At 42.7% G+C, this 144,179-nt stretch overlaps 1 protein-coding gene and 1 long non-coding RNA gene across 3 annotated transcripts; both read right to left on the reverse strand.

Moving 5' to 3' along the window:
- Positions 1–5,564: 5,564 nt before the first annotated feature.
- On the reverse strand, positions 5,565–112,288 carry TUBGCP3 (tubulin gamma complex component 3). Of its 2 annotated transcripts, NM_001374155.1 has the most exon segments (22): positions 5,565–6,689; positions 10,360–10,476; positions 19,816–19,956; positions 24,808–24,939; positions 25,419–25,507; positions 37,320–37,455; positions 39,814–39,882; positions 40,725–40,860; positions 43,160–43,349; positions 47,799–47,907; positions 48,231–48,341; positions 66,335–66,501; positions 68,170–68,302; positions 68,647–68,715; positions 75,513–75,638; positions 76,332–76,450; positions 77,502–77,674; positions 79,647–79,864; positions 80,775–80,852; positions 86,213–86,280; positions 93,742–93,849; positions 111,994–112,227. In NM_001374155.1, coding segments are annotated over 22 exon segments (2,724 nt in total). In that variant the 5' UTR covers positions 112,070–112,227; the 3' UTR covers positions 5,565–6,530.
- On the reverse strand, positions 54,628–66,328 carry LOC129049610 (uncharacterized). The gene is made up of 2 exons (XR_008512844.2): positions 63,967–66,328; positions 54,628–61,410 (listed from the first exon to the last, which is right to left on the reverse strand). It is a non-coding gene; the product is annotated as an uncharacterized LOC129049610 (long non-coding RNA).
- Positions 112,289–144,179: the final 31,891 nt, after the last annotated feature.

A 144,179-nucleotide genomic window follows, 5' to 3' on the forward strand; every position in this document is an offset into this window, starting at 1 on the left:
AGAAAGCAGGGCAGTGGCTGCCTGGGGATGGGCCCATGACGAGACGGGTAGGGAAGGGGCTACGCAAGAACACCTCCTCCAGGGCTGTAGTGTTGGACTCCTGCTGCCCATCAACACGCATCACATTACAGTCTTGAATTGTGTTAATATTAACACAATAATATATTCTGTGTCACAACCACCTAACCAGTGAGGCTACAACTGAGCATGTTTCTTTGTGTTTTATATGTTTTCGTGTGTTTTGTATTTCTTTCCTAAATTCCTCATTGATGTGCTTGGAATTATTAGTAGACGTCATATTCATTTACAAAGGCCTGCTATAATTAACAATATAGATTTTGTGGTCAATGTTGTAATTAGATTTTCTAAGTCTGTCATGTGTCTTGACTATTGTAATGTTGACTTTCACTGGGAAACAGTTTTCCATTTTATGTAGTTAAATCTTTCATCATCTTCCTTTATAGTTTTCATCCTTGGTGTCATGTTAAAAGTCAAAAACCCTGGGACTATAAAAATATTGCATTTTTTCTAGTAATTATGCTTTTAATCATTCATATTTACCCTATCTGAATTTAATCTATCTGAATTTTTTTCTGAGTTAAAGTCTTTAATTTAAATTTTCTCTAACTGGTTTGTGCCTGAAACAATTTACCCCAAAGCATCTGTTGAATAATCAGACACTTGACATATTTCTGTAGTGAACCTACTAAAGACCTGCAAACACTGGCAATTAGTCATTTTATTCTGCTCCATGGATGTGTCTTTCTGTTCCTATACCACACTGCTTTATACACTGTAGCTGTACAATATATTTTGATACATGTTTGGCAAATTTCCCTTTTTCTTTTTCTAAAAGAAAAAAATTGAAGGAAAAAAACAAACTTCCTGGAAATTTTGAAACGTTAACTATATCCAGAATTAAGAAAATTAACAGAAATTACATACTAGTTAGGTATTAATAACATTGAAAATAAACTATATATGTAAAAACCTGTGATAGTAACTAAAGTTATATGCAGACAATAACTCACAGTTGGAAATGCTTATTAAACAATGACACAATAAATTCTATACGCATTCAATTCATGAAACATTAAACCAAATTTAGATATTACATATAAAATAGTAATTTATGACCAGGCACAGTGGCTCACACCTGTAACCCCAGCACTTTGGGAGGCCGAGGCGAGTGGATCACCTGAGGTCAGGAGTTCAAGACCAGCCTGGCCAGTATGGTGAAACCCCATCTCTACTAAAAATGCAAAAATTAGCCAGGCATGGTGACATGCACCTATAGTCCCAGCTACTTGGGGAGGCTGAGGCAGAAGAAACACTTGAACCTGGGAGGCACAGGTTGCAGTGAGCCGAGATCGTGCCACTGCACTCCAGTCTGGGCAACAAAAGCAAAACTCCGTCTCAGGGAAAAAAAAAAAAAAAGTAATTTATAAATAAAGCAAAAGAAAAAAGTGTATCTATAGTAAAATAAGTAACACCCACCCCCAAAAAAAGATAATTCTTGAAAGACATAAACTATAAACAAAATTTGGTAAATGTGACAAGCAAGGAAAAAGAGAGCCATGAATAGAAAATATTAAGAAAGGACTATAACTCAAAAATGAATATTTGAAAAATTATCAAGGAATCCATGTAAAAATGAATGCCAACAAATTTGAAAACCTAAATGAAAATACATACATTACCTCAGAATTAGGATATCTGAATGGTGTGGTAACCATAGTAGAAAGTGGAGACATTCTTTATAATCTGCCCACCAAAGATGCCGAGCAATTCATATGCTGCTAAAACTACAAGTCATTAGTACAAATACTTGTCCAAGACGGTGATTTTTCTGACAATTGGCAAAATTTTAAGAACCACATCATGAGCTCATCTGACCCGCCATTATTCCTTTCTTTCCACCAAGTCACATTCCAACAGAACCTTTCACAGTCCAGTCCAGGTTCACCAAATACAGAAAGAACCTGGCCCCATCTACCATTTACACACTGAATTGCATTCTTTTGATCATTATTTCCATACCAAAGAATATGGCAGACCTCAGAGGTATCATGGGTCTGGTTGCAGACCACAAGAAAGCAAGTATCACAACAAAAGGAGTCACACAAATTTTTTGATTTCCAAATGAGTGCATCCAAAAATTATGTTTACACTATAGTCTATTAAGTGTGCAACAATGTCTTAAAAACCAATATGCATACTTAAACAATACTTTATTGCTGAAGTATGCTAATGGCCATCTGAGCCTTTAGCAAGTTGTCATCTTTTTGCTGGTGGAAGGTCTTGCCTAGATGTGGATGCCTCCTGGCTGATCAGGGTGGTGGTTGCTGAAGGTTAGAGTGGCAGTGGCAGTTTTTTAAAAAAGACAGCAATGAAGTTTGCCACATCAATCCACTCTTCCTTTTACAAAAGATTTCTCTGTAGCATGTGATACTGTTGGATAGCATTTTACCCACACAGAACTTCTTTCAACATTGGAGACAATCCTCTCAAACCCTGCCACTGCTTTATCAACTGCGTTTATGGAATATTCTAAATCCTTTGTTGTCATTCAGCAATGTCCACAGCATCTTCACCATGAGTGGATTCCATCTCAAGAAACCACTTTCTTTGCTCATCCATAAGCAAAGATGATGGATAGATGAATGTTGCAACTAGATGGCTAGATGAATGAGCAACTCCTCATCCATTTAAGTTGGATTGTAAGATTGCAGTAGTTCAGTCACATCTTCAGGCTCCACTTCTAATTCTACTTCTCTTACTAGCCCCACAACATCTGCAGTTCCTTCCTCCCTGATGTCTTGACCCCTCGAAGTCATCCATGACGATTGGAATCATCTTCTTCCAAACTCCTGTTTATGCTGACATTTTTACCTCCTCCCATGAATCGTGTTCATAATGGCATCTAGAATGGTGAATCCTTTCCAAAAGGTTTTCAGTTTACTTTTCCAAGATCCATCAGAGGAAGCACTATTTATGGCAGCTACAGCCTTACAAACTGTATTTCCTAAATCATAAGACTTGAAAGTTGAAATTACTCCTTGATCCTGTGGAACGGATGTTATCTTAGCACACATGAAAACAACATGTATCTCCTTGTACATCTCCGTCAGAGTTCGTGGGCAACCAGGTACACTATCAATGAGCAGTAATATTTTGAAAATAACCTTTTTTTCTGAGCAATCGATCTTGAGGAGGATTTCAAATATTCAGTAAACCAGGCTGTAAATAGATGTGTTGTCATCCAGGCTTTGTTGTTCCATTTATAGAGCACAGGCAGAGTAGATTTAGCATCCCTCTTCAGTGCCCTAGGATTTTCAGAATGGCCAGTGAGCATTGGCTTTAACTTAACATCACCAGCTGCATTAATTAGCCCCTAGCAAGACAATCAACCTCTCCTTTGAAGCTAGGCACTGACTTCTCCTAACTATGAAAGTCCTAGATAGCATCTTCTTCCCATAGAAAGCCCTTTCATCTACAGTGAAAATGTGTTAGTGTGGCCACCTTCATGAATGATCTCAGTTATCTCAGCTAGATCTTCTGGATGACTTGCTGCAGCTTCTCCATCAGCACTTGCTGCTTCACCTTGCACTTCTGTTATGGAGACGGCTTCTTTCCTTCAACCTCATTAATCAACCTCTGCCAGCTTCCATCTTTTCTTCTGCAGCCTCCTCACCTCTCTCAGCCTTCACAGAATTGAAGTTAGGGCCTTGCTCTGGATTAGGCTTTAGCTTAAGTGAATGTTGTGCTGGTTTGATCTTCTAACCAGACCACTGCAACTTTCTCCATATCAGCAATAAGGCTGTTTTGCTTTCCTATCTTTCTGTGTTCACTGGAGTAGCACTTTTAATTTCCTTCAAGAACTTCTCCTTTGCATTCACATGACCAGCTGTTTGGTGGAAGAGGCCTTTCGACCTGTCGGCTTTCAACATGCCTTCCTCGCTGAGCTTAGTCATTTCTAGCATTTGATTTAGAGTGGGAGACGTGTGACTCTACCTTTCACTTGAACACTTAGAGGCCACCGTAGGGTTAACTGGTCTAATTTCTATATTGCTGTGTCTGGGAATAGGGAGGGCTGAGAAGAGGGAGAGAGGCTGGGGAATGGTCACGCAGTGGGGCGCTCAGAACACATGCATCATTTATGGATGAAGGCTGCCCCTTACATATGCCTCAACTGCACCACACATCTTGTCCACATATGCCTCATAACGCGATTCAAGCATGCCTGTGGCTATTTGATAAAAGTACTCTTTTTCTTCAACAAAGCTGTGTCCTTCTGTCCTACATTTTAATGTCTAGAGGCACATTTTTCCAGAGGGACTTGAGAATCATGATGCCATGAACACTGCAGTTGACAACCAGGCAAGAAAGGCAAGAATATTCCCCTCTCCAGTCGAACCTGCCCATGCAACAGGATATGAGGGCAGCCAGCCCTTCTAACAAAGGATATCTGTGCCCTCGGCCGCAGTCACTGAACTTCCTGATGGGTAAGAGGTGTCCTCGCAGACGGAGCCAGGTGGCCTGCTTGAGCTGCCCAGGACCCTAAAGATACAGCATCACTAATCTTTACAAGCGTGACAGTTAAGAGTGGTTAGCATTTTCTGGATAAAGACGTGACCCTCCCAGAGATTGGTGCAGTCGCCCACACTGTGGGTTTTCCTTTCCGCACAACTCCAGTGTGGAGCCCCCAAGTCATCCATGCTTGGCTGATGCTGGATTTTGGGGTCCTGGCTCCCTAAGGGGCCTGACTGTGCATCCACAATGATGGGGACTGGGTCTCACGCAGCTCCTCAGAGGCCTCACCCCATCCCAGCTCCCACCCTCCAGACCCGCAGGCACCCCCAAGGGCCGCACCTCGCGGAAGCCCTCCACAGCCCACAAATCTGACCTAAGTCCTGGTGACTCCTACACTCCAATGGAATCGTAATCCCTAAAATCGAGGGGGGCCTTTGCTAGGGTGGTTTCTACCGAGGATTAATCCCTGGAACAACTCTCTGAATAAGATAAAAGCTGGCTGCATGGTCAATTACCTTGGTAAACCTCTCTTGGAGATACACAATATGCAATAATTTCTAAAAAAAAAAAAACCTGTTTCAAATTTCTGATTTTATGAACTTTAAAACTAAAATTACATTGAATTTCTGCCTTTGCCATGGAATCATTTCTGCATGGCCAGGATTCCTGATGGCCCCTTTAGTTTAAAGGGGAATCCACACCTAAAGGAGTCAGAGGTGGATTCAGATAACTAAAGCACCGCTCCTGAGACCTGAGCGGTGGCATTGCCTTTGCTTCTACACCAAAAGTCGCAAAACGTCTAATAAGGAGTCAGAGGTGGATTCAGATAACTAAAGCACCGCTCCTGAGATCTGAGTGGTGGCATTGCCTTTGCTTCTACACCAAAAGTCACAAAAAGTCTACTTTCCTGGTTTCACTGATTAAATAATTCATATGCTGTACTATATTAAATCAAATTCTATCAACCCTCAACCCCCAAATCCAGCAAGTAAACTGTCCCTTCATAAACTACTCAAGAAATAACGAATGCATCTGAAAGATAATTGCTTTTAATTTTCTAAATTTTCACTTATGCAACATAAAGGCAGATTTATGTGACCTGATAATGACATTTTTACAAAAAACAATCCCCCCCACCCCAATATCTTGGTCACTAGTATATAAATATTTACAATGAAAAAATAGGCAAGGAAAAAGGAAATCTTCATTATCCATGTCGATTTCTTTCCAATGCTTATCAGGAACTTTGAAAATAAAATACTCCATTAACTTTCTCATCATTCCTATTTATACGCTGCTTTAGCTGATGCATTCGCGGTATTTGGGTTGCACTGTATAAGAGTATTTTTGTTCTCTATCACTCCTACTTTTTTCTATACTATTTTAAAAATCTGAAATAGTAAATTAAATATAAAAATGTAAACTCTGAAAGGAGAGAAAATAAGAATAAATATGTGTAAAGGTAATGCATTAAGATACAAAGGATCTCACAGAGGTTAATATTTTACAACACTAAAAAAAAATAAAATGCTCTATATATTTTCTTAGTTGGGACATTTTGTTTCAATTTAATTTTTGGTTATGTTAACAAAAACTACCTCTAAAGAGGATGTTAAAAAAATAGCAATGACGTTACCATCTTAACTAATGAATATCCTATCACCCTAATTTTTTCTAAAAGAAATGGATTTTTTAAAGTGACAAATATAAATTATAACATAGAAAGCTTAAGAAGCCTCAGCAAATTATGGTATCTTTTAGCGATGAAGACTTTTAGAGACAAATGTGAACAGTGCAGCCAGCCTACTTGACTTAGTGATTTACAAATGCATTCGACTCCGACGTTGTGAAACACGACGTGGCTTCTCCCACACGCCGCTCCGCTGAAACATGGCGCACTCGTGGTCAGCATGCAGTTCCTGCAGGACGTCGATGGGAATTTCGTGTCTAGCAGTGCAACGAGCATCACCCGCAGCTCCCTGGGAGGACCACGAGTTTCACGTGTGGGAGCTGCGCCGCCCCCTGGTACCCAGAGACACGCGGAGCCTGGGCTCCCTGGCTTTGTAATGCTCGTTAAAGTCCAGCCTGAAGCTAAGAAACCGAAGACTCTCGTCAGAGCTGGTCGTCAGTAACACCAAAAACTGCTGCACGATACCCTAAAAAGAAGCAAAAGGAGTGAAATATTGTTTCAGAAAAGAACGACCCACAAACGTATTCCCCGGACCTTACTCTCCTTTGGGTTGGGTCTGTTTTTCCTTCCAGATCAACAGACCCTTAGTAAATGCCCACCAGGGCACGTGTCCAGGGAGCAAGAGCTGCTGGGACCCTGGAGTGCACACGGCCAGTGCACCTGCATTAGGAACAGGCGCCCTTTTACAAGGACAAATTAGTGAAGAATACATTTGATTTGAAAACAACTAACCAATAGGTTTTTTCACTTTGTTCTTAAGTTCCACAAGAATAAGCAAAACAGCAAAGTAACAGGTGTTAGAACACTCTATTCTATTTTGAATGCAAAACTCAGTGCCACACATTTCATCTTTCACATGACTCATGAAAGAGGATTTCATCCTAGAGCCCTTGCTGGAGAACAAATTGAGAGCATCGGTCGGGTCTTTGGGTCTAGCTGCTGTACGTGAGGCTGCAGCCGCCCTCTTCATGGGCACTGGCCTCGCTATCATCCTGTTATTTAGGGGCATTTGTAAAGATGTGACAGAAGTTTCCCCTAACTCTGATAAGACGAAAGGACTGGCTGCTTCTATTTCAGGCTGAAAGACTTGCGTACTGAGTACAGGCCCATCCCCGCCCAGTGCTGGAGCCTGCTCCATGCCACGGGGTGCTGACCTGTTCACGGGAACTGCTGGCCTGGAAAGGCCTCATCTGCAGAGAACACTCACTGAGGCACCACATCCTCACCAAGCCCCACCCAAGTCTTCACCAGCTGTCGCTGCCCCTTCCCAGCTTCTGGTCAACAGGCAGGCCTGGGCACAGGCTCTGGTGTGTTGATAAAGTAACTTCACCCTTCACCTCTGGGCAGGAAAACAGTGTGTGTGTGTGTGTGTGTGTGTGTGTGTGTGTGTATCACTGCCTTTTTAGGTGAGGGGAGAAGAACATTCCTAAGAAGTTATATTGCCAAAATATAGACAGTGACTTCCTATTTTGTGATGATGTGATGCAACTGAAATACAACGATCTGTGAAACTGACTAAAAGGAAATCTAAGAATATTTCTTCCACAGGTTTGAGACTGAATGCTCTTTCACAGTCAATGGAGATAACACCCTGCCGTCGCCGGCACCGCCACAGAGAGCAGAGACAGACTTCTGCTGTTACAGAAAAGAATCTTCTTTGTAAATCATTACCATTCAGATTTAAGACTGTAATTTGAGTAAAATTGGGATTACAGTGATTAAGATTACTTTTTAAAAATGTATTAACTCCCTCAGGGAAATGTATAACCATAAACAAGAACATTGTTGTCTCAGAAATAAGCACACAGACAAATCTTTAAAATTACACATTGCTACTTTGTAGCTATACAAAGGATTTGTATGTCTGATTTTAGTGAGTCATATGGACCTAACCATTAGGTGTCCATTTTTAAGAAACAGGAATACATACTGTACAAATAACATGAGTTCAAGAAGGCATCGTGTCAAAACACCATCCAATAGGGATGCCTGTTCATGGAACATGACTGGCCAGTCACTAACCTGCTTTTATGAAACTTCAACAAAAATGCAAAAGTAGGCCAAGGTCAGAGTAAGACCACTTGTAAAAAGGACAACGTTCCTCCTTAGTTATCTTGAAGAAAAATAAATATTTAAACAGTATGAGGGCTGGGCACGGTGGCTCATGCCTGTAATCCCAGCACTTTGGGAGGCTAAGGCAGGTGGATCACTTGAGGTCAGGAGTTCAAGACCAGCCTGGCCAACATGGTGAAACCCCGTCTCTACTAAAAATACAACAATTAGCCGGGTGTGGTGGCGCGTGCCTGTAATCCCAGCTACTCGGGAGGTTGAGGCAGGAGAATCGTCTGAACCCAGGAGGCGGGGGTTGCAGTGAGCCAATATCACACCACTGCACTGCAGCATGGGTGACAGAGCAAGACTTGGTCTCAAAAAAAAAATTAATTAAGTAATTAAAAAAAAAAGTTTGAGGACCTGGGAAACAAACTAGATGCCCACAGAACAGAGTGAGTGAAGTCTCACTTTCAATTTGGAACCACATGAAGGCACCAGCACACAAACCCACGATGTTGGAGGGCTGGAGGCTCGATGCTCCGTGATTAGTGGTGAGCGACTGAACAGAAATATTTTTCATGAAATCTTTTCATCTCTACTATCACTAAGATCACACTGAGAAATGGAGGAAATGAGAAACTGGACCCATACATGGAGGCAAAAGCAGAGGTACAGACATGCAGAGCAGCTGTCCCCAGCCTTCTGGGGTCTATACCATGTCTGCTGGCTGCCGGCCCCTCACCCAGGCTGGGCAGCTGTCTCAGGGACAGTCCCCATTGGGAGTCACTGAAAAACCCCAATGAAGGCTGCACAGACACCTGCAGGTCCCCACAATCCCACCACAGGGGAGCGCAGGGGCCACCCCCAGGTCCCCACGCCCACCACAAGGAAGCACAGGAGCTACCCCAGGGTCCCCACACCCACCACAGGGAAGCACAGGAGCTACCCCCAGGTACCCACATCCCACCACAGGGAAGCACAGGAGCCACCCCAGGGTCCCCACACCCACCACAGGGAAGCACAGGAGCCACCCCCAGGTCCCCACATCCATCACAGGGAAGCATAGGAGCTACCCTCAGGTCCCCACACCCACCAAAGGGAAGCATAGGAGCCACCCCCAGTTCCCCACACCCACCAAAGGGAAGCATAGGAGCTACCCCCAGGTCCCCACACCCACCACACGGAAGCACAGGAGCTACCCCCAGGGTCCCCACACCCACCACAGGGAAGCACAGGAGCTACCCCCAGGGTCCCCACACCCACCACAGGGAAGCACAGGAGCTACCCCCAGGGTCCCCACACCACCACAGGGAAGCACAGGAGCTACCCCAGGGTCCCCACACCCACCACAGGGAAGCATAGGAGCCACCCCCACCCACCACAGGGAAGCACAGGAGCCACCCCCAGGTCCCCACACCCACCACAGGGGAGCACAGGGGCCACCCCCAGGTCCCCACACCCACCACAGGGGAGCACAGGGGCCACCCCCAGGACCCCACATCCCACCACAGGGGAGCACAGGAGTCACCCCCAGGTCCCCACACCCACCACAGGGGAGCACAGGGGCCACCCCCAGGACCCCACATCCCACCACAGGGGAGCACAGGGGTCACCGCCAGGTCCCCACACCCACCACAGGGGAGTACAGGGGCCACCCCCAGGACCCCACATCCCACCACAGGGGAGCACAGGAGTCACCCCCAGGTCCCCACACCCACCACAGGGGAGCACAGGGGCCACGCCCAGGTCCCCACACCCCAACACAGGGGAGCACAGGGGTCACCCCCAGGTCCCCACACCCCAACACAGGGGAGCACTGGGGCCACCCCCAGGTGCCCGCATCCCACCACAGGGGCCACCCTTTGGCCAGAGTTCTCACTGACGGCACACTGGCACTGCCCGGAGCCCAGGCAAACCTGAGTCCCCCAGAGGGTCACAGGGTCCACCATGGGTGCTACTCACACCTACACAAATAAATGTCAGACTGACAGGGCTGACTCCGCTCTCATCACTGTGAAAGCAACTGTCAGGTACAGAACATGGGCAGAGTGGTGTGAAGAGCCACTCTGTATCCTCATACACACCTGGTAGAAATGGGTCAATATTCGCAACTGTGAGCACATTTTTGGTATAGATTCTTTAAATTCTCCAATCCTCTTATTTTCCTCCTCTTCCTCTGCTGCCGTCACTCCCCACTGGCCCTGAAGAATCAAAAGTACCAAATGTAAGTAAAATCACGATGGAAAACAGATTACAGAGTAGGGCTGAAAACAGGTTATGTGAGGAGCAGGAGGTGTCTGCTTTTTATGCCTCTCTGTACTGTTCAACACTTTCGCAATAATTTTCTGATGCCAGACTGCTCTCTAGCTTACTTTTTCCAGTTAACAATGTATGTTGAAAATATTTCATATGAACACATTTGAGCACAGAGAACTGCTTCTATTGTTTTTAATATCACATTGTATAACATGTAACAAGGTATATAATTCATCTCATTTCGTGTGATAAACAGCCTTCTATCCTTCCCTCGTGCTGTACACATTTTTATAGAACAAAGACAGTATGTGTGAAAGTGGAACCAGCTGGCTCAAGGCGTCCAGCACCCTTTAAACTATTATCTTGACTTCAGTGATAATACTTCTAGTTCCTTAACCATGATGTATTTTTTGGTACTGGAGATATACCAATTTATTTCTATTTTTAAGATCATTTTCAGTCAGTGATGAATTTCACTAAATGTCTTCTCAGACAGCATATATAGAAATTATGATTTTTATTTTTTTTGAGATGGAGTTTCGCTCTCCCAGGCTGGAGTGCAACAGCATGATCTCGGCTCACTGCAACCTCGGCCTCCGGGGTTCAAGTGATTCTTCTGCCTCAGCCTCCGGAGTAGCTGAGATTACAGGCATGAACCACCACACCCGGCTAATTTTGTATTTTTAGTAGAGACAGGGTTTCACCATGTTAGCCAGGCTTGTCTCAAACTCCTGACAGGTGATCTGCCCGCCTCAGCCTCCCAAAGTGCTGGGATTACAGGCGGGAGCCACTGCTCCTAGCCATGATTTAATTCGCTTGTCAAATATGGTGAATTATATTACTGGATTTCCCAAACCTACGCATTCCTGAAATAAATCCTAGTCTTCATAAATTATGCTTTTAAATCTAGGCTTTTTTCAATTATATTTTATGTAAGATTTCTCCATCAATATTTACAACCCAGATTTGTTTTTTCTCAGATAGGGCATCAGCTTCATGATGCTTCTTAGACAATTTAGAAACTCTCCTTTTCTGGCTTGGAACAATTCACAGAGCACAAAGCTGACCAATGGTGCGTTTGGGAGGCTTTCTCAGCACAGCTGACCTGATGCTTTTTGGTGGGAGCCCTTCGATGGCTTTGTTTCTTCTTTAGTATTTGTTCTGCTTACAATTTCCTTTCTCTCATGGGGCCAATTTCGGAAACCTATGGAAAGTGATTTCCTTCAAGTAGATTTTTTTCCACAGAGCTGAGCGAAAGAGTAAGTTCTTTCTCACTTGTTTTGTATGTTTGTGCCTTCTCCTCTCACTACCTCTCAGATTCGGTCATGGCTTATTTAATTTCCCTCCACTCCTTGGCCCCCCAAAGAGCCCAGCTCTTGGACTTTATTAACTTCTTTGTTTTCCGAGTCACTGATTTTCGCTCTCAAATTTACTAATTATGTCCTTTGGCTTTTTCTTCAGGTTTCATTCCTGCTTTTCCAACTTTTTGAGTGGGATGTTTATTTACTTTCATTCTCTCCAATTTATTAATATAGGCAGAGTTATGTATTTTCATATTTCCTTATTTATGTGCATTTTATCCTTCATACTCTGTAAGAAACTGAATTCTTCTTCTAATATCCATGTGTTTTGACCCATTTCTGCTTGTTTGCTGGTGGTTTTCTAAGTGAGTACTGATATGGCACAAGCTGGGCCTTACAGGAAGCCCACACTGAGTGGTCCTCACTGCGCCCTGCACCTCCCACCACTCCAATGTGCCCTTCCTGCCATGTTTACTGTTTTGTGCTCTGAACCACAACCTGCTTTCCTTTGAAGAATTTAATTTGCTTTATATGCCTTGTTCATGTCCAGTGTTTTCTTTATAAACTACCTACATCACTCTGTTCTACACCAGAACTTCCCAATTTGTCTTCTTCCCAACCCCTCAACCTTTTTGTGGAGAATGGGGTCTTGCTATATTGCCCTGGCAGCTCTCCAACTCCTAGGCTCAAGCTGTGCTCCACCTCTGCCTCCCTAAGAGCTGGGATTACAGGCGTGAGCCGCCGCGCCCGGCCAGAACTTCCCAATTTGTAGGTCTGCCTGGATAATGACCTTCAGCCCTCAGCTGTAAGCCATCCAGCACCCCAACCAGGGGCATCAAGCAAACACCATCCTCTATTGAGGAGCTTTTTCTTTCCTTATGTGGGTTTAACCCAAGTCCCCTGATTGATGTGACGTACATCTGCTCTTAGTTCTGTCTTCGTATTTATACTATGCTTTCCAGTTTATTTGAGGGTGGTAATCTTCTACTATATCGCCTGTATTTCTTCTAATAGCCAGGTAGTGACACTGTGTCCCAGTGGTTACCTTTATACCTTCTCTTCATAAAACATACCATCTTTTTCTTTGGAGGGTATCAATACTCTAATTTGGGCAATAATAATTATTGTCCTCCTTCCTTTTGCCGTCTGATTTTAGAAAACATTCTATTCATATCTCTAACATCTTTTAACCTATGTATACCTGTTTTACTTCATTTATGAACTTTAAACAATATCTTTTGATGCTTGGTTACAAAAGATAAAGAAACAACAATATTTACACTACTTCCCATCTTTTCCCCACCAACTTTTGTCTTTTATTTCTTAACACAAATTTTTAAAATATACTATTCTACTGTAGTATAACACATATAAAAAAGTGTAAAAACTCTTAAGTGAACAGCTTAATAAGTTATCACAAGATGAATATGCGCATGTCACCCCTATGCAGATGCAGAGCGAGGGCATCTCAGCACCCAGATGTTCCTGTAGCCCCTTCCAATCACCACCTCCCCCCGGAGGAGCCCTGGCTATGGGAACAGGGCCTGGTGTGCCTGAGACACCCTGGCTATGGGAACGGGGCCTGGTATCCCTGAGACACTCTGGCTATGGGAACGGGGCCTGGTGTGCCTGAGACGCTCTGGCTATGGGAACGGGGCCTGGTGTGCCTGAGACGCTCTAGCTCTGGGAACATGGCCTGGTATCCCTGAGACGCTCTAGGTATGGGAACAGGGCCTGGTGTGCCTGAGACGCTCTAGGTATGGGAACAGGGCCTGGTGTGCCTGAGACGCTCTAGGTATGGGAACAGGGCCTGGTGTGCCTGAGACGCTCTGGCTATGGGAACGGGGCCTGGTGTGCCTGAGACGCTCTAGCTATAGGAACATGGCCTGGTGTGCCTGAGACGCTCTGGCTATGGGAACGGGGTCTGGTGTGCCTGAGACGCTCTAGCTATAGGAATGGGGCCTGGTGTGCCTGAGACGCTCTAGGTATGGGAACGGGGTCTGGTGTGCCTGAGACGCTCTAGCTATAGGAACATGGCCTGGTGTGCCTGAGACACTCTGGCTATGGGAACGGGGCCTGGTGTGCCTGAGACGCTCTGGCTATGGGAACAAGGTCTGGTGTGCCTGAGACGCTCTAGGTATGGGAACGGGGTCTGGTGTGCCTGAGACGCTCTAGCTATAGGAACATGGCCTGGTGTGCCTGAGACGCTCTGGCTATGGGAACGGGGCCTGGTGTGCCTGAGACGCTCTGGCTATGGGAACAAGGTCTGGTGTGCCTGAGACGCTCTAGGTATGGGAACGGGGTCTGGTGTGCCTGAGACGCTCTAGCTATAGGAACATGGCCTGGTGTGCCTGAGACACTCTGGCTATGGGAACGGGGCCTGGTGTGCCTGAGACGCTCTGGCTATGGGAACAAGGCCTGGTGTGCCTGAGACGCTCTGGCTATGGGAACAAGGCCTGGTGTGCCTGAGACGCTCTGGCTATGGGAACGGGGCCTGGTGTGCGTGAGACGCTCTGGCTATGGGAACAAGGCCTGGTGTGCCTGAGACGCTCTGGCTATGGGAACGGGGCCTGGTGTGCCTGAGACGCTCTGGCTATGGGAACAAGGCCTGGTGTGCCTGAGACGCTCTGGCTATGGGAACGGGGCCTGGTGTGCCTGAGACGCTCTGGCTATGGGAACAAGGTCTGGTGTGCCTGAGACGCTCTAGGTATGGGAACGGGGTCTGGTGTGCCTGAGACGCTCTAGCTATAGGAACATGGCCTGGTGTGCCTGAGACACTCTGGCTATGGGAACATGGCCTGGTGTGCCTGAGACGCTCTAGCTATAGGAATGGGGCCTGGTGTGCCTGAGACGCTCTAGGTATGGGAACGGGGTCTGGTGTGCCTGAGACGCTCTAGCTATAGGAATGGGGCCTGGTGTGCCTGAGACGCTCTAGGTATGGGAACGGGGTCTGGTGTGCCTGAGACGCTCTAGGTATGGGAACGGGGTCTGGTGTGCCTGAGACGCTCTAGCTATAGGAACATGGCCTGGTGTGCCTGAGACGCTCTGGCTATGGGAACGAGGCCTGGTGTGCCTGAGACGCTCTGGCTATGGGAACAAGGTCTGGTGTGCCTGAGACGCTCTAGGTATGGGAACGGGGTCTGGTGTGCCTGAGACGCTCTAGCTATAGGAACATGGCCTGGTGTGCCTGAGACGCTCTGGCTATGGGAACGGGGCCTGGTGTGCCTGAGACACTCTGGCTATGGGAACATGGCCTGGTGTGCCTGAGACGCTCTGGCTATGGGAACGGGGCCTGGTGTGCCTGAGACGCTCTGGCTATGGGAACATGGCCTGGTGTGCCTGAGACGCTCTGGCTATGGGAACGGGGCCTGGTGTGCCTGAGACGCTCTGGCTATGGGAACGGGGCCTGGTGTGCCTGAGACGCTCTGGCTATGGGAACGGGGCCTGGTGTGCCTGAGACGCACTTCTGTTGAGCACTACACCTAGGAGAGAGAATGCTGAGTCAGGGTAGTCCTGAGTTCGGCACTGGTCCTTGCCTAACAGTGTTCCAAAGTGGTTATTCCAGTTTATCCAGAACCAGCAGCGTAAGAGTTTTCTCACATCCTCACCAACATTTGTTGGTGTATGCCGTTAAAATTTTAACATTAAACATCTAAACTTAGTATAGTAAAACAGTATATTTTGAGCTGTTTAAAATTAGCCAGTGCTGCCTGCTTAGGCCCAGGCCCCACGGCTCTCAGCACCACAGGCCACGGAGCAACAGTCTCTACATGTGGGCTTCTGGACCTTACCCTGTTCCAATTACTTGTCTTTCCTTGAGCCCACACCACTCTTTTAACTACTGTGATCTTATTCGATAACTTAAGGACATACATGTACTCGACTATAAACTTATATCCACAGTGGCTGGACTAATCCACATTCCCTCAGCAGTGTGTGAGGGTTCCCTTTTTTTCACATCCTCGCCAGCATTTGTTCTTGCCTGACTTTTGGATAAAAGCCATTTTAACTGGGGTGAGATGATAGCTCATTGTAGTTTTGATCTGCATTTCTTTGACAATCCATGATGTTGAGCACCTTTTCATAAGCCTGTTTGCCATTTGTATTGTCTTCTTTCAAGAAATGTCGATTCAGATCCTTTTCCCATTGTTTAACGGAATTACTAGATTTTTTCCTGTTGAGCTGTTTGGGCTCCTTATATATTCTAGTTATCAATCCCTCGCCAATGGGTAGTTTGCAGATATTTTCTCCCATTCTCTGGGCCGCCTCTTCACTTTGTTGATTGTTTCCTTTGGGTGCAGAAGCTTGTTAACTTGATGTGACCCCATTTGTCCATTTTTGCTTTGGCTGCCAGTGCTTGTAGAGTATTACTCAAGACATCTTTGCCCAGACCAATGTCCTAGAGTTTCCCCCAATGTTTTCCTTTAGTATTTCCATAATGTGAGGTCTTAGATTTAAGTCTTTAATCCATTTCAATTTGATTTTTGTACATGGCAAGAGATAGAGGTCTAGTTTCTACACAACCAGACTTTTGTAACAACAACAAAATGCCAGCTTTCTTTCCTTCTCTCTGTACTTCCTCTCAGCTCGTAGCCCTGGCTGGGACCATCAGTGCAGGAGCGTGTATGTCTCACTCTGTCTCAGGGATGTGCTTCCAATATTTCACCCCCAAGAATGATGTCTTATTATAAAATTATTCATGCAAACCTTTTTAACGGGTTTTACTTGGTATTAAATGATTTTCTCCATCTATTGAGATGATCATATAATTTTCCCCTTTAGTTTATAAACATGAATTACAATATCTTTATTAGAATGATAATAGAGAGGGTTCTATTCTTGGAATAAGCTGAAACTTGTTTGTAACACAATATCGTTTTGATCTATCAGTGTGATAATACTGTGGATTTCCCAGTCCATGTTTATAGGGAGACTAGGACACAGAGAGCAACAAAAGCTAAACTACCCAAATCCTTTGTTTTGGCATCAGGTTACTATCTTAGATAACTGTATTCAATTGTTTTATAAATAAAAGCAATCCCTAAAAATTAAAAGCCAAAATGAAACCACTTAACCTAATTGTGCAGTGAGTTGGTGGGAGAGCCTTACGGGAGCAGTTATTTCAAGGACATTACCACATGGAATTTGAATGCATCTATTTAGTGGAAAAAATTTTGGCAAAAAATTTTTAAAAATTACTAGAATAATAGAAGAAATATTTTTTCCCTCAAAAAAAAAAAACTGCAAAAAAAGTAAAACTATTTTCAAAACTATACTGTTCCCGTATAAGTGGCAGCATCGGGATTCTTATTCTGAAACAGTCACGTGTGTGGGTGCACGCATGGATGCATTATCGTAAGACAGCAAATAATTAAGTACGATCATGTTAGAAACCAAGGTTTTCAACACTGAAGATACATTGATTAAAAAATGAAAGAAGTAAAAGTCCTTAAATCCTACGTTTGAATTGGAAATATCACTATAAATTGATATTTATAGTGTGTGAGAAGAAAAGTGGAAAGAAACAGAAGAGCCATGAGGAGGAAAAGGGCCCTTTGGAGTCCCCCACCCAACGGCAGCACAAGAACATGGTGGCACCAGGGGGTGAAGCAGGCGGGCGCCGCTTCGGTCCCAGCACACACCCAGGGCTCTGTCTTCTTTCCAGGAGGCGACTTGCATGATCTCTTCTGAACTTTCAGGGGACCTCAGGTCGAAATGATGGCTTTGAAGATTATCTTGCTTTTTAAACTTAAATAACTTCTCCGATATGGTTTTAGCTTTTGTGTCTCTTCCTGCATCCTTAAGCAAGTCTGAATGGAATATCCTGAATCAGCATGGACTTGGCCTATGCATCTGTCCCACTCACTGTGACAGCTAACTGCCCAAGAGAACCTTCCACTTCCACACGGTCAGCGGACACGCTATTAGCACAGGGTTAAAATTCGAAGGAGTGATTTTGGTCGATTTTTAGACAGTTTAGTAATTCTCTAGAAGGGAAACTTCTTGGGGCACATGGGCAGTTTTACAAATGGCAGTGGCCAGCATGCATTGAATGCCTACTGAATAAGCGTCATATATCATCACACATAGATAAGTGACTCTGTGAGGTCATATTCCTTATCACCCATTTTACAAATAAGGAAACGACATCTTGGAGAGGTGAGCCACCCAAAGGTGCAAAGCCAGTAAGTTATAGAGTTAGGTAGAACTGTGAGTACATCCGACTTTAAGTTATCCATAGGGCTGCCTGGACAAGGCCCAAGAGCTTCTGTGTGCCAACTCTACAACACTTCAGAATTACCAAAATCCACTTTGAATAATGAGAGCCCTTAGCGATAACAAATGTTTCCAAAATATACCAAAGAAATAACTTGTGCTCCCAGTGGTTGAGGACTCTCTAAGCTACATATGGTCCTCTAACACAGGTTTTAAGAGAAACAATACTCAAAAGTAAAACTAACCAAACTGTATTGACTGAATAATGTTTTTGACAATCCCAAGAGTTAGTACCATCATATGACATTAAAGACAGACACATGCTGAGAAATGCATCATTAGGTGTTTTGTCCCTATGTGAACATCACTGACTGCCTTACAAAAACTTAGTGGTACAGTCGACTACACCCTGGCTATATGGCACAGCCTATGCTCCTAGGCTACAAACCTGGGCAGCGTGTGACTAAATGCTGTAGGCAACTGTAACACAATGGTAAGTATTGTGTATCTAACATATCTAATGTAGAAAAGGTACAGTGAAAATATGGCATTATAATTTTATGGGACTACTGTCATATATGCAGTCTGTCATTGACCAAAACGTTATGTGGCACATGACTGTATCTTGAAAAAGTAAAAGATTAAACAGATCATAGTAAATAAAAGAAATCCCATAAACAGCCAAACTTGCTTAATAAATCTGAAAATAACTAAGTACAGAAATTTGGTTCATGTACATATACATGTACACACACACACACATACACATGCATGTGCCTGTAAACACACATATGTGCAATGCACACACACACACAAACACATACACATGCATATACATATACCTATACCTATTATATATACACATATACTTGCATTACAGGTATATAAACATACATATACAGTCTCCAACTTAAGATCGTTTGACATAAGATTTTTTTTACTTTAACGATGGGTTTATTGGGGTACAGGTTGAGTGTCCTTTATCTGAAATGCTTGGGACCAGAAGTATTTTGAATTTCAGATTTTGCAGTATTTGCATATACATAATGAGATATCTTGGAGAGGGGAAGCAAGTCTACACATGAAATTCATTTATGCTTCATACATACCATAAATACATAGTAGCCTGAAGGTAATTTTATATATTTTTTATAATTTTCTGCAGGAAACAAAGTTTGTGTACAATAAGCCATCAGAAAGCAAAGGAGTCAGGTGTGAAATTTCCCACTTGTGACGTCATGTCAGTGATGAAAAAGTTTCGGGTTTAGAAGCATTTAGTATTTCGTATTTCAGATTAGGGATGCTCCATCTGTATTAAATGCACTTTCAATGTATAATGTGCTTACTGGGACATAAGACTGCTGTAAGTTGAGGAGCATCTGTAGATGCATACATTTGCAAAATGCAGCGTGGTACATGATCCACAAGCTTCAAACACCAGAGCGATGCAGAGTGGAGGCAGCTGTGGAGATTCCGACGGGTGACGTCGGCATTGTGGCACTTAGTAATGAAAACAGGCAGGAGACTTGTAATTCTCATGAATGCTGCTGTTTTTATTTATTTTGTGAAACAGGATGATGATGACAGTGAGGGTGGCCCCTCCCTCTTTACAACTGTCAGTGATTTCTCAGGACAAATGCAGTATAGGCACATCTCAACCTGTCTGACAATTTTGGCAAGAAAGTTATTTGTTGTCATTTAAGATTATCGTGTGTAGCAAGGAGTTCATTATTCAAATAGATAAATTCACAAGTGTAAAGACCATACCTCAATTTCACGCTGTTTCTTTTTCTCTTCAAACTGTAATCGTCTCTGCAATTCTTCCAGAGCAGCTCTGTATATTGCATCTTGAGCATTCTGAAGTTCAATAATTTGATCAAACACAGCTCTAAGTTGATTTAAAAGTGCCTGAAAGAGATGACAATGTTTTATGAATAGAGCCTCAACAAGCTAAGTTTCTTAAACAAAACATTGATATTTAGTGAAAAGATATTATAAAACAAGGTATCAACTAAAATTCCTAAAGTGTTCATTAGCTGTTCATTCATTCCCTCACCACACATTTCCTGAACCCTCCTGCTGAGCAGCGCTGCGCTGGGCACCAGCAAAATGTGACCATCCTGCACCTGCACCCATAACAAGAGCAACTATGACTGCCCAAGTCCCACGGTGGGCCAGGAGCTCTCTGCAAATCATCTCCAATCCTCACAGGTTTACAAAAATGAAGTTCTGCCCAAATTTCAAAGCTAGATAGCAGGTAGTAATGAGCCCAAATTTCAAAGCTAGATAGCAGGTAGTAATGAGTAGAACTATTCCAAGATTTAAAAAAGAATAGGAAAGCATCTCCATTTTTTTTTTAGATATAGCAAAAGCAGGTAATCAAAAATATGAGAAAGGAAATACTTAGTAAAATATAAAAAGCAAATTCAGAAAGGTTTTTAAAAAGTGTATCATATTTTACACCAAGAATAAAAGGATACCTTAACATGAGGAAAAAAACTCCTAATGTTTTAAGCAAATATCAATGTCACAGCAGGTATCTCCCGTTCATTGCTTATAACTACTGCACAGTAATCTTCAGTAAACAACTACTGTACTTCATTAATCTTTCTCCTATTGTGGCATGGAAGGACACAATGAAACCTACAGCACAAAATCATTTACATAAATTAAAAATGTATACACAGAAAATACCATCTATACACCCAAGGCCATAGAGCAAACACATTAAAGCTGATGCAAACAGCAGGGAAGGGGGTAGAGGAGGGTGGAATTGGGGTACTGGCAGGGAAGGGGATAAAATTAAACCCAACAAAATATGAGAGGCTTTTCATGGACCACTGATGGCAGTGTGCTATGATTGAAGACAAAGGTTAACTCTACCCTCTGCCATCTTAGGTTTGAAAAAACACACTAACAGTCTGAGGGCAGAGCAGGGGGTAATTTCAATAGTGCAGAAGAAAACTGTGATAAAATTCAACACCCACTCATAATTTAAATAAGGCATTTAAGCAAACTAGGACTAGGGCAGAACCCTCTTAGCTTGACAAAGGTCCTATCAGATGTCTTTGCAAACAAAACAGCCAATAATGAAGCAACAAAGCATCACTTTAAAGTCAGGAATAAGACTGGGATTCCGTTTGTGCTTAGAGTCAGCCTAGCTAACAGTCTGAGGCGTGAAAAAGAAGCAAAGGCAGACTGCGTGAAATGAAAGAAACAAAACTGGTTTTACTTATTAAAAAAATGCGCCAAGAAAATATTAGACTAGAAAAATTAGAGATCGAAGTAACAAAATGAATACCATTTCAGACCAGCCAAATTTCTCAAATGTAGCAATAATGTAACAAAAGATTTGCAAGAAGTTTATAGGAGAAAAATGACACACCTGGACTTGAGAAGCATAAAAGAAACCGAGATAACAGGAGAGGTTCCAAGCCCGTGTTTGGGAAGACACAACACAGTTGATTTGGGGAGAAACTAAGATGTTGAGTTAACTCTATTTTTAACACAACTTTACAGTTAATGAAGACATTTGCAGAGCCACTTCTCATCACCCATTGTCTAATGGACTAATACTATTCTGCAAAAATATTTTCCGTTACGAAAGGATGGCGATGCTTCAGTTCAAAATTCATTTGCTAAGTCACAGCAGCACCATTCAGAGTTGAACTAATGTCTGATCTCAAGTGAGACAAGGCTGAAATGAGTATTTGCTGAATGGGTTTTGGAACAAACTGATGCAGGAGAACTTGGTATTTGGCAGTGAACAGCCCACACTCTCTTTCACTTACTACAACGCACTTATGCAACAGGTCCTCAAATTACATGGCAACAAAAACAATGTGGACTGATTTGGCAAATGATACAAGGATGTGATCAAGGGATGCTGTTCCTAACATAAAACCACCACGTGATTAATGCGGCAAACACATCTTCCATCTTACAAGTTCTCATCTTAGAAGCTGTTCTGTCCTTTTAACAGGGTCTTAAATAAGCAACATAAAAGATAGACATGGTTTAATCTGTTGCTTTTAGTAAAGATTTATCTAATTTGTTTCTTTATGTAGTCTAATAAAGAATAATTTATTATGTTTGGAAGAGTTAATCTATCTACAAGGTGACCCACTGACATTGACTTCAAGTTCAAGAGGCCAGGCAGGGCTCTGCTGGCAATCTGTCCACACAGGGCACCTGCAGGAGGCCGTTCTTTGACAACATCAGTGGTACCAATTCACTCTGCAATTCACAATTTCTCTCAACAATGTGCAAACAGAAAACACAAAAACATGTACAGCCTCCAGCTTCAAGATTATATGTATCAGAACCGCCTTGGTTTTCTTAGTGAGTAACATAATAAAAATGTTATACTTAAAATTGCTTATGTCAATAATAGATTGTTTTAATCTGCTTTACATACTGAGTTTATTTTTTTTTTAAAAAAAGCTAATTTTAAACAAATCATCAAATTAAGAGTAAAGCCATTAGCAAAGGCAAGTTCAGAAACGACCACGAAGTCTCTGGCATGACTCCTTCAACGTCAGGTGGGACCAACGCACACGTGAACACCCCACTTCCCACTTTCACAAGAGGATTGTGCTACAGATGGGAAGATTTTCTCCCCTGGATAGGGTTCTTACCAGTGGAAATTGTCTAAGGGCAAAAGCTATGACAATTTATCTTATATAGAATGTTCATATCTGTAAGTGGGCTAAGTCTCCTACATTATCTATAAGCTGTGTGGAGTGTTACTTATTTGCCACAGCTAGACTGATATCAGTATGGGTATAGTCCTCAGTAGTTCAAACATTTTCTGAAATGCATGAAATCTAGTGGCTGTAAACACCTCTGTAAAACACACACACAGGCACAAAACAGCAACTAACACCTATCTGCCAGCCACTATGGTCAACATTATACTTGAATTACACAATTCTTACAAATCTATTGAAGAGACTAGGATCATGCCCTTTTAAAACAGAACACTGGAGTCAAAAGCTATGAAGTGAAACTCCACCCTCGGTCTACCTGGCTGCAGAGCCTGTGTCTGTCTTGCCATGCGACTGCACCGTGAGACAGGCCGTGCTGGCCAACGGCACAGGAGTCTAGGAACAGAGAGCTATCTGTTACACTGACTTCCTAAACGTGTGCGGACGACACTCATCGGCATCTACTGAATACAGAGCGGCAACGGCTGGGAGGCAGCAGGAAACATTCTGCGGTTTTACGTCGATAACAAGACCAGGGTTAGTAACAGAGGTTTCAAGGGCCCCAAACCTCAAGAAGTATATTTCTCTTTCTTTGTTTTGTGAGACGGAGTCTCGCTCTGTCGCCCAGGCTGCAGTGCAGTGGCACAATCTTGGCTCACTGCAAGCTCCACCTCCCAGGTTCACGCCATTCTCCTGCCTCAGCCTCCCGAGTAGCTGGGAGTACAGGTGCCCGCCACCACACCTGGCTAATTTTTTGTATTTTTAGTAGAGACGGGGTTTCACCATGTTGGCCAGGATGGTCTCGAACTCCTGACCTCGTGATCTGCCCACCTCAGCCTCCCAAAGTGCTGGGATTACAGGCATGAGCCACTGCACCCGGCCTGTATATTTATTTAATTATTAATTATCCTCAAAGTATTTTAAACTATTTTTCTGACATAATTTCCACATATTTATAAAAACATGTAAGACATTCCATATAGAAGCAGCTTTGATCTCAACCACTTTTTGACATGATTGATAGTTCTTTAATAATGAAATTCATGGCTGGCTAACCTACATATACTAAAATTTAGATGAAGTAAAGGCCCTGAAGTGGTGTGTTTTCCACTGACAGGCCCTGAGGAGAGTGCAGGCCCAGCAGGAGGCAGCCTCTGCCAGTCGGAAACGTCTGTAAAGTCTCAGATGCATTTGAAATTTGCCCCCTACTTCACAATATATTTGCTTCAAGCGAAAGCAATGTGGTTCCTTCTTGCCCCAGACCTCAGAATAAAAGTAGAACTCCAGGAAGATTTGCCACATGGAACGTGCAACTTTCAGAACATGGACCTTAAAGAAAAAGAATGTTTGCAAAAAATGTCATACATGTTACCATGTTTTTGTTTTGTTTTTGTTTTTGTTTTTGAGACAGTGTCTCGCTCTGTTGCCCAGGCTGTGGTGCAGTGGTGTGATCTCGGCTCACTGCAACCTCTGCCTCCCGGGTTCAAGCGATTCTCCTGTCTCGGCCTCCCAAGTAGCTGGGATTACAGGCACACACCACCACGACTGGCTAGTGTTTTTGTATTTTTAGTAGAGACAGGATTTCACCATGTTGGCCAGGCTAGTCTCGAACTCCTGACCTCAGGTGATCCACCCGCCTCGGCCTCCCAAAGTGCTGGGATTACAAGCATGAGCCACTACGGCTGGCCTGTTTTGTTCTTATATTGTGTTGCTTATTTTGTTCAGATATTAACCTCAACAACTCAAAAGTCATGGTTTTCTCTTTTGAATACCACAATAGGATATCATTATATCTAGAAAATGAAAAGGTATTATTATTTTCTACCATTTTTATATCCAGTTTAGAGTATATTCCTTGTTTCAGCACTACTGCACTACTGTTCCAATTCTGTTCAGAAACTGTACCTTCAACATTAAACTTTTAATAAAATTATCTCAATTATTACCAATGTGGCTGCATCAGGGGATTTCTAAGATTCCCCCATTTGACAGGAACCCAAGAAAAGAAGATGATTCTTTTGGTTTCTTGTTTCTAAGCAGGTCGGAGTCTTACCCTGGAGTCACCGTCCAGCAGGCAGCGGGAGATGATGGTGTCTAAGAACACCTCGTGTGCAGCAATGATGTGATCCAAATCTTGGGCCTGCTGGACTTTGTTCCAAAGCTCATCCCAAGAACATTCAAGCACCTGGGAAACAACAATTTAAAGATGCTAGATAAGCTCATGTCCTTCCTAGTGTAGCATCACTCATAAAATATATACCACCTATGGGAGGCTGAGGCGGGCAGATCACCCGAGATCAGGAGTTCGAAACCAGCCTGGCCAACATGGCGAAACCCCATCTCTACTAAAAATACAAAAATCAGCTGGGAGTGATGGTGGACGCCTGTAATCCCAGCTACTCAGGAGTCTGAGGCAGGAGAATCACTTGAACCCAGGAGGCGGAGATTGCAGTGAGGTGAGATCGCACCATTGCACTCCAGCCTAGGCGACAGCAAGACTCCATCTCAAAAAAAAAAAAAAAAAAAAAAAAATTATGTATATATGCACATATATATACACACACACATATATACACATATATATACATACACACATATATATACCATGTAAAAGCCAAGACATGACTTATTTAAACTAAAATCAACACAATGACTGAAGTATACCTCAAATGTGATGTAATACTGCATCTGATGAATAAAATGGACCATCTCAGAGGCCAAAATGTGACACTGGTGCAGCACCCCAGAGAACTCTGCAAGGGAATAGCTGATGTCAGAGGTGCAATGCAAGTACACTTACCGACAATGCGCTGTTCTCCCTTACCCACCTGCAAGCTATCTTAAAACAAAAAATCAGTCATTTAAATTCTCGACCCCTTAACAGGAAACAACCTCTCCATAACCAATTTCTGTGCAGTTCAAGCTAAACAAGAATTTAGCTATCTAACCAAGTAGTACTATACCACTTTACCTAATAAGGGCCTAATAAGGAATATATGAAACAAAATATAATTGTATTTAAAAATTAAATACAAAACATTTATTTTATAATAATGCAGTGCACTGAATAAACGGAAGCTCTACTTCATGGCTTTACAATTAGTGTGCCTGCTGTGCATGAAACATTTACTGTTCCCTGGCTCTCTGGAGATAAAGGTGACATTTCTTCAAGGAACTGACTGTGGCCTTACCGCCTGTGAGAAAGAGGACCCTCGAGGGAGGTCAGCGATGAGCTCAGACTCTCCTTTTATCCTTTAGGAGATCACACAGCCATCACCAGGCTGGAAGGTCACCACAGAGCACAGTTCTCTGCTCGCACTTTTAATTTTTTGTTCAAAGACTATGGCAGCATATTGTTACACTAATGTATGTGATGTCTCAAATCAGAGCTAGGCCCATCAGTGAGGTGATTACAAAAAGGCTTTATAACACAGGTCAGCTTGGACACGTTTTGTTACTGCTTCAAATGCCCTCAATGAGTTACCTCGATAATGAGATCGAGACTTGCTATGCATGCAGTTGTGTGAGACATCAGTCTTGCCTCTTCTCAAGACAGTAAAGAAGAAGTGGAACTTAAGCCTCTTTATAGAGGTGTGTAAAAATAACAGTGGCAATGCATACTTTTTAAAAAATACTCTTTCTGTAAGTTAAAGATCAACTGACACCTTGCAGTTTTGCTGTCTTGGTTTAACACATGACAGCTTGGTCAGTAGAGAAAAGTGGGAGAGGAGGAGATAGAATTCTAAGCCTTATAAAATGTAAATTCTTAAATAGATGACCAACTTATACAAGCATGAAATATGTATGTGAATTGTATGAACACTGTCTGAAGGCACAGATTCCACTAACAGGCAGCATCGCCATCCGACCCTGGCACCCGGTCTCCAGGGACGCGCCGTGCACCGGAGAAAGGAGGAGGACGTACTGCAGAGAAGGACACTCCTCATCTGCCCGGTGCCTGGGCCTCAGGAAGGGGCTAGAATTCTCGAACACAGAGGCTCAGGTGAGGGAGAGCCAGAGAGTTGTAAAGCAGACAGTGATATACATTATACACCAGCACTTACCTAAATGAAATATATGGCAGCCGGTAACAAAAGATGTTTAAAAAAATAAATTTCAAAAGACAAAAAAAGAACTTGCTTTCAAGGAGGCAGAAGAATTTTTAGTTAGGGATCATTGATGGCAGACTTAGACAATGCACCTTTCAGATGGAGAAAATTCATTTTTTTAAAGAGAAGGATGACACACTGTCCCTCAGGCAATGAATAGGCAGGAGGTGGCAACCTAACCAACCAGGAGCTCCAAAGGGCCCTCGTCCACATCCACGCACCACCCAGCGCCTTGCAAGGGAGCACACCCACTCAAGGGCTCAAGCACCTCCCCTGCCAATGGCTATGACTGATGTATCAGAGGCATATCCAAGATTTACTTACAAAGTTTACAACTATGCAAAGAATCCTCAGCGCTCCTTACGTGGCCCCGCAGACAGTTAAACACAGTGAACTATAGCGTCCACAATCATGAGATGCACTCTCAGCTCTAAGACCCTCAGAAGAGACCCAGCTGCCCTCAGACCTGTGACATCTGCCGAGCATCTGTACCCACGGGGCTTCCTGCAGACCCATGACATCTGCCAAGCATCTGTCTCATGGGGCTCCTGCAGCACAGCGTGCACTCCACATACCCCAAGTATCTTTCTTGCCATTAGGAATCTACAACCCACAGATATGGTCAACGTGTATCCAAAGAATGGGTTCAGCTTTGAGGTTCATCTGAAATCCTAGAATTATGAGTGTACTTTTCCCTACTAAAACTATAAGTACAGTCTAAGATTTCTAATCGAATAATAAATACTCAAAACCTCTCGAACTACAATTCCTTTTCAATGTAAAGGAGCATAATAAAGTGTTGTTTTAAGTGATGTTCAGCCGTGTTATGGTTTCAGTGAGATTCTAAGGACAATAACTACCACTTGCACTCAGTTTTAGGTTTTAACACAGAGCTCAAATGAGAGGACTGCGTCTTCCCCCACTGAAGTCACTGGACTATAATGGAAAATCTATAGCCAGTCTTCCCTGGAGAACAGTGAGTATTTAAAACATTCTACAGGTGCACAGAGTGTACATATATTTGTACTCAAGGTATTTCTCGGATGTGATTTGATTTCTCTCCAGTGCAGCAAAGTTATATCAAATAGTTTAGAAACCACTTGTGGAAGGTTTTTGTATTTTTATGTTAATATTATCACAGAACTCTGGTGGATCTTTTCATTGGGAAACAAACCGACGAATTCTACAAGTCACATGCCACAACTCACAGGTCTCACCCTGACATCCGATGTCTCCATCGACCCGTCCCCAGGTACATGCTCAGTGTGATCCTAAAATTTAGCACTGCTGTGCACTTGTGCACAGTGAGCACAATCTGTTTTATTTTCTAGCCTTTTCAAGCAACTACCCAGGTTATACTTATCCATCCTGACCTCCTTCAGAGAAGGTTGAGGCTGAATAACAAAATTGCAGATTTCATCTAAAAATGAAAGGTGAAACTTCACCTAAAAGTTTACCTTCACCTAAAAATGCGATGCAGGCTACTATCAGCACTTTCTTTGAGGGACTCTAGATTTGTTACGGAAGCATAAAAATTTTTTGTGGCTATTCTCCATTTTCTAGCTCCTGCTGGGTGCTCCGTGTGTGACAGAAGCAGCTCAGTCCCATGAAAGCTCAGGTCTGTGCTGCTCTGCTCCACCTGCATTTCTGAGGCTTCCTCCAGAATTATTCTCAGGGTCAGTCAAGCCAGCAGCATCCGAGTAACATGCCGGTTTTTCATGGCACGAATATGCTTTTGCTAACGTCTTCTACATTTCACTGTTGCGCTATTTATGAAACCAGGAATTTTTGCTCCGGCTTCAAATCGGTCTGAAAGTAGATACACAGTGATTAGTGATTAAATCACTAATTCTATTTCAGAATCTCTGATTTTCTTGAGTGTACAATTTCTCTGATTAATGTTCTAGATTCTTTAACGTCACACTGGGAAATAAAAATGCTACTGAATGGCCACAAAACAAAATAAACACATCTACAAAACAACACTGTCATGCAATGCCCAGTGCCAGCCTAAACTCCTGACATCCCACTCCAGCCCATCCCAGTGCTGCCTGGGGCCTTCCCCTTCTCTGCCTCACTCCCAGCCTCAGCATCCCGCAGCCCCGGCCCCACCAGGTTTGCATTGCTTCGCTGTCTTGGCTTTGGCTCTGCCTGCATCCCTCGTGCCCCCTAGTCACTCCAAGCCCGCCTCTCCCTCCTAGCACACCCTTAAAGGCTAACCCGTAATCCCTCACTCTGAATCCATCCATTCCTCCTCTGCGATTTTCAGCCTCCACTTCCTTCTCCATATCGGCATCTTAAACAGGCTCCCAACAAACAAAGCGTCTAACTTCGTTACAAGTTTTGACTTTGATTTTGCCCAACTCTTCCATAGTATATCTTTAAATTTTCAGATGCCATATGGCAGCTCAGAAGGGGTCTGTTAGTTGAAAAGGTATTGTGCACCACGACACACAGGTCTATAGCCCCCACCCCAACCCCGTCTTCCTCCTAGCCACGCCACCCTGTGAGACTGCAGTTCCCACTCACTGATGTCCCTTCCGCATTCCACTCCACAACTTCAAGTATCATCCAGGCTGATGACATCTAAAATCTTTACCTCTAGTCTAGATCTATCTTAAGTTTAAGATCAGTCTGATTAATGGCCTCACAAGGTATCCTAAAAAATACCTCAAATTAGCATATTTGAATGGAATCACTATACCCCCCAAAGAAGCTCTTCCTCCAGTGCTCCCTGGGTGGTAAAAGATGCCACCACCCACCAGGTCCTCAAGTCAGAGACCCAGGTGCCACTGAGACTCCAACCACCTCCTGGCCTCCGTACACGTATCACCTGGTCCTGCTGGCGCCACAGCCCAAGTCGCCCTCAAATCCATTCCCTTCCCTCCAGCCCCGTGGCTGCTGTAACCATAAAGGCCAACGTCACCACACACGGATTATTACAACTGGCTGTCCTGCTAACCGCCACGGTCACGCCCCAGGTTCATTATTCTCAACTACCTGAATCCAGACCTTCAGGACGTGCTCCTGGCTGGGCTCTCCAGCCCCATGTTGCAGCACAGTCCCCCTCCACAGCTTAGCTGAACATGCTGCTCTCCTCCCCACTGACCCGAACAGCTCATCCTCACCTGTCAGGGGCCAGCCTGGACACCATCACCTCTGGAGCCTTCTGGAACTACCCACGTCTGTCGGATGCCCCATTTAAACATTCCCATGCCACTTGGCTTTTCCCATATCGACGGGCTGGGAGATCCTGTGTCAGCATCTGTTCTGCCCTAACAGGCCATGAGCTGCGTGGCCACAGGGAGAGGGTCTGTCACCTCGTCACTGGGAACCAGCAACAGGGAGCACTAGATGGGCCCTCAATGATGATTTCCTGAAAGAATGCGTGATGTGGACACTGGACGTCAGAGCAGGCAGTCTGCATTCCTCAAGATCTTGAGTACTCAAACTCACACCTTTCAAAAGGTTTCTATAAGCAAGGTCAATTTAGCAACAATGTGAATATAGGTGTTCTTGCCTTTTACAGTCTTAAAGTACTACCAGCGAATACAGTTTTCCTTCTAGAAAAATCATCTCTTATTGTGTCTACAATGAGTACGGAGGACAGCATCCTCAATGGTCTTCTTTTGAGACAAAGCCCCTTGACAGTGAGAGACACATGGTTGCTGCTGAGGACGCTGCTACTGAAAAGAAACCTCGTAAAACCATCCACATGACAGAAGTCTGAAATCCCTACAATATCACAATTATTTTTCTTTCCCAAATAAGAAATTAAACACTACAGGCAATAGTATTTCTGAACTTCTAACTGCTCTAAGGCTGTAATGACTATGAACTCAATTCACAAGGCACAACTAGTCCTTTAGTTCCTAAAAAATTCCATTTACACCTGCCAACATGCCTAGGATCTCTTTACCCAGCACTCTGAAAATATATTTTAGGCACATGTTTTAAATGTGTTTTTATGGCTGACCCACAAGTAACTATATAATTATAAGAATCCCAAAAGCAAAGCAACATTGGCAATAAGGTCCAATGAATACAGGATGCACATCTCCTGCAGGGCCAACGCCACACTGGACGGCCGATACACAAAATTGGGCTGCCACTATCTCCTCCCGCTTGGGCAGCAGCTAAGCACCAGGCTCTTCTGTAATTCTCCACTGACCCCTAAAGGCTGTCGAAAGAACTTCAAGTTTGACTCAAACACCGGCTCTTAAGGACTTGTCCAGGCACCTTCCACCAGAACCCCCTCACATGCGGAGATGCCCCTATAGACAGCATCAAGTACTGCTAAACATTATATTTGCTTTTTTAGAAAGGACCTTAAAACAATTTGTTCACAATTTCAAAATCACCTCCTCAACCCATATTTATGGTGATGCTACTGTATTTAAAAGTGACCTTATCAAAGTACACATCTGATTTATTTTTCTCAAGACTAAGGAGCCAGATGACATTTGTTAAGAATTAAGATTGTTTTCAAAGTCTCTAACAACCTTTAAGGACCTCATCCTTACATCATCTGCATTCCTGCTCTCCCAGGAAAGTAATCACGGCAACAGTGAACTTGGGGGCACTCACCACAGGCAGGTGCTATTCCAAGTACTTTCACTCAGACTTAATCCTGCAACACTAGGAAGTAAGTGCCATTGCCACCTCATCCCCCAGATAAGGAAACTGAGGCAGAAGATCAAGAAATCAGCTGAGGCCACACAGTCTCAGAGACAGGTGGTGGGGTGGGGGCTCCCCCGGGCAACGTAGCTCTAGTACCAACGGCTCAGCTTAAAGTTTCTATCAGTTGGAGCCAGGCACAGAGAACTTTTTATATGTGTATTTGTATGTTTCACTAAGGATCCAAAAGACTTTTTTAAGGATCTTTTGGATCCTTAGTGAAACATACGAATGATTAATGAAACATACAATAAATACAGCAAGCACACCTCCTGCAGGGCCGAGGCCACACTGGACGGTTGATACACATTAAGGATACAAAACACAGGATACAAAAACACAGATAGATACACAAAGAAATTTTTAAACAGAAAAACTTCAACTCATTCTTTATCATTCACTGAGTCTAAGACACTGTCATTTGTAAGATGAATCGTTATTATATCAATCATCAACAAAGTAAAACAGTTGCCAATCACACTGACAGACACCCTGACCACAGTCCTGTGCGGGAAACACCCTCTGAACCCACTGCTCAGATGGGCCCCTCATAGGGCACTGCTGGCCCGCGGGCACCTGCCTTTCCTGGTAAGATAAAATCTGTGGTGCTGCTTTACATGGAAAAGTGGCATTTTGGTTCTTCTCTCAATAATAATTATGTGCTTCATGGATTTCAAATTTATGCTCCACTGCTATTTCTACACCTTTCTGCAAACACAGTAACTTTTCATTTCAAAACAGAGCCAGGGTGGAGCCAGGGTGTAATCTTTTTGAAGGCAATGAACCGCAGCTGTGGCCGGTACTAAAGGCTGTGCTGCCTGCTGCTGGAGCACAGAGCCCAGCTCCAGGAACCAAGAGGAGCTGGGGCCAGGTTTATGCAGCTGCAGGCCACAGGAACCTGCAGCTCAACAGACTTTAAGACACATTTTGAACATGAAAACAATGTGTATCTTAGAAGTGATAAAATAAGGTTAAAAGGAAAACCAAAAAAAAAAAATGTAGTATGAGCTATTAAACCTTGATTTACCTTATTTTTCAATATATTGGGCCAAAACCAAATTTGGGCCAATCCAACCTTTTCAGATTCTGGGTCTCAGACTGCTCTCCACTATACACTAGGGAGGTTTGACTGTGGTATCTCCAAAGTGCCTTCTACTTGAAAGCTTTCTAACTATAAGAGACCTGCTGGTTTAGACGTGGCCCCACCAAGCTACTTCCATGGCCAGACACTGCTCTTCAATACCTACACAAGGAAGCACTCATTTAGACACTGGTTTTCTTGAGAGCACATTTCATTCAGTGGGATTAGAAAAGATAAAGGAAAACCTGTAACTTATTATCATTACATTTTAGACAAGAAATAATTTAGTGTCTAGTGTACAAGCTCTAATTTTAAAATGTAGTATTATTTACATCTCATTTTAAGCTAGTGGACTTCCATTATCCTAAACAGTGGCTGAGCACAGTAGCTCACACCCATAACCCCAATACTTTGGGAGGCCAAGGCAGGCGGATCACTTGAGGCCAGGAGTTCGAGGCCAGCCTGGCCAACATAGTGAAACCCCATCTCTACTACAAATATTAATACAAAAAATTAGCTGGGCGTGGTGCACATGCCTGTAATCCCAGCTACTCGGGCGGCTGAGGAATGAGAATCGCTTGATCCTGGGAGGCGGAGGTTGCAGTGAGCTGAGATCACACCACTGTACCTCCAAGCCTGGGCAACAGAGCAAAACTCTGTCTCCAAAAAAAAAAAAAAAAAAAAAAAAAAAAGGCTAGGCACAGTGGCTCAAGCCTGTAATCCCAGCACTGGGGGAGGCCAAGGCAGGCAGATCACCTTAGGCCAGGAGCTTGAGACCAGCCTGGCCAACATGGTGAAACCCCATCTCTACTAAAACTACAAAAAATTAGCCAGGCGTCGTGGAGCGCTGTAATTCCAGCTACTCAGGAGGCTGAGGCAGGAGAGTAGCTTGAATCTGGGAAGTGGAGGTTGCAGTAAGCCAAAATCGCACCATTGCACTCCAGCCTGGGTGACAGAGCAAGACTCCATCTCAAAAAAAAGGTAAATGTAAATCTCCACTAACCACTGTTTCCTGAGAACTTCAGGGACCATTTCAGAGAATTAACATTCTCTTAAGAGCCCTCTAAAAACTCACTGTCTAAACATTAATTTTTGTCTCAGACGAGTAAGTTAATGTCTTAAAAACCAGAGGAAAACTAAGAAAGTCTTATTTCTGAATCAGACCTCTATTAGAACCTGACTACATAAATTTCATCTTGATTCTTCATGAACGATGAACACATCCTTGTTTTCCCTCAAGAACATAAGAGATTGATTTTATTTCTAATAAAGACCAAAAGCAAATTATTTCAATGCCACTGTTTTGAAAGGGGAAAGGGAGGGAAGCTGAGGGAGAAAGAAAAAGCCTCCATTCATTCCCTCCCCACCCCACACAAAGGCTGAGAAAGAATACAGGCTCAGTTACCTGTATTGGTCTATTTCATTTTGTGAAATGTTATCTGAAACATGAATTTAGTTTCCAGTAGTAGAAATATTTTTTAGATTAACTGAATCTAAAAAATACCATTTTAGTATTAGCCGCTGTGTTTTGTCCAGCTGACTGGCAAATACATAAAAAGCTGCTACCATCCAGGATTGGTAAAGGCATGAAAAGCAGACAATCTGACATGAGGAATGGGTGCGATCTTCTTGGTAGATCATGATCAAAAACTCTTGCTCCCAGCAAAGCACTTTCACATATAACTACTTACTGCACACCATGGAGCAAGTTACTACTTTGATGAACATTGTTAAAACACTAGGGTGATAACTGTTGATACTTTAAGTAAGACTAAGCTGTCCTCTGCACACCACGCCCATACAAGGCCCTGTGGCAGCTGTTGACAGGAGCTCTCTACAGGGTCTGTCTGTACTCTGCTTCAGATTTATCATTAGCAGGACATTTCTAACGGGCTGGATTAGCAAAATCACCTAGTTGATTTCTGCTCATGAAGCTGCTTGGCCATGAACTACTTTAAAATACTTCTTTATTAAAGGTAAGAATACTGACACTCCAACAGAAACACAGGTAAAACAATTCCTGAAAAAGGAAATATGGTAGTCCCCCATACAGTTTCTCTTTATGCTGTTTGTCACCTGCTGTCAACAGCAGTCCAGAAATAGTACATGGAAAATCCCAGAAATAAACAATTCATAAGTTTTCAATTGAGCACCGTTCTGAGTAGTGATGAAATCTCACACCATCCTGCTCCATCCTAGCCAGGAAGTTAATCAACCCTTTGTCCAGCAAATTCATGGCATATCCAACCCCCCCGTTAGTCACTCAGTAGCTGTCTCAGTTATCAGGTCAACAGATCACGAGAAAAAAAGGTGAGCACAGTACAGTGAGATCTTTTGAGAGACATAACACCCACATAACGTTTGTAATAGTATGATGTTAAAATAATTCTATTTTGACATTAGTTATTGCTGTTAATCACTTACTGTGCCTAACCTATAAGTTAAACTTAATCATAGGTATGTACATATGGGGAAAAGCAGTATACGTAAGGTTTGATACTATCTGAGGTTTCAGGCATCCATGGGGTTGGGGGGAGGGTCTTAGAATATATCCCCTGTAGATAAAGGGGATACTATATAATAAAGCAAAACAAAGAAAAAAGAGGCCACGCATGGTGGCTTATGCCTGTAATCCCAGCACTCTGGAAGGCCAAAGTGGGAGGATCACTTGAGCCCAGGAATTTGAGGCTAGCCTGGGCAACAAAGGGGGACCCCATCTTAAAAATAAAAATAAAAGTGTTCACCCTCATCAATCATTTTAAAAGCATAACATTTAAAAAGCATAAAAGTTGAAATGAACTTCCATTTTCACCTATGAATTGACAATTTATTTGAATTAATAGCCAATTTATTTGAATTAATAGCCAATGTTAACAAAAACAGTGATACAGACAACTATCAACAACACGATCTGGGCTTACTGAGATGTGAACTAAATTGGTACACATTTCCCAAAAAGTGATCTGATAATATCAATAGAGTTAAAATATGAATACTTAGTAAGTAAAAAGTCAAACTAAAATTCAAACTGTTAAGCAAGCAGTTCCACTTCTATCTATTCTCAAGAAATATTCAGAGGCATATCAAGATGTATTTATAAAAACATGCATGGCATTATTTATATCAGCAAAAAATTGGAGAAAAAAACTACATGTCCAGCCAAAGAGAAATGATGAAATCATATGTACATAAGGTAATATCATGCTATTAAAAATGGTTCAGAAAAAGTTTCAATAGTGAGGGGGAAGGATCAGCAGAAGCTGGAATCAAACTCTGAAGCAGGATCCTAGCAATATAAATAAATTTTATAAATAATAAAAAATGCATTTTCCCATACATAGAAAACTGATCAAAAAATTTATTAGTTATCTCCAACTAGAAAACAAAACTCATTATTGATATTCAATACAATAAGAGAAGAGCAAATTGATATAGATGTTGCTAAACTGATAATCAGATCAGAAAACTGTATCGCAATCAGCCCATATTTCAGGTTGACAATGGAGCTCAGCCTTCACAGAGGCTTATTTTGACGTGTGGCAATGACAGCATCGGTCTGGCCTTGAATTGGTCTAAATCCACTATAAGAAAGACACTGCCTCGTGAAGGGGGCAGCCAGGAACAGATCTACCTGGTGGTATTCGTAAGAACACAGGGGAAGGAAAAGTGCAGGCAAGTAAGTACACATCCAGTTAAAGCAACTGTGAGCAAGGGAATCCGCAACAGTGGGGAGAAGGATGGTGTGAAACCGTGGAGAAAGGAGACCCGCAGAGCCCCAGGCGTGCATGCAGTCCTCTCAGCATGGCCCTCCTCCCGCCTCCCCTCCAGTGGCAGCACATTCACAAGAAGGGCACCCCGCCCGCAGCCATCACTGCCTTTAAAAGAAAATCTCCCCTTCGCTTCCTTCTCAGCTAATTCAGAGGATTCCTACCATTCACTTCCCACTATAGTCAAGTATCAACACCCAATAAAAACCGACAATTCGACATGTCAGTGTTGGCTCAGACAGGCAACTCCCTGCCCCACAGCCTTCGGCGGGGGTCACTATTCTGGATCTCTGGTAGCTGCTCAGGGACCAGCCTGTGAGCTGGTAAAGAAGCAGAGATCATCAACTGCTTTCTCCAAACAACTGCTCTCTTTTTATTCTTAATAATTACTTTTCACCAAAGGATTAAAGGCATATACCATTTAGTTCTTCTTTGGAGACATACTTACTGAAATACTTTCTCAAAGGTTCTGACCAAATCAATTTTATATAAAAACTTCAAAATTATTTGTAATTTAAGTCATTCAATGTTTATAACATTAAAATAATCTTGACTATCTCATACCTAAGAATTTTTACTATAGTTTTAGATTGTTTTAAATAATATATTCCCATGTTCTGGTTTATGGACAAAACAAAACATTAAAGAAATTCTCAAAAACAATTTAGCTAAAACATTGTGTGAATTTTAAATGAGTCAGTGATTTATTAAACTGCTTTCCTTAAAAATAGGCAATTTTTTAAAAGTATATATATGAACATTAGAATAAAAAATAAATGTGATTTTAAAAGAAAGTTCACCATCTGAAAAAAATATATAGCTGTCACCGTGAGTCTACCTTAACTTCTGCGAAGTTGCTGGAAACCGCACCTAGTGGGGGCCGGAGGCTGCTGGGAGTGTGTGCGGACTCGTGACCGTGCTGGGGGCTCACCTGGCATGTTTCTCAGGAGCTTTGCATTGCACATGTGTCCCTTCCGTATGTCGGTGAGGATGTATTCCATCCGCTTCGCCCTCCAGAGGAAGTTAAATACTCTTAGGTAGTGGCTCATACATTCTCGAGTAAACACCTGGGATAACAGCAGAAGACAACTTGATAGTATTCCCACATAAGAATCCTCTCAGTACAGGTCTCAATCTTTTTTTAAAAAGGTACATTTTAGCAAACTATCATAATATAACAACCGCCCTGATTACTTACATGCTAGGCAGCATGCTAAGCAAACTCACAGTAACAGAAGGCAGGCATTTTTATGCCAATTGTACAGATGGGGAAACAGAGGCCTAATGTTACACAGCTTGCAGTTTATTAGGATTTTCAATCCATTTTAGACTAATCTAAACCTAGTCTAAAATGTGGACTCTTCACTACAACTCCCCCCAACCCGCCTGAGGGATCCGTGAGAGAGGGGTGCATTTTCTTCTGTAACAGTAGCTCCTAAGGGTGGTGAATCTCATGGAAGGTAGGCCTAGAAGAATCTCCAGTCTGAAAAGAATCCTTCAGGTTATTTTCACGCATTTACTTTTATTTTGTTTTTGTTTGTTTGTTTGTTTTTGAGATAAGAGTCTCACTCCGTCACCCAGGCTGGAGTGCAGTGGTGAGAGCTCGGCTCACTGCAACCTCCGCCTCCTGGGTTGAAGGGATTCTCATGCCTCAGCCTCCCGAGTAGCCAGAATTACAGGTGTGTGCCACCATGCTCAGCTAAATGTTGTATTTTTTAGGAGAGGTGTGTTTTTGCCATGTTAGCCAGGCTGGTCTCGAACTCCTGGCCTCGAGTGATAGATTTGCCTTTTTTAAATAAATCTATGATATAAACTTTTATATGTTTATGTACATGGCATGACAACTTTGACACTCTTAATGAGATCTGTAATACTAGGAAATAATTACTGACCTCTTATCTAGGCAACGCTCAGCTCACCTATTTGTCAAGGCACTCGGACTGTGAAAGAATCGATGCAACTATCTGTACTATGGTATCTTTTATGCTATGAAAATAATACGTAATGTATGCAAATTAACAAGGCAGGAGATATGAAAGTTGCTAATTTAAATAATTTGTTAAGGCTGGGCACGGTGGCTCATGCCTATAATCCCAGCACTTTGGGAGGGAGGCAGGTGGATCACCTGAGGTCAGGAGTTTGAGACCAGCCTGGCCAATATGGTGAAACCCCATCTCTACTAAAAATACAAAAATTAGCCAGACATGGCGGCTTGTGCCTGTAATCCTAGCTACTTGGGAGGGTGAGGCAGCAGAATCACTTGAATCCGAGAAGTGAAGGTTGCAGTGACCCAAGATTGTACCACTGCACTGCCACCCTTGGTGACAGAGTGAGACTCTGTGTCAAAAATAAATTAAATAAATAAATAATTTGTTAAAATATCACACTGCTTTTTGCATTGTAACTATTTTAAATTGTTTAGGATTAAGTCAAAAGAGAAAAAGCTAATTTGAATATGATAAGAAATTAAATTTAAGAGAAGTTATACACTTAAAATATAGCAGCTTTGATCAATAAAGGTTACACACCAGGAATTTATGTCTAAAAAGGAAACTACACGAGCAGTTCCCATCTCACTGTAGACAGGAGAGACACACTTACCAGTGGGAGGTTTCTTACCCCCAAGAGGAAAGAGGGTGAGTGTGCCCTGATGCAATTATTTCAGCAGTGTGATATGCACCCTGAGAGGTGGGGCAACGGCAAGAAGCAGGCTCTACCAGAACCACTAAGAAGAAATCTTAGAGCCCAACTATATTCCTTCTCAGCAGAATACTTTTCCCAATACCTCAAAGAAATGCAATGTCCTTCTTCAGTATTTCAGATATAAAAATGATTGAAGTAAGTTTAGAGGGTATCTTGGTCAAGGAAATTTATTCAAGTCTGAATACTTTAAAAATGAGCACTAAAAAGAGGCATTTTAATTGCAGACATGTAAAAAGACAGCTTTCCTGGTCAGCCTTTTATAACGTGGTAACTGTTATGTAGGTAAAAGCACTATGAACAAAGTACAGCTGCTTCCTCATCGGTTTAAATGAATACTAAATACCAAATTTTATCTAAGTAGTAAAAATATGATTCCCCTAAAATACACTTTATAGTTCCTTTCAAATTATCCTAAACTAGTTGCCACAGTGTAAGAATAATGGAACAAAATGAACAGTCCATTTATTAAGGAGTTGCTGAAACCTATGATAGAACAAATTATATTTTTAAAAATTTTTAAAATATAGAGCATTTCAGTACTCATTAATAATCATTTAAAACACACACACAATTTTGGCTTAAGTATTCATTCAATGAGTAGATCTTAGATGTCGAGTGATCACTTGAATTAGAAGTCCCCAGAGAAGAAAGCCAATTTCAAACAAAATGTTTAACAATCTTAATAGTTGTAAATACTATAAAATGATGCAGGATAATCTTACAGTTGCAATTGGTCCGTCAACATGATAATCGAGGCTGAAGACATCCCATCCAGTGTCACCTGGAGAGACCTAACAACAGAAACAAACACATAATTGCAAGACCTTAAGCTTCTTGCTGAAGAACTTGTTAACGCAAAGAAAAAGCAGTAAAATAATGCCCAATTGTTAAAAACTGCTCAACAGTTCTGAGTACATCTTCCTGTTAACTTCTACAACCTCACCAATTAGGCAATAATGAGCACACAGTAGGTGCTCTGCAAACATCTGGCAATGCATAGTGTATTTCTGAATGAATATTGTGACTATGTGTTTAAAATTCATCACCATTTGCTTACGACAAAAACCCACTGCCTCTAAATATGTTCCAAATCTTTTTATTCCAAGATGACTCTTGCAATATTTTAAGAAAACCAACCGTTCTGCTAATGATCTTCCATCACAACTAAGTAAATAGTAGGTTTATGTTCATAATACCCACACCCTTAAGAAAAGTCATGTCCTACCAAACTGAAACTAAAAACATCAATTTTCTGATAAATACCATCGTACACCATGTCTTGTGCTCCTGTTGGATTTACTATGAGAAGAAAGCACCATTCTCTAAGCATCTGTGATGTGCTGCCCAGCACAGGGCAAGGGTGTCATGCATTTTCTCCAACTTAAGCCTAGCAACCCTGCAAGGCTCCCCGCTGCAAGATGGGCAAACGGAAACCCAGATGGTGTAGAGGGAGGAGATGTGCTGACCGGGCAGTAACAAGCGACAGAGTGGAGTTCCTACTCAGGCTGCCCAGTTTCCAGAAAGATAACAGCTAGCTGTGCCTGAAACAACATGGAAAACACTCGCTAGAACACCCCAGCCCAGTGGGTCCTCGGTGCCGGGGCGGCATTCCCAACACGCAGAGCCGCAGTACCTCCAGCAGCCGCACGTCCAGCCTTCGCAGGATCTCAGGACTGTCAAACTGTGCGTTGGTGGCTCTGACAGCAGTTTCTAGAATTCCAGTCAAGTTATGCTGATACAAAGTCGTAGCTGGACGGACAAGTTCTGGTCTTAACAAATTTTTTAAAAATTAAAGAAAATATTACTTCAATTCTTAATGAACTTTAAAAAACATATAAACTATTAAAAGTAAGAGTTCAAATTATAAAAACTCAAAAGACAAATGGGACCAATGCAATAATGCGGCAACAAAAGCTTCAGAGCATTAACTGCAAACAGGGCTTACTAATTATTGTGGAGTTACATTTCTTTAAAAATCTCAAAAATACTGATTTTGGCCAGGAACATTTGCTCAAGCCTGTAATCCCAGCACTTTGGGAGGCCAAGGTGGGCGGATTACCTGAGGTCAGGAGTTTGAGACCAGCCTGGCCAACATAGTGAAACTATCTCTACTAAAAATACAAAAATTAGCCCCGGATGGTGGCGGGCACCTGTAATCCCAGCTACTTTGGAGGCTGAGGCAGGAGAATCGCTTGAACCCAGGAAGCAGAGGTTGCAGTGAGCCAAGATCACGCCACTGCACTCCAGCCTGGGTGAGAGACAGAGCGAGACTCCATCTCAAAAAAAAAAAAAAAAAACTGATTTTGATTCAGCTTAAATTGAAAGTACTTAAATGTGCCATACATGTTAACAAAGTTTTCAAACTTCAGGCTGGCCTATGAGTAGCATGAGCTGATATAATTTCCTTTTAGACCCAATGGGAAGAGGAGAGGTCTCCATCAAATCAAAGCAATTAGGTACATGGATGTCATGATTCTAAAGGGCCAAGAACCACTACACTTTCAGCAAGCATTTCTTGAGGGTTACTGATATCTGCTTTTATAAATACGAAGCTAACACGTCTCTAATCAGGGGGTGACCAAGTAAAGAACATCACTAATCAACTCAGGTAGATGTGTAAGCTCTACAAAACACAGGGCAGAGACAAAGTGAAAAAGACACACAACGTCAAATAAACCTAAAAACTAGGAACTTAAAATACGACATTGAGGAGAAATGAATTTTTCATTTTATAGCAAGCATGCGATACTTTCAACATTAAGATTGGGCACAAGGCAAATGCATTCAGCCGGCTCTGTGATGTGACCTATGACACCATCAGGGTCCTCCAAACCTCACTTTGGCTCCTCATCTCCATCTGCACCAACTGACCCACATACACACCCCATGCCCCCATGGCATTAGAGAACATTTCCCCTTTAAAAGCTCATCACCACTCATACTTCAAACAGGTGTTGACCTCATCACAACCAGCATTTACTGTACTAGTGAACCTTCTTTTCTTACAAACCTGTTAGCAGGCATCAGCTATGACTAAGGCATGAGTGTGTCACAAACCAGCTATGGCACTGTACGCCTCAAAAAGCCACATGAGTTTTCACACGGGAGACTGGCTTCTGGCTAGAAGGTAGGATGTAAGAGCTTGCATGTCTCAAACAGTGCTTCTCAATGTGTAGTCCCCACAAACGCAGCATCACCAGCAGCTGGAACTGGCTGGAAATGCAAATCCTCCACCCCACACCTGAGAATCTCATTCTCTGAAGTGGGCCCACAAGCTACTGCAGCAAGCCTTCTAGTCTGTGATACACTGAAACTTGAGGACCTGAGGCCTAAAACAATTGCTTGGGGGGCACTGGCAGGGTTTAAAGGTAAGTTACTATTTTGTGTCTTAAAGGGAACATTTATCTTACTTTAAGTGTCCTAAAAGGAACACCAAAAAAGAAGTTTCATTCTTCTAAACACTTGGGTGAAAATCTCCAGGCCCAGGCTGTGGACCCCTGGGATGCTCATGCCCAAGCTCACGCTGCCTGGGCCCCGGTCTGTACTGTCTCTAGACCTAGTAGCACAGCAGGCTCTGGTCCAGAACTGGTGGAGAAGGACATACATTTAACTCTGGAAGGGAAGATGCCATGAGAAATGTCAGGGAGCAAAATGAAAAGGGTCATAGTTTTGTTTTTATGTGAACATTAACTACAAATATAAAAGTAAAATTCAACTTTAAAATATATATTTTATTTTTCAGCTTTATTTCAAACTCAAGCTAAAGTTAATTGTGATTAGACCAATTCCTCATACATGAAGACTCTAAGCCCCACAGTTTTGGAAAGAAATGCCAGTTCCTCTTATGAATAAAGCACAGAACATGACAATGATGCTCTGCTGATAACCAGAGAAAAATAAAGGGGCTTTACCTTTTGAAAATTTTACATTCTTTTCAGATTTTATTTTAAAAAGTATGCTCGAAGAATTCAACTCATTTTCTTTTAATATAACTTATTCTTTTCAATACAAGATTCCTTATCATGTCAAATATATTACTTATTTATAGAAATCAAAATAGTGCCTTACTTTAGCAAGTCCATTAAGTGCCTTATAAAGTCTCCTTGACCAAGAAGCAGGTACCGCCTCATTGCCTGCATGTGGTCCAGCAAGCTGTACTTTTTATTGAGAACATCCAACAGGTATTTGCTGGTCTCAAAATAAGCAGCATCAATCTTCCCCTGAAATGCATTTTCTAAGTCTGTGAATAGGTCTGCAGCTGTAAAGAACAACAGGGAAGAGCACACATGCATATGTAATTTGTATTTCCACAGAGGAGAAATGAAGGCACACACATTCAGACTCAGGGCCAACCACTGTCTGTGGCATCAGTAACAGACTGACCCCAAGCACAGGCAGCTGGACATTCCACAAAGGAGACCAGAGCCCTAAGACCACACAGATGAAAACAATTCTGCCAGCTGGGTTCACAGCAGACACCTACATGTGTGTCTTCATGATTTCCAAATCCCTTAATACACTGTAACTAACCGTAAATCTCCCAAAACACATTGGTAATACGGCAAGTCAGTGCTGAGTCACCCGTCCATACCCATAAGATGTTTCCATAAATTAGTCTTAAGACCAAAACAGCACATGCAAATAAGCTTTGTGAATTGTACAACTCGCAAAAGTTGAGTAGTATTATCATGCACCATAGAGGGAACTCTACGGAGATTGCTGGAGACGTCTAGGGGACAAAACCAGATTGTTACCAATAAAGACACCTGACTCTAAGCAGTAACATAGCGGAAGAAAGCATTTCCATAGCTTTCTATTGAGAAGAAATCGCAGGTGGAGACTATACACATAACAGAGCTTCTTACAGTGCTGATTTACAACTGCAAAGCACAAAACCATTTTGAAAACTTACATGAATACTTCATTAAACCCACAATAATACTTAAGCTAGACAATAACCCCAGTGGGAGGAACAACCTCAGACTGAGAGAAGGCAAAACGCTACTAAAGACTAAGCAAGGACAAGAAAGGCGAGATCTTCTGATTCAGAGTTTAAGTCTCTTTCCACTGAGTTACCCAGTTTAAATATACCAGAAGACTCTTAAGATTTGTTTGTCCTTCAGAAAAAGAAAGCAGTTAAGACAGGCCTATTTTAGTGTTGCTATTATTCCAATTACACACTGGTAGCAAAGAACTAAGATGCCCCCAGTGAAGAAACTGTAGTTATCTGGGGATCAGTGAGGTCTGCCTGGAGTCACGACACCACGGAACCCCTTGATGAGCTCACCACAGTCCTGTTTTAAGGGCATGGGGTTCTATTTCCATCGATCTATGTAGTTTTAATGACATAAAGATTTTTCTCTAGAAATGTTTTCATTATACCCTTGTTTGAGTCATTAAAAATTTTCATTCCAAAGAGAAGGTTTGAATCAGTCTTAGCCCAAAGCAGCCTATGAAGACACAGAACCCAGAGCCTCCTCGGAACTCTCTTTGCTCCTTCAGGGTTGAGGCATCTCTCGTGCTCCAGTTTTTAAATTTTCACTATTTATTCTTTATTCACACTTTTAAATCTTCATAACCTTTTCACAGATAAAGATGAATTTGACATGTTCTCCTGTTTTTTGACCATTATTAGGAGTCTTTTAGGATTTGTATCTTCTATCTTCCCAGTTATATTATAAATACTCAACAGCAGAAACTTTGCTCTCCGCAGACCCTGGCAGCCGTGGACAGGATGACGGGGACCACAGCAGTCATCACAGAGAAGCAGCAGCGTCAGCAGCAGCAGCGCCCCGTCACCCTCAACATCCGCAGGGGACCAATCCCACGAGCCCCACAGACACCGAAATCCCCTGAAGCTCAAGTCTCTTCTACAAAACGGAGCAATATTTGCACCTAACCTACACACATCTTCCCATATACAGTAAATCATCTCAAAATTACTTATAATATCTAGTGCAATGTACATGCTATGCAAATAGCTGTTAAACTGTCTTGGGTTTTTTTTGTATTTTTTTAGTGGCTGCATCTTTTTTTAAGTGTTTTTGATCCTCAGTTGATTGAATCTGCAGATGTGGGGCGGTAGGTAGGGGGGCCGCCAGCAGCACAGCAGACGCGGCACTCGCACAAGCAGCAGCAACCTTCATGGAAAGCCTCCCCCACAGCAGGCGCATGGGGACGCCCTGTCCCAGGCACAGCCCATGTGTGCGCCGCCTTCTCTAGGAACTATGAAAGGTCACAACTCGAACACAACTGCTCTCCCGGTTCTTCTTCCTTCCACCTCTTCAGTGTAGAAGCATTTCCCCAAAATCTGTATTGGATCACATCTATCTCTATTCCAGGAACTAATCTGGGGTCTATGTACCCCCCCAAAAAAATACATGTAAAATTATGTCTGAATGCTTTAGGGTGAGAGGGTCCATGGCTCTCACACGCCTGCAAAGGGTATCTGCCCTGGACCACACGGGAGCTCTTGCTACACCATCCTGCCTTGTCCTGAGTTACCATGGTGAGATAAGTGCTTCCAAAATCTCTACATTCGGCCCTGACTTTTAACCAGTTTCAGTATAGCATTTCCAATACATGCTGGAAGCTTCCACTAGTAAGTCCTCTCAGCTACTGAAAACCAAATTGCCCTAAATGACACTCCTCTCTCAGTGCTATGCTCTCCCGAAATTCCCTGCTGCCCTTCCGACTTGGCCTCACAAGCTCAAGAGTTCTAGTGCCATCACTGACTCTTCCTGATCCCCAGCCCTCCTGTCTAGAGAGCCAAGTCCTGTTAAGAGAACATCTGTCATTCCAGTAACACCTGTAGCTAAAACCACACCCAGTAACCTATCCTGCTTCCTACATGAGGTCCTAGTCTGTCTCTCTTTAGTCTGTCACATTATTAAATAATAACTTTTTATTTTCACTACAATCTTTAGATAAGTCTAATTCGGCCTATTTCTCATCTGCACTTCCATGCTCGTTATTCCTTTGTCCTGGGCCGCACGATAACCCACAACCAAATTCGCCTTCTCCACAGCCAGTGCAATTCCTGCCTCTTTCCAAAGCCTTCCTGTTGAGCCTTGCCTGAAAATACCCAAAGCGCTTCACCTGCACATCTCACGTCCCTGATCACTTTCACCTTTATTACTGACTACTGGTTATTTTACTACGCATCTCCTCTCCAAGACCAGACTAATAAGCTCATGAAAGGAACAGTCATGGTGAAGTCATCGTCTCTTTCCTGTAGCTAACCACAGTGTCCTACGCAAAGTAAACCTTTTGAATGAACCATGACAATATAAATAGCAAATACAGCCAAAACTGGAGAGCTATAAACATAAGTTAGCCATACACAAAACATCATGAAATTACTGAGGGTGGGGCAGGCGGCAAATGGGGAAAAGGAAGAGAACGAGGGAAAGCCTCAGCGCTTCCCACAGGCTGAACGCTCATTCGGCATTCTGAATGCAATAAACACAATAAGTGCGGTAAGTCCTGGCTCTTCTCCAAACAAAGCCTTTGCATCCCAAAGAACGGGCTATCATTAGCAATATTTTTTCTGTTATTTCTTATTTTGGCACACTGCCACTTTATCATTTTAAAAAGTAACACAAATTATTAAGAAGGACAAAACAGCTATACCTATTCCAACACTTACTGTATAACTCTGTATAAAAAGGAAATTAAAAATTTACACAGTACTATATATATATACATACATAATACCATGTATTAAAGTGTGTCAGAGATTAATTCCAATAATCTATAAATCCTATGGTACAAAAAATACTTTTAAGTAATCTGTAACATCAGCACATCATCATCACCATCACCTCCACTATCATCACCACTATCACCATCCATCACAATTATCATTGTCATTACTATCATCACATCACCATCATCATTACCACCATCATCACCATCATCATCATCAACACCATCACTGCCATCACCATGCCATCATCATTGCCGTCATCACCACCCATCCCCATCATCACTATCATCACACCATCACCATCATTACCACCATCATCACCATCATCACCACCATCACTGCCACCACCACGCGATCATCATCGTCGTCATCACCACCCATCCCCTTCATTATCACTATCATCACACCATCACCATCATCACCACCATCACTGCCACTACCACGCCATCATCATCGCTGTCATCACCACCCATCCCCAACATCATTATCACTATCATCACACCATCACCATCATTACCACCATCATCACCATCAACATCATCACCATCACTGCCACCACCACACCATCATCACCACCCATCCCCAACATCATCACATCACCATCATCACATCATCACCACATCATCATCATCACCATCATCACCACCACCACTGCCACCAGCACACCATCATCACATCCCCATCATCCATCCCCAACATCATCACATCACCATCATCACACCACCATCATTACCCCCATCATCACCATCAACATCACCACCATCAACATCACCACCATCAACATCATCACCACCATCACTGCCACCACCACGCATTAATCATCGCCATCATCACCACCCATCCCCAACATCGTTATCATCACATCACCATCATCCCCATTATCACACCATCACCATCACCACGTCATCATCATCACTGTTACCATGAGTATCACCATCCTCACATCATCATCAACATCACACCACTGCCATCATCACCACCCCACCAGCATCATCATACCGTCCTGGGGTGACTCTGCAGACTTTGTCACAGCTATCATCTTTGTAGTGGGAGTCTGATCATGACAAACTTGGTGCAAGAAATTTATTGATTTTCCTATCAAAAGGACCTAAAAAGAAAAACATTCTATGATTACTTTTATGTAAATTTAAAATGACTACCCAAATCTACAAATATTCATAAGCTATAAATTGGCTATTAATTGAAAACTAACAAGAGCATCTGCCACAGTATGGAGCAAATTCTAGTAACTCAAAGATACATTGAACGCATACTATGTTGATGTATTCAATTAACATGCACTTACTTCATCTCCAGAACATTAACAATCTCAAAATGTATGAAATTTTAACTGAAAATTGGTTTTGTCACATAATCTAAGTAGACATAGCCATAAAACATCAAAATCACAAAAATCTCTTCTAATCCTACCTTCCTAGACTGATCCATCGTAATAAATGAAGGAATCATCGATTTCCTCAAAGTATACTTGTCGTGCCACAGTCGATCTGTTTTAACTGTTGGATCTGATGCTACAAAAAACTGAAAGCAAAGGGGCATGGAAATGTTCAAGAGTGATATTTACGGCAAAATATTAACCAACAGCAACATCAAAGAGTAAGTTATTCTAGAAAGCCAAGTTCTCCAGACACAGGGAGTCTTACCTATTTATACAATAAAACTTGTATGAAACACAGAAATCTCTCTAAATTGAACTATGTATTTCCTAAACCTTTAAAACTAAAGTATAACAAAAACAAGTTATGTCTTCCTTGGAGACTCAGAATGTCCATTAGTGACTCTGCAGCATAATATTGAGGCTTCCTGGGCCGCACGGAGCTCTTCCTCAGTAATAGTGCAAGCTTTTGGGGTTCCCCTCCCTCACAGGCAGCAGCTGTGTGTCTCCTCCCATCAGTCTGCCTGCCCTTGCAGTCTCTCTTTTGCAGAGCCCCAAAGCCTGGAACACAGAGGTGCCCAGGCCGGCGTCCTCTGTTCACAGACAAGTCCCAAGCTCTATGGGCAGACCTTGCTGTACATGTACCCACGTGTACAAGCGGCCGGCACCAGCCAGGTGGCACTGTAGAAGTGACCCCTGTGTGGCTCCCCTGGGAACTATCTGTGCTCAGGAGCTTTCTTCCTCACTGGCACGCAGCTCCCCTGCCCTGACCCTGACGGGCACCTACGTCACTGCCGTTAGAAAGGAAACTAAGTAGTAAGGAGAAAATTCAATTGCTGTTGCTTCCAGTTTATTTGCCACTACAACAATGAAGGCATTCTCATTTTTCATTCATACACCCTAATAGAATTGCGCTTTTATTTCTATAAACTTGTTTTATAAAAGCACAACTGCTGAATTGAAGTAGCTTTTAGTTTTTATAGACAATGCCAGGTTTCCTTTCCACACAGCTGTGTAGACTGACGCTCCCACGGACAAGATGTCCTGTTTTTGCATCCTGGCTCATTTTAGATTTTGCCAGTTAGGTGGAATCATGGTTATCCTATATTGCTGTCATTAACCAAAAATGAAGCCAAGCACATTTTCATAGTTCTAACTGCCATTTGCTTTTCTTCTCCTGTGAATGGTCTTTTCATGCCCTTGACCCATCTTTCTATTCATTTTGTTCTCTCATCAATATACACAAATTCTTTGTACCTTAGGAATAGTGACCATTTGTGAATCATTAAATATTAGAGATTTAATTTTTCCAAGTTAATCATTTGCCATTGTTTATAGTATGGTTCATATTTTAGTTCTGATCTATTTTTTTGTTATATACAGATAAATGTCAGTCTTCCTTTATGGTTTCTGAGTTTCCTGTCTTCCTAAGATCTTCCCATTCCTAGATTATGAAAATATTGTCCATCATGTTCTTTCAGTATTTCTATTGAGTTATTTTTATTACCTAGATCTTTTTTTTTTCTTTTTGAGACAGGGTCTCACTCTGTGGCCCAGGCTGGAGTGCACTGGCATGATCCTGGCTCACTGCAACGTCTGCCTCCCCAGCTCAAGCCATCCTCCCACCTCAGCCTCCCAAGTAACTGGGACCACAGGAGCACACCACCATGCCTGGCTAATTTTTTGTATTTTTGGTAGAGACAGGGTTTCACCATGTTGCCCAGGCTGGTCTCAAACTCCTGAGCTCAAGCGATCTGCCTGCCTCAGCCTCCCAAAGTGCTGGGATTACAGGCAGGAGCCACCATGCCCAGCCTATTACCTAGATCTTTAATTCCTCTGGAACTTGGTATAATCCTGGCACACAGTATGTTATAAGGGGGAAGTCTACGTTTTCTCCTGGATGGCATTTTTTTCTTTACTCGCCGAGCCAGCCCCATTTAATGAATACACCATCCTTTCCTCTGAGCTAAGGATGCCTCATCAGGAATTGTTAATATCACCATAATTAATTATATCACCAGATTAAAAGAGGAAATCATTTGACTATATCAAAAAATGCTGAGGAAGCATCTGATAATGCCTCTATTTACATTCTCCAATGATGACCAATTCATTTTTTATGATCATGAGAGCGTGGATTTAAGCGTATCCAGTGCTTCCTCCATCACAGTTATGCTCTTCCTGGGGCTCCCCATCTCCTATGTGGGGAGGGGGAGCCTCTTCAAGCCGCTCCTGAGTCCTTCACACTGGACCCGAGTGATCTGCCCTACTTTTCTGCTATAGATGGTGCTCCAGGCTTAGCTCTGTTTCTCCCAATACCTAGAATCAGCCACTTCTCCAAGCAGCCCTACTTCCTTTGAGGGAGAAATGGCACCGGGACCATGACCTCAGCACTTGGCAGTATTTTCAATTAAAAGCCGGAAGGCCTAAGACTCAGCACTGCCCTGTGATGCATGGCAGCTGAGTTCTCCAGTCAGACTGTGAAACACATTTCAGTAGTATCACACCCAAAGTGCCTTTTTGGTGATCTTTCCATAAATCCCAAATATCTTTAAAAATTACATAGCAATACAAAATTAACGATCTCTTAGCAAAATGTAATGGTCAAAAGTAACCCAAGAAGCAAGAGAGAGGAGACCCTGAAAACAGTATCTTCAGAAGAAACTGGAAATATAAAATGCTATCACTAAGGCACAGAGTTACTGACACTTTTTAAGACATAATTCTTAGGTTGCTTAATGTATTCTAGGCCACAGAAATACACATAGGATGGCCTCACTTGATCTCATGAAACTGGCATAACACTAGCACATGTGATTAGAAAAATACCAAAAATATTACAGGACAGTCTCATTTGTGAATATGAATAAACTCTGAATAAAATGTTATACTTGCATTACTGGAATAAAATATTCTTCATCAGCATATATTATACTTCTAATATGCTATGCTAAATGTCTTAAAAATAAGGGAATATATAAATGAATTACAAAATATTACCATGTAATCATTAAAAATAGATTGTTCTTAACTACCGCAGCCCTTTCCAATAACCTGATGAAAAGTATAGTTCTTCCCAGGAAAAAATCGCATATACAACTGATCCTTGAATCACACCAATTTGAACTGTGCGGGTACACTTATAGGTGGATGTTTTCCAACCAACGGCACACACAGAAACATAGTGTCCTCGGGGTGTGAAACTCACTCATATGGGAGGCCTGCTTTCTCAACCCACAGGTTCCACGGGCCAACTGCGGGACATGAGTATGTGTGGATTTTGGTATCCACAGGGGTCCTAGAACGAATTCCCCTCGTATACCACGGGACGATTATATTCACAAAATAGAGTTTCAGAGATCATTTTAATAAGCCTTGATGTCAAAAAAAAATTTAATGGCATAAAATAATGTTCATTACTTCAACAAGTTGACAAAATACTATGCATACAATACACACAAATACACACAAAAAATCAGTATATACAAATATTAACAGAATCTGTCTGGTCCTAACAGGGTTACTGGAGAATTTTAACTTTATCCTCTGTATGTGCTTATGTGATCAACATTGTTTAAACTGCAAATATTTTTCTACTAGAAAAAAACACCGTTTAATAAAAGAATCAAGTAATTCTAGCCAAATACTGAACACATGCTACCAGTAAATTGTTGTTTTTTTTTAAATAACGTCATTTTCCCAGGGCAACCAACTAAAAATGAATTTTTTTCTTTCACAGAAATCTACTTCCAAGAGTAAGTATTTCAGGAAACAAAATTTTAATGATGTCAAGATCTTCTATTTGATCCTTTTAAGGGCTAGACAGTATCAATTACATACAGCCAATCTCCTGCATAAGTAGGCACATGAGTAAGTGCCAACATCTTTATGACCATAGGGAAGAGGCTGCTACGTTTATTTTCAACTAAAATGTCTTATCTTTAAGTATCAATTTAAATGACTGAAGCATTCACTGATCTATTTTAGCCTTTTGTGATCTATATTACTCTTCAAGGGTAAACAGCAGTACTATCACGGAGGCGTCATCACCTTAACATAGACTTAAATTGTCCATGACAGAAATAAGCCCCCATGAGTAATCTCGGCAGCGACGAAGTCACCATGCTCATGCTGGGACTGCTCTGTAGCTTGCCATGCTACAGATTAGATTAACTGCATATAAATTGTATGTCTGTTATTCAGTTAGACAGAAGAGCTTGTTTCTACAGACAACACACTAATTTATCCTAATAGTTGGAGTACAGCCGGATTTTTATCAGTATGAACAATAAAGAAAACTTAATTTAAACCATAAAAAACCTCAGGCAATTCAGGCATGTTTAGAAGTTATGAAAGCACTGCTTCATCTAAGGGCAAAGGAGCACGCAATCACTCCAGCAGCAAACATCTCGTAGCAAGCAGAGAGCTTGGGTATGCTTTAGAATATAATTAATTCTGTGAAAAATATAGAGTTATAGAGGGAAAAAAACCAAGGTCAGAATATAATTGCGATACGCTTTTATTTTACTAAGGCATTTTCCACTCAAGGTTCTTTAATTTTCACCATTATGTCCAACGCAGAAAGAATTAAGAAAAAAAAAAACATAATTGTACCATGATTTCTCATTAATTGCTGGACAAATGCCAAGGCCTCCCTACTAAAAACAGAAATGAAGAGGGTAATTTTCTTAGCAAGCAACTTCTGAGAATCAGATCCATTAATACAGACCATAAAAAATTCCAACTTCAACTTGCCAATCATGCAGGCAGCTACCAAGCGATTTCTCCTAAGGCCACACTTAGATACAATAAAATGGCAGCTGGACCAGGCGAACGGGTAAATTGGACAGATTCTCTCTACAACAAAGGATAATTTACAAGGTAAACTTATAATATTTCAAGAGGTATGGCATAAAAATTCCAAAACAGTAAGAAATTTTACATGGTAAACTTTTAAATTTCAGTAACACAGCAAGAGTCCTAAATAGATCCAGAGATATTCTGTCTTATCCATACTTTGTGGACCTTCAAATTCAAGAACGTAGAGTTTTAGAATATTATCACAGCATTTAAGTAAACATTTGAATCAAGTCTGGAAATCTAATTTTGAAAGCAAGTTTAATTGTAACTTGACCCATCCTTTCTTGCTGCTAGTTGAAGCACCTAATCTTTACTATCCAAAGGGCAAATGGAAACTGAGTGGTTTTGCCTGTAACTTGAATATATTGGCATAACTTGTTTACCTTAAGTTTACGGAGGAAGAAGCCAGGTTAGCTACAGAAAGGACTCACCATGCAGCTTCTCTAGATAGTAGTAACACAATGGAAAAACCATTTATAAAATGGTTTACTTTTATAGTACCTACATTTAAAAGCAAAAAATATAAACTTTTCCCCAAATGCTGAAAGTGCTTTCCAACTTAACCATTCGGAATACCTTCCAAACCCTTATAGCCCTCTACTTTTGTCTGCCTTTGCAAATATACAAGATATAAATAAAATAAAAACAAAATAAAATGTAGATACCATTCTTAGCACTAGTGGGCTAAAAGGTCTATATCCTTTTTATTGTTAAAAAGTAAAATCCCAGATGTTAGACTTAGAGGCAGCTTTTAATGACACCACAGCAGACATAGCAAAGCCCATATTTCATCTGGAAGCTTTCCTGTCATCTTGCAGTTGCAAATCAGCCAAGCCCAAAGGCAGCTGGGCAGAGAGGCAGTGCAGTGCTCAGCCATGATCGGCATTCAAAGAGCTTCCAGGAAGGAAAACAGGAGAAAGCCTTCACACGTGGAATGAGCTCTGCTGGGCCATCAACAGAGAGACCAAGAGGTCCCTGAGACTGGCAGGAGCCCAATGCAAGGAAGTCCCCGAGGAACAGCATTAGGCTCTGGACAGACGCAGCCAAGAGGGAGACGCACCACATCCCCATTCAACAGGCATCCATCGACTCCCAGGCAGGAGGAGCTGGAGGTCAAGGTGAATTCAGGCTTCCGATCACTACAGAAGGTGCAGATCTCACACCAGCGCCATGCTCAGCCCATGCATCTCTCATGTTTGCAAAAGCCCAGGTCAAAGAAAAGCCCTGGGTCCTGTTCCAACTTGGGCCTCCCTTAACCAGTGCCACAGACAGACAGCACAGCAGGGGTCTGTGGACTTGGGAGGAAAAATAATCTCATCTTTATTTTCACTAACCTCACTAACCTCTATCTGAAATGTATCTCTTCCTTCAATTATAAATGTGACTAACAAACCACAGTACCTGTGCCTTTGTCAACAACAGGAACCACACATTTCACATCACATGTTAAGCTGTTGCAGGTGCTTTGAAACAGGCACTAATCCTTCTTAAAGTGTTAAATTTTGTTTATTTATTTAAAAAATAAGCCCGCATATTACCACATCACTGACTTGATATTCAGTTTGGACACACTAGATAAAGCAGAGTTCTTTCTAAGAGAATTTGTTTTTTTTTTTTTTTATTTTCTATTTCCATAGGTTTTGGGAAACAGGTGGTGTCTGGTTGCATGAGTAAGTTCTTTAGTGGTGATTTGTGAGATTTTGGTGCACCCATCACCCAAGCAGTATACACTGCACCCAATTTGTAGTCTTTTATCCCTCACTCCCTTCCCACCCTTTCCCTCCAAGGGAATTTCTTGGAGCCTGCACTACTGCACAGACGAGTGCGAGTGTGGAAGGGAGGTGAGTGTGCAGAGCTGGTGTGGAAGGAGGTGGCACTGAACTCAGCCGCCTCCCATCACCTCAATTTTAGAACAAACTTTGCAGGTCCCCGCCCGACTCTAGGGGCTGCTGCAGGGAATCGGAGGGTGGATAGGCCAGGGGTCCTCAAGTTTCAGTGCATAACAGAAACACCACGGGGCTTTGGAAATCCTCATGCCCATATCAGTCCACATTAAAACTCCTGCGGCCGGGCGCAGCGGCTCACGCCTGTAATCCCAGCACTTTGGGAGGCCGAGGCAGGTGGATCATGAGGTCAGGAGATCGAGACCATCCTGGCTAACACGGTGAAACCCCGTCTCTACTAAAAATACAAAAAATTAGCTGGGCGTGGCGGCAGGCGCCTGTGGTCCCAGCTAATCGGGAGGCTGAGGCAGGAGAATGGCGTGAACCCGGGAGGCAGAGCTTGCAGTGGGCCGAGATCCCGCCACTGCACTCCAGCCTGGGCGAGAGGGAAACTCCGTCTCAAAAACAAAACAAAACAAAACAAAAAAACCTCCTGCAAGGCCCCATGTGTGGCAAATAGATGTGTAGCCTGAGAGCTACAGCGCCCTACTTGCGCACGGCGACTCCACGGTGAACAGGCACATCTCAACCTAGCAGGGAGGGAGAAGACCCGGGAAAGGAGCCACAGGAGCTACCATAGCCGGCATCCCTCACGAAGCGTTTGTGTTTTCAGAACTTCTACATTTTTTTTTTATTGAGAGGAAATTCACATAATACAAAAGTCACCATTTTAAAGTGTCAACTTAGTGGCTTTTAGTATATTCACAATGTGGTCGTGCGACCATTCCTATGATCTAACTCCAGAAGATTTTCATCAGCCTGGAGAGAAACTCCGTATCCATTAAGCAGTCACTCATTCCTCTCTGCTTCCCCACCCCCAGTCCCTGACAACATTAACTACTTTCCATCTCTACGCATTTGCCAATTCTGGACATTTCATACGAATGGAATCATACAATATATGGTCTTCTGTGTCTGGCTTACTTCACAGAGCACAATGTTCTCAAGATTCATCCACACTGTAGCAAGTATCAGATTTTCATTTTTTTGTTACAGCTGAATAATACTCCATTGTATGGATATACGTCATTTTATTTATCAATTCATCAGTTGATGGGCACTGGAGCTGTTTTCACTTTTGACTATTATAAATGACGCTGCTATGAATGTTCATAGACAAGTTTTTAGATGAATGCATGTTTTCATTTCTTTGGGTATATACCTAGGAGTAGAACTGTTGGGTCACATGGTAAATCCATATTTAATTTTTTTGGAAACTGCCAAATTGCTTTCCAGAGGGGCTGAACCATTCTGTGTTTCTACCAGCAATGATGCAGTTCCCAATTTCTCCAAATCCTTGCCAACACTTGTTATTTTCTGGCTGTTGGTTTGTTTTTGTTAACGAACCTAATGGCTGTAAAGTGGTATTTAATTGTAGTTTTGATTTGCATTTCCCTATAATAATAATCTTTTCCTGTGCTTATTGTCCATTTTTGTATCTTCTTTGGAGAAATATCTTCTCAAATCCTTTTTAAACTGGGTGATTTTTCTTGTTGAGTTGTGATAGTTCTTTATGAATTTGGGATGGGATACCAGACCATTATCAGGTAAGTGATTTGGAAATACTTTTCTCCCACTCTGTGTTTTTTTCACTTTCTCAAAAGTGCCCTTTAATGTACATAGTTTTTATTTTGATAAAGCCTGATTTACTTGTTCTCACTGCTCATGCTTTTGGTGACATATCTAAGAAACTGCTTCCAAATCCATGGTCCCAAAGATTTACCACTATATCTTCTTCTAAGTTTTATAACTTTGGCCCTTAAATTTAGGTGTCTGATCCATTTTGAGTTAATCTTTACATATGGTGTATGACAGAGATCCCAATGCATTCTTCTACATGTAGATATCCAGTTGTCCTGTTATCATTTGCTGAATAGGCTTTTATCCCCATTGAGTCATCATGGCACCTTTACTGAAAATCAATAAAAATGAAGATGTACTTCTGGGCTCTCGCTCCTAGCCCACTGACCCAGAGGTCTATCATTATGCCAGTATCATATTGTTTTGATTACCTTGCATTGTGGCATGTTTTAAAATCAGAAAGTTTGTTCAATGTGTTCTTTTACAAGATTGTTTGGCCTCAGGGCCCCTTGTACTTCCTTGTGAATTTGAAGATCAGCTTTTCCATTTCTGCAAAGGCTGTTGGAATTTTGATAGACATTGCATTGAAAGTATGGTTCCTGTTGGGGGAGTACTGCCATCTTAACAATATCACACATTGAAAGTGTGTCTCATGTTGGGGAAGCACTGCCATCTTAGCAATATCAAATCTTCCATCCATAAGCACAGAATGTCTTTCCATTTATTTAGGCCTTTTTCATTCCTCTCAACAATGATCTATTCTTTTCAGAGTACAAGTCTTGCACTTCCTTGGTTAAATTTTTTACTATGTATTTAACTTATTTAGATGATATTTTAAATGTAGTTATTTTCTTAATTTCATATTTGGATTATTCATTGAAAGTATATGGAAATATAACTGATTTTTGTTATTGAGCTTGTATCCTGCCAATGTGGTGAATTTATACATTAGACAGCCATACATACACCTCTCTACCTATATATAATCTTTATTATAAAGTATGTGTAGATTCTTTAGTTTTCTATAAATCAGATCAAGTATCTGTGAACAGAAATGGCTTTACTTTTTTTTGGAGACATGGTCTCTCTCTGTCACCCAGAGTGCAGTGGTACAATCATAGTTCACTGCAGCCTCAACCTCTTGGGCTCAAGTGATCCTCTGACCTCAGCCTCCCAAGAAGCTAGGACTACAGGTGTGCACCACTACACCTGGCTAATTTTTTCTTAATCTTTTGTAGAGAGGAAGGTCTCGCTATGTTGCCCAGACTGGTCCCAAACTCTAACTGCAAGCCATGCTCCTGCCTTGGCCTCCCAAAATGCTGGGATTACAGCAGTGAGCCACTGCACCCAGCTGGTTTTACTTTTTCTTTTCCAATCTGGCTATCTGGATGCTTTTACCTTTTTCCTTTTTTTAAAAAAAAAAAAACAAACAAACAAACAAACAAAAAAAACAAAAAAAAACCTTGACTAATTATCCTGGCCAGAACTTTCTCAACAATGCTAAAAGGAAGTGGTAAGAATGAACACCCTTGTCTTGTTCCTGGCCTTAGAAAGAAAGCATGGAATCTTCAAGTATGATGTTAGCTGTTAGTGTTTCACAGATGCCCTTTATTAGTTATGTTCCTTTCTATTCCAAGTTTGACTATTTTATCATGAAAGGGTAGTGAATCTCATCAAATGCTTTTTCAGCACCAGTTGAGTTGATCATTTTTCCTTTCACTGCCTTAGTAAGATGTCTTACATTGATTGACTTTGATTATATTGAACTACCCTTCCATTCTTGGGATTAATTCCACTTGGCCATGGTGTACAATCCTTCTACTATGCTGATGAATTCTGTTTTCCAGTATTTTACTGAGGATTTTTGCATCTATATTCCTAAGAACTACTGGTATGTAGTTTTTGTGTGTTGTATCATGTTGACTTCATAAAATGAGTTAAGAAGTATTCCGTCCTATTCTATTTTTTTAAGGAATCTGAGAAGGATTGCTGTTAATTTCTTTAAATAGGATTGCTGTTAATTCTTTAAATATTTGGTAGCACTCACCAGAGAAGCCATCGGCTCCTGCGCTTTTCTTTGCTGAACTTTCCTGATTACCGATTCAATCTCTTTACCTGTTACAGGTCTATTCAGGTTTTCTATTTCTTTGTGAATCAATTTTGGTAGTCCGTATGCTTCTAGGAACTCTCTCAAGTTTTATCTATCTAGAAATGTCTTGATTTTGCCATCATTTTTGAATGGGAATTCTGCTGGATACAGAATTCTTGAATCATCATGGTTTTTCTTTCTGCCTTTTGAATGTATTCTCCCCCACCTTGTGGCCTCCATGGCTTCTGATGAGAAATCAGCTATTCATCTTATTGAGGATCCCTTCTGTGTGATGGGTTTTCCCACCTGCCACTTTGAAGATTTGCTCTGTCTCTCTACAGTTTGGTTATATAGGTTGAGTATCCCTAATCTCACAATCTGAAATCCAGAATGCTCGAAAATCCAAAGCATCTTGGACACCAGCATGACACTGACAGGAAATGTTCATTGCAGTATTTCTGATATCACATTTTCTGACTGGGGATGCTTAAGTATAATGCAAGCATTCCAAAATCCAGACTCCAAAACTTCCGATCCCAAGCATTTTAGATAAGAGATATTCAACCTAAATGTGTCTTGCCATGGTGAGTTTATCCTACTTTTGAGAGTTTGCTGAGCTCCTTGAATGTGTAGATTAATGTTTCTCATCGAATTTGGGTCTCTTTGCTCTGTTCATTTTCCTTCCCTCTTTTAACTTTCTGTTCTCAGACTGGATGGTCTCAATTGACCTAAACTCAAGTTGCTGACTTTCTTCTCCCTGTTCAAATCTGCTGTGGAGCCCCACTAGTGAGTTCATTCATTTCAGTAATTGTCCTTTTTAACTCCAGAATTTCTATTTGGCTCTTTTTTTACAATTTCTATCTCTTTATTGATATTTTGCACTTTTATTATAAAAAGAAGCATTTTCTTATATAGATATACAATAAATTACTATGAGATGAATGATTATAAAGCTCATTTACAGCTATTTAGAGTTAACCACACACTTGAAAAAAATGCAATTTTACAACAAAGTTATAACTCCCATTAAGGAAACTGAGGAAAAATTAACCTATAGAGGAAACAAAGAGACAAAATTTCCACATTTTAATTACATAGTGATCAAACACACAATGTAATTGTCTAAATTACCAAATTCTTAGGGTAAAGATGTTATTAATATTTAGAGTAAATTAAAGAGAACCTTCCCAAAACTAATCAAAGACTTAAATGGATATTTATAAATGTGGGGTCTAACAGAAAAAACAGATGTCAGAGAACTACAAACAAATCAGAGAAAGCCCACAGACATCTTAGGGACAGAAGATATTCAAATTTTATCCAATGTTCTCCTTAAAGTAGCAGCAGATATGCTACACACTTCCTATTGATGTGATGTAATCCTCACACATACACAAAATCGCACCAGACAAGCACTATCATACACACATCTGGAAGATGGGGAAGGGAAGGCCCAGAGAGGCGAAGGTATTTGCCCAGGATACAGAGTCATCAGAATCTGAAGCCAACAGCCAGACCCAAATCAGACTTCAGAACCTAAGCTCTTGAGCTCAAACCCACAGAGATAAAGTAGTCAGATGAGTTACAATGAGATAAACCGGTAGGTGGTATAAGCCCACTGGTATTGCAGTACTAAACATAGCAGACCCATGGCAAAGAACACAATATACTTTATGTCAAGAAAGATTAATTTTAGCTCCATCAATCACAATGCATTTCTGAAAAAACCTACAAGCAAAATTAGTGAAGCAAACAAGAGTATCTCAGGTGTAAAGAGCTATTTGGACAAAACTAGCAAATTTAAAAATTACAAATCATGAACTTCCTAAAGCTCTATCTAATCTCAGACCCTAGGTACGTGCAGCAGTAAATATAGAACCTTTAAAATAAAAAAAGACAGGGATCATGACATCACTGTAGTAGCCTATCAGCATTTGGGTGGTCTTGGGAAAGGGCACCTGGGAATGACGACATCAATGTAGTAGCCTATGAGCATTCAGGTGGTCTTGGGAAAGGACACCTGGGAATGACGACATCAATGTAGTAGCCTATGAGCATTCAGGTGGTCTTCGGAAAGGACACCTGGGAATGATGACATCAATGTAGTAGCCTATGAGCACTCAGGTGGTCTTCAGAAAGGATACCTGGGAATGATGACGTCAATGTAGTAGCCTATGAGCATTCAGGTGGTCTTGGGAAAGGATACCTGGGAATGACGACGTCAATGGAGTAGCCTATGAGCATTCAGGTGGTCTTGGTAAAGGACACCTGGGAATGATGACGTCAATGGAGTAGCCTATGAGCATTCAGGTGGTCTTGGGAAAGGACACCTGGGAATGATGACATCAATGTAGTAGCCTATGAGCATTCAGGTGGTCTTGGGAAAGGACACCTGGAAATGATGACGTCAATGGAGTAGCCTATGAGCATTCAGGTGGTCTTGGGAAAGGACACCTGGGAATGATGACGTCAATGTAGTAGCCTATGAGCATTCCGGTGGTCTTGGGAAAGGACACCTGGAAATGACGACATCAATGGAGTAGCCTATGAGCATTCAGGTGGTCTTGGGAAAGGATACCTGGGAATGATGACATCAATGTAGTAGCCTGTGAGCATTCAGATGGTCTTGGGAAAAGACACCTGGGAATGATGACGTCAATGTAGTAGCCTGTGAGCATTCAGATGGTCTTGGGAAAGGACACCTGGGAATGTTTTGCATTAATTCTTGTAACTTTTCTAAGTCTAAAATTAAATCAAAAGGAAAACATTTAAAAGTGAAAATCTTTGCCAATGAGGCAAGACCTGAGGTAAGTTCATTAATAATTTGAGATGCTGATTCAAATATTATACTCAATAGACATGCATTATTTTATTTTTAAATAAATAAAACATGAACATTAGCCTTATACATATTCTAAGCAACAGGAGTTCTTCAAAAAAGTTTCCCAAATTTAAACCACACTAGTCCTAAGGGTCTGCTTTTGTCTCACCTCAACGAATCAAAGTTTAAATATATTAAAGAAAAAAGTACAGAGGAAAATCAATTTATCAGTTTTTGTCCAATTCCCTCTGCATTCCCTATCAACTCTCCAGTCCCATCATTACTATCACGAAAGGAAATGAATACACAGGCCTGAATAACACATAAGGCAGAGAATCAATAAAGAACTGGCAGTACCTTTAAGGACTTCTTTAAAAACACAGACAAATGGCCAGGCGTGGTAGCTCTTGCCTGTAATCCCAACACTTTGGGAGGCTGAGGCGGGCGGATCACCTGAGGTCAGGAGTTCAAGACCAGCCTGGCCAACATGGTGAAATCCCGCCTCTACTAAAAATATGAAAATTAGCTGGGCGAGGTGGCACGTGCCTGTAATCCTAGCTACTCAGAAGGCTGAGGCAGGAGAATCGCTTGAACCCAGGAGGCAGAGGTTACAGTGCACCGAGATGATACCACTGCATTCCAGCCTGGGCGGCAGAGCAAGATTCCGTCTCAAAAAAAAAAAAAAAAAAAAAAAAAACAAACACACAGACAAATATAATGAATTGGTGGTTCAACTAAGGAGTACTTTAAAAACCTGGTTGTGAAAAATATGCAAACTAAATTATTCTCAAGACAGAAGTATTGCAAATTACAAATTAGGTACTAAAGTCAAAAAAGACAATTAGCCAGCTTGTGGCTTTGACTTTTGTTCTAATTATTAGCAATATATATCCTAATTGTATGAAAACTCAGACAATTCCCACTCCAATCTCTGAAGAAAACCAGGTTTATCAATTGATCAGCAATCATTAGAAAAGTTAAAATCGCCCAAATTCATACTATAACTGACATACTAATTATTGAATGAAGAGGATACAGATTCTTTAATTAAATAAAAAGGTAAACTTTCTCCTTTTTATAATCCTAATTTTTAAAGATTGCCTTAAAATATCATCTTTTAGTTCTGAAGGGTACAATTATAATGGATGATAAGAAGATACACCTCAAAACTGAAAACAGTAACACACAGAACTTTTTATTTCTGGTGTACATGCTGGTCAAAGTATTTCTCATAAATCTACATCACTAAGCATGGCTGAGAGTAAACAAATCATAGTAATATAAAAAGAACATACGTTCTGAAAATAAAACATTGATTTTTCATTTTCTTAACCACAAGATCACTTAGACTCCCATAAACTCATTAAATAACAAATTTTTTAAACTCAAATAACTTGGCTTATTGTGATAATGGTCAGGAGATTTAATATGCATTCTAAATAATCAATTGCACCGGTTTTTAAACAGCTTTCAAAACTCACCTCATCCTGTAATTAAATTATGGAATAACTGAACATAAATGCATTAAAAATGACAAGCCTCACTCTATCAAAGGAAACGCCCATTACCTGCGTGTCCCTAGCAGCTTACCATGGTGACAGATAAAAACTAAAGAGTACAAGAATTTAAGTCTCCATTTAATCTTGAAAAATTAAGTCTAGAACTTTAAGTCAATTAAATAATTTTATGATACTTTCCAGAAACAGACCTAAAAATAAGGATTCAAATTTAAATGATGAATACCAAATATACCCCTATAGATGGCATGTATATGTATTTTAACATTGAATGTTATATAAAATTTAAACTAAGAATTGAGCTACCTACAGTGTCAGAGGTCAGTATAAAGTTTAAAGAGAAGGGGACAATGATGGGTACACAATAGGGGTACTAATAAGTGCTATTTCTTGACTTGGATAGTGGCTTAATACAAATTGCATATAAAAAATTAAAAATATAAAATAACCTAGATTTAAACAAAAGGTACAGAGCTTAAGAGTGTAGGGCCAGGCACGGTGGCTCACGCCTATAATCCCAGCACTTTGGGAGGCCAACGTGGGCGGATTGCCTGAGCTCATGAGTTCAAGACCAGCCTGGGCAACAAAGTGAAACCCCGTTTCTACTAAAATACAAAAAACTTAGCTGGGCGTGGCAGCGTGCGCCTGTAGTTCCAGCTACTTGGGAGGCTGAGGCAGGAGAATTGCTTGAACCCCAGAGGTAGAGGTTGCAGTGAGCTGAGATCGCGCCACTGCACTCCAGCCTGGACAACAAAGCGAGACTCCGTCTCAAAAAAAAAAAAAAAAGAGTGTGGCGGTACATGCAGGTATGCAGAACCTGGGAAAATGGACACAATTCTTCATCTTAATGGAGGAAGGGGTTAAAAAAGAAAGTTTATTCGTGATTTTAACGTTTAGAAAGATACAGGCTCACAAAAGCTCTGAAAAACTTGAGGTAACCATTAGTAAAATAAAACATACCTTACAAAGCTTCAGCTTTTTTTAAAGAAAGTTCATACAACAAAAGGAACAAAAGAAGCCTGAAAATCCTTTTTAATCTCCAAATCCAATATGCAATCCCTATAAAAATTTTTAAAAGAACTTTTAATGGAATTGGCAGGCTGATTCTAAATTCATATCTAAGTATAAATGTGCAAAAACAGAAATTGTGAAAAGAACAAAAGGACTGCCTCTACCAAATTTCAAACCATAGAGTCATTTAAATAATATTGACAGATAAAAAGCAAACAGAAAAAATACAATCCAGAAACAGATTCAAGTATATAGAGAAATTTAGTTTATGATAAAACACGGTAAAACTTGTGGAGTCTCAGTTAAGGCTCAGTCAACAGTACAATGATTCTTTGTACTATTTTTGCAACTTTTTTATAAGTTTGGAAGAATGTGAAAAAAAGTTAAAAGATATAATTTTTTAAAAGAGCAATTCCATATATAAAAATTTGAAAATATAAAACCATCCATGATTCACTCCTAAAAAGAAAAACAAATCCATAAGAAAAATGGGCAAAGGAAACTAACAGGTAATTAGAAGAAGAAATAAAAAAAACCTATAAGCATGAAAAGCTGGTTAGTCTCACTAGTAATCAGGGAAATGCAAATAAACACCCCAGTGAGACGGCACATTTCGTGCATTAGGTAAAAATATTCTTATTAACATTGGGTAAGACAAAGTGTTGACAAGGATGCGGGAATGAGGACCATAACAGGAAGCTGATAGCTGCGTCAACCTGGATAGGCACTCCCAAGTGCAACGTGGCAGAAGCAAAGTTTAAAATACGCATCCCCACAGGCTGGGCGTGGTGGCTCACGCCTGTAATCCCAGCACTTTGGGAGGCCAAGGCGGGCAGATCACAAGGTCAGGAGATCGAGACCATCCTGGCTAACACAGTGAAACCCCGTCTCTACTAAAAATACAAAAATTAGCCGGGCATGGTGGCGGGCACCTGTAGTCCCAGCTACTTGGGAGGCTGAGGCAGGAGAACGGCGTGAACCCAGGAGGCAGAGCCTGCAGTGAGCCGAGACTGAGCCACTGCACTCCAGCCTGGGTGAAAGAGCGAGACTCCATCTCAAGAAAAGAAAAAAAAAAAAAAAAAATGCATCCCCACAACCCAGCAACCCCACCTCCCAGAACCCACCTTAGAGAAACTCATAAATACGTGCAGGGAGACACATAAAAGGATGTTCATTTTAATACGGTTCATAAGATTAAAAACTACAAAGAACATCATCTCCATCAATAGGACAGTGGCTAGATAAAAACAGATCTGTCCCTACTGTGAAATCATATGCAGTAATAAAGAAAAACTACACACACCGTCGGGAAAGCGCTACAAGACAGGCTGAGCAACTTGCCCAACGCAGATGCACGCACGCCATGCAGCCCATTTGTTTCAAAAGCACACAGAGCACCAGAGAGACTCCATTCTGCCCCAACGCTTGCTTTAAAAACAACTTGTAACAGCACAAACAATAAATTAGAAAACAAATTGAACGTAATACAAACTTCACGCTTGCTTATTTGCAATCTCATCCATGAGAAACGGAGGAGAATACAGGCCACTGCAGCCAGCAGCGCCCACACAAGGCACACCTGTTTCAGATGGCCAGGCCTCCGCCACTTCCCGCCACACGCAGTCTGCGGCCCCGACAGCTCACTCCCACAGGAAAACGCCAGGGTTTTTCCAAGGCCAATGTGATATTTATGGCAGTGCTTCTGTGTTTCTTAACCTTTAACGTGTTAAACTGCACTACAACTTTTGTTAGATTCCTTTCTGTTGTTTTAATGTTACTGACAAAGCTTTTGAGTGTGGTGCCCCTCACCCTACCTTCCACCAAAAGCCCTATCATTTCTATCATGCGATTTATTACGCAACAGGATTTTTAAGCAGCACATGTTGTGTTACAGAACTACTATATTTCAATAGCTACATATACAACTAACTTGTTTCATTAAGCTGTTAGCACCAAAGCGAGTTTGCAAAGTAATCATGGCAAAGCAGCAGAATCTGCAATGATGACTGCCCCAAGACTCAGGAGGCCTCGTCCTGCTTTGCCATCCACGTGCTAGTAAACTCGGACGAGTGATTCCACCTTACTGAGGAATAAAGTGGGATAATTCTCCACTAACCAAAGAACTCATGAACTTATCTGCTGTTCAGGGAGATAACCAGCTGTCGAGGCACTGTGTAAAATGTATATGGTATTCAATTGACGTGCAGTCACATTCCTGTTAGGAGAATATGGTAATCATGAGGGGAAAAATGAAACAGCATAACTGCGTGCCCATGCTTTTTAAATCCAAGTCTCAGAACCAAACACCGATCCTTACTTCGTGGTAAGTGTCCTCAAGCTCCCCATCATATATCCAGCGGTACAGGAAGCTCAAAACAGGATGAGACACGAGGCTGAGGATGTGCTGCACCAGAGACCGCATGTACGGGTCTCCTGTTTTTGTGTAGGCGTGGACAGCTGAGGCCAGCTCACCTCCTTTCCTTCCTGGGAGAAATGGAGGAAAATACACAAAAACATCCACTTTTACACTCATAGTACACACCAGTCACTTCTCAGTAACCAAAGACGCCCAAGTAATTGAGATAAAGAGCATTTGTTTTCTTACAGTTAATACCATTTTGGACCTAGAAGCAGCAGTAACATGTCATGATTCAGAAACCAGGAGGTCCAGACTCCAACCCTGGCTTTACACAAGTGTGTGAGTCACTCTTCTCTTTAGGACTGCTGAGGAATTTTTCAGAAACAAACAGTAGCAAAAAATTGCTGGCTACACAATCTAAAGTTCACATGACTTTTCATGCATTTTCTACTTGAGACATTCTAAGTAAGATTCATGCTTCATGGTGCAATGGAGGGCACAAATATATATGAAAAGCAAAATTCTATGAATCAATACTTGCACTTTTTTTTTGGTATGATATGCTAGCCCCAACCCATTAACTGGTTTCATAACCCATTAACTGCCTACAACATACAGTGTGAGAAACACCGCTCTATGTAGAAAGAGGCCCCCCAGGCCTTGGCCAGAACTATTATGCAGTATGAAGGACTGGGAGTGGCAAAAATCTGGTCTGGAAATAGAAGCACATGAAGAGTTCTTATGTTATGCTAAGAATTCAAGATTTTATTATACTACTGGTAGATTTTAGGGAGAGGAGTGACAGGATCTGATTTTAAGAAGATGGCTCTGGTGTGTGTACACAAAGCGGGGGTGTGAGATTGAATATGGGTATCGGACAGCAGATCTTATAACAGTCCCTACAGCACCAAGGCCAAGCGCACAGGCTGAGCAGAGTGAAGAGAGTGAAGGACCCCACAGGCCCACTGGACACAGAAAGTGAGAGAGGAGTTTGGGGGATCCAGTTCCGGAGGAGCGCTGGGAACTGGAGAAAACGCTGGCATTTATTTACTGTGCTCCACTTCTCTCTTTTTTGAGGGAAGTACCAAGAGGTGAGAGAGGAAGGTGTGCAGACAGCAAGATGACCAATGGGGCCCTGCAGATTCTGGGGACCACCCCAGGCAGAGGATGGCAGTGAGAAGGGAACTCTTGTGTGGCAGATGGCCAGCTCGCCCATCTCATGTCGTCCTAACAACCCTAAAAGGTAACTGCTACTAGGATCTCAATGTTACAAACGAGGGAAAAGGCAAAGAGGTTCTTGGCCAAGGTAGCACCAACAATGAGAAAAAATGTCAGAAAGCAGCTAGCAATACAGAACCTAGAGCCAGAGAGGCCAAAGCAAGACATGCAAATATGGGAACATCTGACCGAGAGTCACCAACATGGTCCCTGACCGCAGAAGCACTAAAGGCAAAAAGCAAAATGCAAGGAAAGGCGACCAAGGGAGCAGCAAGCACCATGGGGAGCCATAACCGAGGACCACGCAAGAGAGAAATCTTTAAACACGAGACACCCTCCTCCTTCCCACCTCCATCTCAATGCCAGCCCGAGCTTCTACCGTATAAATACTGGGCCACACTGGCAAGTGGTTACGTCCCCTCTTGGTTCCTATCTTATCGATTCCTATTGAATCAACACGGCCATTAAGGATAAAAAAGGGCAGGACACAAAAGCAAGCCTGGATGGCACACCCTACAAACAAGTTCTGAAACAAAGCAAGTGCCGGACGCGCATGGGAAAGACGCGCATGGGACCTTGGCAGTGGTCCACTAGGGCCGCAAGGGTCTTCAGTCGTATTTTGGGATCATAGGTCCAAACCAGGAGGCGCCGAAGTGTTAAACTACTCTCAAGTCCCAAATTCACACCCTGGTCATCCTCTAGTTGTAGCTAAAAAACAATAAAGATAGAAATGTTTAAGTACAAATAACTACATAGATCACACATCTTAATCTATATCAAGTGAACATAAGAAAATGATTATACTCATAAAAATGAAGCCAAAATCCCCTTTAAAAAAATAGTATTTTTAAGCTACCTTTAACTGGTAGAACCCCGAAAATTGGCAATTAACTAGCTCTAGGCTACACTGAAACTTGATATTCAAACCTTACAAATAACATGAAAAATATTGCTGTATTTTAAAAGTAATGTATGAAGGAACTTAAAACATTCTATATAGCTTCAATTTTGTAACACTTTAAATCATAAAGAAATAAAAATAAAATATTTACCTGAGAATGTAAAACAGAGAGCAATCGATAGTATTCTCTGAGTTCCTGGTGCAAGGCGGCACAAAAGCTCTGTTTGGAGGAGAAATATAATTAAAACACGACACACTCATTACACATTGACTGATTCTAAGTGGAAAGGTATAATGCATTTAGATAAAGTTCAGGTGGGGTTCCACAAGATTTAAATTCAGGTTTTGTCAATAATCTTCTAATCATCTTAATCACCACAATATATATTTTAATAACATGAAAAAAGTGTTGTTCCTTAGTACAAAAAGCATGAACTTTGCAGAAGAGGAATGGAAAAAAAAATCTATGGTATAGTTTTCATGAAGTGTAGTGGCTTTAGAGAGTGATCCTTTAAGATTATATCACCTGTAGATCTAATTAAACTAAAGAGCTTTTGCACAGCAAAAGAAACTACTATCAGAGTCAACAGGCAACCTGCAGAATGGGAAAAAAATTTTTACAATCTACCCATCTGACAAAGGGCTAATATCCAGAATCTACAAAGAACTTAAACAAATTTACAAGAAAAAATCAAACAACCCCATCGAAAAGTGGGCAAAGGATATGAACAGACACTTCTCAATAGAAGACATTTATGCAGCCAACAGAAACATGAAAAAATGCTCATCATCACTGGCCATCAGAGAAATGCAAATCAAAACCACAATGAGATACCATCTCACACCAGTTAGAATGGCGATCATTAAAAAGTCAGGAAACAACAGGTGCTGGAGAGGATGTGGAGAAATAGGAACACTTTTACACTGTTGGTGGGACTGTAAACTAGTTCAACCATTGTGGAAGACAGTGTGGCGATTCCTCAAGGATCTAGAACTAGAAATACCATTTGACCCAGCCATCCCATTACTGGGTATATACCCAAAGGATTATAAATCATGCTGCTATAAAGACACATGCACGCATATGTTTACTGCGGCACTATTCACAATCACAAAGACTTGGAACCAACCCAAATGTCCATCAATGATAGACTGGATTAAGCAAATGTGGCACATATACACCATGGAATACTATGCAGCCATAAAAAAGGATGAGTTCACGTCCTTTGTAGGGACATGGATGAAGTCGGAAACCATCATTCTGAGCAAACTATCGCAAGGACAGAAAACAAAACACTGCATGTTCTCACTCACAGATGGGAATTGAACAATGAGAACACTTGGACACAGGGTGGGGAACTTGGACACCGGGGCCTGTTGTGGGGTGGGGGGAGCGGGGAGGGATAGCATTAGGAGATATACCTAATGTAAATGACGAGTTAAAGGGTGCAGCACACCAACACGGCACATGTATACATATGTAACAAACCTGCACGTTGTGCACATGTACCCTACAACTTAAGGTATAATAATTTAAAAAAAAATAATTAATTTAAAAAAGATTATATCCCCTGTAAATATTCAGGGTTAAAATGTAATTTTCTTTCATGCTCTTAATTAACAAAATTTTAAAATTGGCAGCTCAATGCCAATCCTCCTAATTTTTATTCTGTTTGCACTGCTTGTTCTTCTGACCCCTATTGGTAGTAAGAACTTTTCCACACATCTCCAATCTTAAATACTGAAAGGAGGCCGGGCGCAGTGGCTCACGCCTGTAATCCCAGCACTTTGGGAGGCCGAAGCGGGCGGATCACAAGGTCAGGAGATCGAGACCCATCCTGGCTAACACTGAAACCCCGTCTCTACTGAAAATACAAAAAATTAGCCGGGCGTGTTGGCGGGCGCCTGTGGTCCCAGCTACTCAGGAGGATGAGGCAGGAGAATGGCGTGAACCCAGGAGGCAGAGTTTGCAGTGAGCCAAGATCACACCACTGCATTCCAGCCTGGGCGACAGGGTTAGACTCCATCTCAAAAAAAATAAATAAATAAATAAAATACTGAAAGGAGTCAGGTCAAAACAACAGGAATCAGAAGCTAGAAGAGGCACCCTCATACACCTGCATCCAGCCCTGTGGCAAGAACCTTCAGGGATGAGCTGTGGGATGTAACTCCAGGATGCCTGGGAGCAGCTCTGCTGTTCAAGGAGCCTTCAGCAGAAGCAGCATGCAAGGGATAAACCTGTGTTCTTTCTCATTCAGTTTTATCCAGCAAAACTCCATCAAAAAAATTTTTTTAATTGTTTTTTAAACTTGTTTTCTTTAAGTAAATAGGTAGGTTGCATACCGTTCTGTGTATTTTTAAAATATATCAGCAGTCACCTATAGGTGTATTTTACTGCATTTACGTTTTGTGGACTAAGACAAATATGAACATTTTCAAGTTTGAAAATGAACATAAAACATACTAATTTTGTAGACACAAAAGGACACATCAAAAGTGAGGCGTGCAAGAAGAACCGTCCTGGAGTCTGGAATGAGACAGACCAGGGAGTAAAAATCTAGGGCTCCCGCTGGAGGTACCGCCACGCGTCAGCCCGACGGTATGAACCTCTCGGCTCATCTACATAGGGAGGAAGAATAAATGCGATCATGTAGGGCAAGCGCCTGGCACAGGGTGGACACAAAGGTGCTTACTAAACCATAGGTCAGTTTTCTTAGGTAATATTTACAGAGAAAATGACATGGAATCTGCTCAGGCACAGCATCACTCTTTACCAAAACTCCATCTCACCCCCAGGGCAGGAGGGCAGACACACAAACACATCAAAGCTTTTAAAAACCTTTTGAAATATGCGGCCAGGTGCAGTGGCTCACACCTGTAATCCCAGCACTTTGGGAGGCCGAGGCGGGCAGATCATGAGATCAGGAGATCGAGACCATCCTGGCTAACACAGTGAAACCCCGTCTCTATTAAAAATACAAAAAAATTAGCCGGGCGTGGTGGCGGGTGCCTGTAGTTCCAGCTACTTGGGAGGCTGAGGCAGGAGAATGGCGTGAACCCGGCAGGTGGAGCTTGTAGTGAGCTGAGATCGCACCACTGCACTCCAGCCTGGGTGACAGAGCGAGACGACTCCGTCTCAAAAAAAAAAAAAACAGAAACAAAACCTGCTGAAATAATCAAATCATTATCCATCGTGTAGAATCTAAGTATTTATATATAGGTGTATGTGAGTCAGCTTCGGAGAAGTCTACAACCAAAAGAATGGAAGTGCAGGCAGAGCGTGGCAGCGCCACACACACTCAAAGGGAAAAGGCCTGTGGTTAGCAGAGGCTGTTTCCACCTTGGTTCATTAAATGCACATGGAAGTTTCACACTTACAAAACAGTATCTTCATTCATATATGATTTTGCTCCATTTGGTATGCCTAGAGCCAGGACACCTCCAAGGCTAATTGGGGGCACTGGTAATACTGACACAGGACATAAATTATGCAAGGCATAAATTAGGGCACACGGTCACCCCACTGAGAGCACACGCTGGCTCCTCAAATAAGATAAATAAACCATCACTCCCTCAGCAACTGGATGGCGCAGAGCAATGACTTCAAACAGCAGGAAATGGAAGTGGAACAGAGACAGCTTTGGAACAGAGTGACACGTCACACCCTGGTCCATACCTGCCATCTACTAGTCAGGGCAACTTGGTCAAATCAATCAAACTTGCTGAGGTTCAATTTTCACATCTGCAAAATGGGGACAATTAATGCTTGCCCTGATCATTTTAGAAGGCTGCTATGATAATCAATAAGGAGAAAGAAGATAAAAGAAGAGGCTCTAAAGTCCAGTACTATAAACGCAGTCCCCAACCTTTTTGGCACCAGGGACTGGTTTTGTGGAAGACATTTTTTCCACGGACCAGGGTGGGATGGGGAGGCAGGGTGGTTTTGGGATAAAACTGTTCCCACCTCAGATAATCAGACATTAGATTCTCATAAGAAGCACGCAACCTAAATCCCTTGAATGCACGGTTCACAACAGGGATCACGCTCCTATGAAACTAATGCCGTCACTGATCTGACAGTAGGCAGAGCTCAGGCAGTCATGCCTGCTCGCCCTCCACTCACCTCCTGCTGTGCGGCCCAGTTCCTAACAGGCCACGAACCAGTACCGGTCCACAGCCCAGGAACTGGGGACCCCTGCTATAAAACATAATACGATACTACTATAGTGATGATCAATCCATCTCCTGGGATAAAATATCTACATAATGGTTTAGTTATCCTGTATTGATTTTGTGTGTGTGTTTTGCTTCATGTCTATCAAGTTGACTAGGACCCATCAGTGACACTTGCATAAGATGATGATATAAACCCAGACATGATAAAACACTCCCTTTGGGAAAAGGGACAGGGACTCTAAAATTACAGCTAGCTGCTGAGGGGACGGCCCATCAGTCCCACCTGCCTCGAGAAAGAGCCAGCTCACTCCTATCTGCCCTTGCAATGAGGGAGAGTGGTGGCTGGTCATCGAGCAATTCACTAGACTGGCAAACAGAACAGAAAACAGTGCTAGACTGGGAAGCAGCATCTTTATACGCATTCTCTCCCCACCTTCACAATCCTGGAGGTAATCACTACTCCACTCTATGCAGGAAGAAACTTGTGGCCAACAGAAGATAACCTGTGCAAGATGACGTGACCATTAAAGGAGAAGCCCAAACCGGAACCCTGGGCTGCCTCGCTTCAAAGCTCAAAGTGTGACGCCTACTCAGTAGCCACGCTACCACAGCACGCTCCTACCCACTAGCCACGCTCCTCCCCACCAGCCACGCTCCTCCCCACCAGCCACACTCCCCCCACCAGCTACGCTCCTCCCCACCCGCCACACTCTTCCCCATCAGCCATGCTCCTACTCACCGGCCACACTGCCACACCACAGGCCTACTCACCAGCCATGTTCTTACCCACCAGCCACGCTCCTCCCCACCAGCCACGCTCTTCCCCATCAGCCATGCTCCTACTCACCGGCCACACTGCCGCACCACAGGCCTACTCACCAGCCATGTTCTTACCCACCAGCCACGCTCCTCCCCACCAGCCACGCTCTTCCCCATCAGCCATGCTCCTCCCCACCAGCCACGCTCTTCCCCATCAGCCATGCTCCTACTCACCGGCCACACTGCCACACCACAGGCCTACTCACCAGCCACGTTCTTACCCAACAGCCACACTTCTACACACCAGCCACGTTCCTCCCCACCAGCCAAGCTTCCACCCACCAGCCATGCTTCTCCCCACCAGCCATGCTCTTCCCCATCAGTCATGCTCCTACTCACCAGCCACATTGCCACATCACAGGCCTACTCACCAGCCACGTTCTTACCCACCAGCCACGCTCTTACCCACCAGCGACGGTCCCACCCACCAGCCATGCTCCTCCCCACCAGCCATGCTCTTCCCCATCGGCCATGCTCCTACTCACCAGCCATGCTCTTCCCCATCAGTCATGCTCCTACTCACCAGCCACACGGCCACATCACAGGCCTACTCACCAGCCACGTTCTTACCCACCAGCCACGCTCTTACCCACCAGCCACGCTCCTACACACCAGCCACGCTCCTCCCCACCAGCCAAGCTTCCACCCACCAGCCATGCTTCTCCACACCAGTCACGCACTTCCCCAACAGCCACGCTCCTCCCCACCAGCCATGCTCCTCACGACCAGCCATGCTCCTCCCCACCAGCCACGCTCCTATGCACCAGCCAGGCTCCCACCTACCGCCCATGCTCCTACTCACCAGACACGTTCTTAACCACCAGCCACGCTCTTACCCAACAGCCACGCTCCTCCCCACCAGCCATGATCCTCCCCACCAGTCACGCTCCTCCCCACCAGTCACGCTCCTACACACCAGCAAGGTTCCCACCTACCGCCCATGCTCCTCCTCACCAGCCACACTGCCACACTACCACACTACTCGCCTACTCACCAGCCACACATTCTTACTCACCACCCACACTCCTACTCACTACCACATTCCCAACCACTGGCCATGCTCCTACTCACCAGCCACATTCTTACCCACCAGCCATGCTCCTCCCCACCAGCCACACTGCCACACCACACACCTAATCACCAGCCATGTTCTTACCCACTAGCCACACTGCCACACCAAGTGCCTACTCACCAGCCACATTCTTACCCACCAGCCACACTGCAGCACCACACTTCTCCCCACCAGCCACACTCTTCTCCATCGGCCACGCTCCTACCCACCAGCCACACTGCCATAAGTCCTATGCTACGCTGGGCTTATAGTACACAGTTGTTTTGTGATTCAATAATTTTTGGAGATTTCATTGGTAGTAATTACTGCCCAATAATCAACCTATGGACAAGACCACATGCTGCTTAGCCACAAAGAAGGGCTGGACAGTGGAGATGCCACGGCTCCTATCAGCTGCCCCGTCAGGCTCCAGCAGGAGGAGAAGCAGCAGCAGCTCCCTCCCAACCATGCGCTGTGCCATCGGCAGTGCCCATCCAGGGCTGTCCAGACAGCCATAGCCAGGATTCCCATCTCCAGCTTCGGCAGTGTTCCCAAATCCTGCCTCACCGTGCTGCCTGGGGAATCACGCAGCTGGGAGTGTCCCCTGTTGGCTGGCCCCGTCCCAGCAGGGCCCCTCCTCCACCTTCCGGAGGAGGCAGCAGCAGCTGGGCAGGGCCCCCTTTGAGCATTTGGAATCGGGCAATGCCAGCTCCCCATGGCCAGCTCTGTCTCACCATTTTCTCTGTATTTTACAGTCCTCCAGCAGTTCCTGAGCCAACCTGCTGTATTCAATGTCCTCATCAGCACCTACTGTGGTTTCTACTGCCTTGAGCGGACCCTGACAGTTGACTCTCAAAGCTGCTTTACTTGGAAAGAGCCTTAGGAGGAGCTATTTCACAGTAAGATTTCAACTAGAGTAAGCGTTTCCCAAAGTGCGCAGCATCCCAGCATCCTAGGAACCATGAACGCACCTGCCCGACGAGTCCGAATGAGCGGTCCAGGCTCCTCTGGTCCGTGTATCTTCTGATTTTATTATGCAACCATCCCAACTCAGAGAGCCTGACTGCTGTGTCTCTCAAAGACCTACTTAGATTTGCCTAAAAAAGTAAATATATCAAATGTTAAACACTAAAAATCAATACTAGAGTTTTAATTAGTATTTTTCTCAAGCACTTATACTTTTAATATTATAATCCTTAGGCTTCAAGACATAAAAGTTAAAACTAAGATCCCATCACTAAAGGGAAGGAAAGCACATTAAGTGACAGTGTGATGGAAAGCACCTCAAAGGGCATGGTGAGCTCACTTCACACCACCCTGCAGTTGGCCTGTGGTGTGGCAGAGAAGGTCTGTGATCTCGGTCACGCTGTGAAAGGGCTAAGAGCCACAGGGTGACCCACACCACAAGGTAAAGGCAGGTTATGGAAAAAGGAAACAGAAGTGGGTGAAGACCCCTGACCTGGAATCCTGCATCAATGCCAAAGGTGCCAAGGGAGCTCTGTCCCCTGGGTGCCTCAGCCACCACATAGCAGGATGCAGAAATCGGCTATGGGGCAGCCCCATCAGTAGACGCGAGGAAAGGAGGCACGCATTAATCACAAGGGTCCCCATAACAAAACTGAATGAGCCACAATGGACAGAAATAGAAACCAGGATTCCACAGTGCAATTTCACCTCACGCCCGATTTGCAAAACCCCAGTACCACCTTATCAATCAACAGCCACTATCTGGACTTCATGACATGTTTTTTCTTTCTGAATATTTTAACTTAGATTTTATGTTACCATACCTTTCCTTCTACTTTGTAACAATTTTCAGTGTTGTTCATTTTGATGTTTTTGCCATCTATGCCCTGAAAGACGTACAAAATGTCCCTTACCAGAGCTGCTTCTGTAATTTCCATAGTACCTGAAAAATCATTTTTTAAAGAGAGTAATTACTAGACAATACATTTTAAGAGACAATAGATATTATGGTACAATTAGCTTCAGATTAGATATTTGCCACCCCAATGAAATTTACTAACTCAATAAATAAGCTCAAGATGAAAAAGAGAGTATGAAGTTAGAAAGAAACAAGGCGAGTCTCAGTCTAGAGGTTGGCCTGCTGTGCCATGAACACACAGCTGTCAAACACGACATGAGTCTGCAGCTGTGGACAGAGGCTGGACACGGGAGCCACAAACAGGGACAGGCAGAGTGGGGCAGATGGTGGAGACTACTAGGGGGTGCTAATACTGTGCTACGATGTCCTCCAGCTCTCAGATGCTCCTCACCTTTGCATTCTATGCAAGGACAGGTACAGGTAACATCCAGAGCCATTTCAGAATCAGCAGATTATGAGCCAACAGGGAAGCCCAATCCTCTGTTTTCAGGACACTCATGTTTCAAATGCTGCTAACTGTAGTGTTCTCAAGAAAGAAACTCAAGCTTCCTTTTGGAATCTAGCAGGGCTTTAAAACCCTCCATGAGGTATTCATCTCACCATTGAGTAATTCCTCAATGACGCTCTTCAACGTGCCAGGCACTGTGCTAAGCACTAGCACCATAAATGAAAAGACATAGCCCCTCTGTGGACTTAAGACTTTGCTGGAAGAAGGTGACTTTTAAAAGGGGGCCCAACCCAGCCTTAAAGACTTTCCCAGGGAGAACGGCAGGATGAAAACAGACAGGCAGAATGTGATGAGGAACAGCAAAGAGGAGAGATGTGGACGGAGGAGGCCACATGGACAAGCAGCCAAAAAGCAGACTGCTGGGAGGAAAAAGCCCAGGTGGCCTGGGGTAAAAAGCCAAACTCCCCAAGGCGCCGCAGACCACCAGGGACTCTGGACTTCATCATAAAAACAAGAAGAAACCACTAAAAGGTTTGAGGTGGGGCTCGTGGGCCGTACTTTAAAATAAGGAAAGGCCGAATTCCAAATGTTCACAGAAAAGCTGTATAAACATAGATCCTTACTCACCACCCGTATCCCCTTCTCTCCTGGACCTCGTCATGTTGCGAGACACAGCATTGGGGACACCTTTTGAGGTAGTGGCTTGTGAAGAAGGCTGATTTGCAGTTAAAGTCCATGCGAGTCGTGACCCCAACTGCTGTCGAAGGCAATCTCCTACTCCCGGGGCTTGATTAGACTGTCTAAAAAAAGAAACATGTATTATCTTCTAATAGGCTATTCACTGAAGAGACAAAAGTGTCCCTAGAAACTTCTCTTGTATTACTATCATGAATTACATAAGTTTATAAATCTGGTATAGCTGACACCACGACTTTATCCTAACCGAATATATCAATAACAGACAGTCCCAAGTCCCTTGAACTTGGCCAAGCCTCCTTGCGACCCTTGGCCTAGCGTTTGGACCCAACTCAGAAATCGAAAAATCATCTTACTGCTACCTTACAATATATATTTCTTACCATTAATATCAAAATCTATTTGGCTTTTCTTTATAAACATATAACATACCTTACCCACCCCATAACCACTTTGAAATTCTCTACTTATTTTAACTTCAAAATCAACAACTCTCGTTCACTCCCCATGTACTGAGCAGCGGAATCGAGTCACTGTGACACTGCCCCAGGCGCCTGGCCTCACCTGTCTTCAGCCTTCAGTGTGCTCACTATGAAAAGAAACTACAATTTTCAATTAACTGCTAACGTATACAAACGTATAAAATCTAAGGCAAATGCATATTCAAGGTCAAGATGGCTTGTCAGCAATTTTGAGACTATGTCAAAGTTTTTTGAAAACTGTAAGAACCTCATAGCTGATTTCTAATAGCATCAGTTTTGACAGCTGCAACAAAAATATCACTTCGTGGGACTACAAAACACAAAAATGAGAACCTCAGCTGCACTACAGTTTCCAGGTGCCAGAGCTTGGATTTAGTACTGGTGCAATATTGGGGTGGTTTATCCATAATCCACTCATGAAGTAAGGAGAACAGGAAAGAACTAAAACAGTTCTTATTTTATTCCATTTTCATCAGGAAAGAAGTCAACAACATTCACTAAAACTATGTCTTTGGGCATAGTTCTAAATTTAAGAAGATGATTCTAAAAGACTTTCAGTTCAAAGTTCTCTACACAGATTTTTAATAGGATAATAATTAATTCAAATTCTGAGGTATAAATGAGAATGTCAATTGATTCTTTTAGCTGGAATTTAAATTCTAGATTAAATGTGTCAAGTTCTGTTTTTAAATGCTTTGTGTTTTCTTTATAGAACACTAGACCCCATTGGTAATCCATATGTATAGAACACACATTCTGTTTTCGAGTATCTTGAACATAATTGTATAAAACACAAAATGATTTATAATTCTATTACACTCACATGGAAAACACCATTTATCTGATGCTAAATCCTTGGTCACTGTTTTTCTGGAAAAATATCTACTTTATGATAATCCACTTTAATGCGATTTCCAGCAACCAACTGTGGCAAAAAGCAAAGCCACCTGTTTATCTACATATAGGAAGAATGTGTAATTAAAAACAAAGTTCCATCCATGAATGACAATGGCGCCTGTTTGATTCTCAGCTGTAAATCCTGTATTTCTTGAAAACATGCTTTGACTACATACATAACACCTTCGTTGTGCATTCCTGCATTTCATTATCTTAATTCATATGCACTAAAATGTCACAATCCTTAAAGACCCCAGCACTCGTGGAAAGTTCAACCTTATTTTATTTTACTTAACAATTTACTAAAGAATCCAATGAGGAGAAAAACATACATCAATGAAGAGGCCACTATTCCCTAAGGAAAAATCTGAGCACACAGTCAGAAAGCCTCCAGATGAAGGGCTTTGCACAGGCTACTTCAAGCTCCTTCGTGATGGGCACTTCAGTGACAGGTGAGAGCTGGCCAGAACTTTACAGCCAGCTCTGTGGATTACAAAGTGGAAAGAACTCCTGCTGTAGCACAGCTCTGAAGAGTAACACTCAGAGATGGAGTGCATCGGACACAGTGCCCAGAACACTGTCTGGCACGTATGAAGCCCCACTGATACTGTGGGCGAACACCAATGTCTGGTTAACAGCCTGCAGGCGTCTCTGTTTCTAACACATAGAGAATCTGTACACATCGGTGTGGCCTTACCCTGGGAGGAGAGATTGTGGTGCAGGCGCGGGGCCACTGAGGGCACACAGGCCGATGCTGCTGATGCCACTGCTGCCCACGCTGCCAGAGCTCTGGGCTGACTGGGCACTCCGATCCTGGTAGCTCAGGGGAAGGGTCTGAGGCCTGGCATAGTAGTAAGGGGTTGAGTGGGCATCTCTTGGTAAGGCCTGAGCAAATAACGTAGCATAGCTAGAAACCTGAAAAGAGAAACACACTAAGAACAGAGACAGGAAATTACAGAACAGTCTTCCCAAACCGAAAAAGGTCATTTATATTCAGATTTTCCTTCTATTTCTGTAACTGGATTTGGATTCCATACTTTATTAAACAATAAATAGATGTTATGCTTTTGAAATATGCCTAAACTGATAAAGTTTTAGAAAATTTTCTGAACTCCAACAACTACTACATTATCTGATAACTAAACACTCATTCTGATCCAAGCAAACTGAAACTTAAATAATTTTTTAAAGTTAGGCATTATTAAAGAATGATTGCCCTCTATATATTCATATCTTTATGGTTTACATGTATATTAATATATAATGATTGCTGAGATGAAGCCTTTAGCAATAGACAGAACTCTTTCACCCACACGCTTCAACCTCTTTGCACTCCCACGTCTCTGGTAGGTACTTTATTATACCAGCCTCTGGGGCACAGAGCACTGGAATCACTCTGACATACTGCAGGGGACAGACACTGAGCCCAGTGATGACAGGGTTTCACTGGCACAAAAGTAAAGAATGCTCATAACTGAGAGCATGAAAAACTCCTAAAGGGTCTTCTAGTTCATAAAGAATTACCTATCAGTGCTGATATTAGTAACTTCACAAAGTAAACATTTTGAAAACTAACCATTTATTCTCTATTTAATCACCCATTGTTATGTCTGAATAACAAAATTCTGAAAAACATTATCAGGAAACTGCACACTGACTAAAAATGTCCTTAAAAAGAAAAAGGAAAAGAAATCTCCTGACCTTCCATGACCAGACAAGCTTGTTGCTTTCCTAGCATTATTTTCTTAGCTGCAGAAGTCGTTTCCTATCAAAGTCGGCCAGGGTGTCCCAACAGACATGAAGCTGCAAAGGCAAAGCCACTTACCTTGCTTGGCTGCCTGCGTGGGTCCTCACTGAGGCTCAGCAAGAGGTAGAGTATTGACCATTTATTTTTCAAAACTCCCTGTTTGGAAAAAAGTTAATATTAAAAGAACAATTTTATACTACTCTCCAGCCTTATTTTCCTCTTTCCTGAACTATATTTCCAAACTAGAAATGCATTTTAAAATTCACATAGTAACATCAAATCTAACAGTTCATAAGTATTTTCAACAGTGCCACCCATCCGAAGGCGGAAGCAAATGTCCTCATGCAACCAACAACCTTGGGTCTTTCCTTCCCTTATTAACTAGCTCTAAAGTCCCCAACATGAAAAGTTTTTTAAGTTACCCTATTCCTGAATAACAGTATCATCTCCCCTGAAATAATTCTTATAATGTCCCCAAAACCATAATTATGAGACAAAGCCATCATAAAAATATGTGAATTATTTTTTCCTTTATCAACATCCCATTTAAGCCACAAGCACAAGTTAGTCTCAGCATCATGTGTACCTAAAGTCAAGATGTAGGTCTGGGCCGGGAACAGCGGCTCACGCCTGTAATCCCAGCACTTTGGGAGGCCAAAGCAGGTGGACCACTTGAGGTTAGGAGTTCGAGACCAGCCTGGCCAACATGGCGAAACCCCATCTCTACTAAAAACACAAAACTAGCCAGGTGTGGTATCACGCACCTGCAGTCCCAGCTACTCGGGAGGCTGAGACATGAGAATCGCTTGAACCTGGGAAGCAGAGGTTGCGGTGAGCTGAGATCACACCACTGCAATCCAGCTGGGAGACAGAGCAAGACTCCGTCTCAAAAAAAAAAAAAAAAGTGGGTCTGAAGCACTTAGCTATCAAGATAACCAACCCACAGGTTTCTATGCAAGGGTTATCACATAGATTTCATTAATTTCCAATTGTGTATCACACCAGTCTGATTCACAAACATAACAGCAGCCAAACCTCAGTATACTCTATTCAGACAGCCTTACCTTTTGCATGCACATGTAAGTACCTTTATTTACACAACAAATTATGGGATGATTGCTTATATTATGTAAACTCTCCATTATATAAAACATTCTCTGAAAGTTTCTTTTAAAAGTAAGCTCATCCCAGGTATTTAAATTACTGTCTAACTTTTAAAAAATGGTTGACATAGGCTTTTTCAGAAACTCAACTAATCCCCAGCCAGGGCCATAAGCATAAGAAACAGACCCAGCCCTGATGGAGTGTGTCTCATCACAGGCAACAGACAAGTGGGCAGATGCAATGTGACAAATGGCACTTCACAGCTCACGAAAGGGCTTCTGGAGGAGACTCGAGTCTCCTAGAAAGATGGACCGTGCAGAGGGAGGGACAGGAACAGTGAACACAGCAACCTAACAAAGGCCAGGAGTGAGGAGGGAAGCTGACATCGGAATGAGGCCTCCACGCTGCACCAAGAAACTTGGATTTGGAGGTAAAGACAACAGCAGGAAGCCTGCAAAGGATGTCCTGGGCAGAGGCACCATCACCGCACAAGTGACGAACTGGCTGGAGGGGACAACATAAGAGGAAGACCACTGTTATCTGGAGGGAGATGCAAGCAGCTGAATGCAATGCAGTGAGCCGAGTGTGTGCTCAGGCATGTGTCCCTGGCGAGTCCCTGCAAACCAGCATCAGGGGCCCGTGAGGCTCAGGCACTCAGGCCCAGGACCAAGGAGCCAAGCTGCCGCCAACCTTTAGCTCTTTCCACACATTAAATCCTGTCATCGTCACAACCACACTATGGCAGGGCTTATTCTCTTCATGCCATAAATGAGAGAACAAAGGACAGCAAATCTGAATAACTCACCCAAATCACAGAGCTACATGCAGGGTTCACACCCAGGTCTGCCCAACTCCAAAAGGGACAAACGAGAGATATAGCTAGAGAGTCAAGATGACACTCAGGTTCTCATGGGGGGCAAGATCAATGGTGCTGTCATTCACCAAAAGAGAGAACACAGAAGAAAGAGCAGGCAGCGTGCGGGTGGATGCGAATGGATGCCCAGAGGGGTGGAACAAGGCGCAAGACTTCCTTCAGCTCAGAGGATGCCAAGCTGTGAGTCCCTGTGGGAGTTTCCAGGAAGTCTCTGAGTGAAATGACCGGTAGGTGAAGGGAAAGACGGCAGGAAATGTTCTACCTTTGCACTAAGAAACTGCTAGGTTAAAAATCTCAGATTTTATTTTAGCAAAGATGTATCTGAGGGTGAAAGGTGGAGAAATTTCAAAAATGAACAAAATTATGCACCAAAAACTTAGCAAGTGACATAAAGGAAGAGGCAGCATTTTTTAACTATAAAAAGAGCAAGTATAAAACACCCAGTATCTCTTGTCTGCTGAAGACCATTTGATACAAAGGTGTGGACGGAAACAGGGAAACTACAGGAGACGGTGAGGCAGTCTGGGAACACCACTAGCAACACCACCAGCCAGGAGCCACTATGGGAATACCACCAGCCAGGACCCACTAGGGAACACCACCAGCCAGGACCCACTAGGGAACACCACCAGCCAGGACCCATTAGGCAACACCACCAGCCAGGACCCACTAGGGACCACCACCAGCCAGGACCTACTAGGGAACACCACCAGCCAGGACCTACTAGGGAACACCACCAGCCAGGGGCCACTAGGGGAACACCACCAGCCAGAAGCCACTAATGACCCTGAGACCAGAGGGATCAGGCTGGAGACAGCAGCTGCAGGGTCCAGGAGGGGCCAACACAGGGCAGGGCCTGCCCTCAGGAGCTGTGGGCACAGCTACGCCACTGACAGCTGCCCAGCAGCAGGGGAGATGACAGTTTAGTGTCACCCCTCTCCCAACTCCGGACTCACCCTGGAGCTTAAGCCAGCTCCAGCTGAAGCCAACCGGGAGACACACAGCAAGAGGCTGGGAGTATAATCTGCCAGGCCTGGAGAGCACAGAGTGGGCAGGAGTGGGTAGAGGAGAGATATGGCAGAGGAAACCAGACCGTTCCCACCACTCTGGCAGTACAGATGCTTTTAACCATCCGAAACCACTTCAGACCTGCCACCTCAGACTCTGAAACTACAGGACCACAAGTTCAGATACAAAACTTTTAAAACTGTGCACAAACTGAATTGTACGTGAAGAAAGTCTTATCGGGACACGGTAAGATCTAGAGGAACACCAAATAAACATCTTTGCAAAGCAGCTGTTTAGTGCCCAGCACAAGAGCTGATCTCAGCTTTCCCGGCACTGCCATACCAGAACACCCCTCATCAACAAGGCACCACCTACCATGCCACCACAGCACCTGCACGCTGTTCCCTGCCCTCGAGGCCACAGCCCTGCCCGGGCAGTCCAGCTGCACAACGTTCTAGTTCTACTCCCCTCATAAGCCACCCTCCCCCCTCGCACTTTCCTGCTCAGCCACGCTTCAGAGCTAGCTCAGGAACACCACGGCACTCTACTCCCAACTCCACATCAACCTGGACCCTCCTTCCACTCCAGACTCCTTCCTCTAGGTCTAACAACAACAAGAGCAAACATTCGGCTGCACCTTTGACCTTTCGTCCTCATGGTCTGCACAGCACACCCACATACGAGGCCCTCGCTAAGACAAGATAAAAAATTAGGATCAACAACCTTCACACTTCTGCGGAGCCATTTTTAGCAAAATGATAGAATGGCTACTAACCTGAATCTACTATTCTACTTTGTTTAATTGTTGGTCTTATACTATTATTTCCTAGTATTTTTCATCATGATTCAGTCATGGAATGAAAAAGCCAAGCAAATCAGTTTTGGGGGCGAGCCCAAGGGAGCAGGCCACTATTTAAAACATTGATATTTAGGAATAAACATGCAGAGCTCCAAACAAAATTTTGGAAAACAACCATTTTAAGTCACAAAGTGTCTAAATAGGGCCAGGCGCGGTGGCTCACGCCTGTAATCCCAGCACTTTGGGAGGCCGAGACGGGCAGATCACGAAGTCAGGAGATCGAGACCATCCTGGTTAACATGGTGAAACCCCGTCTCTACTAAAAATACAAAAAAAAAAAAAAAATTAGCCAGGCGCGTTGGCGGGCGCCTGTAGTCCCAGCTACTTGGGAGGCTGAGGCAGAAGAATGGCGTGAACCCAGAAGGCGGAGCTTGCAGTGAGCCCAGATTGCGCCACTGCACTCCAGCCTGGGGCACAGAGCAAGACTTCGCCTCAAAAAAAAAAGTGTCTAAATATGTTTTCATCCAATGGCTAATATTAACAAATACAGCAGCTTTTATTAGATGAAATCTCCCTTTGGGGATCTTGGTAAGGCTAAGAATCTGGAGAAATATGGTATCCAATAAGCAAATCTTTTTAACATACAGTGTGTAAAAAATGGTTTTAAAAATGGAGAAAGATTTAAGAAAAGCAAATGATACAGCAGTTTGAAATAATTTGCCTGGAAATGAATGGACAAAAAAGGTTCCTATTTCTTACTCTGTAAACATTGCAAAGATAATATCACAAATATTATGGAAAAAAGCATGCTTAAAACAGTGAATCCAAGTCAAACAATTAAGGAATCAAAATGGGCAGCAAATGAACTAAGTTTGTTTCAAGAGCACAATATAGCAACAGAGGAAGACTCAAAATAAAAGAGTTTAATTACTAGCAGCATTAGGCCTGACTCAATCATTTTCACTGTGTAACACTAACAGCGTTTGTTGCACAAAGCAATAAACCTCTCTAGATTCACTTTCTTCTCCATAAAAGAAAAGAAAGCTGGATGAACTAAGTTCCTTTACAGTCAGAAATCACAAAAATCTCACCCTATGATTCAATTAATGTATTGGTATACAGGCTGCCAAAATCTTTTATCAAAATACAAGGCTGGGCTTGGTGGCATGTGCCCGTAGTCCCAGCTACTTGGGAGGCCCAGGCAGGAGGATCGCTTGAGCCCAGGAGTTCGAGACCAGCCTGGGGAACACGGCGAAGCCGCGTCTCAAAAGGAAAAAAAAGGTTAGAAAAATCATTCATTTTCAAGTATCAATATCCAACCACATTCAAAATCAATTGTTTCATTATTCACTATGGCAGTACAAATTATGACCCAATGAATAAAGTTTATCAGTCAGATAAATTTTAACTATTATATGAAGATAAGTCAAGACTTCTACCAATGTGCTTCCTCCCAGCAGTGTAATTTAGCGACTACAATAAAAACTCACAAATTCTGTTGACTTTCCCAGTGCAGCTTCATTCATCTTTATAAGCAATTTAGCATTAAATCCAGCTAAAACTTCTAATACTGAAGCTCACACAAAAAAAGCAAATGCTATCTATAATTAAAAGCAATTACCAATTATAGAAAAGTTTAATATGATACCACAAAAAACATTCAAAGGTTCCTATACCACTCATCATATCCTCAACAATGAGGGCAAGGACTTCCAGAATTCTGCACTGTACCTGTGAATGAAGTTTCCTATGGAGTTCTGAAAATAATGCAGCATCTGCTTCTCTTCGTTGTCGAATAACTGAAAAGACAGAAAGAAAATAAGCGTGGTAATTACAAACACCAAAATTCATTTTTATGATACTATTTCACCTACGATAACATAACTCACAAGTGATGAATTCAGAGTCAAAAGTCATTGTCAAATTAGATGATGAGCAACTTTTAAGCTCTATGAATCTGATCAATTCATCTAACCTCCCTGACATTTATAAAGTATGGAAAGTATTAGGCTGGGATCAAAGAGTTTATGTGAAAATTAGGTAAAGTAATAGAAATAATGGGATTACTTACAGTCCATCTACAAATATTAATAAACAGTAAGGCAAATTATGATCACTGTAACCAGTTAACAGTAGTCACCTGGAGGTAGGGATGGAAAGTGAAAATATTAGGAATCCTGAATCCAAGGGCAGTAAGTTAAGTACAATATTCATGGTCATTCATTCTACTTGGAAACCACATATCCTAAACATTTTTGTTAAGATACACAGCAGGCTGGGCGCGGTGGCTCACGCCTGTAATCCCAGCACTTTGGGAGACCAAGGTGGGCAGATCACAAGGTCAGGAGATCGAGACCATCCTGGCTAACACGGTGAAACCCAGTCTCTACTACAAAATACAAAAAATTAGCTGGGTGTGGTGGTGGGCGCCTATAGTCCCAGCCACTCAGGAGGCTGAGGCAGGTGAATGGCGTGAACCCAGGAGGCAGAGCTTGCAGTAAGCTGAGATCGTGCCACTGCACTCCAGCCTGGGCAACAGAGCAAGACTGTCTCAAAAAAAAAAAAAAAAAAAAAAAATACACAGCAATGTTTCACCTTGTTTCAGTATTAAATGTCATAATTACTGTTTCAAAATAAAATTCAAAATAGCTTATTAATTTTCATTCACCAATTCATTTGATTAACAAATGTCTTTGGCTGTTCCAGCTACACTTACAAATTATCTGAAAGCAGTTGCAGTGAATGAGAAGTTCATTCTATGTTCTCTTCCATGAAGGAGGAGAAGCTGCAGTTGTATTGGGTTCCCTGGGGGAAGAGAACCCACTTTGCTCACATTTACAACACTGCAAACATCACCTGTGCACAGGTGCCTCTCAAAGAAGCTGTTACACCCACTAGAAAGGTGCCACCTTCAAAGGCTAACTTATAACATCAATACTCTAATGAACCTTTGTATTTATCCCATTTTAGTAGTATGACTTTATAAAGAGCTCATCAGCCAATCACATTTAGCATTAAATGTTCTAATTCATCTGTACGAAGATAATGACTGACTTTACAGCCAACCCAATATTCTTCAGCTAAAAAAGGATCTTGGTATGAAGCACATACCAGAGATTACATAATCTAATCGTAACTATACATTCAACTCTTCCTATATGGAAAAGGAAAGCTATCTTAAAATATACTACGTAAAATGCATTAAACAAAATGAATGCAATTAAAATTTAATATAATTTACTGTATTTACAACATAAATAGACTCCAAATACAACCATGAAATCAAGCAAGTGATGCTCTTTCTATAGAATGAGACTGGCACTAATTCATACATGCACTAGTCACAGCACGATAAAATAAGAAAATGAACACAAAGTATTTACAAATAAGTGATGTTTCTCTATTAAATTGATTCTCTATTAAATTATAACACATCTCCAGTTACAATGTACCCCACCTGCCAGTGTAGAAAATGTTTTGTCACACATGATCACTTTTGCAATTTGTTTCACTATAAAACATACTAGCACTTTATTATTTGAGGTCGGTTACATCAAATGGAAAATTAACTTTTCTGTATTATTCCAGAGAGCAGAGCTACCATAATCAACTCATCTATCAACAACTGTAATCAAATTTCAAATGTCTAAGCATTCATAAAACATGACAAATTAACAGTGCCTATCACAGGAAAGGACTATAGGTGCTGAAGGAGGTGGTGCTCACTGGAGGTTCCCAAGAAGAGTTGGGGACACCTGCTGGGGACACCCCAGAGGCACCTGAGTCAGTCAATACACAACATGCCTTAATCTCAAAACAGAACACCCACAGGAAACACAAACTCTACATTGTTGCAGTTTTCTTCTTTAAAGTGAAAATCCCAGATTCCCTTGAATATCCACTGCAACAATGTAGCTGTCAGTTCTTTATGAGTTTCAACAAACTTTATTTTTAGCTACTATGACACACTTATAGTAGTATGCTTAAATATGTGTAATATGCTCACCATGAGGCCATGAAATGTAACTTTGTAAAGGAAATGGTCCGTTTATCATAGTACCTAATTGTTGGAGTCCTCAGTAATCATCTAAAATGTGTAAAATGGTTTAGGGTTCAAGAGGAGAGTATAGTGTTCTTATGTTGTTATATAGACATTGAGGAAAATAAATTTTAATACATTAACAGCAGTCTAAATAGCCCATTTTTATTCCCCATCTTAAATAATACATGCATACTCAGCAACACCAAAGCTCTGCGTTGTAACAGCAGATGGATCATTTCAGACTCCCACTGCTCATCCAGCCCTGAACAGGCAAAAGCACTTATGTCTAGGTGAAGTACTCTGGGTCACACCCTCAACTCTATCCAGAACTGACTCGCCATCCAGTGCAGTCACACAGGTCTGTGGGACCTCCACAGACCATGGGCCAAACATAGTTCATAATGCAATAGCCAGGGGTGGAAAACTGTGCCATGCAGGACTTCTAGAAGGTGTTATCACTAAGACCCGAGGCCAAATGGACTTCTAGAAAGTGTTATTACTAAGACCCAAGGCCAAATGGACTTCTGGAAGGTGTTACTACTGAGACCCAAGGCCAAATAGACTTCTAGAAGGTGTTACTACTGAGACCCATGGCCAAATGGGCTTCTAGAAGGTGTTATTACTGAGACCCACGGCCAAATGGGCTTCTAGAAGGTGTTATTACTGAGATCCACAGCCAAATGGGTTTCTAGGAGGTGTTATTACTGAGACCCACAGCCAAATGGGCTTCTAAAAGGTGTTATTACTGAGATCCAAGGCCACATGGACTTCTAGAAGGTGTTATTACTGAGATTCAAGGCCAAATGGGCTTCTAGAAGGTGTTATTACTGAGATCCAAGGCCAAATGGGATTCTAGAAGGTGTTATTACTGAGACCCATGGGCAAATGGACATCTAGAAGGTGTTATTACTGAGATCCAAGGCCAAATGGGCTTCTAGAAGTTGTTACTACTGAGACGCATGGCCAAATGGACTTCTAGAAGGTGTTATTGCTGAGACCCAAGGCCAAATGGGCTTCTAGAAGGTGTTATCACTGAGATCCACAGCCAAATGGACTTCTAGAAGGTGTTATTACTGAGATCCAAGGCCAAATGGACTTCTAGAAGGTGTTATTACTGAGATCCAAGGTCAAATGGGCTTCTACAAGGTGTTACTACTGAGACACATGGCCAAATGGACTTCTAGAAGGTGTTACTACTGAGGCCAAATGGACTTCTACAAGGTGTTACTACTGAGACCAAATGGGCTTCTAGAAGGTGTTATTACTGAGATCCAAGGCCAAATGGGCTCCTAGAAGGTGTTATTACTGAGATCCAAGGCCAAATGGACTTCTAGAAGGTGTTACTACTGAGGCCAAATGGACTTCTAGAAGGTGTTATTACTGAGATCCAAGGCCAAATGGGCTTCTAGAAGTTGTTATTACTGAGATCCAAAGCCAAATGGACTTCTAGAAGGTGTTACTACTGAAGCCAAATGGGCTTCTAGAAGGTGTTATTACTGAGATCCAAGGCCAAATGGGCTTCTAGAAGGTGTTACTACTGAGATCCAAGGCCAAATAGGCTTCTAGAAGGTGATATTACTGAGATCCAAAGCCAAATGGACTTCTAGAAGGTGTTACTACTGAGGCCAAATGGGCTTCTAGAAGGTGTTATTACTGAGATCCAAGGCCAAACGGACTTCTAGAAGGTGTTACTACTGAGGTCAAATGGGCTTCTAGAAGGTGTTATTACTGAGATCCAAGGCCAAATGGGCTTCTAGAAGGTGTTATTACTGAGATCCAAAGCCAAATGGACTTCTAGAAGATGTTACTACTGAGACCAAATGGGCTTCTAGAAGGTGTTATTACTGAGATCCAAGGCCAAATGGGCTTCTAGAAGGTGTTATTACTGAGATCCAAAGCGAAATGGACTTCTAGAAGGTGTTATTACTGAGATCCAAGGCCAAATGGGCTTCTAGAAGGTGTTACTACTGAGATCCAAAGCCAAATGGACTTCTAGAAGGTGTTACTACTGAGGCCAAATGGGCTTCTAGAAGGTGTTATTACTGAGATCCAAGGCCAAATGGGCTTCTAGAAGGTGTTATTACTGAGATCCAAAGCGAAATGGACTTCTAGAAGGTGTTATTACTGAGATCCAAGGCCAAATGGACTTCTAGAAGGTGTTACTACTGAGGCCAAATGGGCTTCTAGAAGGTGTTATTACTGAGATCCAAGGCCAAATGCGCTTCTAGAAGGTGTTATTACTGAGATCCAAGGCCAAATGGACTTCTAGAAGGTGTTATTACTGAGATCCAAAGCCAAATGGACTTCTAGAAGGTGTTACTACTGAGGCCAAATGGGCTTCTAGAAGGTGTTATTACTGAGATCCAAAGCCAAATGGACTTCTAGAAGATGTTACTACTGAGACCAAATGGGCTTCTAGAAGGTGTTATTACTGAGATCCAAGGTCAAATGGGCTTCTAAAAGGTGTTACTACTGAGACGCACGGCCAAATGGACTTCTAGAAGGTGTTACTACTGAGGCCAAATGGGCTTCTAGAAGGTGTTATTACTGAGATCCAAAGCCAAATGGACTTCTAGAAGGTGTTACTACTGAAGCCAAATGGGCTTCTAGAAGGTGTTATTACTGAGATCCAAGGCCAAATGGGCTTCTAGAAGGTGTTACTACTGAGATCCAAGGCCAAATAGGCTTCTAGAAGGTGATATTACTGAGATCCAAAGCCAAATGGACTTCTAGAAGGTGTTACTACTGAGGCCAAATGGGCTTCTAGAAGGTGTTATTGCTGAGATCCAAGGCCAAACGGACTTCTAGAAGGTGTTACTACTGAGGTCAAATGGGCTTCTAGAAGGTGTTATTACTGAGATCCAAGGCCAAATGGGCTTCTAGAAGGTGTTATTACTGAGATCCAAAGCCAAATGGACTTCTAGAAGGTGTTACTACTGAGGCCAAATGGGCTTCTAGAAGGTGTTATTACTGAGATCCAAGGCCAAATGGGCTTCTAGAAGGTGTTATTACTGAGATCCAAAGCGAAATGGACTTCTAGAAGGTGTTATTACTGAGATCCAAGGCCAAATGGACTTCTAGAAGGTGTTACTACTGAGGCCAAATGGGCTTCTAGAAGGTGTTATTACTGACATCCAAAGCCAAACGGACTTCTAGAAGGTGTTACTACTGAGGCCAAATGGGCTTCTAGAAGGTGTTATTACTGAGATCCAAGGCCAAATGGACTTCTAGAAGGTGTTATTACTGAGATCCAAAGCCAAATGGACTTCTAGAAGGTGTTACTACTGAGGCCAAATGGACTTCTAGAAGGTGTTATTACTGAGACCCAAGGCCAAATGGGCTTCTAGAAGGTGTTACTACTGAGACCCACGGCCAAATGGGCTTCTAGAAGGTGTTACTACTGAGACCCACGGCCAAATGGGCTTCTAGAAGGTGTTATTACTGAGACCAACAGCCAAATGGACTTCTAGAAGGTGTTATTACTGAGATCCAAGGCCAAATGGACTTCTAGAAGGTGTTATTACTGAGACCCAAGGCCAAATGGGCTTCTAGAACGTGTTACTACTGAGACCCACGGCCAAATGGGCTTCTAGAAGGTGTTATTACTGAGACCAACAGCCAAATGGACTTCTAGAAGGCGTTATTACTGAGATCCAAGGCCAAATGGACTTCTAGAAAGTGTTATTACTGAGATCCAAAGCCAAATGGACTTCTAGAAGGTGTTACTACTGAGGCCAAATGGGCTTCTAGAAGGTGTTATTACTGAGATCCAAGGCCAAATGGGCTTCTAGAAGGTGTTATTACTGAGACCCAAGGCCAAATGGGCTTCTAGAAGATGTTACTACTGAGACCCACGGCCAAATGGGCTTCTAGAAGGTGTTATTACTGAGACCAACAGCCAAATGGACTTCTAGAAGGCGTTATTACTGAGATCCAAGGCCAAATGGACTTCTAGAAGGTGTTATTACTGAGACCAACAGCCAAATGGACTTCTAGAAGGTGTTATTACTGAGATCCAAGGCCAAATGGACTTCTAGAAGGTGTTATTACTGAGACCCAAGGCCAAATGGGCTTCTAGAAGGTGTTACTACTGAGACCCACGGCCAAATGGGCTTCTAGGAGGTGTTATTACTGAGACCAACAGCCAAATGGACTTCTAGAAGGCGTTATTACTGAGATCCAAGGCCAAATGGACTTCTAGAAGGTGTTACTACTGAGGCCAAATGGGCTTCTAGAAGGTGTTATTACTGAGACCCAAGGCCAAATGGGCTTCTAGAAGGTGTTACTACTGAGACCCACGGTCAAATGGGCTTCTAGAAGGTGTTACTACTGAGACCCACGGCCAAATGGGCATCTAGAAGGTGTTACTACTGAGACCCACGGCCAAATGGGCTTATAGAGGGTGTTACTACTGAGACCCATGGCCAAATGGGCTTCTAGAAGGTGTTATTACTGAGACTCACAGCCAAATGGACTTCTAGAAGGTGTTATTACTGAGATCCAAAGCCAAATGGACTTCTAGAAGGTGTTACTACTGAGATCCAAGGCCAAATGGACTTCTATAAAGTGTTACTACTGAGGCCAAATGGGCTTCTAGAAGGTGTTACTACTGAGACCCAAGGCCAAATGGACTTTCAGAAGGTGTTATTACTGAGACCCAAGGCCAACATCTACTCCACTTGGACAGTTTAACGGGGAGGCCCCAGCAGGGAAATGCACTGACCTTTGCGCAGGCCTCTTTTCTAGGCCAACTGAAAAGTACCACTGGGTTTGGCTTATACAGCCCAGAGAACTGTAAGGATGGAGAGCTGGCCACCTGGAAAAACCACATTTCAAACAGGACAGCTCATGTGTGGCGTCTCATTACTCAGAGCTGAGCTTCCCCCTCAGACTCTCCAGAGGTGAAGCGGGGTGGCAGAGCCCTACCAGGGATAATCAGATAACCTACTTACCAACCAAAAGCTAACAAATGGAAAGCTTTCTTCTCTAAGGTGCCAGGATTTGCAAAAGCTTTATGCACCACCCCAGAATTAAACCTTCTAAAGTATTATGTTCTAATAGTTCTGACTCTACAACAGAATTGACTTGTCCTTATTTTGTACCAATATTAAAATGTGCTTGGGAACTACATACACACATACACACATGCATACATACATCTGCTTAAGCTCTGACAAGTTTAAGAATCCAACACATGACATTTAAGAAAAATACGTACGCTCTTTCTTGATTTTTTCAGCTACTAGAAATTCATCTCTTTCAACAGTTGGGGCGAAGTTGCTGCCAATCACCCGCACAGCATACTGGAACTGCTGGGCAACATCAGCTGAAAGGCAAACACAAGGATGTGGATTGTTACCAATCAGGTTAAGTTCTGGTCACCTGAAGCTTCCAGTTCAAGACAGTGAACTAGTAATAACATCTATCTTCCACCTCCCCAAGGTCTTAACTGAGAGGCCAGAAAAGCTATTAAGAAATCAAAACAGAATGAATGAATGAAATAAGAGTTCAATAAAATAAGAATGAGAACAGTAACACACCAGAAAGTCTGAAAAATCCTAGATGACAAAAAACAAACTGGCTCAGTAATCACGAAAAGAAAAGGAACAGAAAGGGTCACATCCCAACACATGAACAAGAGGAGGAGGAGGCGAGGTCAAGAGAGCCTCTGAGAAGCTCCCGGGTCAACAAACACAAAAAGCCAGAAGTAGGTCACTCAACAGTCAAAATAGACAGTTAATTTGCATTCGCACCTCTAGATGAAGATGACAGCTTAAACACATGTGCCTCTACTCCCTTCAAAAACACCATAAAATTGAGGATAAAGGAGTTTTTAAAACTAAAAACATAAACCAACAAGGACAAAGAAAACAAGGCAGAAAGGAATCAGAGAGAAGTCAAAAAATGTGAGAAGCTGGACTGCAGATGGATGTGTGGTAACTGATTCAAGAGGACAACGAAACCTGAACACTAAATGTCCGTCAGGTTAAGAATGGGGAGAGGGGAGTGGGAGGAACAAATGTCAAGAAATACAGTTCCCACTGCAGAGCCCAGGCAGGTTCAGGAAAGGAAGGAACTGGATACTCTCAGGATGCAGAAGCAAGCAGGGCTGAAGGGGGAGACCTGGCTGCAAGTTTGGATGGAAACAGACTCCTGGGTCCTCCACCCAATCCCACGCTGCCAGACAACCACCGAGACCCACCTAGCAAGCCTGGTCTGGATGGACACTAGGGTGGCTCCGGTCACTAAGTAAAGGTAACAGACAACTCAGGGACCCCCAGTCCTTCCTAGAACTCCAGGATGCACAATTTGTCTATGGGAAAACTGATCAGCCCAAGAGAAAAGAGAGACAGATGGTGATGAGTGGGGATCCCCAACAAGCACACGGGTCTTTGTCAAATTCAGACAGACCACAGAGATAGTGCAGATCTGGTTCCAATCACCATATTAAAGAAAATATCACAAAAAGTGAGTCACATGAAACTTTTTGGTTTCCCAGTGCATATAAAAGTTGGGTTTAATATTACTGTGGTCTATTAAGTGTGGAACAGCATTATGTCTAAAAAGAAAAAAACATATACACACCTTAATTCAAAAATACTTTATTGCTAAAAAATGCTAACAATCATCTGAGCCTTCAGCAAGTCGAAATCTTTTTGCTGTTGGAGGGTCTCACCTTGATGCTGACGACTACTGACTGACCAGGACGGTGGTTGCTGAAGGCTGTGGCAATTTCTTAAAATAAGACAACAATGAAGTTTACACATCGATTGACCCTTCCTTTCATGAAAGATTTCTCCATAGCATGTGATGTTGTTTGATAGCATTTTACCCACAGTAGAACTTCTTTCGAAACAGAGCCAATCCTCTCAAACCCTGCCACTGTTTTATCGACTAAGTTTATGTAACATTCTAAATTCTTTGTTGTCATTTCAACAATGTTCACAGCACTTCAGCAGGAGTAGATTCCATCTCAAGAAACCACTTTCTCTGCTCGTCGACAAGAAGCAACTCCTCATCCCTTCACATTTTATCATGAGATTGTGGCAGTTCAGTCACCTCTTCAAGATCCTCTTCTACTTCTCTTGCTATTGCCACCACATCTGCAGTTCCTTCCTCCACTGAAGGCCTGAACCCTCAAAGTCATCCATGATGGCTGGAATCACTTTCTTCCAATCTCCTGTTAGTGCTGACAATTTGACTTCCTCCCATGAATCACAAATGATCTTAATGGCATCTAGAATGATGAATCCTTTCCAGAAGGTTTTCAATTTACTTTGCCCAGATCCATCAGAGGAATCACTATCTACGGCAACTATAGCCTTATAAAATGTGTTTCTTAAGTGATAAGATTTGAAAGTTGACATTACTCTTTGGTCCATGTTCTGCAGAACAGATGCATGTTAGCGGGCATGAAAACAACTCCATTCTCAACGAGCAGTAAGGAATCTTTTTCTGAGTAGTAGACCTTAATAGTAGGCTTAAAAATATTCAGTAAACCATGCTATAAAAAGACGTGCTGTCATCTAGGCTTTGTCGTTTCATTTCTAGAGCACAGGAAGAGTAGATTTAGCATAACTCCTAAGGGCCCCAGGATTTTTGGAATGGTCAACAAGCACTGGCTTCAACAACTTCAGTCACCTGCTGCACTAGCCCCAGACAAGAGTCAGCTTGTTCTTTGTAGCTCTGAAGGAAGGCACTAACTTCTCCTCTCTAGGAATGAAAGTCCTAGATGGCATCTTATTCTAATAGAAGGGTGTTTCACCTACACTGAAAATCTGTTGTTAGTGTAGCCACCTTCCCCAATGATCTCAGCTAGATCTGGATAACATGCTGCAGCTTCTCCATCAGCACGTGCTGCTTCACCTTGCACTTTTATGTTATGGAGATGGCTTCTTTCCTTCAATCTCATGAACTAAAAAACCCTGCTAGCTTCTAACTTTTCTTCTGCAGCTTCCTCACCTCTCTCAGCCTTCACAGAGTTAAGGTCTTGCTCAAGATTAGGTTTTGGCTTAAAGGAATGCTGTGGCTGGTTTGATCTTCTATCCAGACCACTCAAACTTTCTCCATATTAGCAATAAGGCTGTTTTAATTTATTACTCCTGTGTTCACTGGAATAGCACTTGTAATTTCCTTCAAGAACTTTTCCTATTCAATCACAACTTGACTAACTGGCATAAGAGGCCTAGCTTCTCGCGTATCTCAGCTTTTGGCATGCCTTCCTCACTAAGCTTAACCATTTCTAGCTTTTGATTTAAAGTGAGAGGCATGTGAGTCTTCATTTCACTTGAACACTAATTTTTTTATTATTATTATTTCTTCTAAAAAACAAAAAGTGGGATACATGTGTAGAACGTCCAGGTTTGTTACATAGGTACACGTGTGGCAGGTTTGTTACATAGGTATACGTGTGCCGTGCTGGTTTGCGGCACCTAGTGACCCATCCTCTAAGTTCCCGCCCCTCACCCCCCACCCTCCAACAGGCCCTGGTGTGTGTTGTTCCCTCTCTGTGTCCATGTGTTCTCACTGTTCAACTCCCATGTAGGAGTGAGAACGTCGTGTTTGGTTTTCTGTTGATCACTAATTGCACTTTAACAGTAAGAGGTCACTGTAAGGCTATTAACTGGCCTAATTTCAATATTGTTGTGACTCAGGAAATAGGGAGGCCTGAGGAGACGGGGTGAGACAGGGAACGGCTGGTTGGCAGGGTAGTCAGAACATACACAACACTTTTTGATTAAGTTTGTGCACTTCATGGCACCCCAAAACAATTACAATAGCAGCATCAAAGATCACAAGTTACACAACAACGTAACAGATATAATAATCATGAAAAAGTCTGAAATACTGTGAGAATTTCCAAATATGACACAGAGATACAAAGTGAGCACATGCTGTTGGAAAAATGGTACCTAAAGACTTGCCCAATGCAGGGTGCCAAAAAACTTCCAATTGTCAAATAACGCAGTATCTGTAAAGGACAATAAGATGATGTGTGCCTGTCCTCCACAAGGAAGCTCAGCACTGGGCAAATGCTGCCCTAGCCAAGACCTTCCGACAACTCCACTTTTAAAGATGAAAAGAACAGGTATCATCAGACACCTGAGGGCATCATCTAAAACAAAAAAGAAACAAACACAAGAAGGAAAAAAGGAAACTCTAAGAAAAAGTAACAACATAGGAAATAAGAAAATGGGGGCAAGATGTACAAAAACAAAGAAGCTATAATGGCCTATGAGATTAGACATAACACATCCATGAAATAAAACAGTATGCCATAAATTCAGAGAAGACAAGCTCTTGAATATTAAAAGTATGAAGGCAGGCCGGGCGCAGTGGCTCACACCTGTAATCCCAGCACTTTGGGAGGCCGAGGCGGGCAGATCACGAGGTCAGGAGAGATCGAGACCATCTTGGCTAACACGGTGAAACCCTGTCTCTACTAACAATACAAAAAATTAGCTGGGCGCCGTCGCGGACACCTGTAGTCCCAGCTACTCGGGAGGCTGAGGCAGGAGAATGGCGTGAACCCAGGAGGCAGAGCTTGCAGTGAGCCGAGATACCACCACTGCACTCCAGCCTGGGTGAAAGAGCGAGACTGCATCTCAAAAAAAAAAAAAAAAAAAAAAAGTATGAAGGCAGATGTTTTTTAAAATAAGTAGAAAGCTTGTATTTAAAGTTGAAGAAGTCTCTCAAAAACTAAAACAAAAAGGCAAAAAGATGGAAATTAAGACAGCCAAGACAAGGAAATCACCAGATCAGTCCAGGCAGAAGTGGAGAGGGAGAAACCTGGAGTGGAATAAATGTCCAAAGAAGTCATACAAGACAGAAAGGATGAGAAGGGAAGGGGCTTGGAAGTTACATGGTTCACAGCAACTGCCTCAGCCCTAGGAAAAAATCCAGGCTTTCATCTCTGCAGAGGCAAACTCCCAATCTGAGGAACTCCCACCCTCAGCACAAGGGATCTGGGAGAAGAATGTTCCCCACTACAATCTCAGCAGCAAAAGAACGCCAAGGGGCAGGAAGAAATCTTTCAGAAAGCCTCCACCTTCCGAGTAAAGCAACCACTTCAATAAGTGGATTGGAGCTGGTACTAGGGTGGGATAGCCTGCCTGTCTGCCCAACTTCTATGACTCTAGAAGTCAAGCTACCAGTAGATACCTCCAGATCCCCCCACCCCCACCACTGAGTGCTGGGCCCAGTTCAACCCGGGATGCAGAGGAGCAGCCCGACAGGGCAGTGCCCAGCTGCATCTGCCAGCAAAAGCCAACACTGTTCTCCATCCTAGGAAGGAAGTGGAACTATAAGTGGCACCTGGAAATTCAAGTGGGCACTCTGAGCTCAGTGTGGCCTCCCCTGCCCAATCCACAGAGAATCTTCAAGTGGGCACTCCACGCACACAGTGTGGCTTCCCCTGCCCAATCCAAAGCAAACCTTCAAGTTGGCACTCTGAGCTCACAGTGCGGCTTCCCCTGCCCAATCCACAGACAATCCAAAATCCCCAGAAATGTAAGAAAGGATGTAAGGAAGATATAAACAAAACCAGAAAAGTGGATCTAAGAAGAGCACTCTTGGTGAAACAGAAACTGAAGAATCCCTGAAAGATGTAAAGAAAACAAACAGGATTGACTTGAAAGAAGAAACTAGAGACAGAAGTCATCTCAGTCAAGACAGAGTAAGCACACTCCACTACTGATGACAATGTAAAACTCTGGCAAAAATACATAAAACACCTCTAATCAGACTCTGAACAATGGGTAAGAGAAGCAGACTGGGTATGAAACTCATGGATCAAAGGAAAACCTGGAGTGACTTCCCCCATTTTTTATTTTTGATATTTTGTTTATGTGTTTGCTGTCTACTACACCAGCTGGGGCTGGGTAACACTCCAAAACCCAAACCACAAACAGGCAAAGACAGAAAAATCTCTGAGCCAGGCCCAGTCTCAAGCCAGGGCCCAGGTGGGGAGGGAGGGAGGGAGGAACACCACAGCTCTCTCAGCCCTGCGCCAGGCTACCAGCCCCTTCTACCTTCACTCAGGGGCACCCCGCAGTGGGCTGCCTCATTCCACACTTGACAAGAACCAATAATGGCCCCAAGACTCCATCACAAGGCTGGCAGGCTGGGGGTTCGGATTTTAGCCAGAACATGAGGAAATGTGTTGGGAACCAGAGAGTGAGGGCAGCAGCACAGAAGAGGAAGCCGGAAAAAGTCACCCCTTAAAGCTGTGTGCTATCGAGAAGAAGCCCAACTGAGACATGATGAAAGATATCCTTAAAAACAAAAGGAAGAAGAAAGATATTCCATGAAAACACTGTTCAAAGAACGTGAACTGGCTACATTTCTATCAGACAAAGCAAACTTTAGACTAAGAAAAATTAACAAGGATAAAGTAGGGATCACAAAATGATAAAAGGGCAATTCACCAAGATGACATAGCAATTCTAAATGTGAACACTCTAAACAGCAGAGCTGTAAGACACATGAAGCAAACTCTAATAGAACTGAAAGGAAAAACAGACATTCACAAATACATCTGGAGACATCAAGGGGCATTTCTCAGTAATCGAAAGGGCAAGTGAAGAGAAAATGAGCAAGGATATCGACTTCAACACCAACAACCAACTAAACCTAATCGATATTCACACAACAGCCCACCCCACAACCAAACAACACACACTCTTTTCAAATGCACGTGGAACATTCAGGACAGACTGAATTGTGGGTCACAAAGCAGTTTGATTAAACAGAAAACAATAAAATTATTCAAAGTATGACCACTAACACTAACAGAATTAAACTAGTAATCCTTAACAGAATGGTATCTGAAAAATCTCCGAACATCTGGCAGTCAGTCAACACACACATGGGCCAAGGAGCCAATGAGCCAAGGAGCACCACAGTCACTGGAGCTGGAAAAGGCGATGCAGCAACCCCCAGAGCCTCCAGGGGTAGCCCAGCCCTGCAACCTGCAGTCAGCCCCAGGACACTGCCTTTGGCTCTGGTCTCCAGAAACACAGGAGAATAAACGAACTAATTTGTGGTAATTTGTTACAGCAGTCATAGGAAAATTACATATGTCCCTTTCATTATTTAAATTAAACTTTATTTAAAAGGTTGTTTTATATCATTATATTACATCTTCACAGTAACAACTACAAGACTTAAAAATTCATGGAATGAATGTAATTCTGAACAGTTAAAAAATTTAACAGACGCAAGACTGAGCTGTCAAAAGAAAGGTCAGAACAGGCCTCAAATTGGAAAAACTGCTACTCCTTTCTCTTTCTCTATAAAGGTCCTAAAAATCTCTCCGGGAAAAGCCTCAAACTACAGTAAATGCACTTTCAAGGGGTTGCAGTAGAAGAAAGCAATGCAACTTCTTACTCCAAGAGCAAGCACTTCAAACTTGCAGTCATGGGTGAATGAGTTCTGGAGACCTAACACACAGCATGGGGACAGTAGTTAATGACAATGGATTGTGTGCTTGAAATCTGCTGAGAGTAAATCATAGGTTTTCTCGCCACACACACAAACACACACACAAAAAACGGGTACTGAGGTGAGCTGATGAACATGTTGATTAGCTTCACTGTGGTAATCATTTCACAATCCATACATACATCAAAGCATCACATTGCACACCTTAAATATATACATTTTGGATTTATCAATTATACCTCAACAAAGCTGAAAAAAATACATGGGCAATAAAAACTGTCAAAGAAAATCAGAAAATAAATTGAATGAAAATAAAAACACAACATATCAAAATACATGATATGTGGCTAAAACAGTCCTTACAGGAAAATTTATAGCATAAAATGCTTTCTTTAAAAAGGAAGATAGACCTCAAATTAATAAGCTCAGTTTATATGACAAAATCTGGAAAAAGAACAAACAAAACTCAAAGTACACATTAGGAAATGGTAAAACAAACAGACAAAAAAAAACCCCAGCAGTCAAGGAAATTTACAACAAAAAATGGTGGGGTGGGGGGAAAAAAAAGATTCTTAAAAAAAAAAAAAAAGAAAAAAAATCACAGAATTGATAAACCTTTGCCAGATTGACCAAGAAAAACAAGACAAAACACAGAATCAGGAGGGTATGTTGCCACTGATCTTATAGAAATTTAAAAGATAATAAGGGCTAAGTAATTTATGTAGACACTTCACTCTCAAGGACGTAGCTAAAACATAACTCCATATCATAAGTGTGGGCTGGGCACACTTTCTTCCAAAGAGCACAACACAAGCAGAAAAAAAGAGACACTCACAGCAGAGAAACCTGGCACACACACCTTAGCCAAGCAATCGAGGTCACTTTCAAGAATGATGAATCACCCTGGTGGCAGGCATCCTCCATACGATGTGATGAAAATGTCACTTCACCTCGGGGGTCTTCCTCCCAAAAATACATAGCCCCAGTCTAGTCATGATAAAAATATCAGACTCAATTGAGACAGTCTACTAGTAACCTTTAATCCTCAAAATTCTCAAGATCATGAAAAAAAAAAGTCTGAGAAATTGTCAATGTCAAGAGAAGCCCAAAGAGACAAGACAATTGAACGTAACATTCCTAGAGGGAGCCTAGAGACAGCAAAAGGCCACCGAGTGATAAGTGAGGAAATCTAAATAACTATGGAGCTTCATTAATATTAGTGTATCATTATTAATTAATTAATTCTAACAAGTGTACCATGGGAATGTAAGATGCTAATAATAGGCGAAATGGTACTGGGCTTACAGGAACTCTATATTTGCAATTTTTCTGTAAGTCTACAATCATTCTAAAATAAAACTTTTTTTTAAAATATATTAATGCCAAGACTCACTTTTCACAAATTCTGATTTTATTAGTCTGGAGTGGGGGGCCATGGCATCAATATTTTTTAAAGCTCCGTTTTCAAACTTTTAGTCTTCAAGATTAGAAAGCAACTAAAATGTGAGGGGGGAAAAAGCTTTCTTTGGTAAACTCAAAAATGAATTTCAACCTATATCACATGCCACGTATGAAAATTTGTTGAGAAAAGCTGAGTGTTGGGAGAAGCTGAGGCAGGGCTTGCATGTCTGACTAATGTAAAAGAGTCTTGGAACATGTCCGGGGTCCAGGGTCTAAAACCCCTTTTGGCCTTTGGAACACCAATCTGTGCTAAAGGGTGGAAGGCTACCCTGACACACCATAATCTAAGCCCAGGGCATAAAACCCCTTGTGGCTTGGATACAGTCCAGGGCTCGCGGCTCTGGAATGTATCTAGACTTGCTGGCTCCTTGCTCCTTGCTCTCCCAGGATCGATTGTATCTTGAGTTAAAAGAACCTGCTCTCCATTATCTCAAGTAGCAGAGCATATGCTAAACCATCACACCTGTAAATCATGTGCTTAATACAACGCGACCTTTCGACCCCCACATTCTCACCACCTGTTTCTTTGTTTGATCACCAATAAACAGTCTGGGCTTCCAGAGCTCGGGGCCTTCACAGCCTCCATACTTAGCGATGGCCCCCTGGACCCACTTTCGCTCTCAAACTGTCTTTTCTCATTCCTTCGACTCCGCCAGACTTCGTCACCCCCACGACCTGGTGTTGGGTCTGATCACCCCAACAAAAATTAACTCAAATAAAAGAGTAAAACATAATCCCTTCTTAGAAATAAAACAAAACAAAGAAGAAATCTTTGCAACTTTGAGTTTGGCAGAGTTCCTACATGACACCAAAATGATGACCCATTTTTTTAGAAATTCATAAATTGGACTTCATCGAGATTAAAAACTTTTGCTCTGCAAAAGACACTGTTAAGAGAATGAAAATACTGAGAAAAAATATGTGCAAAACACAAAGACATAAGCAAAAGTTTTGAACAGACAATTCACCAAGAAGACATGAATGGCAAACACACACACACACACACAGATGTTCAACATCACTAGGAAAATTAAAATTAAAAGCACACCGAGATATCACAACACACTTGCTAGAATAGCTAAGATTAAAAACCACTAACACTGCTGAGTGCAGGCGGGGCCACGGCATCCCTGGAGCTCTCCCACACTGCTGAGTGCCGGCGGGGCCACGGCATCCCTGGAGCTCTCCCACACTGCTGAGTGCCGGCGGGGCCACGGCATCCCTGGAGCTCTCCCACACTGCTGACTGCCGGCGGGGCCACGGCATCCCTGGAGCTCTCTCACACTGCTGGTGCAGCGGCAAAGCAGCCACAGCCATACTGGAAAAGAGTCTGGCAACTTCTGAAAACAATGAGTATGCACCTGCCCCGAGGCCCAACAACCCCACTTGCAGGTGTTTATTCTAGAAAACTAACTTATGTTCACATAAAAAACCTGTCCATGAATGTTCATAGCAGCATTATCCATAACTGCCAAAAACAGAAGTACTCCAAATGTCCCTCAGTGGTAAAACGGATAAACTGGTTCATCATACAATGGAACACTACTCTGCAATGAAAAGGTGAACTATTGATATGGCACTGTAAATGCATCTCAAATGCGTTATACTAAGTGAAAGAAACAAGTCTCCAAACTTTTGACTGAACACTGTATGACTGCATTTATGCGAAATTCTAGAAGCGGGGACATACACAGACACAGGACGGTGGCTGCCAGCACAAAGGCAAAATGGTAGCACAGAGGAAATCACTGTGAACCTAAACACTGAGAATTTTTTTAAATGGGCTAACAGCAGAATGGAGATACTAAAGGACAATTTAAATGCAAGCTAGAAAATCAAACACAACAAAAGAACAGTTAGAAATTATGAAGAAGAATAAAATTTTTCTATCATTAAAAAAAAGTCAGCCCAGCGTGGTGGCTCATGCCTGTAATTGCAACACTTTCAGGGGCTGAGGTGGATCACTTGAGCCCAGGAGTTTGAGACCAGCCTGGACAATACAGCAAGATCCTTCTCAAAAAAAAAAAAATTCTAAGTCTGTCACTAGCTTTGAAAAAAATAAATAAATTTAAAAAAAAGAAAAAGTACTCAGATTGAAGGATCAAGTGTTAATCCAGGTAAATTTTTAAGTTCCACACCTAGACACATTATTGCAAAATTTCAGAACATAAAAGATTTTTTTAAATCCTAAAAGCTACCAGATACAACTTCAAAGGACTAAGAAATGGATTAACATCAGACTTCTCATCAATAATGAAAGAATACCTTCAAAGTGGGCAGAGGAAAAACACTTCAGACCAAAATGTCTATATCTGACTGATGATCCAAGAGTTCGGGAATAGGAGCGTGAAGAGAAATAAAGACATTTTCAGACTATTAAGTAATTATTTAGATCGGCAAATCCTGTTGATTCTATTTCTAAAAGCATATCCCAAATATGATCACTCCACAGCTACCATCCCATTACAGGAAGTCTCCTGAGGAGCTGGTCACCTGCTTCCACCTTTGCCCCCTTAGAGTGAATTATCCACCCAGCAGTCAAAGTGATCCTCTTAAAATACAAATACTATCATCACTCTGCTCACACACACTCCCATCACACTCACAACAGAACCCAAACTCCTGGCCCCAGCCCAGGGAGCCGGCCCCTTGCTCCCCACATTGCACTCCTGCTATTCCTGGAACACACCAAGCTCACCTCCAGCTCGGCGCCCAGCTCGCTCTTCCCCACATCCTCTAAGCACTCGCACCACAACCCCCCCACCATCATTCTGTCTCTATTCTAGCTAAAGCAGACACAAGCGCACTGTGTCAGCAAGAATCCAGTGAATGCCTACATAGTGGGGAAAGGAACAAAATGAAATCTAAAATGTTTTGTGGGGTCACAGGGTCGGGGTAGTTTTTATTTTTTTCCTTATATTTTTCCACACTTTCTGAATTTTTACACTGAGTATATACTAATTTTATAAATATTAAAAGTATCATTGAAAAGTTTCCTTAAAAAGTTGTGTCACTATTTAAGAATATTTTTTTCCAGACAGGGTCTCACTCTGTCGCCCAGGCTGGAGTGCAGTGGTAAGATCTCGGCTCCCTGTAACCTCTGCCTCCCGGGCTCAAGTGATCCCCCACCTCAGCCTCCCAAGTAGCTGGGACTACAGATATGTGTCACCACACCCAGCTAATTTTTATATTTTCTGAACAGACAGGGTCTCACCATGTTGCCCAGGCTGGTCTCGAACTCCCGGGATCAAGTGACCCTCCCACCTCGGCCTCCCAAAGTGCTGGGATTGCAGGTGTGAGCCACCGCACCCAGCCAGTAAAAATTATTTTTAGGTTACCATTTGCACACTTAAGTACATCACATAAATATCCCCACTCCAAATGTTTTATATACTTTTCAACTTTCTCCTACCAAAAAGTTAGGAACTCTTCAATGCCAGAAACACTCTCCTCTTCACCTCCTCACTTTCTCTGCACCTCAGACGGACGTCATCATTTCACTCCCACTTACCTCTTCAGCCACACCTGAGTCTCCCTGTCCTATTACCAACCAAATTTCCAGTCTATCCTTCTTGCTGATTATAAAATATTTTTAAAATCCAACAGTTACCTCTTAAACCAAATCTACTTAATCTGTGTTTCAAAGGGAAAAACACAGAATCCAGACGACTAAAGAAATTAGACATAGCAATCATTCCTTGTTTAGTGAACCTGCAATCAAAGAATAAGCTGGGAAAAATCAAGCAATGTCCACTACACGCTTCTGGTTTAAATACTCCCAAAATACTGTTCAGTCTTTAAAGTATAACTAAACCCAATCAGTAATTCAATGAATAACTCCTAAGTACTTACTATAGGCCAAACACGTCAGGCCCTAACAATATGATGTACAGTGGTTAATGAGACAGACGTAGAACATAACAAATGTGGCACATAAGTACCCAAGGCAGACTGTGATAAGAGCGTCAAAGAAAATGAGGGCACTATGACAGCTCATGACCAGGAAGACCTCGTGAAGTAGATGCTGACGGAAGGCCTTGCAGGAAGCACCCTTAGCCTGGCAGCCAAGGCTGCCACATGAGGAGCCCAGGGAGCAGAGAGGGGAACCCACAGGGAAGGGCGGCACTGGACACTGCTGCTGCAGGGAGGCCGTGCCACAGGGCTCTAAATGCCACTCAGCCAGTCACTCCTCGAGAGCCCCAGGTGACAAGGTCCAGATGTAGATCTCTGATGATTCTGCTTAATCCAAGAGTAAAAAATAGAGTACTCCATTTTTTTTGGCCACAAATCACCTAAGGAGTGGTCTAGTTCTCCCACCTCTAACCTGCTCTGGGTGTGTGAGGGGTGGGCAGTTCTCAGGTTCCTGGAAGGGGAGTGAACACTCCTCTGATGATCCTCTGAAAATATTTCGATGAATGCAAGGGCACACTGCCTGACCAGAGAGCAGTGCTGCTGAGTTGTACACTCTAAACACAAGAGTGGGTAGAGGTGAGAAGCCATCCCACAGGCTGGGCCATGACTTGTTGTCTCTATCGAGCACACAGAGAAATTCGCCATCGAATTCAACACTTAAGAGCAGGGGTGAATTAATTCAAAATATCAAGCTGTGGAATCAGAAACCTGGGTTCCAACCTTGGCCCCGCAATTTACTAGCCAGATGATAGTGAGCAAACTACTTAATCTCTCAAAGTCTCAGTTTTCTCATCTAGGAAATGAGGTTCACCAAAATTCTACCACAGTATAAGCACAACATCCAGCATATTTTAAGTTTTATATAAATGTTAGCTATTTGTATTGTTATTAACCTGAAAATATTATTTAAATACATACTATATCTACTACAGCCATTAAAATCACAACTCAAAAAATGCACCCAATTTTTAACCTTAAGCAAGATAATTTTGTCTTCATCTTGAAGACTACAAATAGAGAACAAATTAAGCCTTCAACAGATTCGATGAGATTGGTTTTCTAGAAAGGACCCTCTGACTGCAGAGAAGAGGAACTAGAGGAGATACAAAGCCAAGGCAAGAACCTCAGCTGGAATTGCGTTCAGTCCCAAATGTGAAGGCTCCAGAGACACTTGGATGTGGGCCCAAGAGCTTTTAAACAAAAAAGTTGCCCTTTGTATCCCCAAAAGATTCTATATACACTCAGGTTAAAGACAACTGAACTTCAAGATGCACAAAAATAAATGCGACTCAAGTGAATACAGAAACTCCACAGTTGTGTGCTTTCTCAAGATTCAAAAAACAACTGCGGAAAAGTTGAACTGTTTGGGAAGACCCAAGTTTCTGCCTTCCTGTTTCTTGTCGACAGTGTGGCTTATATGTTCCACACTTCTGCTTTTCTGAAGGATGGGGAGGGGTCAGGAGGGCGTTGGGAGTAAGCCACAGTGCTCAGTAGAGGAGCAGAGCACATACACTAGCCATCCTTGACTCCAGATGCAAGTTAGAGTAACTTATCACGCATTTTAACGTTTCAGATGCCAAGCTCCAACAGAGACCTACAGGATCGGAAGCCCTAGAGATGGAGCCCACAAAATTAATTCCGAGTAAGTCCCACATTTAGAGAGTTTAAAATGAAAAGGCGTGAAGTTAGATACCATAAAAAGTCCTGTTCTCAACCATTGGTCACCAGTTCCCCTTCTCACAGGCAATCAACGTTATCAGGTTCTTGTGTAATCACAGGCGATTCCAATGCATGGCTCTAGTTGAAAAGCAATGCTCTAAAACAACAAAAACATTACTCTAGATGTGTGGTTCTCAAACTCTTTGGTCTCAGGGCTTCTTTACCCTATTATGATTGAGAACTCCAAAAAGCTTTAGTTTATGTAGGTTATATCTATCCATAGTTACCATATTAGAAATTTAAGCCAAAACAATTTTTAAATTTTAACTTATTTAAAAATAGTAAATCCATTAAGTACAACTTGAAACAAAGCCTGAAACTCTGAAGTTTTAATACACATCTAATGTATATCTTAATATACATGTAATACACATTGATCTTCCCAAGAATGTAATTATACAACCAAAGGAATATCCACGGTATTTGGAACTTCATCAAAAGCTCTTTACCGTTTTGGAAAATCATGAAACCAATAGCAACACCACTTGTGGTACTAAATCACCAAAACAATACTCCTTTATCTTCTGATAGTGGCTTGCAGTATACTCATAGAGGTCTTGCATATTATGGCAATCGTCTTCAAATATGTTGTGTACTGCATTCATACCTGAACATTTATGATGAAATACTTATCTAATATAAATTCCTCTTTATGTATTCTTTACCTCATAGTTAGAAAAAGGATTACAAAGTAGCTATGAAAAGAAGTGTTACCTCTGACAGTTTTGAACACTAACATCAAGCACACTGCTTCCAATGATAAGAATAATTACCCAAAGACATAATAAATAAATGTGCTCCCAGGAGGGGCAGGGATATGGAGACAGGATTTGACTATGACTGGCTGGCAGTATGTGTTTCAAGCAAATTCATAGATGTTATAAGTTGGAAAAGGTGGTAAATCACGGTCATGCTAACTTTATAAAATTGTCAAGCACCATTATATGTAGGTGCTTTGCTTCTGAAGGTCCCTTGAAGTCAACTGTATAATTTTTTAAAAGATACCTTATAAAAATGTGATTCATATGAAATTCTCATTAAAAGTAACAAGCACCTATTATGCCTTGATTTCATAGTACTAAAAAAAATGTATTACAAAAGCATAAGGCCAATTGTTAGTAACATGTCATCAAAGAATAAGGTAATTAATCAAATATTCTATGGAGTTACCAGATAAAATGCTCACTAATCAAACTTTTTAACATCAAATATTGTAAAGGCAGTAATTAATATTGCTCCTTTGCTCACTAAGGTATAACAAATGAAAGAACAAGGTAAGCTACTATTTATAAATTCTTCAGTAAATAGCAGCATAATTTAAAATTATATCATAAATGCTTGACAATCCTAGCTATCTAGAACATAGCAAAAAGAGCATCACCTTTAATGGACTTCATGACATAATTTATTCAGAGAGGGCCGGGAGCAGTGGCTTGCACCTGTAATCCCAGCACTTTGGGAGGCCAAGCGGCAGGGGGGTGGGGTGTGGATCACTTGAGGTCAGGAGTTCGAGACCAGCCTGGCCACATGGTGAAACCCCATCTCTACTAAAAATACAAAAATTAGCCAGGAGTGCTGGTATACACCTGTAATCCCAGCTACTTGGGGGGGTGATGCAGGAGAATCACTTGAAGGAGGCAGAGGTTGCAGTGAGCCCAGATCACACCACTGCACTCCAGCCTAGGTGACAGAGCAAGACTCCATCTCAAATAAATAAATAAATAATTTATTCAGAGAGGACCCTGTCAGGATCTGAGAGCCCACTTTTAATTTAGACACAGTTCTAAATGTATACCTACTGTATAGGATACAGTTACCTACTGTATAGGATACAGAAGATAGTAGGATACAGAATTTTGCTAAAAAGAAGCTTTTCAATCACTTAGAAGGGACAAAACTTTTATATCAAAGAATCTTCAATGTAAAAAAAAAAAGTTTTTGGCTGGGCGCGGTGGCTCACACCTGTAATCCCAGCACTTTGGGAGGCCGAGGCGGGCAGATCACGAGGTCAGGAGATGGAAACCATCCTGGCTAACACGGTGAAACCCCGTCTCCACTAAAAATACAAAAAATTAGCCGGGCGTGGTGGCGGACACCTGTAGTCCCAGCTACTCGGGAGGCTGAGGCAGGAGAATGGCATAAACCCGGAAGGTGGAGCTGGCAGTGAGCCGAGATCACACCACTGCACTCCAGCCTGGGCAACCAGAGTGAGACTCCGTCCCAAAAAAAAAAAAAAAAAGTTTTTAAGTTGAGAAATATCATTCTAGCTCATGATGAATGAATTTCAAAATCCAATTTATGACAATGGGAATGTATGAATGTGTGGTTTATCCCTAGAAAAAAAAACTCTGGAACCACTGGTATAAGGAAAACACTAACATTAAGGTGGGTAAGTCCTAACAATCTTAGTTTTATCTGATTCCCCCTATAACGAGGAACATGAAACATGAGAAAGGAAACTCAGTCTGCTAATGACAAAAACAAACGAGGGCAGGCCATGCTCATACCTCAAGACCTTTTCACTGGTTCTCTCTACTCAGAACCTTCCCCAGATGTTCAAATGGACCTCCCTTACTCCATTCAGGTCTCTTTAAATATCTCAGAGGCTTTCCCTCACCTGCCTCTTCTCTCTCTATTCCTTTACCCTACTTTTTCGCCACAGTACTTACTGCTAATTAACATGGCTGGTTTATCATCTGTCTCTTCCACTAGAGTGTCTGTCAGATCTGTGGGAGGAATGACTTGTGCATCTGCATCACCAGCACTTAGCACAGTTCCTGGGGGGAACTTTGAGGACGGGGTTGTCCTCAAAGATTTCTTAGATAAATAAAGTGATAGAATCAAACTTTACAAGATGTAGCAAGAATTGTGTGAAGTCATTCATTTAATAGTGACACAAAATCATTCATGATTGCCCCAAGATTATCATAGAACATCCAATGAATTATGTACAGTAATTGTCATGAAGCATGAAAGGTCAAAATGCATTCTCAGTACTTTAAATGTAACTTTGAAGTCTTCCTTCAAAAATTGAATAACTTCTTTTCCACATTTTGGTGCTTAAGACGTAACTCAGTTGCTTCCATTACTCAGAAAATTCCCTCATGGTGCATCCTCACTCTCTCCCCCACCAACCCGGCCAAAACAAAGAGCAAGAAATGGCATCCTGTACCATTTCTTTCAAAGTACCTCGGCTACAGAATGGTTTTACCTACTGTATAGGATTAGTTTTGCTTATTAGTAACAACATTCGCCATGTGAACTTTCCCAGAATAGTTTTATATCAAATCCAACCTTCAACCCTTTAAACAGTAGGAAAATAACGGCAGTTATAGTCGTTAACACCCCCTTCCCATAATACTCAAGCCAGTTAAACTTTCCTAATGAAAAGGGACGATGATGTGACACTCCAACACCCCGCATCCTCCTCCGCGGCGCAGCCGCTCTCTCCACCCCACACAGGATGAACCCAAAGGCGCGCAGAGGCGCCCTCCCCCGGCGCGTGACACCAGAGAAGGGGGATAAATTGGCGAGCTGGCATTCCTCCCGTCCTCACTGACGGATCCGCGCGCGGAGTGAGCGGTGACTCAGCCCGCTCCGGCTCGGGCTCCGCCCTCCCGCCTCCCGGCCCGGCGTTCTCGCCCCGGCCTCGGCCTCTCCACTCCCTCCGCCCCGGTCCCGGCCCCCAGCCCTCCGCTCTCCTCCCTGGCTCCCTGACCCTCGAGCCCCAGCCCTCCGCTGTCCTCCCCGGCTCCCTGACCCCCGAACCCCAGCCCTCCGCTCCCTCGTCCGGGCCTCACGTCTTCGGCCCGTCCCCCAGCCCTCTGTCCCGGCCCTGCATCCTCGTTCCTCCAGCCCCGGAACGTATTAGGGCTGCACGCGCAGGGAGTAGCCCCCGGGACGGGTCTGCGGGCCCCGCGTCTCCCGGCCACTCTACCTTCGCTCCTGCCCAGGATCCTGCAGCACAGGTTCTGCAGCAGAACGTTCGGCGACTTCTGGTCCGGGGTCGCCATCCTCGCCCGGAACCGTGCACTGGGGTCCGGGCAGAGCCGCCACCGCCGCCGCACGCGCAGGGACCGCGGCCCGCGCCCTCCCTGCGACCCGCAAGCTCCCGACTCCTGACAGGCTAAGGCGCGGGCACCGCCGGCCACCAGGGCGCCATTTTAACGGAACCCGCCGAAAGCGCGGGCGCTTCCCACAATCCCCCGCTTCTTCCCTGCGCCGCAGCCGCGCGTGCGGCTGCCTAAGCGTTCCCGGCCCTGCCAGGTGCATTCCCCCGGCTGCTGCTTGGCCGGCCGAGAAAGTTCCGGGCGACAGGTGGCCCGGGGCCCTCGAGCTGCGCGGACAGAGCGGCCCCGGAGTCGCGAGCGTGACGGGCTTGCTTGGAGGGCACTTGGTGGCCGATAGCACTATAAAGGCCATAATTTGGTGTGTGGGTGTGGGGGTGTGTCTGTTAACGGCATTGGTTTGATTCACACTTCTGATGAAAGAAGCCTGTTTAAAAAAGAAAAGAAAAAAGAAGCCTGTTTAAAGGGTGCAGGGGGTTATGATTGTTAACGTGCAGTGGGCAGTTCACCTGCTACGCTATCCAACAGGCGCCCTGCTCAGGCCCGACGTCGCACTGCCGCGCAGGCCGCTCCCCCAGGCCCGGGTAACTGGGTCGTCCTGGGAAAACAAATCAATCACGTACGGAGTGAGAGAACAGGAGAACTGCCGAGAAAAAGATCGATAAGCAGACAATTACACCAAGCCAATTTCAGTGCAATCGTTAAAGCTTACATATGGGTGCACGCTTGGGAGCCGTGAGCTACCATGTTAAAAGGCCAACTTCCTGAAGGAAAAATGATAGAAAGAGATCCCGAGATCCTATGAAATGGAAGAGGGAGGACAACCCAGCTATGCCAACATCCCAGCTGAGGCCAGCCACACACGTGACTGTCTGCAAAGCCCGTCGGGCCTGGGTCCAGCTCAGGTTGCAGAATTGTTAGCAAGTAAAACGTTTGTTGGCGTTCTGACTCAAAAACATGGAGACAAAGCAGACTTGTAGGGTATTACAGTCAACAACTAGACCCTGCAGCTAAAGGACTGTCTCCTTGCATGATGCAACAACCATCACAGCTCTGCAAGAGCAACCAAAGCACCAAGGATGCGATCACCCCTCACTGCCTTCGACCCGCATTCTGTGGAAGCACTTCTAGACTTGCATCACACTCAACACGATCAGTTAGTAACTGGCTTCTTATGAAGTTATTCCCTCAGCCCCATACTACAATGTCCAGATGTCATCTAAATCCTGCCAACCTCTCCCCCAGCTTCAGCTGAAAGGCTGCATGACTGCATCATCCTACCTGACCAGCTCTCTCCTAGGGCAGACATGCAAGAAACCCCCCTCACTAAAGCTGATGTTATTTGGTTTACAGATGGCTCTTAAAGGATGCAGCTGGAAGGTATTACACTGGTTATGCCATAGCGTCTTTGCCCAAAGAAATAGAAAGTGCTTGTCTTCCAGGAGCAATCATCTCAACAAGCAAAGTTAATAGCATTAATTAGAGCCTCTCAGTTGGCAAAAGGAGTAACTGCTAATCTTTATACCAATAGCAGGTATGCTTACAGAGTAGCTCATAACTTTGGAATGCTATGGAGACAAAGAGGATTTTTAACCTTTTCTAGTCAGCCCACAAAAAAATGGGTGCCTTGTTTCAGAATTATGGCAAGCCATACTAATTGCAAAAATCATTAGCCATTATCAAGATTCCAGGCCATTCAAAGACACTCAAAAAAGCAAGATAAGCCAGTTAGCAGGTAGTATAGCAAACAGGGTGGCCATAAACATATCTGAACAAAAAGATCAAACCATTTTGGCCTTTAAGGAAGTTAGATTTTTATGTAAAATTAGCTCAATCCAAATCTCCAAAAACAGGACGAGAAAATTGGGAAACAAAAGTGGCACGTACTCTTCTGAGACTGATGTATGGTAGTGACCAAATGGTCTACTCATACTTCCAACTAAGTTATAACCATCTTTCTTTCTTTTTTTTTCTTTTTCAGACGGAGTCTCGCTCTGTTGCCCAGGCTGGAGTGCAATGGCGCGAACTCCGCCTCCCGGGTTCACGCCATTCTCCTGCCTCAGCCTCCTGAGTAGCTGGGACTACAGGCGCCCACCACCACACCTGGCTAATTTTTTGTATTTTTAGTAGAGATGGGGTTACACCATGTTAGCCAGAATGGTCTCAATCTCCTGACCTCGTGATCCGCCAGCCTCGGCCTCCCAAAGTGCTGGGATTACAGGCGTGAGCCACCGCGCCCGGCCCCGCCATCTTTCTTAACGTTCATACACGATGTGACTCATTGGAGCCTTGATAAAATTATTGATTTCTTGAGGAGAACAATGTTATCGGAAACCTTCTCCAACTGTTGCTCATAGGTATACAGTCACTGCTGACTTCCCAGAATATAATGCAAGGAAACCTTGACCCAGTTCTCCAGGTCATTTTCCTTTACCAGAAGGCCCTTTCGAGGTATGGCAACTAGATTTTTTCAGCTACCACCATCACAAAGATACAGGCACATCCTAGTGATGGTTTGTGTATTTTCTCATGGGTAGAAGCATTTCCATGCAGAAGAGCAGCAACCTTGGCGGTAAGTAAAATTATCTTAGAGAAAATTATTCCAACTTGGGGAGTTCCTCAAGAACTTTATAGCAACAGAGGCACTCATTTCACTGCATAAATAATCCAGTCAGTATGCAAAATCTGGCCCATTCTCCAGCATTTCCATTGTGCCTATCACCCCCAGTCATCTGGATTAGTAGAATGCACAAGCAGAATAATCAAAACTCAGTTGGCAAAATTAACTGAAGTTTTAAAACTTCCTTGACTGGAAGCTCTTTCTTGTTTTTGCTTCACCTAAGATCAGCCCTTATGGGTAAACACCAACTGTCTCCATCTGAAATTATAACGGACAGACCTAAGAAATTGTCTCCAGGAAATTGTAAATTGATGATATTAAAAAGGGACAGGTTGTATTATTGCAGCAGCCTCATAAGGCACCTAAGTAAAAACTGTTATTTAGTAAAAGACTCTTTCCACAGTGAGCTCCAAGAAGCAAAAACTCAAGGAACACATAGTTCAGCCAGGAGACTTCAAAGGAAACAGCATCCTTTAAAGGACTTTCTCCACCAAGGAGAAAGGAAACTTATCAGGGACTCCTAACCAACCCTTGTGCCACTAAGCTTAAAGGAGTTGATTCCTGGATACCTGCCACCCATGTAAGGAAAGCTGCTTTGCCAATTTGGACTTCATCTCAAATTGGTGATCTAAAACTAAAACTCTCCAGAACCGACAAGGATGAGAAGAAAACGACATCTGAGGCGATCAGCCTTCTCAAGACACCTGACCAGGGCTGTATCTAGACAAACCCTTAATATGAATCATCGTCAATAGATAAGGAAGGTCTTCCTTTACAAGTTCCCACCACACTTCCTTCTTTTTGTCCCTAGTTCTTCTGTTTTGTTGCTGCTATCACCAGCCATTGCCCATGAAACAAACATCTTCTTGCAGTAGGCTTGGGCCTGTGCTAGTAAATTACAGGACAACACTCATTAGGTGTGTGGCCTCGCGCCCCTTGCTGGTGGTTCTGGCCTACCGTGGTGGCAGCTCCCCTTCAAGGACAAGAGTAAACAGAATATCAGAAATGTGTCTGTGTTTCTCAGGAACAGTCATTGGTGCCTAGCGCTAGTATGATGAAGGCTAGTGTGCATCACTGGCCTATTAATAATACTTTACAGAGCAAAGCCACAGGAAGAGCTTTTCAGTAAAAGGAACCAGTTCACATACCCTAATGCTAGTACTTCGCCAACTGAGAGATTAGACCACTCAGTATCGGGATGGCATAACACAAACTTGGGATGGTTTCACCTGGCTTACCCTCTCTTTTGGTCAGCTTAGTCCACATGCCCCTTTACAGTGGGAACAAAAGAATCATATCAAAGATCCCTGGCCCAGGAGCACTGGAGATACAGGATGGAAACCCAGAGAACGGTGCATCTACACCATTGTGTTACAGAGTCCCGGCTGGCATGCCACTGAGTGGGCATAGTGACCGGGTGTTTTTTACTGGTTGGCTCCAGGTGGAACATCTGGACTCTGTGACAATGACCTATGGCCATGGTTACCCCCAAGGTGGCCAGGACACCGTTCTCTGCATTATGCCTGGACACAGGATGGAATGGTTCACAACCGACATAGATAGTAGATAAAACTAGGTAGTCTGAATAATTCAAAGTACGGACTTTGATTCATAATGCGTCAATACTGGTTCTTAAATGTAACAAACAACCATTTTTAATCTGTGCATTGTGAGGTGCTGAGCGAGAGGGGCCGGCTGCCAGGCGCCAGGTGGTGGCTGGGTCAAAGGCCAAACACAGGTTCCACCAGGCAGGTGTCACTCCCGGCAGGAGTAGGAGCCAGAGGCCTCACTGAGGATGCCAGCCCCCACCCCAGTGTTTCATTTGCCCCCACAGCACTGGGTGAAGGTTAGGTGTGTCTGTGAAGACAGCAGTGAAGGGATACTGTCTCACTGCCCAGAGAGCCCCTAACAAAAGGTTTCCGCCGTTCTATGGCCCTGGAGTCAGGGGAAGAGAGAGAGGGCGGCAGCTGAGAGTGGGAAAGTGCTGAATACCGAGTCAGAGTGGGAAAAATGTCTTCTAGGCCCCCTGAAAAGGAGGCTTTGGCAGAGGTACCTGAGACAGGCCTCAGCCAAGGGACCCATGTGGTCTCAGAAGGGAGGTGCCTGGGTTGGGCACGGGATGCCCAGGGCACCCAGGTCCTTCCCTGCAACAGCCTTCAGACACGGCAGTGCACTGGCCGCACACCATGAGGCAGCCACGTGGGGCCTTTTTCATCACCGGTGGTCAGACCTGAAAGATCCCACAAGGCATTTGGGCTGCAGCCAACTTTCCAGGCAGCATGTTGCATTCCAACTCTGTTTCAATAAAACTAGTTTCAAAAAAGAAAGAAACATTTCAAAATATTGATGTGATGCTGCTAAGTTTTTATCCTTGCATTAGAAAGGACGAGGTTAAAGGAATCGTTTAAGCTTCCGCATCAGGAATCTAGAAAAGGAAAACCAAATCAAGCTCAAACTAAGTAGAAGGAAGGGCAGTAAGATCAGAATGGATGCCGGGTGCGGTGGTTCACACCTGTAATCCCAGCACTTTGGGAGGCCAAAGTGGGTGGATCACCTGAGGTCAGGAGTTTGTGACAAGCCCGGCCAACATGGTAAAACCCCGTCTCTACAAAAATACAAAAATTAGCTGGGCGTAGTGGTGCGCACCTGTAATTCCAGCTGCTCAGGTGGCTGAGGCAAGAGAATCGCTTGAACCCAGGAAGCAGAGGTTGCAGTGAGCCGCAATGACACCACTGCTCTCCAGCCTCGGGGACAGAGAGACAGACTCTGTCTAAATTCCGAAACTTTGGGAGGCCAAGGGCAGATCACCTGAGGTCAGGAGTTTGAGATCAGCCTATCCAACATGGTGAAACCCCATCTCTACTAAAAACACAAAAACTAGCCAGGCGTGCTGCTGCGCGCCTGCAATCCCAGCTACTCAGGAAGCTGAGACAGAAGAATCGCTTGAACCTAGTAGGCGGAGGTTGCAGTGAGCTGAGACCGTGCCACTGCACTCCAGCCTGGGTGACAAAGCAAGACTCCATCTCAAAAAAATGAAAAAAAAAAAAAGATCCGAATCGCAATCAGTGACCTAGAAAACAGTGAGACAAATATGGAAAATAGAAGAAACTAAAAGAAGTTGATTCTAGGAAAACAAACTGATCAGATTTGCTAGACTGAACAAGCCAAAAGGAAAAGAAAAAAACAGAAATATGCCAAATCAAGAATAAAAGAAATAACATACTAGGGTCCATGGTGAAACTAAAAATATCACAAAGAAATTTAAAAAGTTTAAAAAAATAGATAATTTAGATAAAATGGACAAATTCCTAAAGAGACATAAATTATGAGCACTGACCAACAATGAACAGAAAATGTGAACAGATGTATAAGTAACCAAGTTGAACTAGTAGTTAACTACATGCCCACAAAGAAAAGATCTGAGCCAAATGGCTTCACTGTTGAATTTTCTCAAATGCTTAAGAAACAAATTATATCAATCTTATGGGAAATAGAGACAAAATAATACTTCCCAAATATTTCACGAGGCCAGTATTAACCTGATACCAAAGCCAGGCAAACACATCGTAAGAAAACTATAAAATGAGAAACGTACAACTTTTTAACAAAGTGATTGCAGATTAAATCCAGCAGCATGACCAAATGGGGTTTATCTGAGGAATGCAAGGTTGGGCTAACATCTGAAAGCCAATTAATGTCATAACTCCTCAATAGAATAAAAGAAAAAAACCATATGACCTTCTAATAGCCACAGAAAAAGCATTTGACAAAACCAACTCTTTCATAATAAAAACTCCCAACCTATGACTACAAAGCAACTTTCACAACCTGATAAAAGTCATCTATAAAATAAACCTGCAGCTAAGTTTCAGAGAATCATCTTTTTGTCTTATTTGTTTCCTCTGTTATGTCTCTGCTTTTATGTCATTAATCTCTTCATTATCTCCTTCATTCTGTTTGCTTTGGGTTTATTTGCTCTTCTATTTCTAGATTCTTTAGGTGAGCACTTAGTTATTGTTTGAGACTTTTCCTCTTTTCTAATGTAAACATTTAGTGATATAAATTTATGTCTAAGCACTGCTTTGCTGAGCTTTTGAATTTTGATATGTTGTATTTTCATGTTTATTCTGTTCAGTGTACTTTTATTTATTTCTCTTGATCCTTATTCTTTGACCCATGGATAATAAAAAGTGTGTTATTTCTTTTTCATGTGTTTGGAGATTTTACTGTTATTTTGTTGTTGTTTTCTACTGGTGGTAAGAGAAGACAGACTAAGATTTTAATTCTTTTAAATATGTTGAGGTTTGTTTGATAGTCAGAAATGGTATATCTTTTTATATGTTTTGTGGGCACCTGAAAAGAATATATATTCTGCTGTTGTTGATCGCCATGTTCTCCAAATACCCATTAGATCCCGTTGATTGTTCATAAGTTGTTCTCTGTCCTTGTGAATTTTCTGTTTAGTTGTTCTATCAATTGTTGGGAAAGGAGAGTAGGGTCTCTAACAATAATTGTGGTTTGCTGTTTCTCTTTTCAGCTCTATCAATTCATACTTTTTTTTTTTTGAAACGGAGTCTCGCTGTGTTGCCCAGGCTGGAGTGCAGTGGCGCAATCTCGGCCCACTGCAAGCTCTGCCTCCCGGGTTGATGCCATTCTCCTGCCTCAGCCTCCTGAGTAGCTGGGACTACAGGCACCCACCACCACACCCGGCTAATTTTTTTGGATTTTTAGTAGAGACGGGGTTTCACCATGTTAGCCAGGATGGTCTTGATCTCCTGACCTCGTGATCCACCCATCTCAGCCTTCCAAAGTGCTGGGATTACAGGCGTGAGCCACCACGCCCAGCCAATTAATACATTTTGCAGTTCTGTTGTTTAGTGTATATATGTTTAAAATTGCTATGCCATCTTAGCAAATTGACCTTTATGTCATTGTACAATTGTCTTGGCTCTGAAGTCTACTTTATCTGATATTAATAGGACTGCCTCTTTTGATTGTTTGCATGGTATATATATTTTTCTGTTTTTTTCCCCTTTCATTCTACTATGTGATTGTGATTGAAGGATAGACAGCATATAGTTGGGCCATGTTTTTTTAAGGCTGCCTTCTAATCTCTATCTTCTAGTTGGTATATTTAGACCATTTACATTTGATATAATTTGATATGTAAGGCTTGAGTCTGCTATTATATTTTTTGTTTTCTATTCATTCTCTGTTTTCCATTTCTCTCTTTTTCATGCTTTCCTGTGAATTATTTGAACAGTTTTTTTTAGAATTCCAGTTTGATTTGTCCATAATGTTTCCCAGTGCATCTTTTATGAGGAGTTTCTTTAGGTACTACTTTACATGTACATAACTTATTTCTGTCTACTGCTGTTGATATTTTATGGTGTGAGTGCACCCAATCTCTTTTTATATTCCTTTACATTCCCATTTATGATATAAATATTTCCTCTACAAACATTGAGAACCACGCTAAATGGTGGTACTGTCTGTGCCTCATATATAATTTAGAAAACTCAAGAGTAGAAGAGAGACTATTGTAGTTATTAATATTTTCATTCTTTTCATTGTACTTTCTTCCTGATGTTTCAAGATTCCATCTTTTATCATTTCCTTTCTATTTCGAGAACTACTCATTCTTTTGGGATAGGTATGATGGCAACAAATTCTTTTTGTTTTCCTCCATGTGAAATATCTTGACTCTCCTTTCATTCCTGAAGACTATTTTCACATGATATAGAATTCTGAGTTAACACTTGATAAATGTTGTGCCACTTCCTTCTGGCCTTTGTGGTTTGTAGTGAGAACTTTTCTTTCATTCAGATAGTTTTCCCCTGATGCTAGGATGTTATTTCTCACTGGCTGTTTTCAAGATTTTTTTTTTCTTTGTCTTCAGTTTTTACGAGTTTGACTATGAAATGTCTTGACATGGTTTCCTTGAGTTTGTTCAGCTTCTTGAATCTGTAGGTTTATGTCTTTTGCCAAATTTGGGGATTTTTCAGACATTATTCCTTGACAACTTTTTAGTCCTGTGCACATTCTGCTCTCCTTCTAGAATCCTGGTGATGTGGATGTTAATTATTTTGTTATAGTCCCATGAGTCTCTGAGGCTTTCTTCATTTTTAAAAAATATATTTTCTCTTTGTTGTTCAGATTGAATGACTTCTATTATTCTAACATTTCCAGACTTCCATTTTGGGTAATGAAAGACTAGTGAATTCAGACCAATCCTCCCATTGCAAACACATGGAAATAGTGGATACAATATAAAAACCATATGTTCAAAGGTACTGGAACATAAACAAGGCAGTGAAGAAACCTGGGAACCAAGATTTGGGAGAATAAGAAAACATAGAAGGATGACCTTGGCATTTGAAATGCTTTTCCCCCATGGATTTCCTCCAATTTCCAGAAGAAATGGCTGGGATACTGACAAGCTGAAACTTACTTTAAACTTACTTCTGAACTTACAAAAACAAAAATTGGAGTTTATGGCATGATGAGGAAGAGAGTGGTGGCTGGTCTGTCAGCCTGACTAATGGGCTCTTAAGGTTGCTTAGGGATCTGGGTTGGGAACTGATGGTAAAATTGTAGAATACAGACTAAACTGTAAATAGATTGTCCTCTTTAGGGATTTGTGCTCAGCTTTAAATTATCTTAACTTATGATTGGATTAAGATGGTTTGCAGGATTGCTAGTGCCCCTAGTACTTGCAAGAATCAAACATAAATCCCCATTAGAGAAATAAAACTTCATTCTAGCCTCAAAGTACCTCTATAAGCTTTCACATAGTGTCTCAGTCACACAATACAATTTAACCAGTCAGGTGAGGAGACAACAAGTGTTTTGGAAAACCAAGAGAAACAACAGAAAAATACAGATTTACAGGTGTTACAGATAATGCAGTATGAATAAGATGCTCAGGCCGGGCGCGGTGGCTCATGCCTGTAATCCCAGGACTTTGGGAGGCCGAGGCAGGTGGATCACAAGGTCAGGAGATCGAGACCATCCTGGCTAACACAGTGAAACCCCGTCTCTACTAAAAATACAAAAAATTAGCTGGGCGTGGTGGTGGGCGCCCGTAGTCCCAGCTGCTCGGGAGCCTGAGGCAGGAGAATGGCATGAACCTGGGAGGCGGAGGTTGCAGTGAGCCGAGATCATGCCACTGCACTCCAGCCTGGGCAACAGAGCAAAACTCCGTCTCAAAAAATAAAAAATAAAATGCTCAAGGGAAATCAAACATTGGGAATGTTTGGCAAAGAATTTAGAGAACAACAAAAAAAAGGCAGTAGAAACTCTAGAACTAAAAAACATTAACTGAAATTAAAAATCAGTGTGTGACCTTAACAGCAGTTTAGATACAACTAAAAAAAAAAAAAAAAATGGTAGTGACATGAAGAAAACAGACACATGAAAACATGCTGAGAAAAGGATTTAAAATATGAGAAAGAATACGAAATACATAGGAGACAGAGTGAAAAAGCATAACATTCATATAATTGGAATCCAGGAGGGGAGAGAGAAAATGTGTCAGAGACAATAACTGAAGAGAACGTGGCTGGTGACACTCCCGACGTGGCAAAAGACATCAAGGCAATGATAGAAGTGCCACAAACCACAGCCACACTTGCCTAAGGAAAGCCGTGCTGAGGCCAAAGTGAGCAAAATCCCTGGAGAGCAGAAACAGAGACGGTCTTAATAGCCAGAGGAAAAAAGAGGTTATCATCAAAGGAGCACCAATTAACCTGATAGTTGATATTTCAGCAGAAAGAAAACATAGAGGCCAGATGAAAATGGAATTATATTTCCCAGTGCGGAAAGAAAACAACTGCCAATCTAGAATTCTATACTCAGCCAAAATACATTTTACAAAGAGAAACAAAGGCTTTTTTAGAAGAACGGAAATGAAAAAGATTTACCACCAGCAGATTTATAGTAAATGAAACACTAAAGAACATTTCCTTCGGGCAGAAGAAAAACGATACTAGATGAAGGCTAGCACTGTAGGCAGGAACACACAACAGTGGATGCCATAAATACAGGATAAATATGAATGGATATTGATTAGAAAAAACAATGTTTTAGGTTTAACATATGCAAACTTAAATACATAACAAAAATGTCTCACCAACAAAGAAGATGGTAAATATTATTAAAGTGCTCTGTTATCTTTGAAATGTCCTAAAAGAGGTAAAAGTACCATTTATATTAGATTTTGATATGTCAAGGATATTTGTTGTAGTTTCTAGGGAAACCATTAAGTGAAGAGTGAAAATACTCATAACTACCAAATTAATAAAGAGTTAATTATCGCCAGGTACGGTGGCTCATGCCTGTAATCCCAGCACTTTGGGAGACTGAGGTGGGTGGATCACGAGGTCAGGAGATGGAGACCATCCTGGCTAACATGGTGAAACCCTGTCTCTACTAAAAATACAAAAAATTAGTCGGGCGTCATGGCGCACGCCTGTAGTCCCAGCTACTTGGGAGGCTGAGGCAGGAGAATCGCTTGAACCTGGGAGGCGGAGGTTGCAGTGAGCCAAGATCGCACCCCTGCACTCTAGCTTGGGTGACAGAGTGAGACTCTGTCTCAAAAAAAAAAGTAAATTATTAGACAATAAAAGGTTTCCATCAATCCAAAAAAAAAACAAAAAAGAAAGAAAAATGAACATACTGTAAGAGGGTAAAAGAATATGAAGATGGCAGAGTTAAACCAAAATATCTCACAAGTTACATCAAATATAAATGCACTAAATCCACAGAGGTAAAGTACAGTTCTGATCGCGTGTTATCAAGGGTGCATACTGTCAACATGACTTGTCACTGTTGGTGGTAATAACTTTGATCACCTGACTTGGGGTGCTGTTTGTCAGGTAAAGTTATTCTATGAGATTATTCTTTTTCCTTTTCTTTCCATACTGTAGTCTTTGGAAACAAGTCACTACGCAGCCCACACTTAATAAATGGGTCCTTACGCTCCACTTCCTTACGAATAGAATCTCCACATAAATTATTTACCATTGTTCTGACTGAGAGAGTTGTCTATTCTCCCTCATTTATTTATTTATTCAATAGTTTATTTATATTAGTATTTGTGGGCATTTAATTTATATTTTGAGTTATAATCTAAAACTACTTTGCTTATTTTATTGCTCAAATTGTTTCTGACTTGAATAGTTGAAGTTCTTTCACTTGGTTCCTGTGTCACCTTCACATTCTTTCATCATTGCGAGTTAAAAAAAAATTAATACACCTTATAGTTTTTTGGGGTTTTTTTTGTTTTTATAGACGGAGTTTCACTCTGTCGCCCAGGCTGGAGTGCAGTGGCGGGATCTCGGCTCATTGCAACCTCCGCCTCCCAGGTTCAAGAGATTCTCCTACCTCAGCCTCCCGAGTACTTGGGACTACAGGCGCATGCCACCAGGCACATGCCACCAGGCCCACCAAATTATTTTCATTTTTTATTTTTTTTTAGTAGAGATGGGGTTTCGCCATGTTGGCCAGGCTGGTCTCGAACTCCTGACCTCGTGATCCGCCTGCCCTGGCCTCCCAAAGTGCTGGGATTACAGGCATGAGCCACTGTGCCCAGCCTACACCTTATGTTTTATACCATTTTAGATTTTATACCATTTTTATACCATTTTAGATTTACAGAAAAATTGAGAAGATAGTACAGACTGTCACACGCCTCTCCCCATCTCCCCACCCCCTGCAGGTTTCTCCTATAATTAGCATCTTGCATTAGTGCACAGCGAATGGACCAATATTAAAACATGATTATTAACTGAGGTCCACAGTTCGCATTAGTCCATGCTAAGACTACAAATCCCACACTTGGGCACCCACTGTGTCATCTCTTCTCCACGAAATGGATCCTTTTTAGCTGAGGCGACGCTGGTGCGGTAGAGAATTCCCAAAGACGGCTGCAAATCATCCCATCCATCTCTGTGTGAGTCTGTTTCTTCTCTCCGTGATGTGGATTAGTTTTAAAATTCTTTTATATTCTGTCTCTCATGTCGCACTTGATATTATAGGGGGAAAATGCATTCAACCTGCCTAAACTGGAAGCTGTATGATTAAGGAGGTTATCAGTACTCAACTCAATTAATATAAGGAGCTTCTGATTGATTGACTAAAACTAGTGAACAATCTTTAAAATTACAATTAATTTATAAATTTATACTCACTTTTCTTTTACGAGATCAGAATGATTTGTTGTTCTGACATCATATCAACAGATTGAAACTTCAACCGGGCTTTGAAAAACTCCTGTCTTTCAGGAAAATGTCATTAAACTGTTGAAAGTAGATGGATAAATTACTTTAGAAGTCAAGAAGTCTTTTAAGCCACTCTCCTTTCTGTTATCTTGCTTTATGAGCATGTAGTGTTTCTTCTTATACTTTAAAAAAATTGGAATTAATTTTCAAAGGTTGACATTTGATAAGGCTTTACTATAAATATCGCTAGGATCGAAGGATGCTTTTTGCCTCTCTCTCCAGGTTGGTAAGCAGAAGCCACTACTCGCCTCTTCTCCAGAATCATTTTCGCCTGTATTCTCCTGTCTTATAACTCAGGTCTATAGTTACGGTTTTTGAGGCATATTAAGTTTTTGAGTATGGTGTTCAAGGGGAACACTGTTTCTTTGATTCTAAACATATTTTAATTTAATTTTAAAACACAATTTAGCTCACACCTGTAATCCCAGCACTTTGAGAGGCCAAGGCAGGTAGATCACTTGAGGCCAGGGGTTCAAGACCAGCCTGGCCAACATGGCGAAACCCCGTCTCTACTCAAAACACAAAAATTAGTCAGACACAGTGGCGTTTGCCTGTAATCCCAGCTACTAAGGAGCTGAGACAGGAGAATTGCTTCAACCCAGGAGGCAGAGGTTGCAGTGAGCCGAGATCATGCCACTGCACTCTAGCCTGGGCCACAAAGCAAGATTCTGTCTTAAAAAAAAAAAAAAAATTTTTTTAAAGAATACAAATGGCTTTTCACAATGGTGATGAAATGTCCTTGTTTGGACACAAAATTCCATGACTAATATTTTAATCTTCTCTCATCTTACTCTTCCTCATATGGCCCATTTAATAATGCACTTGCCATGAACTTTAACTTCAGTTTATTCATAAACTGGTTTTCTTTGTAAATTGGTTTAGTGTTCTCATTCTGTCGCCTGGGCTTGAGATGAGGATGGATTCATTCTCTCGATAGCGTTAACAGCACTTCACAGTTCCCACAGCTCTGGCCAGGGCTGCTGTGAGGAGTGGATGAGGTAACGAGAAGTGTGTGCTGAGACGTCTGTGTTCGCCCAGGTGGGCTGTGACATCTGGAATGTCGGGTTCTAAGGTCAGATCACTCTGGAAGGTCAAGACCTTTGGAATCAGGTTGAAGGTAGCAGTTGGGCATGCCCCAATCAGGTCCGACTCATCCCCAGCCATGTGAGGTGAGCTCCGTGTCCCCCCTTTTCAGGCTTATAAAACCTTCTCAAAGCCTCTTTCTGGACTTGGCTTGCTCTAAAACATTGATTTTCATGACAGGATATTCCTTGTGGCCAATCAAGTCTATTAAGCTTCTGGAAGCCAGAGGGTAGGAGAACCCAGGTGCCCCAGGGCCACGGCTACAGAGAGCCCAGCACCCTAGAAGTCCTGGTGTCTGCACTTCCTGCTGTGCCTCTGTAGCCGTGGGATGTCACTGCTGTTTTCCTGTTATGATTGCTGTACTATTGCTCCTTATGCCAGGCGCTTAGCAGTTACATCTCCAATTCTCACAACAACTGAACAAGGTCAGTCTTGTTCTCTCCATTTTATGGAAGTGGAAGCTGCAATCTGAAGTTGTGAGTAGCCTGCCCAAGTTCATGGTGGGGGGAGACCAGTGTTCAAATCTGTGCAGCGAGCCCCCCAGGCTGTTGCTTTCTAGCTCTATGGCAGTGCCTTGCATTCAGACACTTGTGATTGCTTAATATGTTTTAATACACTCTCCAGTGTCTTTAGCCCTTCAATCCTAAGGAATTAGAGGAAAGCATCAAGGGAGAAATCTGATAAGACATTTGAAAGAAAGAAGTTAATGAGTTTCCGGATGATTAGAGCGCTTATTCCCCTTCTGCTTGAACAAAGCCCTTCACCCAGATTAATAATGTAAAGAAGGAGAGCCTCTGTCCACCACAGAACCTGCAGCTGCGAACTCTTCCACGAGCTACCACCGTGGTCAGGGGAGGTCTCAAAAGACCTTCTGAATAACTCTCTTTCCCTCGGCACCGAGCATTGTACTCCATGATTGATTTGAAACACATGAATGCCCAGACGGGCCATTTATTTCTATAAATATATGTTATAAATTACCTTGGCGGCAGCAGGCTTCAGTTCACCTCTGCACAGGAGAGGAAAACATTTGTTCTTTGTCATATTTTTATATTTCATCTGCCTCACAAAACAATTGAGTGGGCTAGTGACCGACCATGCACTGCCACTACTATTTGTTCATTTTACTGAACATTAGCTTGAATGTATTCTTAAAGATACAGCTAGAATTTACAGATGAGTCTGTATAATTTGAGGCAGACACTCAAAACTAAGAAACTCCCCCATCATGTGTTTTACACATTAATGGTTTTATTTTGCACAAGTTATATTTCTACACAATGGCCCAGCTAACATTTAGTGTATAATGTGACTATAAGATTACCATGTAAATATTCCCAAGGCAAGACCTGCATTATAGTCTGGTGTGCAAAGTCGGTTTTCTGTTTAAAAGTAGCTGATTTAATAAAGCACAAAAAGAGCTTGAGGCCAAAGACTGGGGTTGGGTGGCTCTGCTACTGATGAGAATAAATCATTTTACTTCCTCGCACCTGCATTCTCAGCTGAGAAACAGAAACTGTAGTATTTTATCAATTTTGGATTCTTATTGAAAGAAACAAATGGATCAGATCCCATAAAGTTTGACCTTGCCTTCCAATTCTCCTCCAGGCTTCTCCATCCATGATCACAGATTTGCACACAAGAAGAACCGCGAAGTTATCTTTGCGGTTTCCCAGCCTATCTTTGTATTAAAAGTACCAGAATTTACTCCACCTAAAACTGGGGAAGTCTTTGCTCTTTCCTAATGATTTTATTTAACTACTAAATCTCTAATATTTGGTAGATTTTGTTTTTTTAAAACTTAGAAGATATGAAGAATTCCATATAACGATCCTAAATGTGCCAGGTGTGGTGGCTCACGCCTGTAATCCCAGCCCTTTGGGAGACTGAGGCGGGCAGATCACAAGGTCAGGAGATCGAGACCATCCTGGCCAACACGGTGAAACCTTGCCTCTACTAAAAATACAAAAGAAATTAGCTGGGCATGGTGCCATGCGCCTATAGTCCCAGTTACTTGGGAGGCTGTGGCAGGAGAATTGCTTGAACCCGGGAGGCAGAGGTTGCAGTGAGCCAAGATCGCGCCATTGCACCCAGCCTGGGCAACAAGAGTGAAACTCCATCTCAAAAAAAAAAAAAAAAATCCGAAATGTTAGTAACAGTCACAAATTTATCATGCCTAACATTTTTATCTTGGCTTATGGAATGGGGCCAAAGCTAACATACACAGAGTGAAAGGAAAGCAGAGAAAGAGGAAGGGAGAAGAGGGCAGAGGGAGGATGGTGGGAGGGATGGCTGTTCTGCTCTCTTGATTGATATCGATAATTGCTTTCTGCTTTCTTCATCCCAAATTGGTGCTGTAACTCTCCTATCCTAGAACCAAGAGCTAGAACAGAGACTGTAACCCTCTCCACTTACTCTGTTCAAATTTAGTCCTCCCTGGGATCCTATAGCAGTTCTTCAGTCAAAAAGTGTGTTAATGCTCATGCTCCCTCCCCCTCCCCCTCCCCCTCCCCCTCCTTCAGTCTCCCTCTGTTACCAAAGCTGGACTGTACTGCCGTGATCTTGGCTCGATGCAACCTCCCTGCCTCGGGCTCTTGTGATTCTCCTGCCTCGGCCTGCCGAGTGCCTGGGATTGCAGGCGCGCGCCGCCACGCCTGACTGGTTTTTGTATTTTTGATGGAGACGGGGTTTCGCTGTGTTGACCGGGCTGGTCTCCAGCTCCTGGCCTCGAGTTATCTGCCCGCCTCGGCCTCCCGAGGTGCTGGGATTGCAGACGGAGTCTCGCTCACTCAATGCTCAATGTTGCTCAGGCTGGAGTGCAGTGGCGTGATCTCGGCTCACTACAACCTCCACCTCCCAGCCGCCTGCGTTGGCCTCCTAAAGTGCTAAGATTACAGCCTCTGCCCCGCCGCCACCCCGTCTAGGAAGTGAGGAGCGCCTCTGCCCGGCCGCCCCGTCTGGGAGGTGAGGAGCACCTCTGCCCAGCCGCCACCCCGTCTGGGAGGAAGTGAGGAGCGCCTCTGCCCGGCCACCCCATCTGAGAGGTGTACCCAACAGCTCCGAAGAGACAGCGACCATCGAGAACGGGCCATGATGACGATAGCGGTTTTGTTGAAAAGAAAAGGGGGAAATGTGGGGAAAAGAAAGAGAGATCAGATTGTTATTATGTCTGTGTAGAAAGAAGTAGGCATAGGAGACTCCATTTAGTTCTGTACTAGGAGAAATTCTTCTGCCTTGGGATGCTGTTGATCTATAGCCTTGCCCCCAGCCCTGTGCTCTCTGAAACATGTACTTGTCAACTCAGGGTTAAATGGATTAAGGGCGGTGCAAGATGTGCTTTGTTAAACAGAGGCTCGAAGGCAGCATGCTCTTTAAGAGTCATTACCACTCCCTAATCTCAAGTACCCAGGGACACAAACACTGTGGAAGGCCACAGGGACCTCTGCCTAGGAAAACCAGAGACCTTTGTTCATGTGTTTATCTGCTGACCTTCTCTCCACTATTATCCTATGACCCTGCCATATCCCCCTCTCCGAGAAACACCCAAGAATGATCAATAAATACTCAATTAAAAAAGAAAAGAAAAGAAAAGTTAAGAAGAGATAGATGAAATAAGAGCAGCAGAATATTGATAACTATTGAAACTGAATGATAGGTACATGGGAGTTCATATGTAATACTAATTTTGTAAATGCAGTATCTAAAATTTTCCTTAATAAAGTTTTGTTTTATTTTTTTTAAAAGAGTAGACATTATGCATATATATCCTTTATATGTCATTTATATGTATTTATTGCACATAATATATATCTTCTTTATATAAAATTATCCATAGACTCACATTACTAAAGAAAATAAATCTGAAAAAATAATATTTAAAAAAAAAGAAGAGTGTGTTAATGATGAACTAATAGAATCACTATTTCCAGTGAGAAAACAATCCAGTCAAATTCAAATGCTTTGCTCTCATTTGACTACCAGTCTCTTATTAGGTTTCATTCCAGATCTTTAGAGTCTTGTATTATGGCTTTTTGTTTTCAATTCATGCATTCTTTTTATATTTCCAAGGTTTTCTTTTGGTATCTTTTAGTTTGAGAAACTATCTTCAAATATTCACCAACAAACTTGATTGTTTTGTTGTTGTTGAGACAGGGTCTCGCTCTGTCATCCACGCTGGAGTGCAATGGTGTCATCACAGCTCACTGCAGCCTTGACCTCCCAGACTCGAGTAATCCTCCCACCTCAGCCTCCTGAGTAGCTGGGACTATAGGCATAAGCCACCATTCCCAGCTCATGTTTTAATTTTTTGTAGAGATGAGGTCTTGCCATGTTGCCCAGACTGGTCTCGAACTCCTGGGCTCAAGCAACCCACCCACCTCGGACTCCCAAAGTGCTGTAATTACAGAAGTGAGCTACCATGCCTGGCCTAAATTTATTTTTATTTCATTGGCAAACATAAGTTTTTTCCTGCTCCTAAGATAATAAATGTGCATTGAAAAATTTGGAAACCACAAAAAATACCTAAAGGATAAAAGTCAGGAGACAGCCCTGGTAATGGGTTAGTGCTGTCCACCCAGTCTCTCTCCACCGCGTGTGTGCATACACTTGTGATTGCACTACACATGATATTTTATAACCTCCCTTTTCACTCAATATCATATCTCATATTTTTCTATGTCATCAAAAAGGCTAACCCTTGGCTATTAAGGGCCTCCTGATACCCCATCACGTGGATGTGCTGCTCTTTATGGGATTAATTTCCCTCTTCAAACGTGACATCTGGCTTGTCTTTACATTTTTAAATTTTTCACTATTACCTATCAAGAAAGTGAAAGCCATTCTAAAAGCAGTTTGGGGCCGGGCACGGTGGCTTATGCCTGTAATCCCAGCACTTTGGAAGGCCGAGGCGGGCGGATCACTTGGGGTCAGGAGTTTGAGACCAGCCTGGCCAACATGGTGAAACCCTGTTTCTACTAAAAATACAAAAAAATTAGCTGGGTGTGGTGGCAGGCACCTGTAATCCCAGCTACTTGGGAGGCTGAGGCAGGAGAATCACTTGAACCCGGGAGGCGGAGGCTGCAGTGAGCCAAGATCGCACCACTGCACTCCAGCCTGGGTGACAGAGCGAGACTCTGTCTTAAATGATAATGATAATAATAATAATAATAACAGCTTGGGACCCAAACCATTGGCTGAAGCCCATCTGTAAAGTCATGAATTTGGAGTAGAAAATCACACAGGGTCTTTATCCCAATCTTTCCGTGGAGCTGAGGCTGTCTGTCAGCCACCTCTTCAGAAGTCTTGGAATGACTGGAGAGCCCTTAGTCCACGTGTCAGCTGCGCCTCCATCTTCTGCCTCCACTTTGTCCTCCACCATTTGACCAGGCAGTGCTGGGAAGCAAGGAGGGGACCAGGCTGGAGCCTTAAGTCCTGGCGCAGCTGTCGACTGTCAGTGCAGCCACTGCAAAGTGATGTAAATGTCCCAGAATGGGGCAGCTGGTCGGTAAGACGATGTCACAGAGGCCTGGGAAGAGGAATGCACTGGATACAACGCTGCGTCACTGAACTCTTATTCACAGCCCTGAGCATCCACCTTTGATTATTTTCATAGCCTTGAGGAAGAGCTGGAGATGAGGCACCTTTCCTCACGGAACAGCTGACACAGATATTACAGCCTGGCTTTGGGCGTCAGGAGACGGGCTCAGAGACATCAAGTGCTCTGCCCAAGATCACACAGCAGTGAGTGGCTGAGCAGAGACCAGACCCCTCCCGCAGCCACTTTGTAACGGCGGCTACAATCACCAAGACGGACTGAATTTCAAAGCCTCTATTTAAACAATGATGAGCTACAAAATGCATTCTTACTTCTTAGGTTAACACTTTACTAATAAATTAGGAGATAAAAAGTCGATATAAAATGTATAAAAAATCTTCACCAGATGAGTTCCACCGTGTCAGGAAGCTGCTATTTCTGTTACGTTTTACTGTTCTCTTCCCCAAATCCCTGGCGTGTTGCCTGGAAATTCGCGATTTTCTGTAACTCTTCATCTAGCTCCTAGGATTTCGTTTGAAATTCCTGCCACAGTCGGAAACATTTTGGAAGACAGCATTTGAACATTTGATGCAGAAAAAAACACACTCCCGGTTACCAGCAAGATCGCTGTGTGGAATGAGGCACTTGAGAAAATCTACATTTGGCTCTGAATTTTCTCAACTGGTTTCCTTTCTCCAGGGAAACAGAAGAGCGGAAAGGAGCCCTCTCCTTCCCTCAGTCTCTTACCGGCCAGGCCCTTCCGGACACCGCCCAGGCCACGGGCTGCCCCACCCACCCCGGCAGCCTGAGGGGAAGCGGCGGCCCCTCCCGCGCGGGTCCGTCCCTGAGGCGGCCTGGTGCTGCCCCCTGCCGTCCAGCGGGAATAGCAACCGATTTCAGAGACTAAATCTGCTCAGAATAACTGTCAGATCATTAGGAGGGTTCTCCTAGTTCTACAAATGAGTCTATTTGATCGTGGTCCACAATCTTTGCCTGACTGAAAAAGGCGGTTTTCAGAATGCGGACGAGCTCGTTCCACCCTGTAACGAGCAAGAGAACGTTGGAGGCTGCAAAGCCCTTCAGAAAGTCCTGGTGAAATCCCAGTGCCAGAGATGACTCCGAGCGAGATACTGCTTTGGACTTCCGTGTTCCAATCCTCAAAGTAGATTTACCTTGCAGGATTTTGAGAGGTTTAAAAAATACCCGGCAAGCATCTAAAAATGGCAGCAGTAAAAAAGGTTATGGAATTTTTACTAGTAGATTTCAGTATATGAACTTTTTCGAGATTACATGAATAAGATCAATAGATTCACTTTAGCATACTGAGTCTGTTTTTAAATGAACCTTAATTTAGCATTATACGTATGTCAGGATTGCATTATTTTATATATTAAAAAATAATCCAAGATTAATGGGAAAATAGAGAATCTAAATGTATCCAATTATTTCAATAGTAGTACTTAATAAACAAAGGTCCGGCTGTAGAGATTTATTGATTCGGCAAACAGAGATGGTCTCATCTCCATAGCACGAGAAACCGTGTGCATCACAAATGAGTATCACGGGTATAAAGTAAAATTTCTAGTAGCCGTTTTTTAAAAGTGTAAAATTAATTAATTAAGATTGTTTTATCTTGTATCTTACTTTCCAACCAGTAACATTGTGGCTTCAGAGCCACAAGTCCTAAATTGAATCCAGGACTGGCCTCTAGGCAAACACCTCTCAGATGCTAGATGGTGTCTTTGAAATAAACACGTGTTAATATAACCCAGTGTGCACAGAGGCCTCATACTCACAAACTATTGCTACCTGGGAATGTCAGATAGTCCGGCCTGCCACTGTCACCACAAAACTGTAATGAATTGTTTCTTCTCCTATGGCCTTGACTCTTGGTTCTTGACTCTGGTATTCACTTGGCCCTGGTGTCATCCATACTAACGTGTTGTATAGAAGATGCATGTGTACAGTGAATTTTTATTTTTCTAATTACAAAATGAATATACGCTTATTAAAAAGTTGCACCTTGCTGAAATCTGAACTAGACCAGATTAACCTTGCAAGGCTCTGAAAACCAAATTGTTACTCGAATTACAGTTCACAAAAATAGGCCAGGTCCTATACACTGAACCTAAACAAAGCTACTGTCTGTTAAAAATCAGAAACTTAAATAGGATCAAGAGTCTTGGCATAATATTCAAAGTGTGCAGGATACAAGCAAATATTGCTTGTCACAACAAGAAGCAGGAGAAACACAACTTGAATAAGAAAAGACAATCAGCTGACACCACAGTAAAGTAAATCAGATGGTAGAGTTATAAGATGCTCAAAGCAGCCACAACAATGCTTCAACAAACAATTATGAACTCAGTTGAAATAAATGAACAAATAAGAAACTTAGCAAAAACGAGAAGTTATTTTAAAAGGACCAAGTAAAAATTATAGAACTGAAAAGTAAAATAACAGAAATGAAAACATGCTAAATGAGCTTGATAGCAGAATGGAGACAAAAGAGGTTAGAACCAGTGAACGTGAAGACCGAGCAATAATGTTTACACTCTCTGAACAACAGAAAGAAGATGAACTAAAAAAAATGAACAGAGCCTCAGGGTCTGTGGGGCAGTAAGAAAAGATCTAACATTCACAGCATTGGAGTCCCATAGGAAAGGAGAGTGTGGGGCTGAAAAGAAATTATATCTGAAAACTTTCCAGATTTGGCAAAAGACATAAATCTACAGATTCAGGAAACTGAGAGAATACCAGTTAGGATAAACCCCCCATAAATTCACACCAAGTCACATCAGAATAAAACCTTTTCAAAGACAAAGAAGGAAGCTTAGAAATCTGAAACCATGGAGTCCAGGAGGAAAGGAGCTGAAAGAAAAAGACTCTTGGCTGCAAATCCGAGACCTGGCAAAATGAGTCTTCAGGAGTAAAAGGGAAATAAAGACATTCTCAGACAAAGGAAAACTAACAGAAATGGGCCGAAAGAAACCTGCTGAACAGAAAGAAAATGTTAAAAGAAGACCAAAAATTGACTGGGCACAGTGGCTCACACCTGTAATCCCAGCACTTTGGGAGGCTGAGGCAGGTGGATACCTGAGGTCAGGAGTTCGAGACCAGCCTGGCCAACATGGGAAACCCTGTCTCTACTAAAAATACAAAAATTAGCCAGGTGTGGTGGCGTGCACCTGTAGCCCCGGCTACTCGTGAGGCTGAGGCAGAAGAATCGCTTGTACCTGGGAGGCAGAGCTTGCAGTGAGCCAAGATTTTACCACCATACTCCAGCCTGGGCAACAAGAGCTTGAAACTCTGTCTCAAAAAAAAAGAAGACCAAAAATTTCATCAATAAGAGAAGAGCAATAAAACTATTCTTTTTTTTTTTTTTTTTTTTTTTTGAGATGGAGTTTCGCTCTTGTTGCCCAGGCTGGAGTGCAATGGTGCGATCTCAGCTCACCGCAATCTCTGCCTCCCAGGTTCAAGCAATTCTCCTGCCTCAGCCTCCCAAGTAGCTGCGATTAAAGGCATGCACCACCATGCCCGGCTAATTTTGTATTTTTTAGTAGAGACGAGGTTTCTCCATGTTGATCAGGCTGGTCTCGAATTCCTGACCTCAGGTGATCCACCTGCCTCAGCCTCCCAAAGTGCCAGGATTATAGGCATGAGCCACCACGCCTGGCCAATAAACTATTCTTTATCTCATGAGTTTCTTAAATAATATTTTATGGTTAAAGCAAAAAAAAAAAATAACCAAAAACAAAAACAAAACATAACCCCAGCCTGGCCAACATGGTGAAACCCCATATCTACTAAAAGGAAAACACACAAAAATTAGCCAGGCATGGTGGCACCCACCTGTAATCCCAGCTACTCAGGAGGCTAAGGCAGGAGAATTGCTTGAACCCAGGAGGTAGAGGTTGCAGTAAGCCAAGATCGTGTGCCACTGCACTCCAGCCCGGGCAACAGAAGAGACTCTGTCAAAAAAACAAACAAACAAACAAACAAAAAAACAAACAAAAACATAACCCCATCTGGTGTGGTGTGCAACGTATGTAGAGTAAAAACTTGAGACAATCGTATTTTAAAAGTGGGTAGGGTAGGGCCTAACACAAGCAACATTTCAAGGCTTGACTTGAAGTGGTGAAACGTTAATACAGTAGCCTGAGATAATTTATTTATGTGCACTACAGCACCTAGAGCAAGTGCTAGAAAAGTTACACAAAGTGATATACTGAAGAACTGTTATAGATAAATTGAGATATATTTCTAAAAAAAAGTTCAAGTGATTCAAGGCAGAAAAGAGAAACAAAGGAATAAGAAACAGAAAAAACAGACACAAATAATAAAATGGCAGACTTAAGACCTAACATATCAATAATTACCTCAAATGTAAATGACATAAATATACCAATTAAAAAAAGATTAGCAAGCAGGAGAAAAAGCACAACTCAATTATATGTTGTCTATAAAAAGCTCACTTCAAATATAATGATTTACTGTATTAGTCCATTTTCACACTGCTATAGAGATACTGCCCAAGACTGGGTAAATTATAAAGAAAAGAGGTTTAATTGACTCACAGTTCCATATGGCTGGGGAGGCCTCCGGAAACTTACAATCCTGGCAGAAGGCAGAGTAGGCACCTTCTTCACAAGGCGGCAGGAGAGAGAGAAAAAGCCCAGGGGAACTGCCATTTATACAACCATCAGATCTCACTCACTAACTAAGGCAAGAACAGCATGGGGGAAACTGCCCCCATGACCCAATCACTTCCCACCAGCTCCCTCCCTCAACACCCGGGGATTACAATTCAAGATAAGATTTGGGTGGGGACACAAAGCCTAACCATATCAAAAGGCATAGAGATACTGAAGTAATAAAATGGAAAAAGATATATCATACAAACATTAATTTTAAAGAAACAGGAGTAGCTTCATTACTTTCAGATAAAGTAGACTTCAGAGCAAAGAAAATTACTAGGGACAAGAAGAGAAATTGCATAACAATAAAAGGATTAACCCACCAAGAAGAAGTAGCAATCCTAAATCTGCGGGCACCAAAAAACCAGTGCTTCAAAATACATAAAACAAAAACTGACAGAGCTGAAAAGAGAAATAGCCAAATCCAAAATAGTTGGGGGTTTCAACATCCAATTCATTGAAATGAATAGAACTATAAGACAGAAAATCAGCAAGGGTATAGAAGAATGAAGTAACACCATCAACCAGCAGGGTCTAGCTGACATTTTTCGAACGCTGCATCCAACAGCAGCAGAATATACATTATTTTCAAACATCATTCCTGTCAATCACCAGGATACAGTAATGTAGGTCACAAAACCAACCCTAATAAACAAACCCTAATAGAATTTAAATCATACAGAGTATGTTCTCTGACCATAATGGAATCAAACTAGAAATCTAAGACAATAGGAAAATCTCCAGCATGTGGAAACTAAACAACATACTGCTAAATAATTCATGGGCCAAAAGAAATCACAAAAGACAATCTGAAAGTACATAAACTTGTAAGACAATGAAAATGCAACATACCAAAATTTGTGGGATGCAATAAAGCAGTGCTGACAGAGACCTTGACAGCTCTAAATGTTTACATTAGAAAAGACAAAAAGTGTCAAATCAATAATGTAAGTTCCCAATTCAAGAAGCTAGGAAAAGAAGGAAATAATAATAAAAGCAGAAACTAGTACAATTGAAAACAGAAAAAATAGAGAAAATGAATGTGTTACAAAGTTAGTTCTTTGAAAAAGTCAGTAAAATTGATAAACCTCTGAAAAAGACAGGAAAGATAAAAAGGACAGAAATCACCATCAGGTATAAAACAGCAAGTATCAGCCAGGTGCAGTGGCTCACATCTGAAATTCCAGCATTTTAGGAGGCCAAGGCAGGCGGATCATTTGAGTTCAGGAGTTCAAGACCAGCCTGGGTGACATGGCAAAATCCCGTCTGTACAAAAAGTATAAAAATTAGCCCCATGTGGTGGCACACACCTATAGTCCCAGCTACTTGGGAGGCTGAGGCGGGGAGATTGCTTGAACCTGGAGGGCAGAGGCTGCAGTGAGCCGAGATTGCACCACTGCACTCCAGCCTAGGTGACAGAGTGAGACTCTGTCTCAAAAATAAATAAATAAATAAATAAATAAACAAACAAACAAAACAGCAAATATAACTGCAGATCCTGCAGCCGTTAAGGATAAAAAGGGATTACTATGAACATACCTACAACTTACACTCACGCATGTGGCAACTTTGAGGGATTAATCAAATCGTTAATCCTTGAAGAAATGCAAATGAAAACTGAAGTGTGATGCGACTTTACACTAAAATGGCCAACACAGAAAAGATGATAATGTCAGTTAGCAAAGGGTGTGGAACAGCTGGACTCTCTCCTGCCATTGGGATTGTATAATAAAATGGTGCAGTTACTTGGAAAATGTGTCACATTTCTTATACAGCAAAACATACACCAGTCTTATGACCCAGCAACTCTCCTAGAGAAATGAAAGTATACGTCCACAAAAAAAACTTTACAATAATGTTTAGAGCAGTTTTATTTACAATAGCCCCAACCGAAAGCAATATCCATCAACAAGAGAACAGACACACAAAGTGTGGTGTGATCATACAATGGAATTCTATTCAGCAATTGAAAAAAGAAAGAACTATTGGAGCATAAAAATGTAGGATGAATCTCAGAAACATTATGTTGAACAAAAGAAGCTAGAAACACTCAGAACTTTGGGAGGCCGATGGGGGTGGATCACCTGAGGTCAGGAGTTCGAGACCAGCCTGACCAACATGGAGAACCCCATCTCTACTAAAAATACAAAATTAGCCGGGCGTGGTGGTGCATGCCTGTAATCCCGTCCAGCTACTGGGGAGGCTGAGGCGGGAGAATCGCTTGAACCCAGGATGCGGAGGTTGCAGTGAGCCAAGGTTGTGCCATTGCACTCTAGCCTAGGTAACAAGAGTGAAACTCCGTCTCAAAAAAAAAAAAAAGGAGCCAGAAACAATTGTGTGTTATTGCCCTTATTTGAAGTTGAAATGACACAAATCTAATCAACAGTGATAGGAATCAGAACCGTGGATGCTCATGTCAGGGAGAGGTTGGGCCTGACCAAAATGAAGCATGCAGGAGTTTCTCGAGTGACGGAAAAGTTCTATTTCTTTTTGTTTGTTCATTCAAGTCAGGGTCTGGCTGTATCACCCAGGCTGGAGTGCAGTGGCACCATCTTGGCTCACCGCAACCTCCATCTCCTGAGCTCAAGCAATCCTCCCACCTTAGCCTCCCAAGTAGGTGGGACTACAGGAACGCACCACCATGCCTGGCTAATGTATTGTATTTTTTTTGTAGAGAAGGGGTTTCACCATGTTGCCCAGGCTGGTCTCAACCTCCTGAGCTCAAGCGATCCTCCCACTTCAGCCTCCCAAAGTGCTAGGATTGCAGGTATGAGCTGCCACACCTGGCCACGTAACTTGGCGGCAGTGCTGGTTAACTGGGGATACACGTGTGTCAAAACCACTGAATAGGACACTAAAGCTCCGTGCATGTCACTGTATGCAAATTTTACCTCAATAAAGCAAGTGCATGCACTTAACTCAAAAGCAAACATTTAAATGTTTTATTGGCCAGGCTCGGTGGCTCACGCCTGTAATCCCAGCACTTTGGGAGGCCAAGGCGGGCAGATCACTTGAGGTCAGAATTTTTGAGACCAGCCTGACCAACATGGTGAAACTCCATCTCTACTAAAATAGAAAAATTAGCTAGGCATGGTGGCACGTGCCTGTAATCCCAGCTACTTAGGAGGCTAAGGGAGGAGAATCACTTGAACCCAGGAAGCGGAGGTTGCAGTGAGTGAAGATTGCACCACTGCACTCCAGCCTGGGTGACAGAGCAAGACTCCATCTCAAAAATAATAATAATAAAAAATAAATGTATTATTAAATAAATTCTTAAAGAGAATCCCTATATGCTATATATAAATATTTCCTTTAAGATTAGGAATAAAATGAAGATGCTTTGTTGATTGCATGGCCCTGGAAGCCCTGTTGCAAACTTTAGGTAAGTAAGAGGTGAAGTATTCAAATAAATAAACATAATTATCAATATGTTTGTGGCCATTAGTCCTTTTTCAGAGTGGCCTTGCTTGGGGTTCTGTGTACGGAGGCATATGGTGGGCTCGGACCTCTGCTCCTGTGCCGGACAGTCACAGCAAAGTGTGCATATAAATTAAACAGCCAAAAAGGGTCCCTCAGATTTACCTTTATCACTTAGAATCCTGCTGTCTTTTAACACGCAGTTACACGTTCCTTTCTATATATTAAAAAATGCCTCAAGATGCTTCAAAGGAGAAGGAAAGTTGTCTTCTATTTTCAGTCAGCTGAGTGGTAGCTGGCCTAAGACATGTCCTTCCTGTCCACCTCAAGTTCCTTTTAGCATCTGATTGAGATGAAGAGAAAATAGTCCTCTGATAGTAAATCAATATCTAAGCAGGATAGAAAGAGTGTTTTATATCAAGTTTCCATAATGCCACTGTCGGGTATGCGATAATGCTTAAGAATGATGCTGCTGCCACGGCCAACAATAGACTCAAAAGTGCAATTTTGGCAAAATAAATGAAATAATGGTTACAAAAATGATTTTCTTTTGCAGTGATCTCATAGGACACAACATTGAGAAGCAAGGGCAGATTTCTTGCAAAGCTTGTAGAATCTGTGGGAGATGGTTTAAAAGTTAAAACATGGAAGGAACTAAAAGATGCTGGAGAGGAACAGAAACTTCCTGTGTGCCCACTGATTGCAGGCACTTTACATAAATCACCTTCAAAGCCATCCCAAACCTGTGCTCGCCCGTGTGTGGACCCAGCACTCCCAATCCTGGCTGTGCAACTCCCCGCAGTGCTCTCTAAAAGACCACCAAGATCTCTGCAGGTTGAACTCAAGGCAGGTGTTTTTGATAACTCCTCAAAGGCTTTGAATCCAAGGTTTCATCTCCTGGGGTCACAGAGACCCACCTGCTGTCTCAGCCCTGGGTCCGCCCCAGCTTTGAGCTCCCGCCCCTGCTCCTTTTCTTCTTTTTGGAGCTTGTTCTTGACCACCTGTGCAACTCCCTTCTTCCTCCTGACCTCTGAATCATGTCACACTAAGGAAGAACCTAAATGCTTCTTCTCTATGTGCACCTGCTGTGTGGCGCCCCAAGATATCACATTTGGGCCCTGTAGAGGACACCTCGCCCCACCCCTGGCCCCAGTGGGCCCTGTCTCCAACCTCCCCTCAATGTTTTTGTTTTTTTGTTTTTTGTTTTTTGTGAGACAGTCTCACTCTGTTGTCACCCAGGCTAAAGTGCAGTGATGCAACCTGCACTCACTGCAACCTCCACATTCCAGATTCAAGTGATCCTCCTGCCTCGGCCTCCTGAGTAGCTGGGATTACAGGCATGTACCACTATGCCTGGCTAATTTTTGTATTTTTAGTAGACACAGGGTTACCACGCGTTCCTAGCCCTGATTGCTTCCATATCCCTTCGAAGAGGTGCTCTGCTGGCCTGTCCGAGGTCACCATAATCTCCTCGGTGCCCGGTCAAAAGTCTGTGTTGAATTTTCATCCTACCTGAGCTCTCCCCAGCACTGGACAATGACCGCTTTGGAAACTCTCTGTTCTTGGTGTCAGGAACACCACTCTTTCCTGGTTTTATAAAACTAATTGATGAATGGTTCCTCCTATCCACTATCCCTTAAATGGCAGGTTTCCAGGCTCCCATCGGGGCACTGTTTTGCTTCTTGTGTATCTTCATCCCTCCGACCTGCTGGTGACTTGGATGCTGGGTAATTATCCACCAAGTCTGTGGGCTGCTCCCAGGGGTGCTAACCCCACTCCCTTTGCCCCACCAGCCTCATAGGCTGGGTGGACCTTGGCAGCCGGAGGGAGCCCTCAGGAAGGAGCCCAGGTACTTGCAGCAGTGGCCCTCAGTGGGTGTACCTGGGGCAACGCAGGGCGGTGAGGGCAGCCTCAGCACAGAACCTCACCGCTCTCGTGTGATTCATCCATTTGACTCTGAGCTCCTTGAGGGTGGAGGCCATGGTTTATTAATACCTATATCCCAGCATCGATATATTGCCATTCAATAAATGTTTGCTATGAATAAATAAACGAAGACTTATTAAATGTGATTCAAAAGGCACTTAGGGGAAAGACCTTCAGTGAATCACAAATATTCAGAGAAGGGGCCAAATAGGAGGCCTTCTTCAGCATTTTACAAGGCTAAGAAAAGATACTTTTACTCCCTAAGTTTGGCTTTTGTGAAATAACACAAGTGATGTGTGATATTCATGTGTTTGGCATAAAACCAATAACTTGCAAATGGCTATTTCTTCCCATTGAAAAGAGCATCGACCTGTCAGATGCATGCAGTTTCCATGCAGTTGGTGGCCAGCCCCTCTTTGCAGGGCCTCAGAGTTATCGCCACAGTCACTCACAGTCCCCCCAGCTCCAGGTGCTGGGATCTTACAATCACGGTACAAACACTGCATGCGGGAGTGATCCAGCCCCTCTTCGCAGGGCTCAGAGTTATCGCCGCGGTCACTCACGGTCACCCCAGCTCCAGGTGCTGGGATCTTACAATCATGGTACAAACACCGCATTCGGGAGTGATCCAGTGGTGCCAGAGTTGACAGCAGATGGTGAAAAGTCCCAGCTGTCCTCAAGGGTACTTTGTCTCCAACAACAACTAATTTATTTAATCCTTTTAATTCTTCCTATTATTAATTATAGCATTAGGAGTTTCATTAATTTACTTATTATAAAAGTTCAGTGCTTCCTTTGAAAAGTAGTGCATTTTCCTCTTCCAAATTAAAGAGAGGTCCCCCAAGTGCTGGGATCTGGGTTTGGTGACGAGCCTGAGGTCCTTCTGACTCTACAGAACTCAATGTTGCCCTCAAAGCCTTCCTATTTCGATTGGTAAATCTATCTCTCGTCTACTTTTTTCCCCCAGAAATGACCCTTGCAATTGGTCATCTGGCAATATTTTTCTCGCTTCCTCCATGCCTGGAGGTGCATGCCTGGAACTGTTCCTGGCACCTCTGCAGGGGACGTATCCTGGTTTGTCCTGGAGTATGACAATGAGCACTAAGCTTTGACCACCACTTTGCGCTCCAAATTCCTTCCTAAGGGGCCTGGCAACAGTCGCATCTGCAGACCATCAGCCTTGCTAAGAGGCCACCCTGACCCCGGGAACTGTGGCTTGCTCTGGCAAGGCTAGCAAACTTTCTTATCTTAACTAACACATGGTAAAGTCAAAAGTTGGACATTCCTTTCTGTTGATCCCAAGTTTTAGACAAAGCCTTGCTCCTTCAAACAATTTCGAAATTAAGAATCTCGGAATCCACCTAGGACCTGGAAATCCCTGCTTCAAGACTTCCTGCCTTTTTGGCCAAGCCAACGCATAACCTCCATGTGTCGATCTGCAACTTTGCCTGTAAGGGTCACACGTCCTGGAAATGTGTGAGGCAGTTACAAACTGTCCGCCTTGGGAGCACTGGGTCAGGATTCCAGAGCCTATGTTTCCCTGGGCTGCAGTCACTCATATTGGCTAAGAATAAACCTCTAAGTATTTTGCAGAGTTTGGTTTTTCTGTTGACACGGAAGTGTGGTATTGTGTCTTTAATACCGCTTTGGATGGCCTGAAGCATTTTGTTCTCGCAGTGCTCATAAATTGGTGTTTAAAAGACATCAGATACAAAGTATTTTCGATAATTTAAATTACCTCCCATGACACATGCAAACAGATTACATCTGAGACCCGGCCAAGCCCGTCCACTCAGTTTTCTAGATGCAGAGGCAAACCCTCTTTATTTCAGGTCACACAAGCACAGGACTAGGAGGAACCTGGGCAATGCCCTGATTCCTTTTCTTCCCTTCAGGCAGGACCCAATTAACTGACCAAACACAGGTATAAACCAATTCTGTCGTTAAAGACCTTTAGGGAAGGTGGTTCCATCTTCTTCCCCTGTAATCAGTTCTTACTGCAATGTGCGACCTGAATGAATCAAACCTATCCGGAAGAATCGTCTCTGCCAGAAGCTCCCTCCCCAAGGGACTCCAAGAGGAATCCCATGGTTTACGGCCCCTTGTTCTTCACCAGGTCAAGGTACAGGGCCTCTCTCTCCTGTGGGCTGGGAGGCGGCTTTGTGAGTCCAGAGGCCGGGGGTTCACGCCTGGTGGCTGGAGTTCCACTGTCCGTCTGTCTTTGTTGGGAGGCACCTGTCTGGCTGCAGATGGGGCTGAATGTGGACACCAGTCCTGCTCCAAATGCGGGCTGCTCTCTCGGGCTTCAAGATGAAGGTGAACACAGCAAGACCTAGGGCACCCCCTCCCTCCAGGGCCCAGTGACCCATCCAGAGCTGAAACAGATCAGAAGAGAAGGAAAGAGCAGGAGACCCCCGGCCAGGTCACAGCAGAGGTCCCTGGGAGACAGAGGTCCCTGTCCTGCAGACAGCATTGACCCTTGGACTCTGCTGGGCTAGAA

This window comes from Pongo abelii, chromosome 14, assembly GCF_028885655.2.
Source record: "Pongo abelii isolate AG06213 chromosome 14, NHGRI_mPonAbe1-v2.0_pri, whole genome shotgun sequence".
Taxonomy (NCBI): Eukaryota; Metazoa; Chordata; class Mammalia; order Primates; family Hominidae; genus Pongo; species Pongo abelii.

Excerpts from the sequence above, each read along its gene's own strand:
- TUBGCP3 (XM_054528718.2), bottom strand. The coding sequence starts at position 112,069 with ATGGCGACCCCGGACCAGAAGTCGCCGAACGTTCTGCTGCAGAACCTG. Across the intron at positions 93,850-111,993 it reads GATCCTGGGCAGGAGCGAAG|CTGATGTTGCCCAGCAGTTC; the intron begins GTAGAGTGGCCG and ends TTTGCCTTTCAG. Across the intron at positions 37,456-39,813 it reads TTGACGGACCAATTGCAACT|GTGTTTACTCGAGAATGTAT; the intron begins GTAAGATTATCC and ends CTGTTATCCCAG.